At 36.2% G+C, this 144,179-nt stretch overlaps 6 protein-coding genes across 7 annotated transcripts; 2 read left to right on the plus strand and 4 right to left on the minus strand.

Moving 5' to 3' along the window:
• Window positions 1-2,782: 2,782 nt before the first annotated feature.
• On the minus strand, window positions 2,783-3,658 carry LOC120632110 (H/ACA ribonucleoprotein complex subunit 3). The gene is made up of 3 exons (XM_039901903.1): window positions 3,472-3,658; window positions 3,362-3,404; window positions 2,783-2,943 (listed from the first exon to the last, which is right to left on the minus strand). The coding sequence occupies exons 1-3, from the start codon at window positions 3,523-3,525 to the stop codon at window positions 2,846-2,848; spliced, it is 195 nt and encodes a 64-aa protein (XP_039757837.1). The 5' UTR covers window positions 3,526-3,658; the 3' UTR covers window positions 2,783-2,845.
• Window positions 3,659-3,921: 263 nt separating this feature from the next.
• LOC120632157 (protein UBASH3A homolog) lies at window positions 3,922-26,379 on the plus strand. Of its 2 annotated transcripts, XM_039901961.1 has the most exons (14): window positions 3,922-4,112; window positions 4,911-5,148; window positions 6,186-6,381; window positions 6,791-6,859; window positions 7,756-7,931; window positions 8,265-8,403; window positions 14,482-14,577; window positions 18,711-18,887; window positions 20,584-20,651; window positions 20,811-20,983; window positions 21,895-22,061; window positions 23,658-23,796; window positions 24,551-24,660; window positions 25,822-26,379. In XM_039901961.1, exons 1-14 carry the CDS (start codon window positions 3,949-3,951, stop codon window positions 26,067-26,069), a joined length of 2,160 nt encoding a protein of 719 aa, XP_039757895.1. In that variant the 5' UTR covers window positions 3,922-3,948; the 3' UTR covers window positions 26,070-26,379. The 2 variants fall into 2 exon arrangements, with proteins under 2 accessions (XP_039757895.1, XP_039757896.1); XM_039901962.1 differs by lacking the exon at window positions 6,791-6,859.
• A 2,621-nt stretch (window positions 26,380-29,000) lies between these two features.
• On the minus strand, window positions 29,001-39,248 carry LOC120632126 (dol-P-Man:Man(7)GlcNAc(2)-PP-Dol alpha-1,6-mannosyltransferase). Its single transcript, XM_039901929.1, has 8 exons — window positions 39,052-39,248; window positions 38,848-38,980; window positions 37,379-37,552; window positions 36,489-36,642; window positions 35,762-35,906; window positions 34,385-34,611; window positions 32,604-32,744; window positions 29,001-31,206 (listed from the first exon to the last, which is right to left on the minus strand). The coding sequence occupies exons 1-8, from the start codon at window positions 39,175-39,177 to the stop codon at window positions 30,000-30,002; spliced, it is 2,307 nt and encodes a 768-aa protein (XP_039757863.1). The 5' UTR covers window positions 39,178-39,248; the 3' UTR covers window positions 29,001-29,999.
• A 419-nt stretch (window positions 39,249-39,667) lies between these two features.
• Window positions 39,668-102,941, plus strand: LOC120632127 (ubiquitin carboxyl-terminal hydrolase puf). The gene is made up of 57 exons (XM_039901930.1): window positions 39,668-39,832; window positions 39,968-40,064; window positions 40,289-41,046; window positions 41,679-41,950; window positions 42,636-42,854; window positions 43,383-43,562; window positions 44,652-44,730; window positions 45,744-45,819; window positions 46,694-46,815; window positions 47,626-47,737; window positions 48,717-48,876; window positions 50,037-50,192; window positions 50,634-50,761; window positions 50,953-51,031; window positions 51,798-52,012; window positions 52,914-53,094; window positions 53,614-53,764; window positions 54,134-54,437; window positions 55,121-55,310; window positions 56,373-56,501; window positions 56,767-56,943; window positions 57,388-57,709; window positions 58,187-58,311; window positions 58,850-58,969; window positions 59,217-59,339; window positions 60,245-60,385; window positions 61,025-61,136; window positions 62,102-62,316; window positions 62,763-62,931; window positions 63,883-64,109; window positions 64,531-64,734; window positions 65,126-65,298; window positions 65,805-65,971; window positions 67,102-67,192; window positions 69,303-69,480; window positions 70,111-70,251; window positions 71,437-71,591; window positions 72,761-72,887; window positions 73,754-73,864; window positions 76,177-76,253; window positions 81,942-82,050; window positions 83,053-83,211; window positions 83,907-84,107; window positions 85,803-85,949; window positions 87,155-87,331; window positions 87,989-88,222; window positions 89,262-89,396; window positions 90,132-90,322; window positions 91,513-91,710; window positions 93,519-93,634; window positions 94,651-94,766; window positions 95,402-95,663; window positions 96,740-96,916; window positions 98,061-98,200; window positions 98,892-99,026; window positions 99,944-100,220; window positions 101,626-102,941. Exons 1-57 carry the CDS (start codon window positions 39,790-39,792, stop codon window positions 101,829-101,831), a joined length of 9,786 nt encoding a protein of 3,261 aa, XP_039757864.1. The 5' UTR covers window positions 39,668-39,789; the 3' UTR covers window positions 101,832-102,941.
• Window positions 102,942-113,345: 10,404 nt separating this feature from the next.
• On the minus strand, window positions 113,346-114,792 carry LOC120632342 (putative transferase CAF17 homolog, mitochondrial). Its single transcript, XM_039902195.1, has one exon. The coding sequence runs from the start codon at window positions 114,701-114,703 to the stop codon at window positions 113,696-113,698; it is 1,008 nt and encodes a 335-aa protein (XP_039758129.1). The 5' UTR covers window positions 114,704-114,792; the 3' UTR covers window positions 113,346-113,695.
• Window positions 114,793-117,900: 3,108 nt separating this feature from the next.
• LOC120632227 lies at window positions 117,901-141,270 on the minus strand. Its single transcript, XM_039902031.1, has 7 exons — window positions 141,108-141,270; window positions 126,660-126,756; window positions 124,723-125,091; window positions 123,698-123,860; window positions 122,265-122,408; window positions 120,376-120,577; window positions 117,901-118,419 (listed from the first exon to the last, which is right to left on the minus strand). Exons 2-7 carry the CDS (start codon window positions 126,727-126,729, stop codon window positions 118,174-118,176), a joined length of 1,194 nt encoding a protein of 397 aa, XP_039757965.1. The 5' UTR covers window positions 126,730-126,756; window positions 141,108-141,270; the 3' UTR covers window positions 117,901-118,173.
• Window positions 141,271-144,179: the final 2,909 nt, after the last annotated feature.

Below are 144,179 nucleotides of genomic sequence, written 5' to 3' on the forward strand. Positions count from 1 at the left end.
AATAAAACTACCTCTGAAATGCTCAACCGAACTCAATACAGATCCCTCAGGATCATTCTGGGGGCAATGAAGTCCTCCCCTACTAATGCTCTGCAGGTTGAATGTGTTGATCCTCCTTTGCATCTGCGTAGGCAATATCTCTGTGATCGTTATGTTAGCAAAATGTTACAACTGTCCTCCCACCCTTTGTGGTTTAGATTAACTCAATTGTCACAAGTTCTTAGACCACGCAATCCTTCTTCATATCTATTAGATAGCTATCAGAAATTTATCAATCTCCCTCATCCATTAGTGACTTCACAAATAAACCCTTTATACTCTACATCCTATAAAGCCCTAGTCTTTGATCCTGCCGTGGTCACAGATCTTGGGCTAGTTAAAGGAGCCCTTGATACTAATGTAAAGTTTAATAACATAGTTTGTCAAAATTGGCCAAACCACCTCCTTATTTACACTGATGCATCAAAGTTTTCCCCGGAAAGCTTTGTTGGTGCAGCCTGCTGGGTTCCAAGGTTTAGAATTGCTCTGCAATTTAAGTGTCCTCCAGAGTCTTCGGTATTTACAGGGGAGGCTGTTGCCTTGCTGGAGGCAATCTTATTTGTCCGATCCCATAACATAAAACAAACTGTTATTTTTACAGACTCTCTTAGCTGTTTATACTCCATTAAGGAAAACCCATTCCGGAGTAAGTCTAGATTCCCTATTGCTCTAAGGATCAGGGAGGCTCTGTACTCCTGCCATCAAAATGGATTAGCTCTATTATTGGTCTGGATACCAGGGCACTCTGGCATCACGGGTAATGAAACTGCTGACTTATGTGCTAAATCAGCTGTTCATTTGGGCTCCCTGGAGCATTTCAAAAACAGTTCTCAGGATCTCAGCGCACTGGCAAAAACATATCTAATCAGATCCTGGAAGTCACTTTGGAATGATTCCAAATCAGTTAAAGGTAAATATTACGCTTCTGTCCAAACTGATATCCCTAGACGTCCATGGTTCTTCTCTTGTAAATATGCTGATAGGTGGGTTACATCTACAATATGCCGTTTACGCCTTGGCCATGCCTGCACACCTGTTCACCTGAATAAGATTAGAATAAGGGATCACTCCATATGTGAATGTGGCTTGGAAGAAGGCACTGTCTCCCATATCCTCTTCTCTTGCCCTAAACTCCTTCATCCCCTCTATGATGTTCTCCCAGTCCAAGTTCCTCGTCCTCTAAATGTTGAGTGTCTGTTAATGTCTGTGTTTAGCCCATTCTGTAGATTCCTATGTAAATATGTTAAGTGTAATAATATTAAGTTGTAAATATATATGTAAGAACCTTCCTATCTCTAACAAACTAACATTCTGATTATCTGTTTTTCTGTTGGAAATTAACTCATAAAGGAGAAGCAAAAAATCTGCTACTTATTTAAATGCGTCAAGATTAATATTTGGTCTTCCTCATATTTCACCGATCATTCTCTAAAGCGTGTCTCCTCCATACCACGTGACATTGGCGAAGTAAATCGTACCCAATTGGTACAAACGCAAGCCATAAAAAAAAAAAAAAAAAAAAAAAAAAAAAAAAAAATTATACAGATAAGCACCCTTATCTGTATATTATAAGTATTTATGTAAATTATTCATAAAAATATTCATCAGTCTTCTTAGCACCAGCTATGCTTACTTTGGGGCTAGGTGGTGATATGTATATTGTCGTAGTATATTTATTTTATAAGGAATTTAGTAAACAATACCTTTACTTATTTAGTTACCTATTATTAAACACAAATTTGTTGAAATAGTCATTAAAATTTTAAACAATGTAAATTGGGCAGATGCAATTTTTTATTGAAACATTGGAATCCTAAACCCTCTTGGGCATAGTTTTATTATAGCAACAATTTAGCTTTTTCCTGATATCTTTGTCCGCGTTTACTAAGGTTTTTCACAAATCCTGTGGGTACGGTTTGTTTTACTTTCAACCAACTCTATGCAAAAAAAACAAGTCGATTGGTTACTTCATTGATTTAATAGGTATGTTATTATTATTTATAAGCTCACTGGGTTACATAAAGGACTTCACATGCGGCAGCTATAATATAAAAATGTATATTATAGCATGATACATCTCATCACATCTTTCCATAGAAATCGTCAGGAGACAACACACGACAACTGTAATGTATATTTTTACATCTTCGTATCTTAAGATACAGAGCGATACGAAAATAAACATTTATATTTCAATAGATCTCAATACATTTCCGTAATTACTAAACATCTCTCTTCGAAAAGGATGTTCCAAATGTTTATGTGATAGACAGAGACACAAATAGTAGGTACAATCCTTAGGTACAGCCAGTCAATCTGTTTCCACTGTTGTTGTGTTGATTAGACCATAAGGTTTGGAAAACATTGATCTTGACTCCCGTAAATAATCACAAAATGTTTCATCTAATAATTCATCATATGATTTAATCTTGTAATAAGTATCTTGACAGATCCATATTATTACAAAATTGGACAGCCGAATGGCGCAGTTAGCAGCGACCCTGCTCTTCTGTGTCCAAGGCCGTGGGTTCGATTCCCACATGAACGTTTTCAGTGTCTGGTTGTTCATCTGTAAATTATTTGTATTTATGTATATTATACATAAATATATTAACCTAGAGAAACTACATAGAGATAATCTAGTTTCTCTAGGTTAGGTTTTCTTAGGTATCTTAGGTTTTCAAACTGCCCCAAGCTGACAAACAAGAAATAATGCCAGTCAAAACAATAAAAATAAATGTCATACAAAGAAAATTAAATTTATTTATAGTTAACACTTATTAAAATAATCCAGCATGACAACAACTTAATGGATAGGTTCAGACTGCTGGGTAAGGAGAAGACCAAATCTTTTCTTGATTGTTATCCGTTGCCTAGAATATTTATCTTCAGGGGAGAAGCGTGCTGGAAGAGAAAGAATAACATTTAGTTAGGTGATGTTACAGTATAGCATAATGGCATGTAGCGTTGCACTGTTCAACTGCAATGCAATTCCATCTGATGCAGTCCAATCTTCATTAATTAGTAACATGACAAAAATCTAATTTCAATTATTACAAGTATGTAGTTCTAGTTTATAAGCGCTTTTTAAAGGTCAAGTTAGTCTGATTGTAGTGACTCCACCATTGGTTCGAAAGGCAGATCCTACCGAGAAGAGCCGGCAAGAATCTAAGCTTAATGATGTTTTTCATCATAATTTTACAGTCAAACAATCTTGTGTGTTTAGAACTATGCGTCTTGCTACAAAGCAGCCTTGTCGTTAAGAAATTCATCATGTAGTAACTAAGTTAATCAAAATATATATTTCATAAAAGTGACAAACCTGGATGAGCTGATAGAGTAGGTTTTCCATTCGGATCTATTGTCTGAAATTAAAAGTAAGCAGATTAAAACGTGAGTTATGCTAGGTTATATCGACGCAATTTTACGTACCGATAATGTGTATTGTCTGTCGCCGTTCTCATTCAAATAATACCTCAAATACATTTTTAGACTTTTTTAAAACCTTTGATAGTAAAAAAAAAATAATGAAATTGGGATTTATTTCACGTAAGGAAATTGAGGGAACAAATACAAACAGAAAGCACCTGTCGCAAAATCCCAATACTGTCAGTTGTCACAGACTAAAGAGACCACAGACCAGGAAAAATGTTCAAAATATAGAGAAATTAATTAATAACGATAGTAAGTAGTAACATATTAAATCAATGATGATTTCATAATTTTTCACGACCTTTCATCTTCATTATGTTATCTTCTTCTTTATACAAAACTATGGCCTCGCATCGGGTGATTATAAATTTGTGCTCTAATTTTTAAAAGTCTAGAATCATGAGCCTTAATGTCGTTGACTTAAAAAGTTACAAGGTAAAAAAACCGGCAACGGCATTCTGCAGTCGGCATCAACTTATGTTTTGTTTTTCGAAATTTTATTATAAATGTAAATTGTTAAAGCTAAAAAATATGGCTAATCTTCCACCAAGAAAAATATCAACATCTAGTAAGGTATCCAAGCAACAGGATGCGACACCTCTTGAGATATTATTACAAATGGGATTCCCTAAAAACCGGGCGTAAGTATCACTAGCTACATACTACCACACACATACTTTCAACAAGTTTTTCAACCTTTTAATATTTACTAAATTCATTATTCAATTTTATGCCTCTTAAGAAGTCTCAGAGTCACACAGCGAGCGATGGTATGGAGTCGTAAAGCAGAAGTACCAATGCGCGGGGCACAAAGTTCAGAGAACCGATCTAAGGTGTAGGAATGGCGACCCCGCACAGCTCAACATAGCGTTGGTCGGCGTCCAACTAGGTGCACAAATGGCATCAAACAAGTCGCGGGGAACCGCGTGGAGCCGCTGAAAACAAGCTACCTGATTTGGAGCTACCCAAAGGAGACCTGATGATGATTTCATTTTATTATTATACTATTAATTTAAGCAAATATAACTCATTCCTCAGCCTAATAATGGACCACTGCTGGACAAGGGCTCCTTTTTTATATGATAGAGTTTTAGAATTATAACCAACCAACCTGCTTCACCGCAGGTTAGGCTGTCTAATTGCTATTCTCTCGAATCTGCATAAAGGACTGACATGAGCGTAACCCGCTCTTTTTGGATGGGGATGATCTAGGCTGGTTTTCTAACTGTTGGCTTTTTATTAAACTTTACATAACAATTCATACTCAAATATGAGTAATTCAATTTTTTATAAAAGCTTTTTAAACAGATGTTAAGTTGCCTTGCTGAGCAAGTTCCTGAATCTTAGCAGCACTGCCACTAATTATAAAAGCAATCAAAACAAAAAATTGGTTGCATAATAGGACAAGTAAAAATAAATGACTGTTTTTTTCTTTTCAGCCTGAAAGCTTTAGCGGCAACTGGTAACCGTAGTGTCCAGTTAGCATCAGACTGGCTCCTCACACATGTAAATGATGCTTACATTGATGAAGAACAACCTAGAGAGTACATATTCTATGCTAACCCTACTGGCCAACTGTTGGCCCAGCTCCAAAGCTTCTGGGAGAAGTCCATAGCAACAGGGTGGAATGGTGCACATAATTTTCCACCTCATATTACTTTAGTACCATTTTTCAAGGTAAAAAACTTGACTTATAATAAAGCTAAGTTTTGCCTGTACGCTCTGGTTTTTAACGGTTATTTGAGATTATTTATAACATCCAAACATCTCAACCAACTTCTACCGTCATAATTAATGTTGCTGATGTGAATCAAGCCCTTTACAATTAATTGCACCTAATGAAATGAAATACACTTTATTATAGACAAAGAATTGCAATTAAAACAACAATAACACATATGACATGCAGCTAAGGAAAAGAGAATCACTTGAATTACAGGGTTAGGTTGTACACTTGTAAAAGTAATATGAAGTACATAAATAAAAACATAATTTTATTAGGTATATATTTATTAGGTAAGTATGTTTTTATATATAACCAATATATAAAAACATACCTAATAAATATGCATAAATAAATGTATATACATGTATATACATATATTTAAACCCACTGATTTCTTGTTTCCCTTAAAGTGTCTTATATGGAAATAAAGATCTCTAAATCTATACAGATATAGATACAAAAAAAATTATAAGATACCTACATAGAATTATATAATTATCATAAAATTTATGATCCACAATGCAAAGGAAAATGCCAATACCAAAGCCATCATACATATTATCCTTTATTTTACATTTGCACATTCTTTTCTCTTATGATGTGAAAAATACAAGTGGAAGAAAGTATGAAAGCAAAAGGGGAATTACATAAGGTTACAGTTAACTTGACATTTCTGATATGCTAACACTAATCCTTTTCACACATTTAATTTAATCACTGAATATTGTGATAACAATGATGAGGTATCTTTGCATCATCCACATCACACACAATAAAACATCCACAAAAACGTAAAACAACAAAAAACACTGTAAATAATAATTATTTCTTGAAAAATATAATTAAATAAAAATTATCAGCACATTTGTTAAAATTATAGTTAATTTAATAAAATATCTGGGACATATCAAGTTATAGTTATTAAAAGTTTAATATTTTACTCATTTTATATAATTACTGTTACATATTGTTGTCTTATTGTTTGCAGGCAAAAGATGATGTGTCGTTACAACTAGCAAAGTCGATAAAACAAACTATAGAGATGGTTGGGCAGCCTCCTGAAACACCATTGAAGTTAGAGTCTTATATATCACAGAACTTCATGGGCTTATTCATTTCTGAAGAGCATTCAGACTTTTTAAAGAATATCGCATTGCAGTATGCAAAACAAGTATCAACATTGTGTAAGACATATTTTTAGTTTATTAGTATAGATACGTTTCTGCTTGCAATCTCATTCAGCTAAAATATTTTCTCACTATAATCTCAGATCTGTTAATCCATGAAACATGATATATAATGAGAAAGGTTCAGGTCCACCACGCTGCCAAGTGCAAGTTTGGTGGACTTCACACATATTTGAAAACGTTATGTAGAGCTCTCAGACATGCAAGTATCGTCACAATGTTTCCCTTTGTTAAATCTAGTAATATTTCATTGCTTAAAATGCAAATAACTGTAAGTCAGATATGTGTGCCAGGATTCGAACTTGATTCCCCCGAAAGTAAAGCAGAATTTCTAACCAAAGCAAATAGACTACCACAGCTTACATAACTATATAATGTAACTATAATCTATTAATTGTTTGTACAGTGGGTGTACAGGTGGATACTAACCAAAGGTTGGAAGGTTTCATAGTATCAGAGGAAGTATCTAATACATGTAAGAAAACATTTTAGATTCACTAAGTAGAACCACTAGCATAAGTAGTATAGCATGAAATTTATAATAATTACTTTTCAATTAACTTAATAAAGGGTGGAGGTATTTATGTGTGTATATTTGGACTAAAATAATTCAAAATAGATCCTTTACAGTTCAGGATGTGAACAATTTCTGTGCATCCAAACCTAATTAGGTAACAAAGTAGGAGGAGAAAAAGAAGAAACACTTTACTGCACGTATAACATACAGGAAAAGAAACAGTAAGAAGTTTACAGTAAAACACAATGTAGACACGCAAAGGCGGCCTTATTGCTGCAAGCAATCTCTGACAGGCAACCCTTGTAAACAGGACATAAAGCAAGAGCGTTGTAATAAAAACATAAATACCAAAATATATGGATACAAATACACACATAATTTTAATAAATATACTTAATACATAATTATAAAGTATATATAATTACAAAGTAATTTATTTTTAATCACGCGGGAAACACCGGTTTCCCGGGATAAAATATTTGCTATGTTCTTCTCAGGGATCCTGATTCTCCTTCTCCAAATTTCGTGATCATTTATTATTTTATTTATTCATCCATTCTGTTTATGTATTTTTTAGTGTGTAAATCTATATAATTATATGTAATTCTATGTAATTATATGCCTTATTCTGTTGGTTAAGGTAGCCTGGAAGAGATCTCTTTTAGTAATGAGGCCGCCTTTTGCACAAAACTATATTTAACTGAGTGTTTTCTGTGTGCGTTTCCTATGTTATGCAATAAAGTTGTTTAAATAAATAAATAAAATAATTGGTTATGATTGCATTGAACAAATAAACTTTTAAGTGTTCCCCAAACAAAGACGGTTCTGAAACATACAACTGTTTTTTTCCTCAGCGTCAAACGCAGAAGCTCAAACGAAATCACTGCACCTCACGTTGGCGTATCACTTTGATGTCAGCGCATACCAAGCCCTCAAGGGTCTGGTAGATGAACTGGATCTGACGGAACCACTGCATCCAGACTGGGAACTGCGTTTGTACTCTCGGGACCCGCGCTTTTCTAATCATCAGGTAAGTTCATCAGTTTTGCAAATTGGAAACTACACACGATTTTCCTGAAAACGCACTGCAAAATTTTTCTCATATTTCTTTTTGTCAGTTTTTGATGAGCTTTATAAAAAAAACGTGTGTGTACTTATGTACATGCGAAAGAAGTTATACTTCTTTGGCGTAAAAGATAATATAAGATAATCTTTTCAAAAATTGTATCCTATTATATCCTGTTCAAATCGTGTAACCAAGTTGGCATTTAGTTACATCGTATAATTTCACTCCCGTGATTTTGTCCTAACGCCGCTGAAAAAGTATAACTTTGAAAAAAAATGATGACGACTCTATGGTCAGGTATACAGAGTGACACAGAGCTATACACCAGAAGCATGCGACGAGCTTGAACTGGTGGTGGGCGACTACATTTACGTTGAAGAGAAGCAGTTCGACACGTCGCCAGATGGGTGGGTGCACGGTACTTCATGGCTTACAGGTGAGGTCGTTTTCTATTTTCTCCGTAGTCTAAGAGACATGAAGCGGTGATAGCGCATTGGGTAGGAGCTCGACTTTACTTTCGGGGGCCGAGTTCGAATCCCAGCACGCACCTCTAACTTTTCTAAGTTATTTACGTTTTTTGTAATTTAAATACCACTAGCTTCAACGGTGAAAGAAAACATCGGGAGGAGACCTTGCCGTGACTGAGAGTTCAACATTATGTTCTCAAAGGTGTGTCGAGTCCAGCAACTGTGGCCAGCGTTGTGGACTGCGGCCTTAACACCTTTTATTCTCTGACGAGACCCGGGAATAACGGAATATAGCGGAGTAAGGGTAGCAGTGTCCTCTTTCATCTACTGCGACTACCAACCAGTTTGCCCAGCGTGGTGATTATGGGATTCCAAAGAGGCGTTCAGAATAGCTATGGACTGTTATATGCTATTGATTGATTGAATATGTAGGCTAACTTAATTACTGTCCATACTTTACGACGGTAATTTTGTTCAAAATTGCGGCTACACATCAAACCTGTTACTAATCAAGATTAAATGTTCTTAAGTTTACCAGTTATTATAGTTTGCGATATATTCGCTATCTATGTTTTATTGGTGCTCAATTGATTGAACTTCGATAGAAGAATACAGCTGGGCTGGGCTGGGGAGCGTTCGGCAAACTTCGTCGAGTCTTTTCGTCGCCCATACCGCAATGCCTGAAGACAAAAGTTATTGATCAGTGCGTATTACCAGACATGACTTACGGTCCCGAACGTGGACACTGACAGCGAGGTTGGTCCACGAACAACAAGTAGCTCAGCGTGCTATTTAAAGAGCTAGGCTTGGTACTCTTTGAGGAATAAGATCCGTAACGAAGTGATTCGCCAAAGAACTATAGTAACTGACATAGCCCTTCGGGCTAGCATACTGAAATGGCAGTGGGCTGGTCATGTTTGTTAGAGGACCGATGGACGTTGGAATCGAAAGGTTCTTGATAGGAGACCGCGTGTCGGTAAACGGAGCGTCGGGCGCGCCCAACTTGATGGAGCGACGACCTCCGAAAAGTGGCAGGCATCGATTGGATGAGGAAAGCTGGAAATAGGGAAAGTTGGCGCTGCTTTAGGCCTATGCCCAGCAGTGGACGCACATTTTCTGATGATGATAACGATGACGAATTGATTGAACTAAGTATATGGGGGATTCTTTTCTAGAAGGAAGGATATGGTTAGTTTTACCTATAGTTACACAAAATCAGCAACAAGCAATAAAAGAACTACTCACTGTTACTGGAACGTCCAGGTTACGCAGCACTCGACTTCCAGCTGATTGAGCACGGCAGAACACAAAACGAATGAAGATTGTCTTGAATTACGACTGGGGCAATTCTTTTATTATAGGTTTTTATTCTGGATGTCGTTGTCAGCTTTGTTTCGAACAATAATGGCGATAGTCTATGCGCTTCCTTCCGCTAGGAGCCATTCGGCCAATCAGCGATCTCCGGGACGGAACCATAGTAAGCAGGAGTTAATTCAATATTACTAGTTCCAAAAATTGCATAAATTTGGTTTGAATACTGAACAGTATGTTTTTCTTCAAGTTATGAATAATAATTAAATAAATAAATATACTACGACAGTACACACATCGCCATGTAGCCCCAAAATATGTGATATGGGTATTAAGATTACTGATGAATATTTTTATGAATAATATACATAAATACTTACTTGTATTGTACAGATAAACACCCAGACAGTGAAAAACATTCATGTTCATCACACAAACATCTTCCATTTGTGGGAATCGATGTGAAGTTATCATACAAGGTAAAGTGACAGGCAGAAGAAGGCCTGGCCTTAGAAGAATATCATGGCTCAAAAATCCACGACAATGGTTTTGAAAAGAGTACTAAAACATTATTTAGAGCAGCGGTGTCCAAATGAGAGATAGCCCTAACGACGGCCAACCTTCGTAAGGAGACGGCACCCTAATAAGAAGAAGATTCATAAACTACTAAAATTAAATGAACGAATTGACTGACATGTTGTATTTTGTTAATCAAATTCTGGTTTAACCAGAAATTGACCGTAGATGTCATTCTTTCAGGGTTTTATTATAAAAAAAATGGGCATACGCTTATTTTTTAAAAGTTACCTAGGGCCTTTGTCTTTTTAAGGTAAATCTAGTGCTGAATAAGCTGAAAATACTGTGCGAATTCTAAGCACGTTATTTATCAATAAATTTCAACCATTTTCCCTATTTAGGATAAATGGTACACCATTAACACTAGAGTCGGTCCATTTCCTTACTAAAATAAAATGGAAACCCAAGGGTTACCACTTCTTCTAGATATCGTAATAGTGTGTAGTCAACAAGTTGAAAATGGTACAAAATAGAGATACTGCTCTTAAAATTATGTGCGTTAGCTCGTTTGATCCGGATTGGCGCCCAAAAAAACGTGCCAAAAGCGTGTATAAGCACATAAAAAATTGCAAAAGTTATAAGCAATTAGAGATTTAAAAAAAAGGCATTTCGTTTCGGCTATTAATATTTAAGAAATTTCAAATAAAGATTCTGAAAGAGAAGGCATTTGCCGCCATTCCGGATTTTGTACCATTTTCAACTTGTCGACAAGACTATAAATGCCGCGTTTGATTTATCCACTTCAGGGTACTTCAAGGAAATAGATAAGATTCTGGCAGAAAAGTTATAATAAATGGTTAATGCAGGGGTTCCCAACCTTTTTAAACCAGAGGCGCAGTTATAAGTTCAGAAATTCACGGTGCACGGCCCGCGGCCTATCCTAGCTAGTTAAAATATATAGGTACTTGTTAGTTAGGCGGGCGCAAAAATTAAAACATCCTCATTATGAAACTAATAAAACCACAATAAATTTTAACAAAGAATTAAAAAAAAAAACGAAAGTACCCCGACAATGGGATGGCTAAGCTTAGCGATCTCAATTACACAATTACAATAAAAAATTTCAAAGTATCGGACAAGCCCGTGACCCTGCTGCACAAAAACTATCAAAAAAAAAAGTGTGTGTGTACTTATGTACACGCGATAGTAGTTATACTTCTTTGGCGTATGGAAAAAAAATTACTAAAATGCAGTAGTGATTAACGATAAATATTAAAATTAATCAAAAATATTTTATTTAAATAAAAAAGGTTTTATTAACGTAATAATATTTATTAAATCACACTGTTTGTACTGTTACGAAACACGTATTCTAAATATAAAAATACCAGAAAATACAAGTTAAACATAGTTATCGATTTTCATGACACCTACAACTAACTTTACGATGTAGAATTCAGGTGTCGGTGTGCGCGCGCAATTTTAAAAATTCACTCTCCTCATTTTTCTCCATCGCGCCAAAAGAAGTATAACTTCAAAAATATTTTTCTCCATTTATGGCGCAGAGGGAGCGCCTCGCTGTACTCAAAATTAAAAAAAAAAAATTCAATTATTTCTTTTGAAACTTCAAGTCAGTCTGTTTGTTGTTACCCTACCACCCGTTTCGGAAGGCATACAACCGAATTGAGAACCTCTTCCTTTTTTGTAAGTCGTTTAAAATATGGAAAAACGGCAAGTATTCAATCGACCCTTAAAAAATGATAGATTAATACGAGAATTAATGGCAACCCTAGCGAAACACTTGGCGATATCATAAACGCCGCGTTTGTTTTGCCCGCTTCATTATACAACACTCGACAATGAGAACGACAGTGAAATTATGTTTTCGACTGACAACACGTAATACTTACAGAGGTTAGTATTTTATATGTATCTATCTATCTACGAGATAATGTCGTATTTCGATGTTGTTTACAAAGTACCTACTGTATGACGTTTAGTAGTAACTTCTTACTTGTAGTCGATTTGTTTATTTCATAGCAGTAAAAGTAATACTTTCTAAGTTTTAGGGCTACATTTTTTTTGAAATTTTTCCCCAAAGTAAAATGTGTCTTAATTATCTGGATTTAAACACGTTTTTCGAATGACGACGTCATGAACACTGAGAGTTAGGCCGGGAGGTGTTCATTCAATTTGACTGTGTAATACGTAGTTATAAACAAATTTGATTCTGTTTGGACTTTGACTGAAACATTTTATATTAGTTTCAGTTCGTAATTACTTTGGCAGTTGTTCAGTTAATTTCAATACAATGTTGATGTGCTAGTTTACGATTTAATTCAAACTACATATTAAAATAATATCATTATTATGCGATAGTGATAAAGTCTACGATTGTCCGTTATTTCGCCTTGTATAATAAGTTGGAGAAAGTCGTAAATGCTAAATTTCATTAAGGTCAATGCTTCATCATCATCAACCCGGTAACGGCCCACCACAGAGCACGGGTCTCCTCCCACAAGAAGTTAAGGTCGTAGTCCACCACGCTGGCCCAGTGCGGATTGGACTCCCCACACCTTTGAGAACATTATGTAGAACTCTCAGGCATGCGGGTTTCCTCACGATGTTTTAATTACTTGAAACGAATATGACTTAAAAAAGTTAGAGGTGTTTGTTGGGATTCGGACTCAGCCACAGGACAGTAAAATCGAGCTCATACTCAGTTCGTTATCACTGCTTTGCGGTATCACCGCTTCGCCGTTTTTTTGCATAGAAACAGTTTGCGTCCCATACTTTTTTGCCCGGTGAAACGAAATTTTTGAAAAACTAACGCGGGCAACAGTCAGTAGGTAACTTATTTAAGATACTGGTAATATTAGTTGTAATTAGTAAACACGATAATTGTACAATAAACAGTGCGTGACGTCATTTTGTATTGTTTACCTCTTTACAAGTTGTTTGTGGTTGAAAATTAGTTATGTTTACAAGCCGAAAATATATTACCCAATTGCACAGAGCGTGAGATGGTTTAACTCCTATGCCAATGCCAGACATGATAAGTATTTCTGACAACGGATCACGGTCTGGCCTGGGTTCGATTTCCGGTTATTAATTGACTGTGAGATGGTGATAAAAAAACCAGCTAAGTCTATTGTGGGCTCTTCTTAGACCTGGGCACGTTTGGAACCCTGCTAGCTTTAGTTGAATATATAATATAGCGAATGTAGTTATCACCATCACAATAATGGTTACATAATATATATGTATGAACGCTTCACAGGTGGCTTCTATTGGTCTACATGAATTAAACATTTTTGAATTATTTCTTCTGGATAAAATTTTCCAATATTGAGTTTTCCTGTCAAGAGATCCCGCAGTACCAACCAGGATCGCTTTTCACCTGAAAGACTTCACGACGATTACATATATTAAAATTATTAAAATGTCATTAAAGCTCGCCAACACGCATTGTAACAGTATGGCGGGCTTAACTCTAAATTCCTCACCATTTTAAAAGTAATAATTGATGTATCAAGCAATGGCCCGCCTGATGGTGAGCGGGAAACCATCGGCTATAACGAGAGCACTAGGAATCTCGGTATACAAATTGATAGAAATGTATCGAATGTTATCTTTTGCAATCGGATTTAGACGTGTGTAATCAAAAAGATTAATTCTTATCAAAACTTTCACTTTAAAAACGAGCTGCGTGCTACGTATGCAAATAATGGCCAAGGTCGCCCGCGGAGTTGTTCAATCGGCTGCCGTTAAAACTATTTTGTCGTCTATAAATAAAATTATAATTTCTACGTATTACATAAACTGTATGTAATATATTCATTTCATCCGCGCCATTACACAAAGTCTTAAGGTAAAGTGAAGTAATTAAAAGTATGATCTGTTTGGTGCGGAGTATCAAGATCGAAGAAATTATAAATTACAACATACAGATTTTCCTGCTTTTCGTGGAGTATAAGCTAATTAAGCTTAAATTTCATATTTTTTTGTTAATGTTATTTTGACGTTAATAAAAAAAATGTTAATAATAATAAATTGAGTCCACCAATCCGCCCTGGGTCAGCGTGGTGTACCACGGCCTAAACCCTTCTCATTATGGGAGGAGACCCGTGCCATGTAGTGGGCCTGATGATGATAGTGATTACAAATAGATGCGTTGAAGGTTTGCCCAGCAGTGGGATTATAGTGTGGTGTGTTCGCAGGTGTGAGTGGATACCTGCCGGGTGTGTTTACCCGCCGTACGCCCGACTCCGATGCCTGGACCCTCCACCGTGCCATTTCTCTCAAAACTCCCAACAGTAAGTTATATTTATTACAATATTAAAGGTGCAATGAAATGAAATGAAAATACACTTTATTGTGCACCAAATAAAAAAAACAAGCATTAGGAAAAAAAAGGGTAAAAGGTATAATAGGCGGTCTTATCGCTTAAAAGCGATCTCTACCAGGCATCCTACGGAATCAAATTGAATATGACGGCGCCGGCAAGAAATCTGTAAACAACTCGTGCACCGCTCTCGCCACCTGGCGCATTGTTCATTATCCCCACTCACCTACTACTCAAGTCGTTATGATCCGTATATAAAGACCGAAACTACAGTGGCGAGGCAGTCTTGGCTCTGGCGTAGCACGGTGCACATGATGTACCCTTCTAGTAGCTTATCCTAGACCCTTTGGATAATTAATTTGTGGAAAACGAATTAATTATTATTCTCAACTATAAATTAGAATTAGTAGCCACAATTTATAGTTGATAACCATCTCGTATAATTACTATCTTGATTGAAATAGTGGTTAGATATTATTAACTAAGTGATTATAACTTCACTTCATTTCATAGAGTTACAAAGACTATATTCCTGACTCTTCCGCTTCTTTTATTTATCATGTCCGACCCCCCCTCTGCCGACAAATACATGAAGTTGTGATGAAGGGTTAGGGAGTACACAAAGTAACACTTGAATAATAAACAAAAAATACTAAAATATACATACTTCATAAAAATAAAAAATAAAAAAAATATATATATAATACACGGATATTGATAAACAAATCTCGATAACGGCCACTGTTAAATACCTAATAAAACCTAAGCCTTGTCCACCAATCCGCACTGGACCAGGACTGACAGGGTACGGGAAAGGGTTAATGTCCTTTCCCGTACCCTGTCAGTAATGGGTTGTTATGATTATGGTGATGACATGAATATTTATCTTACAGTGCATCAAGAACTTTTAGAGTTATGTGCTTTTTTAATGTAAGGAATTAAAATATCACTAACATTAACGTTGAAGAACAAAATAGAATAAATTTTTATTGCTTTAACTGTGTACATTTTTTTGGTGTTGTAAATGGGAAAAGTGCCAACAGTTTGCCATATTTCTGGCGTGCAATTCTCTTATATACTAAGTGTTTATTTTGCATTTTAATATGGGAAGGAATACATTGTGAGGAAACCTGCACGCCTGAGTGTTCTCCGAAATATCCACCAATCCGCACTTGACCAGCCTGGTTGCCTTCTCAATTTAAAAGGTGACCTGTGTGAGTTGGCTAGTAATAGGTTGATAATTGTGATGCAGTGGCTTGCATAGAGGGTATGCAGATGATATAAAATGGAGAAGATCTCCAGCGCGAGTTATAAAATACTTTAGGATAGGTATTGTAAGATTTGACCCTGCGACTCTCTGGCAATCGCGGCCTGAGCGCTTTCTCCTATTAAGCTACGGCTCTCCTACCGACGATGCCTAATTAATTCATAGGAGAAAGCGTGTTATAATTCATGATTACATAAATAACCAATTATTGGAATATCAATCAAATAATTAAATGAACATAAAACAGCATCTTGTAATAATCATGTGCCTACTACGTCACGTCCGTCGGGTGCCTATTGGGTACTTGTTAACAGTTCCGAAATTTTTTTTAAATTTATAAAATTGATAATTCCTCCAAGTGTAGGTATAAACGTAGGTAAAGTTATAAAAAGCTTTCATTTCAGTATTTATAGCTCGTACTGGAGATTTTCTTCATTTTATATCATCTGCATACCCTCTATGCACGCCACTAGTGATGCTACCGCATGCTGTTTTATTTCACTTGATATTGTTAAATACGTTTTATTTTAAACTTTAAACGTTTATAAACAATACTATCGTAGACTAAAGTATTTATTGCTCTTTAGTAAACGACTGTTAGTGATAGTGACACTATAATACGATAAACAATTTTAATTGTCATAAAATAATTAAGGTGCTTTCACATTAACACATGATAGTTGCACAGGTCGTTCATCACATTTCACATTTTTTTGCTGTTTCTTTGAGTATGTATTGTGGTATTTTAATGGGAATTTTTTTGCACATTATTAATAAAAAATTAACCGATTTTTGAATTTGACAGACATTCAATAAGACTATATTAGGTCGTGTGATGCTCGAATTTTCAGTTATATAACTACGATAGACACATTCAGAGACTTGACAGCCGGTTGGCGCAGTGGGCAGCGACCCTGTTTTCTGCATATAAGGCCGTGGGTTCGATTCGCATAACTGGAAAAATGAACATGAATGTTTTTCAGTGTCTGGGTGTTTATCTGTATATTATAAGTATTTATTTATATTAATTATACATTAAAAATATTCATCAGTCATCTTAGTACCCATAACACAAGCTACGCTTACTTTGGGACTAGATGGCGACGTGTGTATTGTCGTAGTATATTTATTTATTTATTTATTACAACAAAATCGGCTTATATAAGAGAATCTATATTGACCGTCTCACTTTATCATTCGTTTTTGTACATGGGTCGTAAATCTTGCTGTGAGGTAAGTTATAAAGGCTGTTCTTTGAGCTAAAGCCGTTTTTGATACAAAATACCTTCTAAATATTTTTTAATATTACCTCAATTATTTACGATTACACCCGTAGTAGTTCTATGGAAGTACTTATTAACTACTATGGGTTTAATCGTAAATAATTGAAGCCTTATTAAAAATGAATTAAGTTCTCTCTTTAAAAAGTGATTTACAGTCTATGGAAAGTAAAAAATTAAACTCTTTGATTGGATTTGATAGTTAACTTTTTTTTTTTACTGATTGTTTCTTCTTGGTTTTTTGGCCATAGACTTGAATGAATAATTGAATGATTAGCTACACTTTATTGTACACCACAGATTTATGTTTACGATAAGCTAAAAGGTAAAATTTGCTGGCTTATCTCTCTAGGCAATGTTCTGTCTCACCGATGTAAAAAATATCTCCTTTTGCACGGTTAATAAGGCACTACGTGTGAAACTGCCTTTATAAGGGCAATCAACTCTTAAAAGCGTTGCTCTTGTCTATACCTACATCCAAATCCCGTTTATGAACTACCTTAAAGTGTATTTAATTTTGCTGATAGTTAATACATGTTGACGTTGTTTTAGTTGATTTAAAATGAAACATAGATTTAAATGTGCTCTTGTATTGATTGTACTGTCTTATAAGAAACCGGTGTACAGTTGTGGTAAATAAATAGAAATATAGCTTTTATATTTATGTCTTGAGATTACTACCGTATACAGTGCCCGCGTTTTACGTCCGCGTTTATTACGGTTACTTGTTTCCGTGGGAACCGTTTGTTTTGATGGGATAACAAGTATCCTATGTTACTCTCTGTATTGGTATGGATTAAACAATTATAAACGCTCTATCCGTATATTCTTGAAGGTGGCAATAGAATATACGGAATATAATAAATCTACTAAACCTACAATCCCATTACACTTTATCCTAAATGCCCAAGAGCCACATTAGAATATTTTCCAACTTATTTGAGAGTTTGTGCTATGGTTTGGCTAAAAAAAAATATCTTTATAATAATTTATAAATTCATAATCTTATGTGTTATTCTGATGTGTAAGCTAAATTGATATATATACTCATACATACTGTGTAGTTTAAGCAAAATCTGTGTATTTTTATCAATTCAGTAGCAAAAGGGTAACAGACATCCAAATATCTATTTATTTTTCAAGTTACATCCATGAAACTTGATTTTAGGTTTTCAATTAAAATTGATGAAAATGTGTTTCACAAATTTTAAAAATTCCAACTCAAATAGGTCATGAAAATGTATGTGTTGGTCTCTGATTTTTTTAGTAATTTATGTTTATTTTTCTATTAGCAGCAAGACATTTTTTTAAACCATAAAATTTACCAAATCAAATTTGAACTTACGTGATCGAAGCCGCGGGCAAAAGCTAGTAAATTATAAAAAAAAAAGACTATCCTTCCTACTAACAGTATAACTTAGTAGTAGGACCCTTTTTTAATTTTTATTATGTAAATGATATAAATGATAGAAATTAAAAAATATCAAGAATAGTTTGTGATATTAATTTTGGAAGCTACCTATCACTTACGTGTTTTTTTTATGTAATTTTTTTAAGGTACAGATTCGAAATCTGAATCGGACTCTAACACTGAAGCAGAAATGGCATCTTACTCGCACGAGGACGCTGCGAAACTTGGCTACGAACAATCCGAAGAGACTTACAGGGTTTGGGACAAGTACTGGAAAGCGGTGACACTGAATAAAACTGAAAACATTTTGACCGTCACGCAAGGTAAAAAAAAATTCAATATTAGAAATAATCTTGGGCTAGCGCCTACCCAAACATTGATTGAAATAATATCTACTGCACTTTAACAAAGGAAACGAGACATTATATTATGTTTGGTGGGAGGCTTTGGCCGTGGCTAGTTACCACCCTACCGACAAAGACGTGCCGCTAAGCGATTTTAGTATTTAGTGTTCCGGTGCGATGTCGCGTAGAAACCGATTACGTGTATGACTACCATACTCTCTAACAGGTTAGCCCGCTACCATCTTAGACTGAATCATCACGTACCACCAGGTGAGATTGCAATCAAAAGCTATTTTGTAGTGAATCAAAAAAAAAAATCTCACCTTGAGTGCTGTTTCAGCTTAGGTTGCATATGTGAATCATTTACAATACTGAAGTAAATACCAATTCGGTCCGAAGATAGTTTTTATGGCTTCACTGCCTACCCAACATTAGCCCTAGAAATTTAAAATGCATATAAAAATTTTCGGGACCGACAGGATTTGAACCTGCATCTCTCTGTCAATCGCGGCTCTCCTACCGTCGATGCCGAAATTAGTATATGCCTTTCGAATCAGTCTTATAGCGACTGTAATTCCATTTACAACATTTGTAAGTTTAAATTGATAATTCCTCCAAGTGTAGGTAAAAACACTAATAAAAATTATAAAAAATTGGTCCTATACCTCGTTTATGAGTTATTCCTACCCTGGTGAAAAACAGGCTGGAGGTCGGTCGTACAAAAATATGCTAAATCGAATATGTGAAGATGCAGATGTGCGGACCCCAGAAAATATCGTGAGGAAACCTGCATGCCTGCGAGCTCTCCATAATGTTCTTAAAGGCGTATAAACTCCCACCAATCCCACTTTAACCAGCTTGATGAACTACTGCCTAAACTCTTCGTCTGTTTGACGGCCGGTTGGCGCAGTGGTCAGCGACCCTGCTCTCTGAGTCCAAGGCCGTGGGTTCGATTCCCACAGCTGGAAAATGTTTTTATGAAAATGAATGTTTTTCAGTGACTGGATTTTTATCTGTATTTTATTAGTATTTATGTATATTAATCTTAAAATTATTCATCAGTCATCTTAGTACCCATAATACAAGCTACGCTTTCTTTGGGGCTATATTACGATGTGTGTATTGTCGTAGTATATTTATTTATTTACTTACTACTAGCTGTTGCCCGTGACTTCGTCTGCGTTTGATTTTGTTTTTTGATGGATATTTAGTTGTTGATCTAAAGAAAATTAAAATATTCAGTATCGCTAATGAGGGGTTTGCTGCTGTCCGCTGAGGAGTTCAGTCCTCTATCTCCAATCACAGTTTGGGCAAAATTACACACATATTATAACCTCTATAGTACAAAAATAATAAGGTATTTAAATTGGTTCTAATTTGTCGGAGTTATGGTGTAAAATCGTCAAACACTCATTCTCTCTCCCAAAGGAACCGAGCTAAATGTCGGGATAAAAAGTATCCTATATTACTTCTAACACTTACCAAGAATATGTATACAAAGTTTCATGAGGATTTTGCGTGAAAGCGTAACAAACAAAATTTCATTGATATTTATAATATTAGTAGGGATATCAGGGATTCAATTATTGCTAAGAACAGACCTCTGCCCCGTAATTATGATAATTTTATTACAGGTTTTATTGAAAGTTGTTATTGATATAATAATATTCTACAGGGGGGAGTGCAGTTCGGACCAGCACAAATCCAGAAAGCGGTGACAACGAAGGCGGAGTATCTAGCAAAGTAATTATCACAATCAAGCACAAGTAATAAACACACTCCTGAAACGTTTATGATTAAATATACATAAAAACGTAAAAACCCCATAGTGCTCGAACTAGATTCGGCTGGCTAAACCCACCTGAAAGTATCGATTTTGAACTGTTTTAATGTTCGCTTTAGGTAGGTGAAACGTCTTTCATGAACGGAACAAACAAAGCTCGTCGGTGGATGTTCGCACTAAGGCACGGTGAACGCGTGGACCTAACTTACGGCTCGTGGGTTCCATTCTGCTTCGATGAAAACGGGACTTACGTGAGAAAGGACCTCAATATGCCGTTGAAGTTGGTGGATAGGTGAGTACTGCCCACCTAATGCCCCACTATACTATGAACGCCAAAAAAAGTTCACACGGGACTACGTTATGATTTGTTATTCATAGAAAATGACAAGTTCCGGCCCACTGGCGCAGTGGGCAGCGACCCTGCTCTTTGAGTCCAAAGCTATGTGTTCGATTCCCAAAACTGGGAAATGTTCGTGTGATGAACATGAATGTTTTTTAGTGTCTGCGTGTCCTATATCATTCGTATATAGTCAGTGGCGTGCACTTCATACATGCACAAAAGCACTGCATACCCAAATTATTTTAAATAACTCATATTGGAGGGGAAATATTACATTTTATGCCATCTACCTGCTTTATGCATACCCTGGTCGAAAACGCTGTGCACGCCACTGTATATAGTCATCTTAGAACCCATAACACAAGCTACGCTTACTTTGGGGCTGGATGGCGATGTGTGTATTGTCATAGTATATTTATTTATTTATTTAGTTAGCCCGCGAGTGCAATCTCACCCAGTGCATTCACAGCAGAAGAAAATTATAACCCCGGATTAAAAACATTCATGTTCATCACACAAACATTTGCCAGATGTGGGAATCGAACCCTCGGCCTTGGACTCCGAAAGCAGGGTCGCTGCCCACTGCGCCAATCGGCCGTCATTTTAATTGTATCTAATTGCTTGAGTAAATTTACCAGCTATTATTTATTTATTCACTTTATTGCACAACCAAATAAAAATAGGGTTTCGAAAAGGCGGACTTCAGACTGTAGATCTCAAAAATTTGTATTATTTTCGTTTCTCATTAGATGAAATAAACTATACTCCAAGGGCACTCCTGTAAAAAATATTATTAATTGTCAATAAATTCATCATGGAATGCATAGAATATGTAATAATTATATAATTATTCCTACTGTTAGAGCAGGCGGTGCGGAGTCGTACGCACGTGACACCCCGTTAACAAGAGTGGGCCAGCTGCAGGCATTCCTCGTGGGAGAAGGGCTTCGACTCGCGAACGCGTCCGTGACGCACGTGTACGCATCCGCTGCCTTGCGTTGCGTCGAAACCGCACACAACTTCTTACAAGGTTGGCTTAGCAATCGGACCTATATACCCTGACAACCTTACGTATCTCGCGACAGGCGTAAATCTTGCAATCACTGCTGTCAAACGTCACTTTTGTTTATTTATTGTATGGAAAAGTGACGTTTGATAGCAGTGATTGCAAGATTTACGCCTGTCGCAAGCCTGTCGCAAGATACGTAATCACCCTGCCGGTTATTTGGGGTTTCTACCCACTAACCTCGGTAGCCAGCCTCAGTACATATTGGCTTAGGGATCGCCTAGGAACGCACCGATGCCTTCCTTTTTTTTTTAATTAGGACTACCAACAAAATTACTTGTATTATAGTTATGAATAAAGCTAGCCTTACGTAATGACATATAATTTCACTTATAGGTAGTCACAGCATGCACCGGTTAGTGTGTACGATAACTCAATTTAATACAAGAATTAAAATTAAAGATTTAAACTACCTCAAATACAGCACAAGTGACAATGAAAGATATGTATATGTATAATGAGATTTAAACAGAAATTAAATAAATAAATAAAAATAAATAAATATACTACCACATAACATACATCGCCATCTAGCCCTAAAATAAGCATAGCTTGTGTTATGGGTACTAAGATGACTGATGAATAATTATATGTATAATATACATATATACTTATAATATATAGATAAACACCCATACACTGATAAACATTCATGTTCATCACACAAACATTGCCCAGTTGTGGGAATCGAACCCACGGCCTTGGCTCAGAAAGCAGGGTCGCTGTCCACTGCGACAATCGGCCGTCAATTCCTTGCACAACACTTGTAGCACGTCTCGGGAAGATTGATGATTCACGACTTCATGTAGGCCCTGATACCCTAGTACTTTTAGGCCAATTTGAATAATATAACGTTAATTAGACAAATTTGTATGGAGTTTTTAAATAGTCATGACTGGTAATCTGTCCCGTTGGTTAAGTGGTAAGCATGTTTAAAACCGTCTCCCATAAAAGAGGAGACTTTTAGTAGTGTAGGACTAGTAGCGCTTTTTGTGACAGCCCTCACGGGGAAGTACTACTACCTGGTTTATTACTGCCGCTAAGAAGCATCCTTGGTTGCGGCAGAAATTACAGGTACGTGAGACTCACCACCCACGTCTCAGGTTGACGGACACAGTGCGGCATCTTCCAGGACGTGTTCTTAGCGTGAAAGTTTTACTCACTCACACGCACGCGCGCGCGCTCACACACTCGCACACACACACACACATTTAACGAAAATTATGATTAGCATGTTGCATGTATCCCTTTTGATCATTGTTTTTTGTTATCTTATATTATATTATATTTTGTTTAATGTATTTAGATTTCTTGATAAGTATCCAGCGAAAAGTTGTAAATTTTAAGTTTAAGAGGTGGGTGTGATCACTGTTACGCAGTTTCATAATTTTACAGTGATAATCGTTTCATTCGTTAGCTTTTAAGTTATGTTACTGTTCACAAATAAATAAATAAATAAAAAAAATAATAATAATAGGCAATGGTTTTCAACAAAGTGGGCCATCTGCTTGGTTAGTAATTAGGCCTCTATAGATGATGATCATGATTCCTATTATTTAGGTCTCCAAGCTGATCCATCGGTGAAAATCAAAGTAGAGCCAGGGTTGTTCGAGTACAAGGGCTGGCACTTAGCGAAGGGGCTGGCTCCTTTCATGACCCCCGCGGAACTGCATGCGGCGGGCTACAACGTTGACCTTGAGTGAGTATTTGAAATGTATTATAAAATGCTATCGTCAGGAAAAAATGGGAATAGATAAAGGAAACCTTTTACCCGCAGGGTACCATACAAAGATATCAAATAAGTTAATTTATAATATATGTTTAATAGGCGGTGGCAGTGTGTGTAGGACTTAGATTTTAATTTCGGGAGGCCGAGTTCGAATCCCAGCACGCACCTCTAACTTTTCTAAGTTATGTCCGTTTTAAGCAATTAAAATATAATCGTCAACGGTGAAGGTATACATCGTGAGGAAACCTGCATGCCTGAGAGTTCTCCATAATCAACGGTGTGTGGAGTCCACCAATCCGCATTGGGCTAGCTTGGTGGACTACGGCCTTAACTCTTTCGCATTATGGGAGAAGACTCGTGCCCTGTAGTGGGCCAAGGCCATGGGTTGATATGATTATAATATATGTTTGCCCCAAAGTAAGCGTAGCTTGTGTTATGGGTACTAAGATAGCTGTTGAATATTTTTATGAGTATAATACACATACATACTTATAATACACAGATAAACACCCAGACACTGGAAAACAATCATGTTCATCACACAAACATTTTCCAGTTGTGGGAATCGAACCCACGGCCTAGGACTCAGAAAGCAGGGTCGCTGCCCACTGCGCCAGTCGGCCGTCGACTATATATAATAGTTAATTTTCCATGATAAAAAGCAGTCCAATACCCTATTTTCGCCTATCGTAAGCAAGTTATGTAGTAAAATGTTTTATTGCAGGTACAAACCATTCGTGGATTTAGATGTTACCAGCAATGAGACTATCGAGGAGTTCTACAAACGGAACGAACTAGTCATGCACTCAGCTGCTAAAACTACAGAAGTGGAAGGTTATTATTACATTGTGCAAACAAGCATATTACGATTATCGGTATTGGCAGGCGTTACTTTGCGAAATTCCATGATATATTATGAAAATTAAGCTTAATTTGCTATACTCCTCGAAAAGCAGGAGAATCTGTATGGGGTTATTTAAAATTTCTTCAATCCTTATACTCCACACCAAATAGATCTTCGGCAATGTACCCTCTACGCACGTTTCGCTCGGAAACCGGAGTATCCTCAGGAGTTGTTGAATTAACAATGAATAATTGTTAAGTCATTGCCTTTGTGTATCTTTCACTTAACAATTATTCATTGTAAAGTCCGAACCGATGGTAGAGTCGCTACAAACAGATCGACAGTTTTTTTTTGAAAGTGCTTATGAAATAAATGAATATTGGATCTGAATTTAAAATGCTCGGCACAGTTCTCCTTTCTCATAGGAGAGAGGTTATAAATACAAATTAAAAATTTATTTATTTCAAGGAGGCCTAATATAAGCACTTTTGATACGACTATGTCTGTTTGAAGTGACTCTACCACCGGTGTTTAGAAGGCAGATTCTACCGAGAAGAAGCCGGCAAGAAACTCAGAAGTTGCTCTTTTCCAACAGCATTTACAATTTAACAATCATTGTATAAGATGAAAGCGGAGCGGCTTGCTTCCAGCCAACAATCTCATTAAGAAATTCATCAATAGTATAGTAACCTCGATGTATTAAATGTGTTTTTCTACATTCTTTAAACTTATGTGATTGTAAATCTAATAATACCTTCGGTATTATGCTATAAAAGCATAGTATACTCAGTCCCACAAAGGTTTTCTGCACTTTCCTAAGACTATACACTGATATCACTAATTTATGACTGTTTCTAGTAAGACGATTGTTTCTATCCACATTTTTTTACAAAGATTAAATTGTTATAAATATATTGCGAAGCTACTGTTTTCACGGACAGATTAGCGTGATCTAAGTTTGTATATTGATCGGACAGCTCTTTTTTATAATATAAATATAGTATCTATAGACTTCGAGTATATACGCACCACTCAGCTCAAATGAGAGCTTAAAAGATTATTTACATGTAAGAGATATAAACTGGGACGGATGGCATGGTAAGCATTCTGAGGGATTGGAGTTTTTTTTATTAACCCAATTATATTTCCAGGTGGTAACGTTATCTTTGTTGGACACGCATCAACATTAGATACAATGGTTATAGCACTGAAACGTTTAGGGGATGAGAGAACAGAATATCCTCCGTATCAAGTCAGTCAACACTTGATGCGAGTACCATACTGCGCCTTAGGGGCCGTTCGGGAGAAGCCTTGGGAGGTGGTGTCACCCCCCTGCCCCCCCTCCATAAACTCAAGCTCTGGAAGGTTCGATTGGAAGATTTTGCTGGATCTGGACTGAATCTCCATGTTCCTAGTTGGAAAATGACTGTGATTGTGACTCGTGTGTGATCAATATTGTGATACAAGTGTTTTAATGAAAGACTGTCGTAAGTGAAATTATTATTATTGGATTTAAACAGTAGCGTTTATGCCACGTTTTTTCATCGCTTGGTCCATATATCCATTGGGTATATTTTCGTTCCCGTGATCCCTCAGAGAAATATAGTTCTGCACAATAAAAAATCTATCAAATCATAGTCAAAAGCAAAGTTGATTAGTTGCTTTCTTTTTATATTAGGAAAACAAACGTCTCCCACGGGATTTGTATATATACGCGGTGATATGGGAGCCTAATACGAATCCCAGCACGCACCTCTAACTTACTTACTCTACTTCTAAGCTACTTGCTTCAATAATCAACGGTGAAGGAGAACAACGTGAAGAAACCTGCACGCCTGAGAGTTCTCCATATTGTTCTCAAAGGGAGTTGTGGAGTCCACCAATCCGCACTGGGCCAGCGTGGTGGACTACGGCCTTAACCCCTCCTCATTGTGGGAGGAGCCCCTTGCCCTGTAGTGGGCCGGTAATTTTTATTTTATTTATTAGGTTTACTTACAAATTCTTACACTAATATAGTGTAATGTTTTCTAAAAAATAAAACAGCAGTAATGGGATGATATGATGATGTTATAAACGCGGGCAACAGATAGTAGAATAATATACGTATAACAGAACTTATGACCTGACTAGGTGAATAATTATAAGTATTACGACTTGATGCATTTTTAATTCATCAGCATTATATCTCTCTGAGGGACCACAGGTAAAAATTACCCAGTTAATATAAAATGTACCACGGTCCGCGGGGCATAAACGAACGTTTGAACTATGTTTGTAGCGCGCTGCGTCGTGCGCCTTTACGTTCTGGAACTGTTTACCGTTTTCACCTCAGGCATACTAACTTAGAGGGTCATACATTTATACAAAAATGTGATTTTCGCTGTAAGCTTATTTAATACTCATAAGTATATTATATTTTTTCTTTACTGTCTTACCTTTATATTCAAGTAAACATGCACTATTGTAAGCATAACATAATAAGATTTAAATTTGGTATTTTTTTCATAAGGTTAGATTCTCATAAAGCTACTATGATGAGGGAAGTGGAAACATTACTGCATTATATGGCTTGTCGATGTCGTTGGTGCAGTGGTAATAACTGCTGACTAAAAATTCGAAGGTCTCGAGTCCAATACCTGTCAGGGGCAATTTGGTATTGAATTTCTGAATTTAATCTGGACTGGTCTGGGAAGTTTCGGGATTTACCCCACATAGCGGTCCATATCTATCTGGTTTTAAGTCTGTGAACAAGGATTAGTCCTTTTTATAGTACAGCTATCAAAACAGATTGGTTCTCAGAAAGATGCATTCTTAAAAATGATACAGTTTCACGATTTAATACAGCAAGGATCTCTCGATAAATGTTTTGTGGTGGTGAGGCCAGTAAGGCCGTCTTAATGATATATTGTTATACACACTACTATACTAGAGCCAAACTGGTCTGGGAAGTTTCGGGATTTACCCCACATAGCGGTCCATATCTATCTGGTTTTAAGTCTGTGAACAAGGATTAGTCCTTTTTATAGTACAGCTATCACAACAGATTGGTTCTCAGAAAGATGCATTCTTAAAAATGATACAGTTTCACGATTTAATACAGCAAGGATCTCTCGATAAATGTTTTGTGGTGGTGAGGCCAGTAAGGCCGTCTTAATGATATATTGTTATACTATACTAGAGCCAAACCAGTGGAATTTACGTAAACAAACCAAAAATCACAATGTATAGGACTGTCACACTTTTAATAATCATAAAATGCAATTCTATGTCCAATTCCAAGTTAAACATAACAATTTTAGTTTATTACCGTTTTCTGAAAGAGAACTAAACTGATCATTGCGTAGTAATTAAAAAAAATAATCAACCGTCAAATTTACTACAGAAGTTATGAAATGATGATATGTTTTGGTCGATTAACGAACTGGGATACAATGAGTAACCCTGATTTACCCGGCTTGAGTAGGCTTAGACGCATTGTGAAATTTTTTTGGCAAAGGAAAAGAACGAGCCCAGAAATCTGTGATTAATTCGACTTAAAACTGTTTCAATTAACATAAATAATGATAGTTAAAATGTTATGTAAATATTTCTAATATGTAGTCTGATTAAAATATTCAAGTATTATTTTTAATAATGTCAAAAAATTTCAGTATATATATCATAACATCTGGTTGTTAAGCAACGCTTTGTTGGTAAACATTCCATATCGAATTTGGCTTACGTATGACGTTAGAGTATGACACTTTTAGTGAACGGTTATTCACGACATTTGAGTTTGTACTTTAATTTTAAACAGACTACATAGAAGAATTAAAAAAAAAAACAAAGCCTTAAGCGGACCCAATTTACGACTGTCGAAGGTTCATTGTACTTTTATGCTAAAGTGGACGTTTACTGAATCAAAATATAATTTATCGTAGATTTTATATATAGATTATCATAATGTGAGTTTGCAAATTACATATGCTAAGGTAAGGAAGCTTAGCGTTTCTAAGGTTCATAGTTGATGTCCGTTAAGAAGCTCCATCCTCTATTTCCAAAGATTCACCATGCCTTAGGGCTAAACTTATCAATAAAAAATATATACCATTTAAGAAGATCTATGTCGATAGTGATAAAGGGCTGGTTTAATGGTTTTTTTTTTTTATGTAACATGTAACATGTTTTTATGTAATAATTATGTAACAACACAAAATGCATTTATAATTATATTTTTTTTACGAGACCCCAAAAAAATGGTAATTTTGTTGATCATAGGCGATTTGTAACTTTTTGAAAACCATTTTGAGTTTGCGTTTTGTTTTTATTATAGTTTTTTTTTTGTGGATAATCTAAAATGTAGTACAATTTGAGACAATAGTCATTAATACTTTATATACTTACATCTTAGATTAAGCTTTACTTCTTTTCGCTATCCACTTGTTTTATGAAAGTATCTTATCTCACTGTTGAATATATAAGTTAAGTGACTGTTTTAATTTTATACTTTTGTTGTATGGACAAAATGCGAAAAACACGTCAATTGTAATTTTACTCGCCGTAAATTTTAAGATTATTCATGTAAGATGACGTAACACGAGGACTGTATTCTAATAGAAATAAATATGTGAATGATTTTAAGTTTTTGAAAATAAATATGTGAAAGATTTTATTTTTTAAATCTCTCATTACTATCCCATATCATCCGATTGTCATCCATTATTGGACGTTATGTAGGGATTTTAAAGCGCTGCCCACAAATAACCCTACTAACTAGATTAAAATCCAATTTTTAATAGAATATTTTATTTATTAACAAAATATGATAATGATAGTTTCTTTGGCACTTGTACTCACTGTACGAATTGCAATTTTATTGCAGTATCAATTTTAGTAAAGAGACAATTACGCATTTAGCATTTACTAATTACTTTCATTTAGATATTTAGTTAGTACTAAATATAAACAATCTAGATATGCTTTTAAAAACCTACAAAATGCGAATGAAATCAAGTGTTTTCTGAACTCTGAGTTGTATTTACATTCATATAAAAGTTTAAGGTTTTTAAAATGCATATTTCAATAGAAGGATTACCTGATAAAACATCAGATAATACACAATTTCGATTTTCCGTACAATTTAGCGGTCACACACTTCAGAAACTGATTAAATAACAATTCACGCACGAGTCTTCCTTGATACCATTAGTTAAACATATAGGTTTAGTTTCTGATCTATATTATCGCTAAGATATGAGTCACCAAGCTACTCACTTCATGTACATATGTCATTTTGTATATCAATAAATATAATTCATATAGTTATCGCCAGTTCCCAGGATAACTTTTATTATTTATTTTCCACCGTTTTATTATCTGTTTTTGTATAATTCGTCCTTTCTGATAGAATCTCCTCAACAATTTTTTGTATCATCAGTCTGTCTTCAATCATAATGTCTTCAGGTTTCGTTTTGTCGTCGTATATTTTTCGGTCTAACAAACGAACAATTACTTCTTCTACTATGGAATCAACATTAATATTTTGACTATTAACGGCATTATTTATCTCAATTATATTTTCTGCAGAATTGGTACTAATAGTTTCTTTTACTTCTTCAATGATGGGAGTTTCTACATTTTGTGTAGATTCAATATCCGGTATATCACCTCTACCATCCTTCTCTTGTACTACTTCAGTCTTAATATCCTCTGATATGATATCAGAAAGCTCTTCGGCGATATGCTTGTGACGTTTCATAATTTCTTTTAACTTTTCTTTCGCTGATGCGACAACTTCTCTACGTGTTTCCGATTTTATTTTAGCAATAGCCTTTTTCTTTCTCTCTTGTTTGCTAAATGTTTTTATGTCCTCTGCTACTTTATTTGATGTAAATGCTGTAACTAGAGTATCTTGAAGTTCTTCCAGATCTTCTAGGGATGTGCTATCGTTATCAATGTCGTTTACTACTGTTACGGTAATCACTTCAGGCGAGATTATATTAACAGATTCTTCAATAACTGTTGAAAATTCCTGCAATTCATCCATATCTTCTGTATCAACAGATAAAGTTTCAGATGCTTGGTCTATCAGTTCTTCGCCTGTGTTAATTTTATCTATTTCTGTTTCTTCTAAGCTTACTTGACTAGGTTCTGAATCTTCTGCATAATAATGCTCTGCTTTTTCTGCTGGTTTATCTATAGCATCATAATGATATGGCGCATCTCTGAAATTCTTTCGTTCCAGTATAAATATAGCTGGTTTAGTTTTAATTTTTACGGGCGGTATCAACTTATAGTTCATTGTAATTTGAGAAAATGATTCAATACTATCTAAAATTGTATGTGTTTGCGAAAATGCTTTAAGATTTGGCGAATATTTACTCTTTGCTTCAACAAGTAAATGCGTAAAATGTTGCAATTGATCTACTTGTAAGGATTCATTCTTGCTATAGGTCCAATGATCGTTTATTTGCGTGAACCTTGTCACGCCTGTCTGCGCCGCTAGATTGCTGATATGTACGTGAACGTACGGTTCGTTTTTTAACAGCTTGTGAAATCTGTAAATAAATAAAGTAAGTCAAAATTGTGAAGTAACTGATGCCATAAAGTGACTTACAATTCTTGTCCTATAGGCCTTATTGTATAATGTACTAGCGACCCGCCCCCGGCTTCGTACGGATGCAATGTTTATACTAATATCGGGCAGTTTGACCTATATGTTATGTTTATGAAAGAGTAAGGCTAAAGGATATCCGTACATACTATTTTTATTTTACTGGCTGGTGTGCAGCCGTTAGTTCACTTAATCAAAAATGAAAAAATTACATAAAGAAGTAGTAATATCTAGTTAGTGTGATACAAAACTAGTAACTAACAACAGCTTTTAGTATTAAAACAAAATAAAAAGTAACGCGTTTATAAGAAATTTAAACAATGGGTTTTTAGATTATTTTTAAATGATTTAAACGATTTTCGCAAAAAATCTGTTTAGGTAGACTATTGTATAGTTTTACTGCCATACTTAGTTCTAGTCTTGGGTAATCTTAATTTATGCCTATTTCGTATGTTTAGATGCGATTTAGTTTTAAAAGTAATTCGTGTATGTATTACTTCGGTAAGTCATTGACGAAATAATATGCATGTTTTATATTTATACAACTAGGTAAGGGAAAGTATGTTAGTTTTTTTTATAAAAATCTAACAAAGAGAACAAGGTTTTTCAAGAGTTCGTTTTGAGAATTTGAAATAATTTTTAGGGTTGCATCATGCGCTTCGCCATATTTCTACATAGTTTCGTAAATAACCGAGATAAAAATGTTTACATTATGGTTACAATGCTTGGTGTATTAATTTGATATATCTCGTAATCTTTAGCCCGCGTTCGCAATGTAAGCGCACTAAACTATAATTGTTAAGACATCAGATTTCCTCTCCTATAAACTGCATGTATAATGCGTATAAACCTTCCTCTTGAATCACTCAATTTATTGTTAAAAACTGCATTAAAATCCGTTGCGTAGTTTTAAAGACCTAAGCGTACAAACCGCGCGTGTTACTTTGTCATACACTATGTAAAGATGTGTTAAAAGTAACGATAGCTATCAGTAAGAAGACGAAAGGCAGCAGAAATTGTCATGTCCATCGTTAGTGTGCATGGGGAATCTTCTTTCTTAATGATTTTTAAGTAATCGCAAGACTTTTTCTATTTCTGTCACCTAAGGTGCTGGAATGGCGACCCCGCACCGGCCCCCAACGCGGTGGACAGATGACATCAGGCGAGTCGCTGGGAGCCGCTGGAGGCAAGCGGCCCAGGACCGTGGATTGTGGAACTCCTTACAAAAGACCTATGTCCAGCAGTGGACGTCGATTGGTTGAGATGATGATGATTACCTAATGTGTAGGAGGTACCCTAAAAACGTGAAACACAATAAATAAAATGAATGCCTAAACTAACCTTATCATAGCCACTCCACCGGGGTAGTTGGTCATAGCTACCAACGACAGTGCTACGCAGAACGCGATGTTACACACAATGACCATCACTATTCCCCAGAAGAATAATTCGTAAATTGGCGCTTTCGTCCGTCGAATATATCTGGAAATAAGCAAGACATTACTAATAAAGTTTATTTTATTTAAACTCTTTATTTGTACACCACTGTACAGTTAGGGAATTAAAGGATATTAAGGAGTAGAATACAAAAGGCGGCCTTATCGCTTAAAAGCGATCGCTGCCGGTCAACCTTAGGATTAGGACAACAAGAGCGAGAACAAATAGGTGGTGTAAAATTATTATAAACCTACATTCAAATAACTACATACGAATACATAAACAAAATATACACAAATAAAACATATAATATATATATACATATATATATATAGGTATGTATAAAATAAATATAAAAATAATAAAGTCAAAAACTTCTAGAGTCAAATAGATGGTATAGTCAAATATTTCTTGAGTCAAATAGGCACTCTTGATGCGTACACTATACATGTAAGTAGGTATATACTAATATTATAAAAACCGATGACGGCCGATTGTCGCAGTGGGCAGTGACCCTGCTTTCTGAGACCAAAGCTGTGTTTTCGATTTCCAAAACTGGAAAATGTTTTTGTGATGAACATGAATGTTTTTCAGTGTCTCGGTGTTTATCTTCGTCTTATAAGTAATTATGTATATTATTTATAAAAATATTCATCAGTTATCTTAGTACCCATAACACAAGCTACGCTTACTTTGGGGCTAGATGGCGATGTTTATTAACTTTTTCATATCCATCAGTTATCTTAGTACCCATATTAACACAAGCTACGCTTACTTTGGCGCTAGATGACGATGTTTATTAACTTTTTTATTAAAAAAAGTATGTTTGTTTGTTGGTTACCTATGTTCGGCTCAACCGCTGAACCGATCTTGATGAAATTTCGCACACATGTAGCATGCATCCTGGAGATGGATACATGATAATATTTATCCCGAAAAATTTGCTGGTATAAACTACCCGTAGATTTTAAGAAAAGAATTTTTACCTAAGCACTGACAGGATTTGCAGAAGCGGTGATAGCGTAATGGGATTTCGACTTCACTTGTGGGGGGCAGAGTTCGAATTCCAGTACGCGCCTCTAAGTTATGTGCGTTTTAAACAATTAAAATATCACTTGCTTCAACGGTGAAGGAAATTATCTCGAGGGAACCTGCATGCCCGAGAGTTCTCCATAATGTTCTCAAAGGTGTGTGGAGTCCACCAATCCGTACTAGGCCAGCGTTGCCTACGGCCTTAACCCGTTCTTATTGTGTGTACTTTGCTTTGCTCTACTATAATATGCATGCTTACTACATATAAACATTCCTCAAGAAAACACTATCTATTGCTCAGTGGCGTGCACTGCATACATGCATACAGGCATTGCATACCCTCAGAGGCTATCAGTTTTGGAAACAATAGAATAAAACAATACGATACCGATTCTTGACTAACCAGCAGCGTTGTGTGTGTATTTATTAATTATGTTTCATAAATGTAATAAAACATTTACCTAGAGATTTTGTAAAACCCGTTACAAAATCTCTAGGTACATTTTTAATGCATACCCTGGTCAAAAAACCTTTGCACGCCCCTACTTTTGCTGAAATCTGCATTAAAATCCGTTTCGAAGTTAAAAAGGTCGAAGGATACAGACAGCGGGAGCATTTGTTTCATACTATGCTACCAATTAATTCATACTTACACATAAGAACACGTGATTGCGGACGAAATATTGAGCAATGGGAACACATAGATTATAAACCTCAGTTCTTTGTGAGGCAGGAATGAGAAGAGCAATATGTAGACTAGTGCAGGCACCACGATGGGCACGATCCGTCTGTCTAAGTACATGCCTATGGGAAGTAATACTATGCTTGGACCCAGACCGCGAGGCAGTGCTGAATAGAAGTACCAGAGAAATGGTGATGTCTGTTATTGAATATGTAAGGATATACTGCTGTCTGGAAACACGCCACCCCGCTTTCATCTCAAATCATCTCAATGATACTTTGATTGGGTTGAGATGATAATAAAGATTACATTATTTTTGCATACAAAGTCGATATCGGTAAAAATTAAATTGCTTCACATCACTAGGCTTTTTGTCGAAGCGCGCCGCGCGTTGATAAGGAAACATTTTAAATTAGTAGGAGAATTAGAGAAAAAATATTATAAAAATTCATTTTTTATTTATATTTTATCGCGCGCACACAAAATGGGTAGCCGCTTGCTCCCAGACCCGATATAAATTATATCATTTTGCACTGCGACAACCCTAACGGACGTAAAAAATGACGTCCGATTCAGACTGTTTCAAGTTTGAAAGTTTTGCCGCGTTTTTTATTCGTTTCCGGCTGATGAGATTCCATTATTGAACTTCGACATTCATAAGTTTTTATAAGTCTTTAGTATTTTTTTTTAGCCTATAAATACATTGCTGAGTTTCTAGATGCATTTAAAAGATAGAAAAGTGATTATTAAACTGTTAAATGATGTTGGAAAGAGCAACGGCTGAGTTTCTTGTCGGCTTATTCTCTGTAGAATCTGTCTTACGAGCCGGTTATAGTCAATACAAACAGACATGACACCACTTATCAAAAATGAATGAATGAATTACTAAATATATTTAAATTTAACTAGCTGTTGCCCGCGTTCGCTGTCCGCTTTTATTACGGTTTTTTACAAATCCCGTGGAAACCTTAAGTTTTACTGAGATAAAAAGAAGTATATGTTATTTATTCTCCGCCCTTTTATCTAACTCTACGCCAAAAATGAATTTGATTGGTTGCTTTTTAGGGCGTAAAGAGAGGACAAACAAACACACTCGCATTTATAATATAGTGTAAGTAAGGATTCAAGTTTTTTTTTTATATTTTTATTATTTTCAATAAGCGCTGTTGGTTTTTTAACTATATCAAAGGAGATATATTAATAGATAAATTCATAAATAAAAAAACTATTATTATTAATATATTTTGAATCGTTCAAAATATATTTTTTTTTAACCTAAAGGTATTATAAAAATTATTATTATTTTTTATATTTGTATAATAATTTAGCACTTTATTATAAAGGATACACCCCAATTGGAGCTCTTGTTCAGAATGGTGTTGTACCAGAACACCTCGGCCTCCGGCCATAGCAGGCGCCTCCAGAACATTGAGTCAACTACCACTGTCAGTATCACCAGCGCAATACCAGCTGGTATTACAGTCTTCAACAAACTGGAACATTGACAAAATTATATTAATACTAGTTGTTCTTCAATTCCTGTGGGAACCGTTCGTATTCCTGGAGTAAAAAGTATCTTACTCTTCATATTTTTAACTAACTCTATGCCAAAAGTTTTATACCTTGGGTACATAAACAAAATATAATTAGTGATTTTTTACGAATGAAACAAGAAGTGATACATGCTATTTATTCTTCATTTAGTTATTAAGTGTGTCTCTGTGTCTATCTATCAGTTTGAAATAAACCAGAAGCGGTGGCATATACCAGAAACATTTTTTCAAACAAATTTTGGGTCTGTCATTCTTTCTTTCTTGAAAATTTTACAGGGCTCTTACAGACATTTGTGGGAAGACATCGAAAAGAGTAAATAGGAAGAAAACTTTATACTCCAATAAAGTAAAATTTCCTGATTTCACTTTTATACTGCTAAAACAGAGCAATCTGATACACACTACTAGTTCATCATTCTCGGTAATTAGACCATTGACCCACCATGGTGGTCCGTTATGAGTTGGTGGGTTTTGTATTATGAGAGTAACTTATGGAAATAAAAACTTCATAGTTTTACTTACGACCCAACATCAATTTTCTTGAAGAATAAATCTATAATCAGGTATAATCCACAAAGCATGGCTAGTTCAGATCGGAATATAATTATAGAGGCACCAGACATTACTATAAATTGTTTATGTCTACCCAATAACCATCCTTCCATTGCTAGAAGAACTGAAAATATGAACGGTTTATTAAAAAAATTCAAATGATTTCTCATTCATGTTCAAGGTTTCTATATTATCTATAAATCATCATCATCGTCAAACGGCCCACTACATGGCATGGGACTCCTCTGAAAATGAAAAAGGTTTAGGCTGTAGTCCGCCATTCTATACAAGTACTGATTGATAGACTTCACACACTCTTGAGAACACGGAGAACTCTCACGCATGCAGTTTTCCTCACAATGTTTCCTTCACCATTTAAGTAAGTTATATATTCATTGCTCAAGTTAAATTTACCTTCGCATAACTTCGAACAGTTAAAGGTATGATGGTCTTTACGAAGTTAAGCTGAAGCCTTACCCACTAGCCTATTTGGTCACTGCTATTCTATATGATGAGTTCACAGAGGAATTTGACTACAGTGAAAAAATATAACAGGGTTGCGTCAAATTTATTCAATATGCAAATAATGTGGGTATTTTGTATACTAACTCATAGAAATACAATATTATAAACAACATCATTTATAATGTTTAATAGCTAGCTTCCCTAATTATTTACGTTATTGTACTAAATTAGTTAACAACCATAAACAATTTGGTTTTGACTTTGAGCATAGCACACAATACTCAAACAATAAGGATCATAAGGCCTGAGGGGAGTTTCAAATGACAATGAATTACAATGAATATCAGATAAGAGTTTCAAGGCTAATCATAACCATTCCATAGTAAATTACTCACCAAGAGGTAAAGCTATAATATTAGGTAATGGACGGCTCATGTAGAACATGAAGTGGTACTGTGTTACAGTGATCACACTGAACCACCATGAAAATGTGCTGCCAAACTGCTTCTGTAGAGCATTCCGGAGTCTGTTCCATGATGCTATTACTGATAGGGCGAGTGTTAACCTCACTGCAAATTAAACAACTAACTGTAAATTTGTGTAGTCGTCAGTGACCCTGCTTTCTGAGTCCAAGGCTGTGGTTCAATATCCACAGCTGGAAAAATGTTTGTGATGAACATGAATATTTTTCAGTGTCCAGTTGTTGATGTATATTACTCATAAAAAATATTCACCGGTTATCCTAATACCCATAGCACAAGCTACGCTCACTTTGGGGGTAGATGGTGAAGTGTGCAATGTCGTAATTAAACAAAGTTTAAGTAAATATATATAATATTTCATTTAATTTTGTTTAAAGCTCATTTAGATACAGTTTCAATTGCTAAGCAGTTGTAGATGATTTTCCACAGACAACACAATCTTTAATGAACTAGAAATGAATAGTTTTGAATAGGTACTATTATTTTATAGATTAAGGGTTGTTTACTTATGTTTGTTGAAGAGTGGAACTCTCTCTTATGGGATAGAGCAATTTCAGATCCTGTGATTATATTGAAAAGAAAATAAGTCATGAAAATTGGTTCAACCTTATTCAATGCTTAAAACTGACAAAGTTTATTTTTATGGTAAAATTAATAACTTGTGTGTTTTTGTTTATTAACTGAGATGTCAAAAAGCTACACGCAGTTAAGGAAGCAGATTCTATTGTAAAGCTGCCAAGAAACTCAGCAGTGGGTCTTTTAAAAAATCTATTTACAATTTAACAATCATTTTTCTATGTATGAGATGAAAGTGGTGGCCGGCTGCCAAGCAACCTAGTTGTTTAGAAAATTTGATAATTGACAACACGTTTGATATGCCATATAAAACAGTTATTTTCTTAGTATTAGTCTTTTCTATTTCTTAGATTGCATTGTCAATTATCGTCTTGAGTTAGATTTACTGAGTGATGGATCACTCAGTAAATCTAACAACAAAAGATTCATAATCATCAATAGCGTATAACAGTTGCTGCTGGCCTTTGCCTCTCAAAATGGTTTGCCAATAATGTCTAGTAGTCCAGTCGATGGTAGTAGTAGCACAGAGACATTAAGTTTTTTAAATTTAGGGTATGTTTTCTGAAATATCTAATTAAAAAATAAAATAATATTATCTTTTTTTTTAAATATTTCTAAAAGACACTACAAACACTAAAAAGTGACCAAATTGTTATAAACCAACATTATTTGTTAAAATATACTATTCATGCGTTGAGTCTATCTTGTGTTGGTTATTTATGAAACAAAGAGTGACAGATTTATCATACTATCGTAAATTAGGTCGCACTTGTGTCTTGTAGAGATAGTAAATACTTAATACGCACCAACATATTGCATCCAAAATTTATTTATACCGCACAAATGCAACACACCGACAACAGGTGCCGACAGGATAGAAATCACAAGTGGTCCGACAAAAGTGCGGGGCACTACACCCGGAAACTCATTATGATCGTACTGGAAAAAAATAGAATATTAGCACCCAGAGTGCGGAACATTCAACTCCAAAATTAGAATATTTACTGTACCTCTGATAGGTTAAACCGATGGTACAAAATATCGTGGGAAGCCTGGATATTAAAACTTTCCTCGACTTTCGTGAATGGACACAGTAGCACATGCAAACTGGCGATAATATAGAGTAACTGAACCATTTCTTTTTGTTTAGAAAAACTATAAAATTATCAGCCTAACCCATCGCTCATATTAAATATTCTATTCCCGGATCCGTCAAAATCGTAAACGTCACATTATATCTCATTTGACACAATAACAAACCGTTGTCATCGTTGTCAATGTTATTCCTAAGGGCTTTTTAAAACCCGAAATTTCACTGGATTCTAGTTATTTTGTTAATAATTTCATTTCTGACCGAACTCTTGAGTTCATTACGTTTAATTTTTGTTCCTTGTTCCCACTATCTTTTCATATAACTTTTTTACATAAATTTAGATGGACTTAAAGATTTCGTTGTTTACTTGTTTATAAAATTAAAATTCCTACTTGGAAAACTAAATCAATCTAATTATAAATTTTTGATATGTATTCAATTTATACAAATCCTATATTTATATAATTAATAAAATCGTAGCAAAACGCTGCTTTGACAACATCGTCAACAATGGTGGAACGATTCTGTGACATTTGTGAAGCAGTGTTCGTTTTCTGATACGAAAATATTAATGATGATCAATATTTTAAACACAATAACAGTGGCGATAATATTTTAACAATATTTCGCTTTATATTGACACAAAACTTTGAGAATGTGTGATGTTTGTTCGGAGTTTTCACAGCTTTTAGTCAATTGTAAGTTACATTGTTTCGAAATTTTGTGGTCTATTTATTTTTAAGTAAAATTTAACGGTCTTACTTTGTTTATTTACTTGAAACTCTAATGCAAACTATAAGAAAATTGTTTTACAGTAATTTATTTTATTGTAGGTGAAACGAGATTAACTGATGATGTATCCCAGTACCCAACAATAAGTCAGTCTGAGCTTGAAACTGTGTTAAATTATATTCTTTCTTGGCCCCAAAGGTAATTATTTTATTTTAAACTCTTACTAAACAGACTACGAGTAAAAACATTTCAAGATTTGAACTTATTTGAGGCTCATGCAATCAGTCACAATTTGAAGTACTAGTTATCTAGTGAAATATTTAATAATTTAATTCTTCTATCTTAATATACTCTACACGTATCTTACCTAAATACAATTATTCGGTATTCCTTTGTTATTGCTAATAAACTAACCTTTTCAGGCAATGTATGTGCTGCTATAGAGATGTAAAAAACTTTGAGAGATTCTACCTAGTGGTTCAGAGTATACTTTGCTTATCTGTATGTCAGCTAAAACAACTAAAAGATGATATATTAGAATCCGCTAAAACACAAGCATTGCCTGAAAATCAAGATACACAAAAGGAGGATGTTGCAAACACTTCTAAAAATGAAGATGAGAAGAGTGAAAATAAGGAGGATAGGGAGGAAACAGAGAGTACAAAACCACCAGAAGAAGACAAGACGGTTGACGATGAAACAGTTAGCAATAAACCAGAGACTTCAAACTCGAGCCCCGAATCTTGGTCATTGCAACAAAAAGAAAAGCTAATGCATATAGTATCAAAAATATTCCTCCTAAATTTCCCTTTATATTTAGCTTGTAAACACACAGCCTTGAGCCGTTTGGACGATTTGTCAGCTCAGGAAATATCAAACTTGAGTTCATACTGTGATCTGCATGATACAGAAATACCTGCATATTTATTAAGGAATGTTAGTCTCTTTTGTAAGTTGGGTGGTGTGTGTGCCATGACATCTGTGTTTGAGTGTGCAATCTCAACAACTTTACCTTTGTCAATGGCGCATGCAATAGTAGCAGCTGTGGGCAATTTGAAGTTGTGGTTGAATTTTAGAGCAGTGGCTCAACTTTTTATGCCATTAAGAAGTAAAATATTAAAGTACATGTGCAGTTTGGAGGATAAAGATTTAAGGGTACCAGCTGTTAAATCGATGGCAGGTGAGCATTAATTATTTTATATTTTACGCCAATGCAATGGATTAAGCTTGAAGCTGCAAATTGTTTCTATGATCAAGCTTTCAAATTGACATTAGAGCTTCTGGTACTTATATACCGCTAAATTTAATAATGCTTAAAAATTCAAAATAATTATATTAGATTTCCCTGGTTTAATAAAAAAGTTGAAGCAGTCTATCATTTGATAAACTCATTTTGCGTCAGTTTTTTTTATTTCACTTCACTGTCTTATATTAATTTACTTAATTTACTTTAAGTATATCTCAAATACTAAAGTTTTCACTGGCACATACCTCTTATTATCGTTGTGCGAATGGAAATGGTGGAGTCTGAAGCAGCTACAATCAGTTAGTTCTTATTTATTATCAAGTGTTATTGATAATGACTGGAGCCAGTCTCTTAACATGCTCTCTGAAAAAAGAGGGAAAAAAATTTTCTATTTGTACTACTTATAACCACCAATTTAGTTACTGTCTTGGATCAATGTCTCATAAACAATAACTCTTCTTCAACACTACTTCACCTTCTAAAGTATGTTTATTTATCAACACAAGAGAGATAGTAATTTATAATTTACTAAAATATGTGTAAAGTTTTAAATAATAATTTGGCAGATTTTATGTGGGGTGCTGCAAAAGAACCACTGGATGCACCACTGGCCTTTGACGAAGATGGCCTTGCACTAGCATTCAAATACTTCAACAGTAGTACTCTAACTATGAGACTGGCTGGTGTGGCTCAAATCAATGCACATATAGCTGCCCACAATGAGCTGTGTGCCGGAGAAACAGCAGCTGATGTTGAGATAGCAGGACAGCAGTTGGCTGCTTGGTTGACATTTAATAATATCATAGAACACCTGTTTGGCCCTAATTTACATGTTGAGGTATGTTGGATTACCCACCAAAGTAATATTTGCCTGAAACTCCTTTCGTGAAAGGAGTTATAAGTAGAAATCATAAATAAATTCTCAATAGTCCATGTTAGAAAATAGTGTAAATGTTTTTGTTCTTTCTTAGTGTGTCCAATTAAACACTGCCATGCATATGCCAGCAAACAACTTAAATAATTTTGAATAATCAGTGTTTTTGGTCCAACAATTCATTTGGTGTTTTTGTGTCAAAGTTAATTGAAACAAAAGAATTAGCTATTTAAATCAGCAAGAGAATATGGAAAATGCTATTTGCTTCTATTATCATAGTGTTATATTATTAATGTACCTAGGTGCTTATAAATTAAAAATAATATTATAAAGGTTTTGAAGTAAAGCAGACTAGATCTTTAAATCCAGGGGGATTTTATAAAACCGTGGTAGAGTCAATACAAACAGACGGACTTGACGTTTCAGAAGTTTTCAAAAATCATATATTACATGAAATAAATGATTTTTGTGTCAAATGTGAACGTAATTGCAGGCAACAATACAAAGTATTATCATGATCATCATCAATTCAACTGATTGACATCCAATTCTGGACATAGGTCTTTTGTAGCAAATTCAGAAATCCACGGCCCTAGGCTGATTTTTTTTCTATGAACTACAGTTAAATGAACGAATGCAAATGTTGCAGGTAATAAAACAATCACACATGATACTAAAGTTCCTGGCTGTAGAAGGAAGGGTAACACCTGAACATGTAGAACTTGTGTGGGCAGCTGCGCAATTGAAGCACTGTGGACGTCAAGTGTATGACTTGTTACCAGGATTCATAAGAGCTCTAGCACCTAAACCATGTACTCACTTGTACAGTCTTCTGTGTTCGTTACCGCCTAAGGAGCACACTGAACAGGTAAGAAAGGAAATTTTTAATATGTCTAGCTCTACGATCTAACTGAAACAACATAAGCCCATGTGGCATAACATATTGAATGATTATGGTTAGGGCAGATTTGATTATGTTTGAAGAATGCAATGCTACACTATACATTGTTAAAGGTTGCAAAGGACATTTCATAAGGAGTCATCAAGTAAAAATATTAATTTAAAAGAGGGTATTTATTTTTCCATACAAACTAATTCAAAACATTTTAAGTGTTAACTTATGACAACCCTATCTTCAATAGGGTAAAAGACCGACACGCGCATAATACCGCGACGCGTAACTACTTAATAATTATACAGGAGTCTGATTTCTTTTAGTAAAAACCATGGCAGTGGTTTACTCAAAAACTATAAGGTTTTCGGTTTCACAGATAAGTTGCAGAGACAGTACATAATGTTCCTAAAGCCTGTGAAGTATTATTTCAATTTTCATTTACACGATGTATAAGAATAACCGTATTTTACTTAGGGAGTATATCTTAAATATTGTTACCAGAGTCTATACCTGGCGTCTGCTCTGATGCGTGCGATGTGGGCGCGAGGGGGGTGCGGCGCCGGAGCCACCTCCCCCGCCCCCGAGCCCCCCCGCCTGGCGCCGCCCGCCTGCAAGCCGCACCATCGCTCTTCCTCTGAAGCCAGTGTCAGCATGGACCAAACCAACTCTGATGATGATCCGGTAATATAATCATATTTAAAAATCCCATTGAGTGTCAAACTCAAATTTTTAAATCCTTTCTTCCTTGCTAATAAAAATTTAACGGAAATAAAAGATTAAATTTAATTAATTTTTATATTTTAACGGCATTCTGAAAGCATTAATAAAAAGATACGACTCTCCGATTTTCAAGCTTTATTTTAAACTCCACGTAGGGCTGCCTGGACGCAGAAGTTCTAATTTGTAACTTTTTGTATATAACATAACTTTTTATATATTGCATATTAATACATATTTCATGTAAGTTTTTTTGATTTAGTTTTGTTTTTGATTATTCTGTTATGTAATAGTGTAGATTGGTCATAATTACCAAATAAAAATAAATAAATAAAATAATATTTTAAAAGCGAAAGACATCCTAATCCTATATTTTTTTCCTGTTACGCCTTTGGTTGCCCGGACGAAATCGCTATGTAGCGATAAGGCCACCAAGTGGCGCTCTGCTCTTGCGCTGTAACTACTTTTTTTCTTTGGTGTACAATAAAAGTGTATTCATTCATTCATTCATTCATTCATCCTATTTAAGCCATAAATCAACTTACATTTGTGACATAGCGTTAGTTGTAAACATGGAGAGGCTACTCTTTATCCCAGAAAAACAAACGGGATTTCTGAGTAACCTTACGTTTTTCATCCGTGTTTTTGGCGTAACCAAACTATAACCGCGGACCACAGCCTGTAAACAATAATAAAGTGGCATCTTATGATGTGGCAGCTTATGTTGCGTTGATTACGTGTTTAAAAAAGCGGTTTCACATAAAAGAAGTTTTTAAACGTGAGTTGAATGTGACTGACTAGCCTAGTTTATGAAAATTCTTTTTGGAATAAAATTATTCGACAATCGTTGGTCAAAATACTGACGATTTAAAATCTACTGCGATAAGAACATTCTTTCGAAATAAGTTATTATTTAGTTCAAAAATTTACTTATCACTCTTGTTTTAGAGCTCAAATATTCTACTTTTGACGGTAATTTTCGATTAATAATTAAGATTCCTCGTCTTTGTTTAAATGCAGAATCCCCTCTTACTATAAAATATTTTGTTTTAGTGCGAGGAGTTAAGCACATCTGGCGAAGAGGCAGGTCCCACGCCGCGTAAACAAAGTAAACATCAAAGGGAGCTTACTGGTAATTTATAACACATTTACATACATTTATCTACCTATATAAGAATGTTAAATTGCTCATTGATCAACGTGGTAGATAGACGACATAAAACGAGTATCTGGGAGCCGCTGGAAACAAGCGTCGCACAGCCGTGGATTTTGGAACTCCCTACAAATTGGTTAGAAGCAGGCGTTACTTTGCAGATTTCCATGATGTATTATAAAAATTAAGCTTAACATGCTATACTCCGCGGAAAGCAGGAGAATCTGTATGGTGTGATTTATAGTTTCTTCAATCATTATACTCCACACCAAACAAATCTTCGGCAATGTGTGTTTGACGGCCGATTGGCGCTGTGGGCAGCGACACTGCTTTCTGAGCCAAGGCCGTGGGTTCGATTCCCACAACTGGACAATGCTTGTGTGATGAACATGAATGTTTTTCAGTGTCTGGGTGTTTATCTATATATTATAAATATATATGTATATTATTCATCGGTCATCTTAGTACCCATAACACAAGCTATGCTTACTTTGGGGCTAGATGGCGCTGTGTGTATTGTCGTAGTATATTTATTTATTTATTTTATATGTCAATTCTACGCATGTTTCGCTCCACCACCAGAGGATCCTCAGATGTTGACGTTACAATTAACCTTTTGATTATAAATTGTAACATCTCCCGAGGATGCTCCGGTGTCCGTACAAAGTCGGTTAAAGTGATGATTATTATGATAAGGGGTCTCAGGTCTCAGGTCTCAGAATGAGTTTACGCAGTCATCCGCTACGCTTGCCAAATTCAATTAATAACTTCACAGATCTCGAGAATTTTATGGAGAACTCTCAGGCATGCAGGTTTCCTCATAATGTTTTCCTGCACCGTTAAAACATGTGATATTTATTCGCTTAAAACGCAAATAACTCTGAAAAGTTAGAGTGTAATAGAACCCGATCGCCCCGAAAAGGAAAACTGACGTATTATCTACTAGCTGACTATTTAAACTAATCATCATTAACTAAATTGTTAACTTTCAGCCGAGCAACAGGAATGGATTCGAGAAGGGGAGGAGTTAACGAAAAAGGAATGTTCCACTCTCAAATCTTGTCAGAAGTGAGATGCATTTTATACAATTCTATAACACTATATATAGTATACACTAATATCATGTCTTTTATAATGTCATCTTTCATTCATTTGTGTTTAATTATTATTTATTTATTTATTTATTTTAAAACGAGAACAAAAAAAAAGAAAATACAAAAATAAAAACAGAAACTAAAACATAATTACAACAATTCAATCAACTTTACAATAGTTTTCCTTAATAGTAATTATACTATCTTGTGTTATTTTATCCATGAATTATGTAGATCAATTTAGTTAGTCTAAGTGGCCCTGCCGTACTAAAAGGATATAAAAATTAATAAATAACAATTGCGCTGTTTAAAAATGTCATAACTTAACTAATTGTTATGTCTAGAAGTAGTGGTCTCCACGGTGTTCCTTGTGAAAAAGGATAGCACTAGTGTCAGACTTGCACCGCTAGCATAGGCAGGGGATATAATCTATATATCTCGTTTATATCCCCAAAAGACACGGGGTAATAATACCGTGTCCACCTACCGAAGCATGGCAACAGGCAATCAAAAAAAAACAAAGCCTCCAGTATTTAAAAGTCCATATTATTTCCATCTGTGCGCGAATTCTCGGAGAGTTGATAAATCTATAGAAGTTAAAATTTTCAACTTTCCTTTGAGAGAACAAAAGCAGCGGAAAATGTCTGCTGTCCATGCTCGCCGTGCTGTCAGTTTAATTGAGTAGTTTATTTACAATAGAATTGACATTAGATAGACACAGGCGTTACTTTGCGGAATTCCATGATATGCAATGAAAATAAGCTTAATTTTCATTGGATACAATTGGCAACAATGTAGTGATAACTGTTCAACTTTCATGACGCGTACCGTATTTATTGTAACCGCAGACGCAGTAAGCGTGCAGGAAGCAGCGGAAGCGCCAGCAGCGGCGCTGAGGAAGTGCTGCGCCCGCGCAAGAAACTTTACAAGAAACGCACAACGCGCAAACCTCGGAAGACCAGGCATTTCCGTGAGTGGATGGTCCTTACGATCTTTAAAAATATAATCCGAAAATGGTTTGTTGGTTCTCTTCTTCTTATTTTCCTCATAAGTGGAAAAGTCGACGTCCTGATTATTCGGTAGAGCTTTATCTTTCACTTTATCTTCATATTCGAAACGCGTAAGAAAAGCATTTTCCAGATCTTACGATTATTGAAAAAAAAAAGTTTTTTTTTCCGGGTTTTTGACGTGACAATGTCTTATAATTCGATGGAGCCGGCTGCGGCGTTACCTCGCTCTGAGGCGTTCCATTCAAGCGAGAGCATGGAACGAGCGACAAAGAGGCACAGTCGGCCTCCGCGTTCGACATCTGTCTCTCTCCTACTTGAGTGAGCGATGCGTCCGCGTAGACAGCTTCTATACAATAATACATTTACATGTTTTCGGCAAGGATGAAGTGCAGTGAAAAGTGAATGTGGTGTCAATTGTTTATAGCAACGATGATATCTATCAAACAAATAAAATTAAAATTTTCTTTTGAAAAATGCAACCATTCCATCAGTATTTTCTTACGACGTTGTCACGTTCAACTATCGTCAGTAAGCCGACTTTACAGACAACCAATTTTTTTATTAATTTTTCAACTCAATGTCTCTTTGTATTGCAGCTAGGTGCAAAATAGTTTAACTTAGGTTATTGTAGTGGACAGGACAACGTGGTGATGGTGAAGATAAAGCTCTACCGAACATCTAGATCTATTGTATTACTTATATCACTCTTTCGAGACATTTCATTTGATGGTGATACTGAGGATGTGATGCACCAATGTTTTAACCAATAGCCGCGCAGCTAAAACCAGCGGAGCTCGCAGAATCCGTTTCGGAGGTAGAAGAGGAGTCGTCAGGCAGCGACACCGCACACTGTCAACTGCTCTGTGAAAATGTTGATGCTAGGTAATAAATATCTTTATCTGTGTAGTCTTATACAATATCCAACAAAATCGCACCCCCTGTTTGTATGCTTAGATCTTTTAAAAGACGGAACGAATTCCAGTGCAGTTTTCTGCAGTTGATAGATTGATTCATGAGGAAGGTTTTTACGTCGTAAACATTACCGGTGTTAGCTCAGTTGGTAGGACTTCGAATTCTCTTTCCGAGGGGTGAGTTCGAAGCACGCACCTCTGACTTTTCTAAGTTATTTGCTATTCTAGCAATTTATATATCACTTGCTTCAACGATGCAGGAAACCATCCTGAGTAAATCTGTATGCCTCCTAAGTTTGAAACGCTCTTCCGGCTTCGGTGTTACACTGATACACTAACTGATACATCTTTAATGCTTTCAAGGCTAGAGTGAATAGGCATTTTCTAGGCAAGCACGCCCCAACTTAGACCCCATCATTGCTTTACAACAGGCATGGTAGTTGTCACGCGCATCTAGCAAGTATGAAAAAAAAACCTGTATGCCTGAGAGTTCTTTATAATGTTCTCAAAGGTGTGTGGAGTCCACCAATCCGCACTGGGCAAGCTTGGTGGACTACGGCCTTAACCCCCTTCTCATTTCGGGAGGAGACCCGAGTCGTTGTAGTGGGCCGGTAACGGGTTCATAAGATAAATAACAACGTTTTTTTAGTTTAGTTTATTTATAAATTTATTACCAATTTATTGCGTATAAAAAAGAAGAGATACAGAATATGAAACTAATACGTGTAAAAGGTGAGATTATCACTAAGACTGACAGATGGACTGAGTGAAACCACAAAACATAATATCTATACTAATATTAAAAATGTTCGTTTGTTTGTTACCTTTGGGGGATTAACTACTGCACAAATATTGATTAAACTTAGCACATATATAGCTTGCATTTTAGATACATACTATATATATATAGATCTCTTTCTAAGTTCTACTAATCACTAATTTCATCATAGACGATTAATGGAGCTTCGCCTAATGGAGAGCTATAAGAGACGCGATGAAGAAGAAGGTAGCGCATCTTCTGCGTTGTCTGCTCACTCGCACAGACATTTACCCGACTTGGACGAAGATGATTCCGCATGTGAGGAAGAGCTGGCTCGATTAGCTGCGCAGGTTAGTGTGATTAGACCATGAGTCTAAAAACTTAAATAGCTCGCTAGTTGAAGAGTGCGAGAACAGTGCATGTTGCCAGTAATGACTTTAGCTAGAGAGTGCTATGCTCGGAGTAGGTATAGTGATCAAATTATTAATGATACTCCTACAGTTTATGCCTTATGTCTGTGCTTTTAGATAGTTCGTAAAAATATACCTTGTGCTACTGTCCCTAAAGATAATTTCTTTTCTATATTATTTCATTTCACAAAACTAAAAAATGAAATATAATTTTTCTAAAAATTATAAAATTAAATAATTTTTAAAGAGGCAAGTTTATGGAATTATAAACGTCAATGATTAGTTAACACTCCATTTACAGTCTTGTGACGTCATAAGACGCTACTCCTGTCACACTTACATATTGTTATTATCATGTTTCAATATATCGTTCGTAGGTTACCGCCACATTAACATGATTGATTCTCTATTTACAGTCTTGTGACGTCATAAGACGCTACCCCTGTTACACTTATATGTTATTATCATGTTTCAAAATATCGCTCATAGGCTACCGCCACATAAACATGTTGTTTCTTTGTCGCGAGCAATTAAATATCACTTGCTTCAACGGTGAAGAAAAACATCGTCAGGAAACCTGAATTGCTGAGAGTTCTCCATAATGTTCTCAAATGTGTGTCAAGCCTAATAATTTGCGCTTGGCCAGCGTTGTAGACAACGGCTCTGTAGAGTGCCGGTAATTTATGATGATGACGATGATATTCGTGACATTCGTTACGCTAAATCACATAATATTTTTAAGAGTCGTCTAAAGAATTATTATCTAACACTGTAAATATGATTATTATATTCCACATATACTTTATAAATAGTTGTAGTATTATATTTTTTACCATAGGGAAATATGTGGATATGGGATTCAAATGTGACTCAATTCCTCATAATGGTTGCCTGGAAGAAATCACTATAAGTGATAAGGCCGCCTTTGTTACACAATTTTAAATGACTTGTAACTTTTTTCTTTATTTCTTGTGTGCAATAAAGTATTTTTGATTGATTGATTGATTGATGATAATTGACTCACAAAAAAGTATCTACCTTTCCTGTCAACTTACAATGTCTCTTTGATCTCTTTGATACAATAATCTCATTGGCCTCAGGCGCAGTGTCTAACGGAATACGGCGCAGTGGGGGTGGGCGTGGGGCTTGAAGCCCGGCCGCCTTCGCCCGCCCCCGCGCCCCTCCCCTTCAACGTGGACGACGTGTGCCGGCCCGGGAACACTCTGCTCTGGGATCTGCTGCAGGACGGCGCCATTGTGAGTCGTATGACCTGTTTTATACGTATATTTTATGTCTATTCACTTGTTTTGTATCATTTGACGACATTTATTTAGTAAGGCAATCCAAAAAGCTTAGGCAGCAATGAGCCCAAAGGCCAAACTTAAGTCTCATCACGTATGCTCCCGGCTAAGTTTGTTGTAGGCTCTTCTTAGACCAGGGCGCGTTTGGAACCCTCGTAGCTTTAGGTTCAAGTTGGCTAACGATGTTATCACCATCCCCTTACAATTCTCCATAAGTGCCTGTGATAGGCCTTACATGAATAAAGAAATTTTGAATTTATGCAAGAAAATATTTATTTCCTAAAATAGCGACATGTCTAAAAGAATGTATATTTTTGATAATTATGTTGTAAAATATTTCTATAAAAAAAAAAGCCAAAAGGATTTTGAGGCAATTTTATTATGTTTATTTTGCAGGAGCAACTAGGCGAAGGCTTAGCTTTAGAAGCGGAAAAAGCACTGTGTGCTTTACTTTGTTTTAGTACGGACAAATTCATTAGGATTAAATTCATTGAAGGATGTCTGGATAATCTTGCTAATCACAGGTAAGTTAGCACCCATATTTTTGCATATTTCTTTATTCTACATGTTTTATATAGGATGCAATTGGTAGGTAGTATTTAATTTTTCATATGTTACAGATTATCATTATGGTTTCCTGCAAATATACAACGTAGGGTCAATTTTTTTTTTATAAATAAACCTTTGAAAAACGTGACTTTATTTTTACTAACAGATCGGTGGCTGTATCACTTCGATTACTGCCGAAGCTGTTTTCGTCATTTCAACAACTACGCGGCATGGATATGCATCAGGTATTTATTTTGGATACGATTCAAGTGATAATTTGGCTATGTTTTGGGTTCAAGGCCATCCCACACCGGAAAACCCAGTGCGAGTAGACCGGCTTTAGTTAAGAGGAAAGACATTAATGGAATCGCAGAAAGCCTATAGACGAAGACTATCCTTATTAATCTTATACATGCGAAAGTGTGTGTTTTATTTTTTGTCCGTTTTTCTCGTCTTGATTAAGCAAATGGCCTTGATTTTTAGCATATAGTTTGTCGTCAAAAGGACGCATAATAAGGACACATAAAAAAAGCTACGACAGGTTCATGGATAGACACACAACATTCTTTACCCAATGTTCCTTATATAGTGGACGTTTTTCAAACTATCTATCGAGAGAAGCCGCTGGTAAAAACTAGTGACTTTATAAGCAAAGCCTATTAACAATAATAACTTTATATCAGGTTTTGTTTTATCATATAATAGAATATTTATTATATAATAGACTAGGCAGCTTTCGCTGATGCGTCTATATCATTTCTTGCGCTCGTTGTCTTTTTAATGTTTATCCAGTCTATTCTTAAACTGATTCAGTGATTCTGCAGTCACTACATCTTCAGGCAATTCATTCTACATTTGTATAACTCTATTGCTGATAAAGTGCTTGGAAGGATTAGACGATTCCTGCTGATATCCAAGTTTGAGACCATAGCCCCTTAATCTGGGGTTACTCTTTTTTGAAAATATTTAACGTATTTGTTATAATTTGGTTTCAATTAAATTTTTCATCAGGTTGTAATGTGGGCAGAACGTGAGCGGGGCATGATGAGGTTATTTCTCGAAGACCTACGGTATTACGTACAAAATCGTGCTGCAAACGTTTCTAGTCAAAGTACACCGGTTGGAACAACGGACGCGCAGCACTACGCGCATATTACTGAGCTCACCGTGCGACTGCATTTCCTTACTGCCATATTCTCGCCTGTTGGATCTCCACATCATTTTAGGTAATTTATTACTTTTAATATAAAAAAAAGTGTGTGTACTTATGTACACTCGTTAGAAGTTATTCTTCTTTGGCGTAACAAATTAAAAATCTTTTCAAAACTTTTATCTTTCGCCTTACAACAATAGAATACATTTGTAGAAAAAACGACACTAACAATAGAAAAAATACTAACAGTATTTAATACATTGAAAGTTTTATTATAGCGCATTATCTAGTTAAATAAATTTTATTTAAATATCACAAATGAATACATATCGTGAATACAGTTGTCAGTTCTCATCTTTCATTTTCTCTCTCCTCACTTTTGTTTTGTTAACTATAGCTAACTTCAGGATGTCGGATTTTTGTAGCATCGTAAAAATTTACTCTCATCATTTTTTACTAACGTGCCAAAAGAAGTATAACTTCAAAATGGGGTCGCAAAGGGTGTATCGATGTCGCTCGCATTTTACATACTACATATCAATGATATGATACAAGTATCCCCGAATTTTTATATATTACTTTACTGGTACCAAAACCAATCTAGGCATGATGAGGATATTCCTTGAGGACCTCGTTTTATACACAACCATCAAACGATTCTGACTAAACAAGCCTGTTAAAAGCAACGGAAGCGGTTATTTACCTTACTACTTGTTGCGAGCTAATTTACACGGGTGGCGTAGGTTTTGGTGTATTCTGCGGGTTTCAATACTGATGGGGTAGTACAAGACTGCGCTAAATTTTTTTCACAATGCGTATCAATGCCACAGTAAGTATACATCGGTATTTGGAATGAGATCGAAAAATTGTACTTTAGATGGATATATCTGCCTTAGTTTTTTGTTAACAGGGATAATTGTGTGAATCCACCCCTTGGCTAAACCCTTAACTTGTACCATTGTTGTATGAACCAGGTTGACAGTGGAACAAGTAGAGGAACTATGGCAGTGTCTAGTAGCGCGTGGGTCGAACGAATGCGCGGACTGTCTCTACTCTTGGCTTTTGTCGCATACAAAATCACCCGATCAACACGCATTGGGACTCGATGCTTTACGATTTCTATACGTTGAGAAGATGCCCACACTTGATCCAGAGGTTAGTATTGGGCTTTCAATCAATGACACTTGTCAAATTGCCGGCTATTGAATATCAATCGATGCATGAATGTTATACACGATCCTTGATCATTTAGGACAGTGGCCTTATAATGTAGGTCAAAAATTATTGAAGAAGATGACAGCTGTATTATCCTTTAATGGGCGATTTTTATAGCATTCTCAGTTGTTATGATATTTGTGGACAAGGTTACATATTTCTCAATCAATTATTTTAGGTAATTTTTTTTCCTGCATAAAACAATTCGAGATAGCGACTGGGCAATGTTTTACTATTGTGAGGAATATGACAAAAACAATTTTATATAGGAAGCGCACTTTTGTGTAAGGTCGCCAATGTACTGCTTTTGTATTCAGTTACTTTTCGGCTAGGCATTTTTTTCTTAGAGATTATGGGTAGCTTACTACTGCAAAGCATTAGTCAGTGGTTTGACTGAGAATGTTTCCGTGGACTGTTTCCTGAATGCGTGACTTGCTGACTCCTTTAACTGTTTCACAGACGATAAGCATAATGGGGCTGAGTCTGTACCAGCAGCTGTGCAACTTAGCACGTATGGCGCTTGGAGCTGGCGACTCCCGAGATGCGGCGCACCCACACACGTTAGCCATGGACCACTTGTGGAAGATCGCTTTAAGAGCTAATAGCACAGGTATCTGATTACGTTTCGTTCAAAATTCTTCTGAGTTCTGGAACATCAGCAAATATTCATAGGTACTGCTAAGAGCGCCATATAATCGCGCATCAATTCTGTAGAGATGGTGAGCGGTGATAGGGCCTAAAATAAAACATTGATTCCATCCAATGAACAAACTATGACTCATAATGCAGTACGTATGGCTTGGATAAGGATTCGTTGTCATAAATCTATTTTTTTATTAAAGGATGACGTGTTTGTCTCAACTGCCGATAATCTAATTTAAGACCTAACAGCAGCCAACTCAGATTTTTTAAATAAATCACGCATTAATACTTCGATTGATAACTAGACTATAATTAAGGTTTTAACCTTTGTCCACAGACGTATCCATGGGCGCCATCCAGTATCTAAACAGCTATTATATGGGCCAGCAACTACAGCAAGAGGACGACTTCGTATCCAAATGCATGTTCCATCTCTCATCAGCAGCAGAAAGGCTCATATCAAAAGACGACGACGGCCAAGGAACTTCGTCATCACCTAATGTGCCAGTTGAGGAGAAGGAAACAGAGAAAACTGTAGATAAACTAAACATTTATGAGCATATGACAGAAGAAGCCGCGTTGCAATGTATTCAAAGGGCTTTGTTGTTGCTGAAAACACATTTGGACACGTTTAAAAGGAGGTAGGATATGTTTATAATTTTCTGTATTTGTATTAATTCATATCGGTGTTGAAAAATGACGATTAATTTAATATAATATGCATATTCTACTGCTGTGTTATTTTTGTGCTTTGAAGGTCGAACTAATAAAATCTGAGGCAAAGCCATAAAATTTTATAATTGGAGTTGTATTATCCTTAACAAAGATCTTGATCGAATATCCAATTCTAAGCTAGCAATGTTATGGTCTAGTTAACAAATGCGCGGCATAACACCAAGTAATACTCGAGTCTGACACAAAAGCCGTGAATGGTTTCTTTAGTGAACTCGTGTACAGTTTTTAGCTCTGCTTTTTACTAATTTTGTTCAGTTGTTTCAGCAAAATATTGCATCCTATAAATACATAGGAGAGTTTTTTTATGAAAATTAAGCTTAATTTGGTATACTCTGCCAACAATTGTGAATAATTGTAATGTACAATTATTCACATGCTCCGCTTTTGGAGCGAAACGAGAGTAGAGGGTACATTGCCCTTAGATCTGTTTGGATAAAGATGGAAGAAATTATAAATTACACTGTACAGAATTTTCGCGGAGTATAGCAAATTAGCTTAATTTTCATAACATATCATGGAATTCCGTAAAGTAACGCCTGCTTCTATCCAACATAGGACAGTTCTCAAGTTAAACGTTATATTGTCACAGATACGCGTACCACTTACGTCGATGGGCGTTGGCAGAGTCAGGTGCTTGGGAAGGCAGTGCTAGCGGGGCGGGCAGCGTGCGGGTGACCTTGCAACCGGCCGGGGCGGGACCTCGAGCTTCCCTCGCATTGCATCAATCTGACTTGGTGGCTCACTTACGAGCGCACGTTCACGTTTGGTGGGAAAGACAGGTTAGTTTCTGAACTTGAGGTCATGCCAGATCTGTTTCACTACGCATGAAACAATAAGTACAGTGGCAAAGCCTGACATCTTCATCGGTCTCTTGAAATTTCGTGTTCGTTATCAATCCTTTCGCATTGTTATTTACGGTTGGTAACCTATTGATTGTGTTATGGTAGTTTTGTTACGTACAACGTAGAAACTGATTAAGATTAGGTATAAAACCGAGAACTTTCTACATCGTCGATGACCTTCAGAATTTGAATAGGTGTTCGAGATAATTGCTGCTACAAATTAAGATAAAACAGTTTTTTTACGAAACTATCGTACTTAACCCTTGTTAGGACCATTTATGTGTAAGCGTATCCTGGAGAGTACGACGTCGTCGCCAGTGGAACAAGAGTTGGATAGCTGTGGTGTTCAGGGGTAAAGATCATCATGAATGATGTTTCCAGCACCGTAAAGCGATTTTAGTATGATGCTGTGTAAAAACTAATCAAGAGAGGTTTTTCAAGGCGGCAGCCGGTGATATGCTCTTGACCGCCTCAGAGGATGTCCAATCTTTGCACCAGTCTGACTTGGTGGCGCACTTGCAAGCGCACGGGCAGGATTGGTGGGAGAGGCAGGTTAGTCTATGAAGTGTGACGTCATGTTCACACAGCGTGCTCAATTTAAGTTCAAGGTATCACGAAAATATTTATAATTTACAGTTTTGGCAATAGGCAGTTGCATGTGCTGTCAATAAGTTTAACTCTGGTACGTACATAGATAGATGTTTGCATGCTGTTTGCAAAGCCGAGAGACGAGGATATACGCTTGGCTTGACATCATCAATGGACGGTCTTCCGTTCCGAGCATATGTTATAACCCGGAGGTCTAGCTTCAAATCAACGTTCAATTGTTATTGGGTAAAAACTAGCATAATCGAACTTCTTTCAGCGTCATTGAGTTTCGTGAGACAATTGGTGTTAGGGCTTTTCAGAATATTGAAATAATGTATTTTTTACCTATCGTTTGGTAAAAATATAGCGATAGGCTAAAAAGAGATTATGCAGAATTATATTTGTTTACAGATCCAAGGGGAAGAAGGCGTCACCGCTCTGTCTACAGATGGACCTTTAAGGATGATCACTCAGGGTCAAGAGCTAACCATTGACTACGATGAAAGAACTTTATATGACATGGGGTTTAAAGATAATCAGGTATTAATTACAAATTATTACTTTTTGTAATGGCTACTTCAGTTTCACGCCTTAAACTTGGTATTTGGTTACCATATAAAGCAGGGAAAACAAATTGGAAGTTATATTAAATTGTAGGGTAGGTCTTTCAGATTAAACGCCTACAACAGCTGCTCAGTTCAGGTTATTGATTTCGTATGAGTAAGTAAGTGACTTACTCATACGAAACAAACCACCTTCTGAAGTACCAGTCTAAATGTTCTTACTGAAACTTGATATTTTGCAGTTGGTATTCGTATCCGTGGGCGTAGGCAGCAGAGGCGCATGGGCAGAGTGGCCGTCAGCCCAGCCCGCACCGGCGCGGGCTCGTTTGCCCACGCACTTGCTACTCGACCCGACCTACTTCCACCATCTGTTCACGCTCATGCAAGCCCTGGGACAGATGAAAGAACCTGGTACTGGGGTATGTACGCATGAATTTAAATTGAATTTTACTTTTAGCGTATAGATAAGTGTTGTAGTTTTTTTTGTAACTGGTATATTTATAAGTGAAGGTTCTAGTTATGATCTATGCAGGGGCCATTAGGGAATTTAAATTTCGTCCGATGGAAGACTTTGGCCGTAGCCAGTTACCAACCTACTGACAAAGCGGTGTCTTCAAATGATCTAACGTTCCGGTATGATGGTGTGTACGATTAGTGGTATAGGCTTTAATACTACTGCCATACTTCTACCTCTATAGGTTAGCCCGCTAACATATTAGACCTGCATAATTACTTACAATAAGGAGATTGAAGTCAAGTATTTATTTTATTCCACTCCAACAATTAAGCCCAACTTGATTTGTTGTATAAGCTAAAATTATAATTTAAATCATAGATCTAATAGAGTTTTATCGGTTTTCCAGGAACCAGTTGCACATACAAAAGCGCAGTTATTATCACGACGTGTTTGGGACATACTTCAAGCGGTACCACTGAATCCAACTCTGTTGGAAGCGTTTCAGAACCCCTCAGAAAACAAACTACCAGAGCTACTTGACCCAACTAGCCCACAGAAACTCATGTATTCTTTACATATAATTGATAAACTTAGTTCCAACAATGGCCCCAATGCAAAGGAAAGCGGCACGTTGGAGAAACCTGAAGAGAAGGTTGCTGACGAAAATTGGAACGAATTGCTAATTAAGAAAGGCGGACTACGGTTGCTTTATGATATCATGATGTCAGGTTAGTTAAAATGTATACAACGTGTAAATGAAAACCGAAATAATTACGTACTGTCTCTGAAATTTATCTGTGAAACCGAAAAACCTAATAGTTTTTGAGTAAACTACTGCCATAGGCTTTTCCATCCTCCAACATTATTTCGTAATTCGGTTACACGTTGTATATTGAGGGTATATTGAGCCCCCCCCCCCCATCTTGCCCCTTCTCCCCTTCTCTTCCCCCCTCTTCCATTCTCAGTCCCCCCCTTCCACTCTTCCCCTTCTACTTTCAATGTAACTCTGCTAAAATATTCCCTGACTGTATTCGAGACTGTATTTTACTTTGTAGACTCTCATTTGGACTCGGGTGTTGAGAAATAGTTTTGGTTCCCTGTTTTTCGTTTTTTTTTAAGTCGTAAAGATAATGCTTGCCTGTTTCCCGTTAAACAGTTTATTACATAAAAAAATTATTTGCAATTAATTAATTACGTTTTCACAGGTATATTACAGCGAAGCGACGACAGCGAATGGCGGCAGGATTGTCTAGCTCTGTTACTACAACTGCTGTGTCGGATCGGCACATTACCTTCTGGTGAATCTGGACAGACGCCCAAATTACACCCTGTACGTTTCTTTATCTTCTATTTAAACATTTCATTGCCCACTGAAAATAGGGAAGACATGGCAAAAGTAGTTTTTTTCTTTTTAAAGAGCATAGAAGAAATAACCGTTAGCATGTCTTTTCGTAAAAAAAATATTCATTAAAATTTCATAACTGATTTTCATCAGTTTTAAATTAGGAGTGAACAAATGTAATTTTTTTTAATTATTTTTATAAACCTATTCCGGTAATGGGTTTATAAAAGAAAACGGGTCTTCTCTTAGACCATAGTCCACCACGCTGGCTAAGTGTGAATTGATAGACTTAGCACGCCCTTGAGAAAAATGGCGTGTGAAGTCCATCGGAATAATTTTACTAATATTATTTACATAGTCTTTTACATAATGTCTTTTAAATTGTATACGTTCTTCTGTTATTCTTTTCTTCTGTTATTTATTTTTTGTTTTGTGCAATAAAAGTATATTCATTCATTCATTCATTATGTTAACATAACATGTGACACCAAATAATTATTTATAGTGGCTTTTTCACATGTTCAAGGCGCTACTTTCGCTGATGAACGTGGAAGAATCGACGGAAAGGCTAATATCGATATTGTGTGAAGCAGCCACTATGAAAGAGCCCACTACTTATAAGACTGGTTTTTGGGGAAGAGCGCAGGTCAGTTCCTAAGAAATTCATTTTATTTGTATCGAATCTACGTTTAATGCTTAAATAACTTAATTTAATAGATTTGAAGATCGGTATTCCTCTTTATATATGCCTAATTATTAATATACACGTTGTATTAGTGTACAACGGAATTGTATTTTAAATCACTCCAAACTATGCCTACATTACTATCTACATTGCACACGTGCGAAGCCGGGGTGGGTGCTAGATATTAAAAAAAAAATTGTGAATACAGGTGGTTCAACACGCAATGCGTCTGTGCGTTGTTTGGGCGCGCGGGGGCGGAGACGCGGTGTCACTCGCGTGGTCGCTGCGTCGCGCCGCACCACGCCTTCTACTTGACGATGCGGACCCTGCGGTAAATATGAAATAACTAACCCTAGAAATTTTGTTTACGTAAGGAATCCTAATGGATAAATATCCAAATGTTTTTTTTTCTTTTCGTTGGTTATTTTGTTACTTCATATAAGTTTAAGTTAACTTTAGCTTAGTATTTTATTAGATTAAATATTAAAATGTGGTCAGTAGATGGCTACGCAACCGAAATCGGAGCTGTATGCTTCCATTGGTACATGCAGCACAATTCTGAGCTGGCACCTTTTTTCTAGGTTGGGTCACAGATAATATGTGGTGTTATTAATATTGTAATGTGTGGCGCAATGTAAAAAAAAATTTTTTTTTGTTTTTTCTTTATTTCTGCTGCACCGTCCGTCCATGTTTGTTTCAAACGTAATATTAAGCTATGAAGAAACAAGTGAACTTGGTTGACTCGTTTATCCTCTGTAATGAGCAATCTCGAATGATCATGAGGTGACATTTGGTCTTCCATCTATTCCATCACTGTAGATTTTATTATTCAGAGTATAATCTTTTGTAATATAATAAACCTCGTTTACTTAACGAGTATTTTTTTACACGCTTTATATTAGCTTAAGCTGTATGTTTGTAACCAACTCCTATAGACTTGATTTTGACCCATTTCAACAAACGATCTGATTACGTTCAAACTTTGTAGAGATAAGATTATTCCATTTGCAAAAATGAGATTTCTGTTAATTTATATAATTTTAATCTAGAGTCGGAAAAGGAATGATATGAATTTTAATATCCAACCATATCTCAGATTTCTCTAATATTAATAAATTTGGTGAATGGGTAACCGATTTATGATTTATGCTCTAAGGTAATAGTTTTAACGTGTGTAAAAGTAAAAGCGTATTTTTTAGTTTGCTAGAACTATAATTTTTTTTTATTCCCGCACAGGTCCGACGCGAAGCCGGAAGCGCGCTATACCGGTTGTGTGCGGGCGGTGAGCCCGGAGTACTGGCGCCATTGCTACAGTTACTGCTGCAACATTTACCCCGAGCGGCAGACATGCGGCCGCATCCTCAACATCATCATGAGGTAACTTTATACATATTGGCATAGGTTAAAGGTTTCACATAGGACAAATAAGACTTTCACTTTGACACTTTCCTTCGACTTTTCGTCTGCTAGCTAATTAAAATTATTGTACGATTCAAAAAAAACTGTATACTGTATTTAATTCTGGAATTTTCACGAAAAGCAACCGAGTTTTGGTTATTAGTTTTTTAATTGCTTTAAAGCTGTGCTAGAACAGATTCAAGGTCACAATTTCTAGATGAACGAAAATCATCTATTTAATAATGATGAGTCTCGCAACGGAGTCTCCCATCTCATATATCGGAATGTAACTTTTCATCTACGAGACCACGAGATTCTATCCTAGTTGTAGAGACTCCCGGGACGCATCTCTAGCTTTTCGGAGTTGTGTGTTTTAAGCAATTAAATAATAATGAAGAAAATGTGCATGCCTGAGAGTTCACCATTAAATTCTCAAATGCCTATGAAATGTACCAATCCGCTCTTGGCCATCGTGGTGGAGTACGGCCGAAACCGTTGCCAATTCTGGGAAGAGACCCGTGACCTGTAGTGAGCCGATAATGAGTTGATAATAATGACGATGATGACGATATTTATTTGAGAGGAATAAACAACTTGAAACAAAATATCGCTTTACAGGTAGTACACCATCACGCCGAAGAAGGAAAAGAACCATACGGCCCTGCGTGCAGAGATTACTTCTGGCTGGTGTGCAGGTTAATAGACGGACTACCGGAGGATTTTTTTAAAGGTAACATTTAAACCACACCTTTAATATTAAACAATTAATAGGGAACTTAAAAACAGCCGTGCGAGTCAGACTCGCGCATTATATATAAAACGTTAAAAAAAACACGTTTGTTGTAAGGGTGGGCCCTGAAATATTAATTTAAAAATTATTTTTAAAGCGAATACTACAGTTCAACATTCTGTGTCTTCCTGTTCACTTATCAACCATCAATCAATTTCGGGCAAAAACGAGCAAAAAAAATCACGTTTGGTGTATGGGACCCCCTTAAATATTTGTTTTATTTTAATTTAACTATTTTTCATTTTGTGATCATATTATATAATATTTTGTGAATATTTGAAGCATCTATCGGTTGCTGTTGTCAATTTCGAGTAAAAACGTTTAAAATATCACTTTTGTTGTATGGAACAAAATAAATATTTCCCATAGGGTAGAGGAAATATTTATTTTGTTCTGTTTTTTATTATTTGTTGTCCTAGCGAAACAGTAATACATCATCTGTGAAAATTTCAACTGTCTAACTATCACGGTTCATGAGATTCTGCCTGGTGACAGACAGACAGATAAACAGAGGGATAGACGGACGGACGGACGGATAGCAGAGTCTTAGTAATAGGTTCCCATTTTACCATTCGGGTACGGAACTCAATAAATAGGATGTATGTACGAAAATCAAGGATTATTCAAAATTCATTTATTTCAAGTAGGCCTAGTTTATAAGCACTTTTGAAACATCAAGTCTGTCTGTTTGTAGTGACTCTACCACCGGCATACAATGAATAATCCTTGCTATAATAGCATTGATAAGTATCAAGTCATATCAATGCTATTTCTAGCAAATACTCAATTTCTTGCACTACTTCTGATTTTTTTCTGCAAATGATTTCTCAATTTTTTCCATTTCAAGCTAGCATTTTATTACATCAGTCGCTTACTTATGACATTTGTTGACCTTCTTGTTACAGAAGGTGCAGTATCCGAAGACATTGGCGCACCAGACCTGAACGAATTATGCGAACAGATACGGTGTTCGTTGGAAAAGCGAGAAATCATAGAGAAGCGGTCCGAACCTTGCACTCCCGACGACGGGCTGTATGGCCAGCTGAGTTTACTGACGCATTTGTTAAAACATCCATTGAGGTTTAAGAATTCTGAACAGGGTACTAGGACCTTAGAAATGGTGAGTAATTTTATTATGTTATGACGATTGCACGCAACTCTTAACTATCAATGGTTATGTGCGATTTTAGCAATAGCATCGATAGGAAACTTGCATTTCGGAAAGTTCTCAAGTTTTAAGAACGAATCCGCACTTGACCTTGTAGCGTGGCCTAATCCAGTCTGAGAGGTGACACGTATAAGTGGGCCAGTATTGGGATGATGATGATTTATCCTAATTCATCGATCGAACCAATCGCCTCTGTGATCAGTATTTCAATAATAATCCTCATTTCAAACAATCTTTAAGACGTCTATTTATAATTCCATCATAATGTCTTAAACATTACATCCCTCCGAGCTATATGCCCCTCCCATTACCACTTCAGTTTCGCGATTCATTGAGCTATGTCTATAGATATGGTCTTACTGCGAATCTCTTAATTTCTGATATATTTGATTGTACAGGTTTTCGAGTTTCTTTTCGACGTGCCAAATCCGTCGCAACGTAACCTTCCCAAATGCAAATCTCAGAAGTCACGCGCTGCTGCATACGATTTGCTAGTGGAACTTGTGCGGGGTGCGCCGGACAACTATATGGTGCTGCATCATAAACTGATGGATCACCATAAACCTGGTGAGTTTAGAGAATATTCTAGAAATCTGGAGCTTTATTCAATACAAGCGGTTCCTCGCGACTTCCTCCGCGAATGAGTCAACCTTAATAGACACATACTGTCGTGTAATTTTTTTATAACTTCTTGAAGGGTACTTTTAAAACTTTAATCGTTTACGCAGCGCACCCAGCGGAAGCTCTCATTCATTCTTCATTGGAGCTATGCTCCTATTAGTCTTAGCGTGATGATATATAGCCTAAAGCCTACCTCGATTTCAGTGTTGGATAGCCCATTTGGCTATCCAACACTGAAATATTTTTTCAAATCGTACCATAGTTCCTTAGATCATCGCATTCAAGTAAACAAACAAACAAACTTTTCAGGTTTATATATTTATATATTGTATTGTAGTGTATAAGATTTTTTTGTTTTCGGATATTGTGGATAAAGTTCGCGTTTTTACTGCATCGCACATCTTTTTGGCAATATGACTTTTGTCAATTACCCTAACCACCACATTCGGAACTCTATCTTATTATTTTGTGAGGAACTATATAAATCCCATCTATTTTAAATTTTAGAAAGGTTTGTAACATTGTGATAAAAAAATAGAGTCTACTCTGACCTACCTTATTTCGGCATGTAATCTATAAAAAAATTGGGTCGCGTCTTTTTAGAAAACATGAGCGCTGGACAATGAACATTTAAGCGGAACTTCCGCGACGGAAACCCTACTTTTGTCAAATACTAAGTTTAACTACCACTATCCGCGTTTTTTTCCACAAATCCTGCAGAAACTGTTGTTTCGTATATAGGTCAGTAGGTAGGTAAAATATATCGTATATAGGTCAGTTCAAGATAGGTTTAAGCCGTGCATAGGTAACATACGATACGTTTTTAAATTCTTTGGGTTGGTTTGTAGCAGACAAACACTTTTGCATTCGTGATATGCAGCATAGATTTGCTTGTAGGACCGCAATCATCCTACCCATGGGACTACTGGCCGGCCGAGGAATCAAGATCCGAATGCGGTTACGTAGGACTAACAAATCTGGGAGCTACGTGTTACATGGCCTCTTGTATGCAGCATTTGTATATGATGCCGGCGGCGAGAGCGGCAGTTCTAAGTGCCGATTCCGCTGCTAGCAGACATGGCACTACTTTACATGAGATGCAGAGGATGTTTGCTTACCTTATGGTAAGTCAGAATTAGCTCAAAATGGTTTTCTTTAAAGTTTTATTTTGTGAAATACTTCTTAATTTCTTAAACGCATCAGCTGTGATAAATTAAAACTAAGGATACAAGTAAATGTTTTGTAATATCCCAAGTTGATCAAATTGAAAATTTGTGTAAAATTCACTTATGTCTGGCGTTCTAAATTTATAATATTACAATGTACAATGCAAACTATAATAAAAATAAACCCAGAGAAACTATTACAACAATATAATTGGAAACTGTAGAAATGGCATACTAAAAGACCTTTTTCGTAACATGTTCTCTTTTTGGAGCTTTGTGGTTGAAATTCTTGGCGTAACTGTTTGCAATTAATATCCAATGTTCTTATGTTAGCATTTAACAGGTGAACGCTATTTGAAATGGGTGTATTTTTCTTTAGGAAAGTGAAAGAAAAGCCTATAATCCCAGGAGTTTCTGCAAAGTGTACCAAATGGACCATCAGCCACTTAACACTGGCGAACAAAAGGACATGGCGGAGTTTTTTATCGACCTCGTGTCGAAGCTCGAGGAAATGACGCCTGAACTCAAGAAACTAGTCAAAACGCTCTTCTGCGGCGTGCTTAGTAATAATGTCGTGTCTTTGGTAAGTTTCATACTTTCGATATCTCTATTTAGATGGTGGATATTGTTATTTTTTATTGGCTTTTGCGATTTTGTAATGTAAACTTTCTACCACTGATAGTATACTTTACAAAAGTTTCTTGTAACTTTAGTAACAGCATTAATGTAGGTTGTTGTTACAATAATATTTTTGATAATTATACGCTAAAAGGTAATCTGGAACAGTCCCAGCTACACATTGTTGTATACCAGAAATTAAATTCTTCGTCATTAAGATTGACGTGTGTGCGGGGAGACGTAGAGATGCATTGCATAAAATACTGTTGCATTTTTGCACATGTTTGAATTATGTATGAATTGGAAAAACATTCTTGTTCATTGATATGGTTTTAAATAAGTTTTTATTGTTTCAGGATTGTCCGCATGTTTCAAGGACGCTAGAGGAATTCTACACAGTCCGATGTCAAGTAGCAGATATGCGAAACTTGCACCAGAGCTTAGACGAAGTGACAGTAAAAGATACCCTAGAAGGTGACAACTGTTACACGTGCTCGCAGTGTGCTAACAAAGTGCGGGCGGAGAAACGGTAAGATGTTATTTTTAGTTGCGATAAAAAATGATCGTTCTTATTTATTGTTTTGTTATTACAGTTCACGCCATTGATTTAGTTCTAATATCAAAAATTTTAGTCCTAATGTAATTCGGGAGTAAATATGTGTCTTCATAAATTAGATAGATCGACCACAGCTATCTATAATATTTGATCTGTTTAAAAAACGTTGAGTACACAGAGACACAAATTCTATAGATCTACCAAAAATCAAAGACACTATTTTGTTCCCTTTTAAGAATTTGTTTTAAACTAAACTGCGTATACAATGTATACTAAGTTTTTAGGGTTATGAACTTCATAATAGAAAATAGAATCGTTTTTTATTTGCGTAGCGTACGAGGTCGGGTATATAATAGGAATCCTTTTATACGATAAGAAATATTTCGACTCTATTTGCGCGTGTTTTTTTCTTTTGCCCGTTGCACGAATTGTTTCCCCCTCATCAGTGCTTGCCAACAACCATGATCTGTTACTTACAGGGCCTGCTTTAAAAAACTACCGCGCATTCTGTGCTTTAACACAATGCGTTACACTTTCAACATGCTGACGATGTTAAAAGAGAAGGTCAACACGCACTTCTCTTTCCCCATGCGTCTCGACATGTCCGGCTATGTTGAGAAGCATCTAATGCCGGCGCAGTATCAAGGTATGGTCTACTTACGTATTTGACGTTTAGTTCCTGTTAAAGGCTCACATTTATAATGCTACGGGTCAGTGCAGTATTTGCGATCTCACCCAACAAGTCCTCAAGAAATCCTTGATTTATTTGACGGCCGATTGGCGCAGTTTGCAGCGACCCTGCTTTCTGAGTCCAAGGCCGTGGGTTCGATTCCCACTGCTGGAAAATGTTTGTGTGATGAGCTTGAATGTTTTACAGTGTCTGGGTATTTATATTTATATTCTAAGTATTTATGTATATTATTCATAATAATATTCATCAGTCATCTTAGTACCCATAACACAAGCTACGCTTACTTTGGGGCTAGATGGCGATGTGTGTATTGTAGTATATTTATTTATTTATTTATTCAGCCTCATATTCGGCCCCTTACGCCCAAACAACTCAGTCTAGCTTGCGCTTGAGAAATTTCCGAGCGCTTCTGTGAAGATACGCATTTTAAAATTTCTTCTAAACAAGATATATAATTTCATAGCTATATAATGAACAGTTATAATAATAGAATGAGTTGATATATACTAAAACTGTACAGTTATAAATGAAGAAATATACTACGACAATACACACGTCGCCATCTAGCCCCAAAGTAATCGTAGCTTGTTTTATGGGTAATAAGATAGCTGATAAATATTTTTTTATGATAATAATACGCATAAATGCTTATAATATACCGATAAACACCAAGACACTGAAAAACATTCATGTTCATCACACAAACATTTTCCAGTTGAGGCAATCGAACCCACGACCTTGGACTCAAAAAGTAGGGTCGCTGCCCAATGCGCCACTCGGCCGTCATAAAATAGAAATTGTAATTGTATAAGGAAATAATAATAATAAAGAAATTTGCAATGATTTCTTGTCAATTATAGGTTATCTCCGTTTTTGTAAGAAAATGTAGTTTGTCTCAGTCCAGCTTGGGCTAATGAATATCTCGAGTGCTTCAGTGAAGATACGCATTTTAAAATGACTTTATAAACAAGATATATAGCTATATAACAAATAGATTTGCAATAATTCGTTGTCAATCATAGTTTATCTCAGTTTATTTTAAGAAAATTTATTTGTTTTTTATTATTTGATTCTCACCTTTTTAGAGGAGAAAATAAAATCGGCAGAGTTGAAAAAAGATGGCGAAGGGAGTTCGTTCACAGAAACAGAAGAGTTGGATACTGAAGAACATTACGAGTAAGAGTTCCCTTTGATTTTTAAATAAATTAAGGAAAATATATTTAAGTGTGCCCGCAGCTGCGGCCGGCTGTACTATTTGCGTGTGCTGTACCCATATTTCTTACTACTAATTAAAATGCGAAAGTAAGTACATGAAAGAAATACCAGATCATTATTACCGCGCACTTGCAAATTATAGAACAATCTCCCATCTGATGCGTTTTCTAAAAAATACAATCTAGGGTTATTCAAGGGGCGGATAAATAAATTCCTTAAAAGCCGGCAACGCATCGGTGGCTCCTCTGATGCTGCAGATGTTTATGGGCGGCGGTGATCATTTAACATCAGGTGACCAACTTGCTCGTTTGCCCGATATTAATATTTAAAAAAAAGATGGAAAAATAAACAGCCTCTTTTGAATTTATAATATTTATTGGGATTTCGGGATAAAAAGTTGTGTTGTGTTTTTGTGACTGAAAAAGATCAAAAAGCGTTCAGTATTGCGTATAGGTATACGTACATACTTAGAAGCAAATCCAATGAAAGCCGATTTAAGTAATACTTTCCCAGCGGGATGACAGAAGAGCGTTCGAATGGATTGGCTTTAATGCATAGCGATCAAATGGTTGCAGCAAACATTAACGCTATTGAATTTCTGAGCATCTTAACCTCTGAATCCATTTTCAAAATCTAAATGTCAGTTTCCAACAGTTCAAATTTGGAACGCGTTCTTTTTTTAAAAAAATTACATTTACGACACTTTTTGGGGAAATGCGTATAAAAAAGATCCATCCCACCTTTCATGATTCTGTAAACGGCATTGGCTTCCTAAATAATTTATCTTTATCAAAGTGCTATTTATAGAAGTATACCTAATAATAATCTACCATGAAATATATAAAAATCGTAAAGAATGCGTCAACTTGCACCGAAATCGCATGAAAATGGCTAAAACGTGGTGCCGGTATTTGACCTTTATAGCGATAAAAATACAACGAAATTCACAAATCCAATTGATAAAATAGCTTTCTTGTTTCTTTATGAACATAAATTAAAGCACGAAACATATTAGAGAACTGTCTTTACAACATTTAATTTTTTCATCTGGGGCTAATTGGTGATGCAGTCGATGGTAGCAGGCAGTGCCGTTCCTAGGGTTTTGAATTTGAGCAAGCCCATTTACCTAAAGGACAAATTTAACTCGTCATGATCTCTAAGTCACCATTCTTGTTGTGCTATAAATGACAAACAATATCAACAAATCTTTGAAAAGCGATTAATGTCGACGATTAATGTCAGCACGCGAATTAAGATTTTAAATTTCGATTGATAAATGATTGGATAAAGTAGTTTCTATGCGCTGTTAGCCAAAATTATAAAAGTAATCATAGAACTTCAAGTGTTTCTATGAGTTCTGCTGTCTTTAATTTTTATTAAAGTAGCGATAGTGATAGTTCGGCGCGGCGCCGCGCCTTTCGGCTGGTTGCTACCACAGAGTATACCTGCCAGAGTAACGTAGTGCTTGCAGTAAAGTGTACAAAGAGTATATACATTATTAAGCAAAAGTTAAAGCATTGTATTTATATCCTCATTGCTATCAAGTTTAAATTATTTTGTTAATTTCATTTCGGAATAGTTGAGAAAAATTTAAAAGAGATATTTATTGTAACGCAAGCCCGGCTTTTCGGATTGTATGGTAGTACCGCCACTGGTAGCAGGGTAACCTGTTAGGGAGTATCAGCAGTGGCGTGCATAGAGGGTATGCACAGGGTATGCAGATGATATAAAATGAAGGAAATCTTCAATACGACTTATAAAAAACTCAAGAATAGGCGTTGCAAAAGTTATAAAAAGCTTAAAGCTTAACTTAAGTATCATCTGCATAGCCTGTGCATACCCTCTATGAATGCCACTGGGAGTATGAATATATTTACCTCACACCCCTAATCGGTTTCTACGCAACATTGTACCGTAACGCTAAATTGCTTAGCGTCTTACATATACATACATACTTGAACTTGTAGAGTTTATTTCTAACAGTTGATTTTCTTGCTCGTCCGTCCATTGATCTCCTCCCAGAAAAACATCCTGGATCCGCCCTTGTATTTATATTTCGATTGTATTCCAGGTACGAATTAATAGGCGTGACGGTGCACACGGGCACCGCCGACGGCGGGCATTATTACTCGTTCATCCGGGATCGCGAGCATGATCACCACGATCGCTGGTTGCTGTTCAATGATGCGGAAGTGAAGCCGTTCGATCCCGCGCACATAGCCGCTGAGTGCTTCGGGGGCGAGATGACTGTGAGTTTTACTTCGAACTTTTGTTAAATTATGATTGACTAGCTATTGCCCGCTTTCTTCGTCCGCTTCTATTATGGTTTTTTCAACCAATCCCGTCGGAACCGTTTTTTTTCCTAAGGTAAAAATTTACAGCCTTTTCAACTGACTATGCCAAGAATCAAGTTGATTGGTTTTTTTTTTGAACTTGAAGAAAGGATATGCATTTATAATATTATTACTAAGAATAAATTTAGTAAGTTAGTTACTAAGCAGATCCTTTAAAATCCAAGGTATCGTTTTAACAATCATAGTTTATAATAGGACTAGCAGTTGTCCGCGACTTCGTTCTCGTTAGATTCGAAACCAGCGAAAACCGTTTGTTACTCTAGCTAAACTTAAAAATCCATGTCGGTCATCTCTATGCAAAATGTCATCAATATAGGTTCAGCTTTTATGCCTAAATAAGTTTAGTTATTCGAATGCGTGAAAGTTAACTATGATTTATATGGTATCGAAGGTCAACTAGTTATATAATACTGAGAAGCCTAACTGTTAACAGATGGCGCTCTTCTAATACCATACAAATCGGTAGGTTTTCACATGGCATGGATGGAAACTTTGACTAAAAACCGGAAAATTCTTTTTTTTTAGAGTAAAACATACGATTCAGTGACGGACAAGTTCATGGACTTTTCTTTCGAGAAAACGAACAGCGCTTACATGTTGTTCTACGAACTGAGTCCTCCGCGGACTCAGCGGGGCTCTGACTGCGGCCAACAAGAGGAGGCACAGGTAAAAATATAAATAAGAAATTTTTCTTTTCAATTTTTATGAAAAAAGATTTAATTATTTATTTATCTACGTACGACTAGCATAACAGGGTTTTCTTTAATTCAATAGAGTGAATTTTTTAGGATACAATATTATAAAAGTTATGTTTATATAAACAATAAATAAATAAATATACTACGACAATACACACATCGCCATCTAGCCCCAAAGTAAGCGTAGCTTGTGTTACGGGTAATAAGTTGACTGATGAATATTTTTATGAATAATATACATAAATACTCATAATATACAAATAAACACCCAGACACTGAAAAACATTCGTGCTCATCACACAAACATGTTCCACTTGTGGGAATCAAACCCACGGCCATGGCTCAGAAAGAGGTCGCTGCCCATTGCGCTCGTCGGCTGTGAAATAAAATTATAATAGAATGTATAAAATGATAAACACAACAGTGTCAGTCTAAATGATTCTTTGAGTTTTGTTATCAATTCGGTGTAACTTGAAATATATATAAATTTTGTAACCCTCAACATGTATAATACTTTTTATATATATTTGCTGTCAAGTGACATATAATATTGTCGGGAAAAAATATAAAAATCATATTATTTAATATCATTTTTACTTCAAAACTGCCAGTAAAATAAATTTTTAGCCTCGAGCAAACTTTGTTTGCTGTGTAAGCCAAAATAGGGATGTTACTAAACCGGAATGTATTACTATATGCTATTATGAAAATTAAGCTTAATTTGCTATACTCAGCGAAAAGCAGGAGAATCTGTATTATGTAATTTATAATTTCTTCAATCCTTATATTCCACACCAAACAGATCTTCGGCAATGTACCCTCTACGCACGTTTCGCTCCGAAACCGGAGCATCCTCAGGAGATGTTGATTTTACAATGAAGAATTGTTAAGAAACAACATTGTAAAGTCAACATCTCTATATACACCATACAGACTCTACTGCTTTTCGTGGATCGTAGCAAATTAAGTTTAATTTTCATAATATATCATGGATTTCCGCAAAGTAACGCCTGCTTCTATCCAATACTATATTCTATGTCTAAGTAGCAACGTTATAAGAGGTTAATATTTCTGAAATCTTACCCCTATACAGTTTCTTAAGCGTGCTACCGATATAGAAAAAGTGATTCATAATCGTATAAAATGGTTGCAGTCATCGCGAGCTGAAGAAAGCCCTAGTTCAACAGTAGAAAGACGCGGGGAGGCAATTCCTGTAGTGAACCTACCGCCTGACCTCTTGCGTTGGATCTGGGATGACAACATGCAGTTTCTACATGACAAGAACATATTTCAGCACTCTTATTTTACGTATGTATGAATTCCTACTGTTTTTAGATTGTTTTATTTACTTGCTTGATTGGGTCTAATAACAAAATATAGATAATATAGTCGGAGGGGCAATTTCTTTTAGTCCACTATTTTATTCTGCTAAAAATTAGCCCTTGACTACAATCTGACCTGGTGGTAAGTGATGATGCAGTGTAAACGGTTTCTACGCGACAACGCACCGGAACACGGCAGTGGCACGTCTTTGTCGGTAGGATGGTAACTAGCCACGGCCAACGTCTCCCACCAGAAATTGGTTATAATTTCAAATAACGTATATTTCAGTATTCTAATTAAAGTAACTTAAAAATAAAGAGACAAACAACCCTTACAAATTGTAATGACTTCGAAACGCATTTACATGTCAAGCAATAAATATGTTGTCAATTTTATAAATTTAAAATGCATATAAAAAATTTTCGGAACCGATAGGATTTAAATTTATAAAATTGATAATTCCTCCAAGTGTAGGTAAAAACACTAATAAAAATTATAAATATGTTAAGTTGTAAAATGTTAACATATTTGATTTTATAGTATTCATCGCGTATTTTTATGACGATTTTGTATAGTTATATCTCTAAAAGTACTGTTTTTAGCTAAAAGTTGTAGAACAAAAGTTTTTCATTACTATGAGTACTGTAATACCCCATCGGCTTAATAGGGCCCCTACATATGTTATTATACATAGTGTTATACGATTCGAATTTCGTTTTGCTGGATTAAACGACCGCAATTTATTTTATTTTCTTAATATTTTTTTTCGTTCATTATTTACCTACGTCGGACTCTCCTTCGAGGGACCGAGTTCCAATCTTGGTACTTACCTCTAACTTCAATTCACCTGGATTCACGTGCGTTTTAAGTTATTAAAAATCACTTGCCTCAACGGATAAGAAAAACATCGTGAGGAAACATGCAGGCCTGAGAGTTCTCTATAATGTTCGCACTTGGCCAGCATGGTAGACTGCGGCCTTTACCTGTCTTATTATGAGGGGAGAACCGTGCTCTGGCTACCTGGGCCGGTTATTGGTTGATGATGATGATGATGAGTGGAATCTAGACAGATTAACTGGGTCACTGTTGTTCTAATAAAGGAAAGGCACCGTATATATTAGTTATAAATGTTCCATGCACCTTTTGTCGTGCAGATTCATGGGTCAGATGTGCAGTTCGGTACCGCAGTCATTGCTTACGCTACGGCCGGAAGTAACAGAAGTGGCTGCCAGACTGTCCACTTCGTTCTTCATCGAAACCTTTATACATGCTAAAGAAAAGGTATTTACATCATGAATATTTGGTAATATTTAATAATAGTATTTTATTATAAATTTTAATATTTTGGTTCTTCTTCTTCTTTAAACTTAAGAGCTGAGCTCGTGTCGGTGTAGCTTTTTCCAACCTTTTCTATACATGGCTCTCTCTTTTACCTCTTAGTCCCCACACTAACCTTTCGTTTAATTTGTCCCACAATAGCCAGTCTCGGACGTCCTCGTCCCCTGGTCTTACCATCTACTTCTAGCTATATTGATTTTGGTTCTTATCAAGAAACAATACAATCAAACGACGTGTAACTTATCGGCCCACCCAACACGCAGCTTAGGTTTTCCGATCAGGCAGAGGTCTGGAGATGATTACTGGAGACGGTTTTCTCGAAAGAGACCGGTTAACCGGTTCGATACATTGGGAGAATTGTGAATTATTATGTATTAATAGTGCAGTTAAATACTTTTTACCGTTAGGGCCAGTGTACATTGAGGACGACAGAGAAGAGGATTTTTATCTCGACCCAACGTAAACTCATTCGTCGATGCCTATATCAATCAGTCCACTGCTGGACTACAAGCTTTTAAAGGCTTTTCCCAAGACCTAAAATCAACACGCTGGGTAGATAGATGGGTCGGAGATCGCAATATGTGGTAGCAGTAGCACAGAGGACGCTGCTGCCCGTACTTTGTTATATTCCCTAATTAGTTGTGCATACATTTACATTGGTTAAAGATAATATGTTTTACCCTGTCCATTATAGTAACTGGGACGAAACACGTGGAAGTTAACTTATGTATTTCCTTTTCTTTATGTGTTTTCTGCATAATAAAGTGTGTGATGTAGAATTAAAGTGAATTAAATCATAAATGTTTTAGCCTACAATGGTGTCGTGGGTTGAATTAGTTACGAAACAATTTAACGCATCCGCGGCTGCCTCGGAGTGGTTCCTTAGCCATATGGCAGATGACACTTGGTGGCCGATGCAGGTACGTATCCTTGTATTACTTTGTAAACGCTAGACAGTGAACAGTTAACTGGTATTGTGTAAATGGGCCTTTATGCTAGCAAAATTAGAAAAGGAATTGTGGAACGAATATAAATGTTAATTGGTTGTTAATATACATAATTACAATCAATAATTATTAATAAAGGGGGCAGTAGAATATAAATTCAAATCAAACAATGAAGTATTTTGGTATTTTGTTATAGGATAATAGTGCAAATCCTGTGGTACAGAAAAATAGAAAAATATCATAATAAATAATATTGAGAGATAATGTTAAAGATTGAGAGATAATGTTAAAGAGTGCAATGTTTTATTTAATTTTAAACATATATCTGCAATAGATATTGTAAAGAATTTCAGGTTATTAAAGTTGAAAAAAACCGGTGATCTGTGGGGTATGTCGGTGATGGTCATTTCTAACATTATTGACGTTATTGCCCCTTATCTAGCTGTAATTTTTAATGAATGTGTTGATATGGGTATTTTTCCGAACCTAATGAAATGTAGTAAATTAATACCCCTTTTTAAATCCGGTCATAAAAATGACCTTAACAATTACAGGCCTATTTCAATCTTGCCAACTCTTAGTAAGGTCTTTGAAAAAATTATACTTTATCAACTTTTAAATCATTTTAATGTAAATAACTTACTTCATCCGGAGCAGTACGGCTTCACTAAAGGTCGTAGTACAACGGATGCAGGCGCAAGACTCATAAAGCATATTTACGATGCCTGGGAACGTTCGCAGAATGCCATTGGTGTTTTCTGTGATCTGTCCAAAGCATTCGATTGCGTTGAACACAAAACGTTGTTATTAAAACTAAGCCACTATGGCATCAAAAACGTTGCACTCAATTTAATTGCCTCTTATCTAAGTGATAGAGTTCAAAGGGTACGCGTAAAAGACATAAAGTCTAAGGGATCATCTGCCTTAATGGGTGTCCCACAAGGCTCAATTTTGGGTCCCTTATTGTTTCTGGTGTATATAAATGATCTGCCACACCATGTCAGGGGCACTTGTGAGATTGTACTGTTCGCAGATGATACATCTCTCATTTTTAAGACTGATAGAAACAAAGATAATTTTGACGACGTAAACCGTGCTTTGTCACATGTGTCAGACTGGTTTACTGTTAATAACTTACTTTTAAATGCAAAAAAAACTAAGTGTTTGGAATTTGTTTTGCCTAACGTAAAAAAAATTTATAAAAACATCATAATAAATGGAGAAACACTTGAAATAGAAAACTCCACTGTTTTTCTAGGAGTGACCCTAGATTGTAAGCTACAGTGGGGTACCCATATAGAAAGCCTAGCGAGTAAACTCAGCTCAGCTGCATATGCAATCAGGAAAATTAGACAGCTTACCGATGTTGAAACAGCTAGGCTTGTTTATTTCGCATACTTTCACAGTATTATGTCCTATGGGATCTTGCTGTGGGGAAAAGCTGCAGATATTGAAAGTATATTTATACTACAGAAAAGAGCCGTACGATCAATATATAAACTTGGATCACGCGAATCGCTTCGTGAAAAATTTAAACAAATAGGTATTCTTACAGTAGCTTCGCAATACATTTATAGTAATATAGTCTTTGTGAGGCAAAATATTAATCTTTATAAATCAAAAGCTGAAATTAACAATCGACTTACCAGAAACGGTCATAAATTGGTGATATCTGCATATCGTCTGCGAAAGGTGCAGAACTCCTTTGTGGGGTTGAGTATACGCTTTTACAACATGATTCCTAAGGAAATTCTTGACCTACCAATGCATACATTTAAAAAATGTGTAAAAACGCATCTAGTACAGCGAGGTTACTATACATTTGATGAATTCCTCAATGACAAGGTAGAATGGAAGCAGCCAGCCTCGCTCTCATCTCCCGCAAGATAGCAAAATGATTGTAAATGTTGATGTTGGAAAAGAGCAACTACTGAGTTTCTTGCCGGCTCTTCTCGGTAGAATCTGCTTTCCGAACCGGTGGTAGAGTCACACAAACATGCATACTTGACGTTTCAAAAGTGCTTATAAAGTAGGCCTACTTGAAATAAATGAATTTGAATTTGAATTTGAATTTATCAAAATTCATTTATTTCAAGTATAACATTATCAGATTTTGATTTATTTTCTTTTGTTATGCACATCATCTACTTTATTTTAATATTAGTATTTTGAGTTTTATATTATATAGTAAAGAAATCTCTTAACCAAATTAAAGGAACTCCCTTTAAACCTTAATTTAGTTTTGAACTTGCAAATGTAATACTAAATTGTATTTTTTTTTCCAGGTGTTAATAAAGTGTCCAAATCAAATGGTCCGGCAAATGTTCCAGAGGCTATGCATGCACGTTATACAAAGGCTAAGGTAATTTTCATACATCCTATAGATTTAGAGAATATGCAAATTTTACCTACCAATAAAATTTTTATTATGTTTCCATAGACGTCCGAAGTCCATTATGAGAGAGTACATCGTCTTCGTTCCGTGTTCACCGCTAGATGGCGTTGTACCTACCCGTAACCTGCGCCTGCGCCTCAAACGCCCTCCGTACGAAGCTGAGTGAACTAAGTTACTTACGACAAGCCGCCATGTTCTCTGATCATTGTTCGGCTCATAATACTAAAGGGCTGAGGATAAACACCAGGAAGACCTTAGTCTGGACTTCGGACGTCTATGGAAACATAATAAAAATTTTATTGGTAGGTAAAATTTGCATATTATGTGTTCCGATTGACGTCCGAAGTCCATTATGAGAGAAATGTTTGTTATCTCCTGGTGGCTTGTAATAAAACGCAACAATGTGATAATCATTAAATTATGCAATATTCAACGAAAATACTACAATACATTTGGAGAGTACTTTCAACATTCATCAAAGCTTCACTGCAATATACAATAAGGATTAGAATGACTGTTAAGCAATCGAATAATATTAAATAATCAAAGTAAACCACTACAGGGCACTTGAGATAATTTAACAAGGAATATGGTCTACAGTTTAATAAGCAGAAAAATATTCCGCAAGAGATTTGTCAGAAGCATTTTGGCTGGGTTGATCTATCTGTTTTTGATAAAATTTTCGAAATGTTGATTCATGTTGCCAATTTGCTTTAGACAAAATATCATTAATGGGGTAGTTTTCTATCCAGTTTAAGGAAGAGACCGCCGATCTAAAGCTACCAGGCGAGGCCTTTATACCGGCATCTATGAGGATCCGCTTTACCCAACCTCCGATGATTGTTGGACTAGCTGCTCTAACTGACCCTCTCGTTGTAATAAAGAGATTAGAAATTGTGTTTCGGTATTCTTTTGTCACGCTAGACAAAGTCCTAAGCCAGAAAACTGGGTCAACGTTCCTGTCAGGTGCTTTACGTAATAACCAACTGGACTGCTGATGATGGATACTATCAGTCTTAGATCCAAATTCCGGGTGCAAGATAATACTATCCTCATTATCTATGAAGTGCTTTGAATCGCAGTGTAATAGTGAGAGGTCGTGTACTCTACGACTAGAACAAAGAAGTAGTATAGTGGCGGTACGTCTAGAAACATCGTATAAATTACTGATGTCGGGATTAGTTTCTTTGAGGTATCTAATAAGGATTCTTGCATCCCATATGGGAGCCTTAGGCGGTATCGGTTTCGCTAGAGAAATCGCTTTTAAAACATGTTTTACGATGTGACTACTCGATATCTTCACATTGCAAGAAGTTTCACAAATAGATGCTATGGTTGATTTATGAACAAGAATGGTACGATAAGCCAATTTTTCAGTTAAATAAAGAAAAGCTAAGTAACGTGCTACATCTGCTGGGTTAGGAGAATGACAATTTAAATTATGTTTCTGACACCACAACAACCACTTCTGCCAAATGGGCTTATAGGTTCGAAGAGTAGATGTTCTCCAACACGATGATAGTAACTCTTTCTCCTGGACAGACCAGTTGTCGGTCAGTGCGTCCCACCCGAAATGAGCCAGGCTTCCAGATGAAGGCTGGACACCCGAGTCGGCGGTCGTCCCGTGAAGGTGTCTACCAAGTTGCGCTCTAGGTTCCGGATCTTCGTTGGGCGTTTTAGAGCTCGGCGCTTCAGGTCTGGGCGCCAAAAGGGTTTCGTCCACCTGGGTGCAATTATTATGTACCGGCCTTCCGCTTTGTTTAGGTGGCGCAGTACACGCGGGATGAGACCCGGTGGTGGAAAAATCCAAGCTAGATGGTATGTCCAAGATTTGCTGAACGCGTCGTGATAGCAAGCGTTCGAGTCTGAAAAGTCTCTGGTAACATAATTCGGAACGACGTAAGCGTGTTTTGATGCAAAGAGATCTATTTCGGGGGTTCCCCATAGGCTGAAGATTCTTTGATATTCTACTTGTTTCAGATGCCATTCGGAGGCTGTTCGATTTCGGGAGAGGCCGTCGGCCTCCACGTTGTATATTCCGGGAAGGTAATGAGGAACTAATACAACATCGAGATCGTCCACTAGGGCTAAGAGCTGTTTGGTCAGTTCTAACAGCGGAAGTGACTTCGTCCCTCCCTCGTTTTTCACGTATGACACAACGGTTTTGTTGTCGCTCTGCACGATTACTGAAGATTTTCTGAGGACTGACCCCTGCGCTGTTATTGCAGCTATTACAGCGTACATCTCTTTGAGGTTGCAATGCCATCTTCTCTGATGTGGACTCCAAACTCCGTGAATATTTTTGTTGTTTACTACAGCACCCCATTGAATATCCGAGGCATCTGTTATCAAGTAGTTTACCGGTTTGTCTACGGGATGTATCGGTCTCTGTTGATTGATGTTCTCTAACCACCATTCCAGTTCGATAGATACCTCTTCGCTGAAACGAGTAGTTTCTAAAGGTTCTTTGCGAAGGAGATTGCAGTGACGCTGCAACGTCCGGCAATGCAACCTTCCCCGATGGGTGATGAAGGTTGCAAAATTGAGGCACCCTAAGAGGCGTTGCGCCTGCTTGAGGGTCCATGAGCCTGCAGCTAGGAGAGACAGCAGATGATGGCGTATTCTGCTTACTTTTTCTGGGGGTAGGGACGCTGTATTGGTGTCGGTGTCCCAGTGGATTCCCAGAAACTCTACTGTCCTTCTCGGAGTGGTGACAGATTTTTCTGTGTTTAGACACCAACCTAGGCTGGTTAAGAAATTGATGGCCATCATTACCTGAGTTCGGAGAGTCGTTTTGCACTGATGAACAATCAGGTAATCGTCTAAATAGACTACTAAACGAAGACCTTTCATACGGAGCATTTCTGCTGTCCAGTTTGTGACTGTGGCAAACATTCTCGGCGCTGATGCCAGGCCAAATGGTAAGCACGTCATTTGCAGCAGGAAACCGTTGTAACTGATACGGAGGAAAAATCTGTGTTCTTGTTTGATCGGTATGTGGTAATAAGCCTGACTGAGATCCAGTTTGACCATCCAATCGGCAGGCTGTAGAAATTCGGGCATCTGCTGGTAACGGAATAGATGAAAATGTCTTGGCATCATATAACGATTCAAAGCCTTTAAATTGAAAATCACTCGACTCTTTTTGCTGTTCTTTTTTATTAGAAATAAAGGTGAGAGAAACGAGGGCGTTGTTGGTGCTGGTTCTACAATGTGTTTTTGAATCATTTCCTTTATTTCGTAAGTCATGGCTGGTGATACAGGGGTTCGAAATTTTTCTAGAATTTCTGAAGTTGGCATAACCAATGGTGGACTCTGATTCAATGGAATACGAGCCCCTGAAATTATTTTGAGCACAGGATTTGGAGGTTTGTAATACTGCCAGGTGCTTCGGTAATGCTGTAAGCAACCTCCTGAGAAAGTCGGTGAGTCATTTATTTCGATTTCCTGTTTTTCTTCCACTTTTGTCCTTTTGTCCCCCTCTCTTTTTTTCTGTAGCAGTGAAATGTCTTTTGGTTCGAAACTCTTTGTCTTGGTTATGTTTCTTTGTTTTATTTTGCGGATGAAAGGTTTTATTCTGATGAAATGATGAGGTAGACGGCTCTGGAGATTTCGGGCGGGTAGTTCGCGGCGGATTTTGTTTCTCTAATTTATCTAGCCCCCCATCTTACTCAAATAGGCCGATAGACCGTCTGGATTAAATATGTATTCAGACGATGGTGGAATCTTGTCAATATCCTCACGAGCGTACTTCGACTTCAGCTGCTTCAAAAGTGAGCGACGCCTTAGTTCCATGACCTCAGCACGCTTGCCGCAAACTATTTGCAAGATATCCTGGGTGACGTTGGTATATTTAGATTCTCTACCAAAGGACTCACTGATTTTAACACATAGAGAACTAGGTGTAAGTTGTGTATCTGACTTACCTGCCCTGTTAATTATTTCCTGTAAGGATTGATTAACACATTCATTTTGCGCCAGAAGCGCGTTAGAAAGGGCCGCAAAACTTCTTTCCATTTGAAACCATCTCAATGGTGACAAGGGGTCTTCAAAACGCCTGAGTTCTTCATTTACTCTAAGGTCTGTGAAGGCAGGGTAGGCCACATATTTTTTCTGAATATCGGTATAGCGGACAGAGTTCCACTCGGGCGAATTAAATCGTTGCAAAGATACAATTTTAGCCACACGATCCGGATTAGCGTTTGGCACGGTAGGTTCTTTGATAAAAACACCGAGTTCCGATATATTATCAAAAGTCTGTGTCTGGAGGTTGCAAATAAAAATCATGACTGAGGGTACTCGATACATTTGGTAAATTGGCCTCGAAACGTTGGCCTTGATTAGCATTAGAAAGCGTTTGAGATGCAGCAGTATTTAACGGGAAATTCGAAGTTAAGATATTGTTAACATGACTCACCAACTGTTGAGATAATACCTCAAATCTTCTATCAAGGTCAGACTCCTTCGAAATCGCACTTTCGCAGCGGCGTCGGCAACGTTTGTTCAGCGGCTCGCTGCCGTTCGAGGAATCGTCTGAACTGTTTGACGAGGAAGTCGAGGGGCCCGGAGTTGATCTTTTCCTTGAAGGCTCGTTCGGCGCACTTATTAAATCGTTTTCCATATTTAAAACGATTGGTTACGAATAGATACACTAACACTTTTATTCACTTTTATTTTTAAAGAGAAAAAATAATTTAATTTAAAAATAATTTAATTACGATATTAACTTTTTACTTTAAACTCAAAAGTTAAATCTTAAGCCAATGCTAGCAGTCGACCGCACGGTTCGACGAACGACGCAACAATGATCAGAGAACATGGCGGCTTGTCGTAAGTAACTTAGTTCACTCAGCTTCGTACGGAGGGCGTTTGAGGCGCAGGCGCAGGTTACGGGTAGGTACAACGCCATCTAGCGGTGAACACGGAACGAAGACGATGTACTCTCTCATAATGGACTTCGGACGTCAATCGGAACACATAATAAAGAACCGGCCTAATTTTTAGTTTGTGTTTTAAATAAATAATAGTGCTTGCATAACCATAAAAAATATTAAAAATTTTGCAGCGTTTAATGTACCCAAAAACAGCCTTTAAAAATTTTTTTTTTGAAAATGCCGTGTAATTGGTCTTATTACACAATAAATGACGTCATCTGTGCGTAAATAATGATGATCGAAAGTGTTCGAGTGATCGAGTGAACGGATGCTTTTTAAAAATCTCAAAATAATCGAAATAGATCATAAATCACATCCCCCCATTGAATGCGTATGGCATTGGGGCTTGTAGTGGAGGAGTTTAGAAAAAAACTATCATTACGTGCGTTGGAAGCGTATTTTGTAAGAATTGGATTTTTGTTTTAAATATTAAAACCAAAAACCAGATCTTTTATGACAAATTAAGATTATTCTTCACTAACTGTTTTCGGGTGTTTTCATCAGCTTTTTTGCGCGTTTTCACAAAAACTTATAATATAAAAAGTAACCTATATACTCTCCATTCTTTCAAGTGACTCTGTGCCAAAAATCAAGTTGCGTGAAGGAAGGGGAAACAAACGCGCGCTTTCCCATTTATAATATTAGTTAAAATTACTCCTTAAGAGTTCATTATATCTTAATTTAGTATGTATGAAGTTCAAATATTTATTTTCCTTTTTAGGTCTAGTCATTGTGCCCTATACCTACAGGGCGTGGAAGAAGGCGAGGATAACAGTAAATTGGGTGAAGCGAGCTGTGTTACTAGGTTTATAAGGATGTTGTTATCGTTGGTGAGTTGAAATAGTTAAACTTTATTATTTATTAATATTTAGGTCGTCTGCACCCAATGTGGTGGAAAATCTCTACCAAACTAAAAAGACCTATGTCCAGCAGTTGAGGATTTTCTAGTTTTTGGGACGATTAGGTGTTGTATGGAATTCGGTTTTAAATGTCAAATTAACAGTGAAACCGATGCTAATGAAAGAGTTGGCTTCATAAGGACACATTTATATCTACATCTTTGAATTAACTAAGCATTCTCTTAGATTCATAGTTTGAGATATCGGTTTCTCTTAAAATTATAACCTCTTATATCGGTTTTAAATGTCAAATTAACAGTGAAACTGATGCTAATAAAAGAGTTGGCTCCGTAAGGACACATTTACACATCTTTGAATTAACTTAGCATTCTCTTAAAATTATAACCTCTTATATCGGTTTTAAATGTCAAATTAACAGAGACACTGATGCTAATGAAAGTGTTGGCTCCGTAAGGACACATTTATACATCTTTGAATTAACTTAGCATTCTCTTAGATTCATAATTTAACAGTAACACCGATGCTAATGAAAGAGTTGGCTCCATAAGGACACATTTATACATCTTTGAATTAACTTAGTATTCGCTTAGATTCGTAACTTCTCAATATCGGTTTTAAATGTCAAATTAACAGTAACACCGATGCTAATGAAAGAGTTGGCTCCATAAGGACACTTTTATACATCTTTGAATTAACTTAGTATTGTCTTAGATTCATAACTTCTCCATATCGGTTTTAAATGTCAAATTAACAGTGACACCGATGCTAATGAAAGAGTTGGCTCCATAAGGACACTTTTATACATCTTTGAATTAACTTAGTATTGTCTTAGATTCATAACTTCTCCATATCGGTTTTAAATGTCAAATTAACAGTGACACCGATGCTAATGAAAGAGTTGGCTCCATAAGGACACATTTATATATCTTTGAATTAACTTAGCATTATCTTAAGATTATAACTGTTCCATAGATGGAGAACGGGGCTCGATCTCATTTACGACACTTGACGGAGTACTTCAGCCTGTTATACGAATTTAGCAAGATGGGTGAGGAGGAGGGGAAATTTATGCTGCGAGTTAACGCTATCTCCTCCATGGTCAACTTCTATTTGGGGCAGAACTCTAACACGGTATGCATATATTACGTTAATTTCTACTTTCTCTTATGCTTGTTTTCACTACGCGAACAATACATTCCCTTAGTAAGTAACAATCTTCTTAGATTAGGCTAACGAGATTTCTAGGCTTGGTAACTAATATAACCGAACTTGTCTATGATTCTTGGCACAAGTTGTCATATTTTGTGTTTTACGATATTTAAAAAAATTCTTATGGATGTATTAAATTTATTAAAAAAATACTAATTTTTTTTTTCATCTGTTAAATGTTATATTACGATTTCCTTTTGCATTACGCACCCTCGACGTGACGTAACTTTAGATGGCACCTAACGTCGTTAAACTTTATCTAAGAGTTGGTAAAGCGTATTTTTATCTTCAAGTATCATCGAAATCATTAAAGTGATCCCTTAGTTTTAACCACTATGCTTTCACCACTAATTTATATTATTATTCACTAGCTGTTTCCCGCGGTGTCGTGTTTTTTTGGTATGTTATAATTCTCGCGGGAACTTATTTTTTGTGGGACAAAAGTAACCTATTATTTAATTCAGAGTATTATCTATTTCTATTCCATATTTCAGTCAAATTAGTTCAGAAGTTATTGCGTGAAAGAGTAACAAACATTTTTAATACAAATAGGATGTACCCTATAGTGGGCTGAACCATTTCTAGTTCATATTACAACTTCAACCTCACTGTTATAGGTGGAGTCCCCTACCGAGGAAGCGAGCGGCAGCGGTAGCGGTAGCGGCAGTGGGGCGGCGGAAAGTTGCGGGGACAAACTAAGGCCTGGCGCCTTAGACAAGATGGTGGCATTGGTTAGCGGACTGGTGGAGAGGTCGCGGGACGCCGCCGGACATCTCGCTTTAGCCGACCCCGACGCTCGGGCCTTATTACATGCGAAGGTATACTATATATTATAGTTATTATTTATTTATTTATTATGTACAGAACGAAAGAACGAGAACAGAATCGTAAACAATGACTGTTGTATTTTTTTTTATTATACTAATGGTGAATCGTTGATAGCGCATCGGGTAGGAGTTCTTGGAGACATAACTTTCTGAGGGCAGAGTTCGAAGTCCCAACACGCATGTCTAACTTTTCTAAGTTATGTGCGTTTAAAGTAATTGAAGTATCACTTGTTTCAACGGTGAAGGGAAACATCGTGAGGAAAAACCTCCATGCCTGAGAGTTCTACATTATGTACTCAAAGGTGTGTGGAGTCCACCACTCCACGCTGGGCCAGCGTGGTGAACTGCGGTCTTGACCGCTTATTATTTTGGGAGGAGACCCGTGCTCTGTAGTGGTCCGGTAATGTGATGATGATGATAAATGGTGATGGAGCGAAACTCGCGTTGATAATACACTGCCAAAGAGATTCCAAATTACCTCCGTCGGGTATCGAATGCGAAACCTTCCTTTGCGCCAGAGGTACCCCTCTGTCATAATTATTTTTATCTTTATTCTCAAGTTACGACAAGCATTACAGCGGTTTCACACATACACTTATATTATGGTGGTGCATCAATACCAACATTTACATTCATTATAAAAAGCCCGAGGCTGTGTGGTTCGATTCCAACAACTAGAAAATTAGAAAATGTATGATGAACATGAATGTTTGTTCTTTGTCTGGGTATTTGTCTGTATAAGATTCAACAGTTATCTTAGCACCCATAACGCAAGCTACGCTTACTTTGGTCTAGGTCTATTTATTTGACATTCAAACTTAGAATTGTGATTAAATAACTAATACAATGATTTAATATGACACTATAAATCTCAGAACATTATTTTATATAATTGAAAACAAATAAGATTATTATTAATATGACTTAATGTCTAAATTTTGCATGTTAATGTATTAACAGAATATGTTGGAACTTTATATCCTAAACACCAATAATTAACCCATATTTAGCTAAATAAATATTTCATTTCATTTCATTAACCCTAAGGTGGAGCGCGCTTGCCTAGAACATACCTATTCACTCTTGTTTTGAAGGTGAATGAATGAATACACTTTTATTGTACACCAAAGAAACAAAAAGTAGTTACAAAGATATAAATACAATCAAGAGAGTACAATTTGGTGGCCTTATCGCTACATAGCGATTTCTTCCAGGCAACCAATGGCGTAAAAGGAAAAAACGTAGAAAAGAGGTAGGTGGTGCAATAAATAAGAAGGTACTCATATTGTAGGTAAAACCGGGGAAAGTAGAAGCGAAACGAACAGAAACGAAGATGCGGAGCGCTTCGTACGCGTCCGCGGTATATCGACCACGTAGGGATGCGAATCCTTACGGTGCCTCGCGGTTCGATGGTGAAAAGGCGAGGGGGGAACTAGATCAAATAGTTCTTGAGCACACTCTCTGAAATACATCCTATAGAACACCGAAAGGCAGGCAACCTTGCGACGATGTTCCAAACTCTGAAGTTTTTTATTGGCTAGGTCACCGATGAGCCTTCTAGCACGACGATCCATCGACTCCAGGGCGTCACGCTGATACTTGGCAGAGCTATCCCATAAATGGGAACAGTACTCCATTTATTCATAAGTAAACTCTAAAAGTTTTAACGTGGTTATCTTTTTTCAGGGGTTTCCTTTCATCTACCAGCAGACCCGGGACTGTTTAAACCTGCAACAGACCAGGTCGCTGATTTTTGCGCTATGCCGGTGGAACGAGGCGCTCGCGCAGAAGGTCGTCAACATGATATTCCAGGCGATCGCTAAACATTCCGAGGTAATCATCAGCTTATAAATGTCCCACTGCTGGCATCCACTCTCGAAGGAGGGATATAGAGCTGAGACCCACCAAGCTGCTCCAGTTGACTCACTTACATGATTTTTGGATTTTTTATTGCCTCTGCTCACGGTTGCAGGAATTCGTTTCCTGCAACCGTGAGCAGAAGTACACATGCAAAGATCGTTTCATTTTTTAATAACGCGACAGATATTAGTTTACTTTGTAATTTTTAATAACGCGACAGATATGTGTTTACTTTGTTATTTTTAATAACGTGACAGATATTAGTTTACTTTGTAATTTTTAATAACGCGACAGATATGTGTTTACTTTGTTATTTTTAATAACGCGACAGATATGAGTTTAATGAATTTATTTGGCCGCTCAACATCTACAGATATGCATTTTCAAACAACTTTTGCCGGCCGCTGCTCACATGTATCTTGCCAGCACGGCTAGCATGGGCAAGAGACAATTATCTATCTCCCCGGGGAAAGGATAGACATTTATCTTCACTCACAGATTTATCCACTCTCAGAACATTTGGAAATAATTTCCAAATGATGTATGTGTAATAAGAACTGAAGTAAACTTCTCCCATTCCATGTTCCTATGCTTTAGCAGGTGGACGCGTTGATTATATTCCCCGTCAGGGGATATAATCGAGGGATATCATTTTTGTCTGCTGTCTGTGCTAGCCCTGCCGTACGGCATTTTCGATTTATCACAAAGAAGGTCGTTTCGTTTGGTGCCTTATTCAAATTGGTATCAAAAATTAAGTTTAAAATCCCAATTCTTAACTTAGACGGTTAAAAATCTTTTAATGAGATCAATTAGTGGTTCTATTATTTCCGTCAACTTTTTTAAATCTACTTCAAAAAAAAATCAAAAGAGGTACGTCACTTGTGTACGCAAAAACAAAACAAAACAAAACGAAAAATACTCATTGTGAACAGTACCATCAATCAAGGTACAATAATCGTATGTGTCAAAAATAACCTTAATTCACGAAATTACATTTGCTTTTAACTCTGAAATCTGGCGAACTAGATTTTTAATGTTTTTGGTAATGTATTGTAATTATTATACCCTTCTAAATGAGATAAATTCCATGAAGGCACCTTATAAGTACTATTCTCCTTTCCAAGGACGTTTGAGCAAATATCGTTGATAGCTTGGTAAAATGCTTGCCTTTGTTTCAGAGCTGCGGTCCATTTTTTAAATTGCTGACGTTGCTCGTGGAGGGCAGCGGGGGTGGGACGGGCGGGGGGATGGGCGCGGCCACCGGCCTGCCTTGCTTCACCCAGCTAGTGCTCGGCCGGCTGTGGGACGCGGGGGACGTGTGCCCGCACGCAGCTTTGGAATGGCTCGCTATGCAGGTCCGTTGTAACCTTATGAAAATTGTTATGAACATATTTTTTTACAATAAATGTAATTTTTTTTTTAATAACACAGTAACGTGCTTTGTTGTAACATTCTATCGTGTTAATGCTCAATTTATTAAATTAAAAATATACAGAATCCTCATTTAGACATTATTGTGTCCAAAAAAATTTTTTTTTTACAATAAATGTAATTTTTTTTACTAACACCGCAGTAACGTGCGTTGTTGTATTTTGTAGAATCCTCATTCAGACATTATTGCATGCAGTGCATTGTGCACAAAAACATTTTTAAACGTAATTTTTTTTTACTAACACCACAGTAACGTGCGTTGTTGTATTTTGCAGAATCCTCATTCAGACATTATTGTAAGCAGTGCATTGTGCCCAAAAACATTTTTTTTTACAATAAATGTAATTTTTTTTACTAACACCACAGTAACGTGCGTTGTTGTAGCACTCCGGATGATGAGAGAGTGATGAACATGATTGTTTTTCAGTGTCTGGGTGTTTATCAGTATATTATTATATCCATAAAAATATTCAACTGCTATCTTAGTACCCATAACACAAGCTACGCTTACTTTGGGGCTAGATGGCGATGTGTGTATTGTCATAGTATATTAGTATATTGATTAAGATTATTTTTATTAGGTGCCTCGGAACAAAGCAGCCCACGCGTGGGCTCTGCGCACTGCGGACCGCTGGCTAGAAGTGCAGTTACTGGCCGCGGGGCCCGCACGAGTTCGTGCGGCTGCGGCTCTCTTGCTGGTCGCACTGGTACCATCGCAGCACTTCCGTGCGGGCTACGCGCGGGCCAGACCGCTGCCAGCGCCCGCGTTGCACCTAGCCAAACTACCCGACACTGCCCATCATACATTGCATCAGGTATTTATTTTGGAATTTTTCTTAAATCGGATGCCTAATAATTTGGGCACGACTTTTGACGACGTTGACATTTTGGTTACGACACCGATTCGGCGTTGCGTAATGTTAAGGAAACTAGTAAACTGACATTTGACAGATGAAAAAAATACTAGTTAGGTTATAAAAGGTGCCCAGTAAAAATCGATTGGTGAAAGGTAAATGTATGCCTAGGTATCTTCTTTGAATAGGCGTAACTTACTTATGCATTGCATTGTGCGTCATTAATGAAAACGGGCATACGACTGATACGGCGCGAAGATACCTTCTGGTGTCATAGTGGTTCTCCAATATCATCATCAGCATATCAACCGATAGACGTCTACTGCTGGACATAGATCCTTGGTAGGATGTTCCAAATTACACGGTTTTGGTCCAGCGGCTAACTGCGATCGCAGGTCTGTCCACCTCGTTGGGGGTCGACCAACGCTGTGCTTATCAGTGCGGGGTTTCCATTCCGGCACCTTGGGACCTTTGGAACGTCCATCGTCGAACGTCCGTAAACTGCCACTTCAGCTGCGCGACTAGTTAAGCTATGTCGGTATCTCCTCATTTCTGATTTGATCACGTAGAGATACTCCGAGCATAGCTCTCTCCGTCTCCAGTTGAGTGACTCTGAGCCTTCTTATGAGGCCCATAGTTAGCGACCGTGTTCCTTTATTTCGTTTATCATATCACTTCAAAGGGAGGATGATATTAAGAAGATCGCAGGAACAAACTGGTTACAAACAGCCAGAAATAGACCAAAATGGAAATCCTTGGAGGAGGCCTTCACCTGAGAGGGGTCCTTGCAAATTAAATATTAAAACCAATAATTAATTAATTCTTAAATAAAATAAAAGAAAAAAAAATGTTAAAACGAATTTGTACTGTAAACTTTATAGACACTATTTTTTAATTCATTCTTTTTTTACTATGTTTGTAATATTATTTTGCATGGAATAAAAGGCTTTTTTATTTTTTATTTATTTATTTATCACTTCAAACAAAATCTTTGTTGCAGGTTTACACAATGCTATTGGGCAAATTAAAAGCCGCTCGAAAGTACACAGACATCGCGGTTCACGGTACCATGAAATTGACGGCTTACTTTGGCGTTATGTCGTATTGCGTCGTTAGCAGAGTGGAAAAGTTAATGGTATGTACTATTAATAATAAAGTTTCTTAAAACATTTCATTTTATTTCAATACATCTTCTAATAACGATTTTTTAATGTCTCTAATTTCTACTATTCACTACTAAAAAGCCCTCATTATTTTTAGTCTTTTCGTGAATCGTTTTCCCTTGGCACGAACCTCTTACCAAAAATTAAAAAGTCAAGGTCAAATTGCTGTTCTGGGTATTGTGGTAAGTGACGACGCAGGCTAAGATGAAAGCGGGCTAATCTGTAAGGGGTATTGCAGTATTAAACAGTTCCAGAAAGCTAAATTAATTGGCGGCCTGTTTTTCGGCGGTAGGGTGGTAACTAGCCACAGCCTTATCACCAGACCAGACCAGAGGAAATTCGGAATTTTTATATTATAAGCATTTATGTATATTACTCATAAAAATATTCATCTGTCATCTTAGTACCCAAATCACAAGCTACGCTTACCTTGGGGCTATATAGCGATGTGTGTATTGTCGTAGTATACATATATATATATATATATACATATATATATATATATACATATACATTTTTTTTCTAGCGTCGTATATATATAATAGTAGACCAGAGGTACTATATATATAATCATCAGTGCATTCCCTCGTTCTTCTAGGACACCCGCGGCAAGGAAAGTGGTGGTGACTACTGTATTTTGATCTGCCGTCACCACACTGCACACGTCGTATAACCACGCGGTAATTACGGTCTCTTTTTTGCCGCAGTTCGGTCAATATTTCAACGATTTATGGGAGCTATATCACCCAGCGATATCGGAGCCATCCGTAGCGGTCCACCCCAACAAACAAGCGCTGCTGACATTCTGGCACGCGGTCTCTGTGGACTGTCCTGAGAACGTACAACTGATGCTGGCCAACCAGAGGCTAACTAAGCACATCGCATTCAATTACATACTGTAAGTCATTCAAGTTGCATTGCTCTTTTAACCATCGGTAATTGAATGAATGAATGAATGTATGAATGAAAACACTTTTATTGTACACCAAATAAACATTGATAAACGACTTAGACACCGGGAGGTATCTTTGCATCGTTCGAGTCCATGTAGGACTGAGGTGCATAGATAATGCAGTCTTATTTATATCAAAATACCCACCAACTCAATGTCATGAACATAAATATCTGGCAAATATGAATTTGTAGTTATCAAAAGTTTGATTATTTACCCACTTATTTACTGTAGCAACATACAGAATAATTTAAAATAAAAGTTTAACACAAAGTATACAATTTTTCGCTACGTAGCGATCTCTTCCAGGCTAACAATGGCGTAAAACCCAGCTCAAGAAGAGAGGTAGATGGTGCATATAAATATACATATATATTTTCGTATATACCTTATAAGTGAAATTAAGTGAAATTTAATTAGTTAATCGTTAAAGTGTTAAATGGAAAAGAGCAACTGCCGATTTTATTTCCTGATGCTTCCCAGTAGAAATTACCTTCCGAACCGGTGGTTAACACTTACAGACACAAACGGAGAGAGTTGGCGTTTCAAGTGCTCATATTAGATCAACTCGAAATATATATATTAACCTATTGCAACAGGTCTTAAACCAATTATTCTTTTATATTCCATGCTTTATTTCATTATTCTTTATTTAGAATTGGACAATCTTTATTGAATGTCAATAAAGATTGTCCAATTCCACGAGGCCTCGGTCATAAGCTTAAGCGAGTTTAAATATAGCTGCCGCTTTTAAATTTAGTATATATTCGATAGAAGCAGGCGTTACTTTGCGGAAATCCATGATATGAAAATTCAGGTTAATTTTCTGTACTCCAGTTATAGCAAGTTAAGCTTTATTTTCATAATTTTAGTTTACTTTTTAGCGGTACCCTAGTGGTTAATTCTTCGGCCCCCTTGGGGTGGGGTGACCAAATTTGAGTCCCGGCACGTACCTTTTTGCGGGGTTACTTGCTTTTTCATGTGAGCAATTTCATATCACTTGCTTTAACGGTTAGGGAAACATCTCGAGGTACCTGCATGCCTGAGAGTTTTCCATCTAAACACTTCTCATTGTGTTGTACTCGTGCCCCGTAATGACCGGTAACGGGTGATAATAATGAACTTTTTAATGGTAGTGCGGACCACGAAGACGGTGAAGTGGTAGCGTACAATCGCGCAATGCTACCACCGTACTACGCCTTGCTTCGGCTGTGCTGTCGGAGATCGGCCGCGTTTGCACGTTCGCTCGCACAGCACCAGAACATCCACTGGGCATTCCGCAACATTGCGCCGCACGCGCATCTCTACCCGGGCGCGGCGGACGAATTGTTGAGGTATAGTATGATAAACGTGCATTTTTTATGTTCTCTTTCATTGCACAGCCATACAAAAGCAGACTACCTTCGGAAAATTATTAATTAATTATTGTGGGCGTGGCCAAATCTCGGTATATAGATGGAGTGTAACAAGAATAAATAAATACATTAAACAGTGGTATGAGGGAATCATCCGAAATTTCACTGACAGTGCTGTTAGCAGTAATAGCGGTAGTATATTCGCAGCAACATTAACTTCTAAGAATGACTTTAAAGTTGTTACCATAGTTCATTTTATGGTGTTTTTACTTGAAAAGATAGATAACCATTATCCAAAACGATAGTCTGTGGAATATCATGCACAAAATATTATAAATAAACTGACAACCATTGTAAATAATGATAGTGTGTGGAATACCATGTATCAAAAATATATATATTATAATATTGTCATTTAGTTATTCCGTGGCTCGTAGTAACAGATAATTAAGAAAGTATTCGGTACGGATTTTTCTATTTTTAGCAATATGTTCTACTCTTCGTATTATTGTCTTATCTGTTCTTACATTAGCTACGCAATAAATTTAAATTTATATAATCCTTATAAAACAACATTAGTCATTATAAAACAAAAGTCGATAAAAGCAATCGACGTGCTAGTCCTAGAAACGGACATATCAATAATATAGTAATATTATTTAGACATATAATTAATATAGTGAATAAATTAGTGATATCCGCATATCATTTGAGAAATGTACAAAAATCTGGTTTTTATTTTATAACGTGATACCGAAGGTCATATTAAATCTACCGTTACCTTACTTAAAACAATGTATTAAAACACATTTAATAAATCGTAGCTACACGATTGATGAATTTCTTAGCGACAAGGCTGCTTGGAACAAGGCCGCTCTGCTTTTAGAGAAGTTAGGATAATTCTAAAGATGGGTAATCTGATAATGATGTTTAAAAAGAGCAATATGAATTTTTTGCCGGTTCTTTTCTGTAGAATCTTCCTTCCGAATCGGTGATACAGACTACAGTCACTACAAACAGACTTACTTGATGTTTCAAAAGTGCTTAAGAAGTAAGTGGCCCAAAAAACGTGTGTGTACTTATGTACACGCGTTAAAAGTTATACTTCTTTGGCGTTACAAGATAAAAATCTTCTCAAAATTTTTATCTATCGCCTTATTCTAGGTTTGTAGAAAAAACGACACTAACAATAAAAAAAAGGTTTTTGATACATTGAAAGTTTTATTATAACGCATTATGTAGAAATAATAATAAATGTGAAAAAAAAATTTAAGATTAAAATTATTCAATGGCTTATGCTTCATCAGTTTTATTCAGTAGGCGAATATCTAAAACTAAAGGTTTAAATTATTGTGTTTCATGGTTTATATTTTGGTTTACTTTATATTATTTAATTTTAAGTGGACATTATTTAATTTCACAGTTTTGATACCTTAATTTTCTGACATTTTGTATAAAATGGAAAAATTATTTTATAATTAAGGTGTTATTATAATTTGCATGCCATCGAATGGCAGATTGTAGCTCGAAACATGTTATGTTTTATTATAAGATCAATTTTTTAAACCTGCAATCACGCAAATAAAGATTTGTATTTGAATTTGAAAATAAGAAATAATAATAATTCTCACGCAGATGTCCTTTGTTGGTAACTTTTTGAAAAACTAAAATGTTGAGTATAGCCAACTTCAGGGTGTCGGTTTCATGTGACGGTGTGCGCGCGCATTGTAATAAATTCCTCTCATCACGCGCCATAAGAAGTTTAACTTCAAATAATTGTTACATAGGCTAGCGCGGATACTAGCGGCGCGAGGCGGGTCTGGCGCTGCCAGCACTCCTGAAGGCACGGACGCACGAGAGGCCGCAGCTTTTCGACGGAGCACGCTATCAGCATATTTGCAGGGTACGTTCATTACGCTACGCTTACGTACGCTTTGTCATTGTGGGTAAAAATATAGTTATTTAATTTATTTTGTTGAAGCCCATAAAAAAATCGAATAGATTGGTGACACGCTTACAAATTGGGATGCACACTACCCCTTTATCTCGACAGGTGACGCTGCCATAGACTTTTTTTTTTTTTTTGTAGGTTACCTTTTATGTCAGCCCCCATCGTTACACACCATAGACTTAAGAATATAAACTCCGCGGGCCGCCATACGCCTTATTTTTCATACACCTTCATTTGTATAATCCACGAAATACTTGTTTTGTGTATCGACGACATGGCTGGAGCACTTGCGGGTCCCTCTGATATCAGCTTGGCCCGATCTGCATTGCTATAAAATCTAAGGCACGCGCGATATACCGTGTCTTTCTATGAACATTCAATAATTGAACTATCTTACTTATTTCTATGTTTTCTGTTCATAGTAATTTTCTAGTCTCAATTATTATTATTATATACACTATTACAATAATAATAAAGCCCTTTCTTACTGAAAAAACCTAATTGTTTAAAACATAAATACTGAAACTATTATTATATTTAAAACAAAATGTTCCTTATAACTATTTTTCTTGACCTACTATTTATTTTTTCCTTTGGGCGAAGGCCTCCTCCATTCCTTTACATGCATCTCTATCACGCGCCAGTCTTTGCTATGTTGCTCCCATTATTATTAAAATACACGTGTATAATTTCAAAAGCTTTCCTATTTTAAAAATTATGTTGAAATCAAAACCGTTTTCACTCGTTTTATTCTAATTACATAAAGATCGGTGCAGTATCTGAGCCGAACCTATTTAAAAACAAACAACCAAAGATACACATTTTTGCATTTATAATATTAGTATCGATTGTTACGTGCAATTTGATATAACTGTTAGTTCCATCTTATAACATCTTATTCCATCTTATAAAAAGGTAGTTCCATGTTATAAAAAGTGATTTAAGAGATTAAGATATAGTGTTTGCAGGTTTGAACGGACGCACGTGTTGGACGACGTTGATCTCTGCGTTCTGCACGCTCGTTGAGAACGAGGACGACAAACTATACGTAGTCTACAATGGAGGGCTGCAGATGACTTTTGAAGTACGTTTAAAAATCGCTTTTAAATTACCTACATTTAAAAACTCGTTTGCATCATTTCCAGCCTTTATACTGACGAGTCTAAAGTCCTTTTTTAATATCAATCAGGCAGTGTTATAGGTTTGTTTGGTAAGATGTCTTTTTACTATAATAAGCATTTTTTTTTTTATATCATTACACTTTAGCCCTTGACTGAAATCTCAACTGGTGGTAAATGATGATGCAGTCTAAGATGGTAGCTCGCTATGATGGCAGGCTAACTTGTTAGGCAATGTGGTAGTCCTACCCCTGATCGGTTTCTACGCGATATAGCACTGGTATACTAAATCGCTTAGCGGCACGTCTTTGTCGGTAGGGTGGTAACTAGCCACGGCCAAAACCTCCCATCAGAACAGACCAGAGAAAATTCAGAAATTATAAATTCCCAAATTGCCCCTGCTGGGTATCGAACCCGGGACCTCCTACTTAAATTCACGGCACTCACCGTTGCGCAGGAGAGATCTTCAATATAATATTTCGTGTTTATTTGTAGTCGACAGCAATATTTCTGTCGCCAAGGAATTATTAATAAAATATTTTTAAACCGTTTTTTCTCAAAAATTGGTGCTTTGGTTTGATCAATACAATGATGAATACAGGCCCTGCACAGTCTCCACGCGGTGTACGTAGAGGGCGGCGCGAGCGCTGGCGTAAGCCTTAGCAGTGGATCAATTCGCTCAGAGCTAGTAGCGGCATTAAGATGGGCGCGTGCGTTATGCCGGACCTTAAGACTCCGGAGGGACGCGAAGGAAGCCCGGGCGTTGTTGCTGGCGTGCAAAGACTGGCCCGAGTGTGCCAGGCGGTTGCTGACGCTGCTCAATATGCATCAAAGGACGCCGAGGTTACCTCACGCTGCGCTAGGTACGTTATCAATAATATGCATGCAGGTGTTCGCACGCACGCACGCATGCATGTTTATAGTGTACGTCGAGGCTAAGTATGTCGGCATAATTGGCGAAACAAGTAAGAGACGCGAAATAAGCACTGGCCCGATTGCTGAGTCTGCTCAATTTGCATCAGATGTCGCCGAGGCTGCCTCACGCTGCTCTTGACAAGTAACCGATATACAACTTGGCGTCATGGCTATATTTAGATGGCTGTCCCAACGGGTAGGTGTACGCACGCACGTACGTATTGTACGTTGCGGCCGAAGACATAGTTATTTGCAAAATTTGCAAAACTAGTAATTGGCTTTGCAATTGGTGCGAGCGCTTTGCCATGTCTTAAGACTCGGGTGAAACGCGAAGGCGCAAAAGAAAGTGCGCTGACGAAGTTGAACGAGTTGTATTGCAAGTATATTACTGTAGCGGCCAGCTAAATAGGCTTCGACGGAAAAACCTGTGTACATTCGCAAATCAATCAGTGCCTCATTGTGGCCAAGGCTTTAGCCAGTACAGCAATTTCGATTTATCTCGACGAAGGTTTTCAAAATAAAGCTTCAATTTCCAAGCCCAATGTTTGTGAAAATATATTTTACTTTGGTATATTTTTCGGATATTTAATTCAAAGAATAGAATAGAATAGAATAAAAAAACTTTATTGCAACACAAAACAATAGGAAAAATACAAAGAAAACGGTAATAGTACTTAGTGGTAGGGTGCAAAGGCGGCCTTATCACTGAAAGTGATCTTTTATAGGCAACCTGAGCGTACGAAGCCGATAAAAAAGTGGAAAGTGCATGGTGCATAAAGTATGTTACAAAAAAAAATAAACTTACATAAAAATACATACTACATTCACATATTAAATACACAAATACCGATATAAATTTATATATACTATAATAGATATATAGGATATATGTTTATGCTATTGTAAACGTACATAATACTCAATTACATAGATAAGTAGTAATTTTTTAAGCGATGTTTAAACAGGTGGGAGCGAGTTCCACAGTGTTCCAGAATGTGTATCATAGTACATGCACAATGTACAGGTGTGGTGCGCGAGTTGGTACTAATTGGCGGTTGTGCGGCGCTGGGCGCGCTTGTGCCGCTGGCGGCGGGCGCGCACGCAGCCGCACGCGCCGCGTCCCGTCCGCGCGCCCGCACTTCGCACGCGCACGCGCAGTCGCTGCGACCCGCACTCTACAGACCCTATCACAAGTTTATTGGTAAGAAACATTGAACATTTATCATCTCATTCTCTCTTTTTTTCTCTCTCTCTCTCTCTCTCTCTAATCTCGATGCACATATGGGAAGACACTGACCCCCAAGACGCGGGATATCCTAGTTTGGGGGTCCAGGGTAATTTCAGAAGGAAGGAAGGAAAGAATCTAGGGTTATTCAAGGGGCGGATAAACAAATTCCTTAAAAGCCGGCAACGCATCGGTGGCTCCTCTGGTGCTGCAGATGTTTATGGGCGGCGGTGATCACTTACCATCAGGTGACCCACTTGCTCGTTTGCCCGCTATTAATATATTAAAAAAAAGAAAAAATATTGTACTTTTAAGCAAATAAAAACTGTTATTATTATTACTATTATTATCATCACCACCATCATTGGCCCACGGCAAAGCATGGCTCTGCTCTCAGGATAAAGAAGGTTTATTAATTTAGGAAAACCAACAGGGATTAAATTTTTTCATATCTAAGTTTTTACGTTCTTAGTGAATGTTCAGCTTTTCACTGGTTTTACAACATTTTCAAATAATATCGAAATTAATTTTATTTTAATTACATTTGTTTTGAGTCAATTTACCTACATACAGGACGACCGGTGTGGAGTATCAGAATCATCCCCATATATGTTCCGCATTTTTTTGTAGTTTTGGAATTATGATTTATTTTCGATTTTTTGAGGAATTCGACATGACCATCTTAAAAAATTTAACGTAGTCCACAATGCTGGCCAAGCATTGGTACTTAAATGGTAAGTTCAAGGATTTGTATTTCACGCACTTCGAGTACATCTCTTGCTTTAGCGGTAAAGGAAAACATCGTGAGGAAACCTGCATTCCTCACGATGTTTTAATGTTCTCAAAGGTGAACTATGGCGTATTCTTTTCTCATTGTGTGAGTAGACCCACTCCCCGTAGTGGTCTGATAATGAAAAATTTAGTACGTATATGTATAGGCAACAGAGATTTTTTTAATAAATTGTCTATAATATAATAATACTACCGTGCTTTCTTCGGAGGTAAAACTCCATTGTTCAACTCCAGGGTGCAAGTAATTTTGCCAAACATCAAGAACAACATCATAGGTAACAATAGTAAAAGGTGGGTAGTGCAAAGATAAATTGCATTGAATTTACAGACACATGTTGTCGAGTGGCGCGAAATCAACGCTGTATGTCCGAACAACTGGTGCTACTGTCTGCGCTGTGCGCGTTAGAGGCAGTGCCGCTGAGGTTTAACTACTTCGCGGCCTTCTGGAGGGACGTGGCTGCCTCACCGGTCAGTACAAAAAAATATAATATTAATTTTATTATTGGATAGAAGTAGGCGTTTCTAGATTCTTAGCAATTGTTCATTGTAAAGTCAACATCTCCTGAGGATGCTCCAGTGTCGGAGGGAAACGTGCTTAGAGTACTTTGCGGCAGGTCTTTCTTGTGTGGCATATAAAGTTTGAAAAAAATATAACATCAATATTTACAATCCTTTTTCTATCTTGCGATTCATTGTTCATTGTTATTTATTAGATTAATCGGACATCGTAGTTGAAGTATATTCTTTATTTCAAGTACACTGACCTCGAAAAGAGTGCCAATGACGATTTGCTTTAACGCTGTTGATTTCTTGAATATACATCAATTCTTGAAATAAATCTGTTTGTTGAGAGATTCAATCAAGGTCAAAATACATTATGCCCAAAATCCTCTTTATGCCTTTGAAGGACAGGTCCCCTAAGTATCAATATCGAGCATTTGGAACATTGAAACTTAACGTATAAAAGCACGGTCCCGCTCGCACAAGCCCGATTTTGGTTTGTAACTGAATTCACTTTAGTGTACAACTTATTACCGAACTGATTAAGAAGAAGTAGCTACTAGTGCAATTGGAAAAGTGTCAATAGAAAACATTTTTTTCCATTTCTCTTTTATTTATTTCTGTTTTTACTTAAAGTATTTTTGATTGATTTTTTTAGGCTGACGCGAAATTAGAAGAGATGCTGCTGGAGTGTAGCGTCGTGTCAGAATACGTGGATGCAATATTACTGGACGAGCGGGAGTCGCTGTCTGACCCCGCCATCTACGAGTTCATGCAGCATTACTACCCTAAGGTAATTTCAAAGAATATTTATGCCTTATTTCACTTACGACGGCAAAGGCAATGCTTATGTAACGCCTTATCAAAAATTCCTAGGCAGACGTTTCACCAGTCTATTTTCTCTACGCAACTCATAACTTGTGTATGGTTCTTGCCACAAGATGTGCTACAATACCATGTATGTATGTATCATATTTTTTGTTTTTCGTATGGATTAAAGATTATAAAAAATAAACTGGAGGGTTATAAACGCGCCCTGGTCTAAGAAGAGCTTACAAAAAACTTAGCCGGGTTTTTTTTAACATCATCTCACACTCAATACATAATTAGCTATGAAGTTAGATCTATTCTTCTTTGTAATCGTTTGTGTAAATCCTTAATATAATAGGATTTTTATATCAACTTTGAACTTATTGAGAGACATCCTCAGGATTTCATCCGGTCATTTGGTTTAAAAATAATATACAATTTCCCGAAACGGTGGTAGCCTAAGTGCCAGAAGCTTCGGTTTTACTATTGGGCCCAGTTCGAATCTCAGCCCGCACCTCTGGCATTTTTAAGTTATGTGCATCTAAGCAATTAGAATATCGTTTGCTTCAACGGGGAGAGAAAACATCCTGCATGCCTGAGAGTTCTCCATAATGGTGTGTTCACTAATCCGCACGGAGCCATCGTAATGGACTACGTCCTAAACCCATTGTAGGAGGAGACCCGTGCTTTGTTGTGGGACGGTAATGGGTTGATATGATGATTACAAGATGATGATAGACTTCGTTTCTCGCCGGCTTCTTCTCGTTAGAATCTGCCTTCCGAACCGGTGGAAGAGTCGCTTCAAACAGATAGACTTTACGTTTCAAAAGTGTTACATTAGGTCTACTTGAAATAAATTAATTTTGAATTTTGAATTTGGAATAATTATTTTGTATACAGTTGGGTTCAACGTCGAGTCCGAACGCGTCAAGCGTTGCGGGAGTGGCGGGCGGTTCCGGGACTACCGGCGCCGTGTTGGGAGGCTGCCGAGCCGCCGAGGCTCTAGCTGACGAGATAGCCGGAAGCGCCTCACTGGCTTCGCTGTCAACTCTGCTCGGGAACACGCATGCGCTGTTATTGCTTGCGGAGAGGGCGCGGCCGGTGCAGGGCTCACCACTAGCGCGTGCGTTACAACGTGCCGCCACCGCGTTGCATCAGAGATTGCTCCGACCCACCGGTGAGTACGCTGTTGGGTTAAAGGGTAGTAGTTTTTTGTTTTATAGTAATAACAGACCGCTCATTGGTCAGCCAAGTAGCTGTCAGCATGCCCAACTACGGATCACAAGGTTGTGTAAAGAACTGTTTGGGCTAAGAACTGTATAAGGTATTGTATATCTTATATTCAAATAATTTTCAGTATTTTCCCCGAGTTAGGAAATAGCGGTGTATATATATCCCCTTGTCTCGGACAGCAACGGCAAGCCGCCGGTTATTATCACTTCCTTGTGATAATAATCTTTAAAGCACACAAACCCGCATTGGAGCAGTGTGTTAGGTCTATGTTCTTAAACCGTCTCTCGTATTAGAGAGACGTATCGTAAGAGATCTGTGATCAGAAGTGGGATAGGCTCCGGATGAATAATAGTCGGACTGGATGCATATGAGCGCTGTGGGATAAGGGGAAGGTTCCAGATGTGATAGTCGGCAGGGAAATTTATGCAAGTGATGTTTGACATAAAATATTGCGAGATTTACGCCTGCTGCAAGCCAGTGGGGAGATACGTTATCAGCCTGCTGATGTAGTAGGAGGTTAGTTAACACCGAGTATACAGAGACTTACTGCCAAACGATTTAATGCCTTAGTATATTATATATATACTAAGGCTATTATATATATATATGTCTGCTCTTTGACATCGCTGTGATCGAGTAATGCGTTTTTCTGTGTCTCGCTGTCTCTATCAAACGACAAACTTACATTAAGTTTGTCGTTTGATAGAGACAGCGAGACCCGCTTTTTCCTGCTCGATTTTGCTTACATGATATCAATCATGTTTGTGGCAAATCGAGTTCTATTTTGATTTTAATCTCGAAAATATATTGGTTCATGTGGAGTGGACCATATGTGGTGAAGTCTGCTTCGGCGTTCGAGACGACGGGGCGAGGCTCGTGTACATAATTCATTACCATATAAAAACAAGAAACACTCCTACTGCACAAAAAAACTTTCGTAGGCAGATATCAGGGGACTCTGGATAGTTATATTATAAAAATTAAGCTTAATTTGCTATACTCCGCGAAGCAGGAGAATCTGGATGGTGTAATTTATAATTTCTTCGACCCTTATACTACACACAAAACAGATCTAGTTAGTTGGTCTAGTTAGTCGGGTAACATTTGATTCATTGATGGCATTGACTGATCAGCAGTTTGGATATCGCTATCGTTCATCGGTTCCTCTATGGACCCCGGGAAAGTTGTCCGGCTAGTTTTGACCTATGTTAATAAAAGTGGTTGTATATAGCTGCCATACCAATAAAAGGTTAGCTAGTACCATTTAAGATTCCACCATCACTAGGTTAGATTGCAACAATCAAAGGCTAACTTGTTATGGAAAAAATAAAAAAATGATTTCTCCGCAGAAGAGGAAACCGGAGAAACGGAAACGGGAGGTTCGCCGAGCGAGACCCGATGTCCCTCCGCCGAGGGCAGCGAAGCAGACGAACCTATCGAGGAATCCGACGAGTCCAGTTCCGAATCTCCGGCGCCTTCGCCCCCGGCAGACTTGCTGCCACTTCTATCACATGCGTTGCGACGCCTTCACCAATTGCAACCCCCTGATGACTGAGTAAGATACCCTTAGAATAATAGTACTGACTTAGTACCGAAGACATACTCCCCAAGAACACTTACGAAGGAGACGTTTCAAAAGTACTTGGCACATACAAATAAAGTTGTACCGTTTCAGGTCTTCTGGACACCAATTCAGTGACATCATAAGGATTTACCATTTGTTTTGTATATTTAATAATGTTCCTGGATATTAACGGAGTCGTCTCGTCAAACGTGGAAAAAAAATTGTATAACCGAGTGTCAAGTGTAAGATTTTCTACCTACGTTTAATTACTCGGTAGCGTGAAGCAACGATTTTTATGGAGTCAAAGGAGCGCCATCTACTTAGAATATTTGGCAACTGCATTGACAATAGATGGCGCTGTATCAGTACCATACAAATCGTAGTTAACTTTGACGCGATCGAATAAGTAAAACGAAAATCTCACACTAGGCACCCTGACGTCTTAAATAATAACAGCGTATATATTATGTTTATTTTTTAACTTTGAAAAGACATTACACAGTCCAGCCGGTTAAATAATGCGTTCCTATCAGTTCAGTTGATCGTGTAAAACATTGGTAAACAGTCTACACAACCTTGTATAAATTTCAAATAAAAAAAATACTATATTAAAGATTAAATTTTGCCATTTATTGTGTTTTGTTGTTTTTTTATTTGCATTTATTTGACATGATATAATTTTAAATGGTTAATTCAAATTAATCTTCGAATCCTTAAAACTTGCCACTAAATGACCGATGTCGTTTTCATGCCCACTGTACATTGTATTTGCATTTAGATGCTATATTTAAAACTTGATACTAAATTAACTGGACTGGGAAAATTTCCAATATGAGTGGCAATGATTTTAGTCCCGTCAGTTTAGGTTCGGTATGTCAGTGTAGACATATGCAAGCATTCCACGCTCCTGTCATCACAATATAACTAAATTTTAACTTCCAAGTGATCGGAAATATAATTTTATTATTAACCCTCTTTAGAAAACTTGAGAACCACAGACTACCATAAATGAAAATTTTGTCACCGTTAATTTTAAGCAAATGGCCTCTGCAACTATTTATTCTGTTGCATTAAAGAAAATGTCAAACAATGTACATTTTTTTTATTCAATCTTTAAAAAGAAATATATGTAACAATTAGAACACGATTTAACTGAAAATGTGTATGTTAAATTAAGTTGCCATTTATCAAAAATAATATCGTCATTGGGGGAAAAGTCTTTTGTATTAGTATAAAGGTTATTTTTGAAGTGTCTACATCCGTAATCGATTTTTTATTTATATTAGCATGTAGTATGTCGATGTATGCGTTACAATCTTTATATCATATTAAGAGCGTTCGAAAGGCAAATTAGACGGCATTTACCTCAGACAGCAAATAATACCTCGAAAACAAATTATGATTGCATTAAAAACGGAGTTTTATTCCATTGAAATAAGATTTATTGTTAAAAGAGAAGATAATTAAGGAAAAGACGAAAAAGTTAAATACAAAGTTAAAAGTTAAATTTATTCGCTATTTTAATGTAGTAGCTAGATTAAACTTGGACTTATGACCTAACCGTAACCGTATTTAAAAAAAACAGTTCAATTTAGACCACGTGACAACTCTTAGCTCTATTGATATGAATATAGTGAATGCCTATATCATATTAAATGAGTTAGGGAGGTCTTCCAAAGTAACTCTAGCGGAGCTTCGCGTTTATGGTAGCAGAGAAAAACTAAGGAAATTTTCTAGAGGCAAGGAACACCGTGTTTTTGACGAATCGATGTTTGTAAATTTATACAAAGTTCTTTTGAAAAAGTGTTTTTTGAGGAGTGATAATATACATTTATAGAGAACAGTAATTATTTCAGTGATTAGCACACAAAAATTTTTATTCGTCTAGTATTAAATACTAGACGAATACAATAATTTTGTGTTAGAAGTGACTATGCTATTATTTTATTAATTGCATAAAGAAGATAACGCACATATATGAGTTCTGAACCAGACCTTCCTGCTCTTTATATATAATTGAGGTGGGTTTTGGGACTAAATATTGACTCATAGCTAAACAATAGCCAAATTTTAGACTCATATGTTGGTTGTTACACTAGTCGATACTCATTTCAACTAGAGTCTAATGGTTAAAAACAGGCTTTAATAATAACATACTTCATGGACTTCTATTATTGGCCTTCAGTAAACTCCACGGACTTGTACCGCTTGGATCGGTAACATCCTGCGAATGTTTGAATTTCATCCGTCCAAGTCGGTGTAGAAACGCTGTGTTTTCCGGTACAGGGTGACTATTTTACACTCTCTTGAACATAAAGAAATCTCACTACAATGTTTTAAAACTTTTTCCTTGATTAATCATAATTTTGTCTGTTTAAAAAATAGTTATCTTTAATTTGTTTTTCGAACCCTTTTATATATTAAACTTCTTCATTTTATCTGTCTTGTTATGTAAACAAACTTTTAATTACCTTTTAGTGTAAATTATTGTTTTTTTAATATACGAAAACCAGCGTTTTAAAATATTCATTATTTTTTAAACATAATTTGCTCTCAAAAGTAACAAAATGATAGTTTACACGATAAGACAAGTAAGAAAAAATGGAGTATATATGGCTCAAGTAGTAGTTTTTATAAAGAAAAATTATTGGCGTCTCTTCGTTCACTTTATGTAATATAGTAATTTTTTTTACCTGTTTGTAATTATTTTGTTTAAAAAGGCTACGTCCACACCTACTAACTTAGCTCCTAAAGCATTGTTACACCAGACGTATGCTTTAGTTGCTAAGTTATCTATTAGTTTGGACGCTGTTTAAAAGCGAATTTACAGCCGGTTTGCATTGCGTTCGTTACATACGCTGAACTGGCTCCGTGCACCAGTGTAAAAGTGCGTTTTGACTAAGCAGAGCGGAGCAGAGACGTCAAAGAATAAACCAATCGGATATTTCAAGATGGCGTGTTAAAATTACCTCGTCATCATTATCCACCCTTTACTAAACAAGGGCTCTCAAAATGAGAAGTCCACTACGGTAGCTTAGTGCGTATCGATAGACTACACACGACTTTAAAAACATGATGAAGAATTCTGAGGCATGCAGGATTCCACACGATGTTTTCCTTCAGCCTTAAAGCCGGAGATATTTAACCGCTTCATAAGTCAAGTTGACCTGTCATGTCATTTCTCCATCATATTTATGGACGCTATTTGTTGGCGAACTCTATGTCAAGCCGCATTTTCGCCCAGTTTACATTAAAACATTCGACGTGATCATCAGATAATTATAAATCAAAAAAAGTATGTATACTGATTGATTTATATGAAAACGTCTTCGCTCCGCTCGCCGCAGCTGCAATGGCAACGCACTCTAAATCTGCCATAAATGGGTCAGGAGCAAATTTTTAAAATTGCACAACGAAAGTAGCCACACGTATTAAACTTAAACTAGCAAAGTAGAATTCTCAAAGCAAGCCGATATAGTTATTTGATCTATTTTTCTAGGAAAAACAACAGCTGATACATTTTTTCTTGTCCAAGTAAGCTAAGTGAATATTGTGCTGGTTACACGTTTCACAACGTTAACATATAATTTCTTATAAAATATATGTCTAAAAATATTTAACACACCAATTAATTAGGTTACAATGTTAAAAAATAAAAAAGAATAAAAATAAAATTAAAAATAAAATTTTAAACATCAAAGTCCAAGTTTGGTTAAGCTTATTAATTTAGTTATCTAATTGTCACTTGTTATGTTGTTTAATATTTTATTTTTATTAGTTCAAATATCCAAGTTATAATAGCATTCAAAATTTTCGATTAAAAATTTGGTCCAGACGCCATTATTATTGTTTAAAAAAGTTTTCTTGTTATGTCGAATGCGTTTACGTGTATTGTAACATGTAGTTTTAGAAAATGTTATATAATGTCCTAAATATAGTGTTTTGTATTTAATATTGTTAGACAAAACTTAACTTAATTAAATCTTTTACCTGTGCTACTAGGAAATCGTAAAGAGTACAAACACAGGTTATTGATTTACTACCAAGTTATATTTTTAATGCTACTCAGTTGCTGTAATTATAAAATTAAAATAAATATTATATAGAAGTAATCTTAAACAAAATTAGAAAGTATTTAATATATCGTATATCGTATTAAATAATATATTAATTATTTCGTTTAAAAATATATATTTATTATGGGTTCTAATTTTTTGTGTGCGAAAGCTCAAGCGTACACAATTTATGTTAAGACTTCACGGTATTTATTACTGAGTTTTGAATTTGTTTCCTTTTATTTAGATTATTTGTTTGACTGCTGTTTGTTAGCTTGTTTGAATGCTTGATTTAGGCTAGTGTTTCCCAAATAGTCGACTCACTTGCGGGAATATCGTCATTGACGGTACCATGGCGTGTAATTAAACTACATTGACACGTTTAAACTTTGTGTTATCCTTTTCAGTATGATTCCCATGATGAATAAGCTATTTTAAGTCCTGACATTATCTAAAGAGATTTATTGGCAACTATCCATTTATATAATATAATAATTAATTGGGCGTATCCCACAAACAGCTCGATCGTTTTTTGTTATGTTTACGTCAATATCATCAATAGTTTTCCGATCGCACGCCATATAATGAATTTGATAGGTAAATTGTAACCAGTTATGGTTTAGTTAAGTTACATCATTGCAGTTTCCTTAAGGGACTCTAATTTTTACGTAAGTTACGTCCTGAGGATCTGGAGGTTTCAGAGCGGTACAAATAAATAATAAAAGGAAAAATCTTTCCTCTATAATATTAGATAGATCGGCTCAACCGTTGAACCAATCTTCATGAAATTTGGGTCTATGTAATACATAAATGCGTTTTCAAATCCATATTTCCTGAGTGCAGCGCGTTCAAAAATATAGACGATTTCTTCTTACCCGTCTTGTTATGTAAGCAATCTTTTTATTACTTATAAGTCGAAAATATGCCTTAAAAAAGATGAATACATATCTCTAATTATTTAGGACAGGTACGAAAAAATTAACTGTACATACAACTCTTGAGATGTGTAATAATAAAGTTATTATTGAATGAAAAACCTTGGCGATTTATTTTTTCACGAAAGCAGATTTTTTTTAACTCCGAACATCGACAGCACTTTAATCTATCCAAACGAGGTGGATACGAAACTAGTCGCTGGGAGCCGCTGGAAACAAGCGGTACAGAACCGTTGATTTTGGAACCCTGCAAAAATCTATGTCCAGCAGTGGACGTAAAGAGGTTCTATAGTACCTATTGGAATAATTTTTCTGCTGCATGAAAATACCTCTATTGAATGAATTGATACAGCCTCCGTAACGCGCCCCTTCACTCTATATAGAATGCTTCTTATAACACTAAACTATTACTTGGATTTTTTAAGTTTCATTATTTTTACCAAAGCATTGGACAGCTTAACTGGGATCAGTGTTGTAAGGCGAAAAAAAGGATCACCGTGTATGATATTTTTTACCTAATGTTCATTAACAAACTAATTGGGATCCACTGATTTTAAGCATTGCGTGTACCGTAATATAATATTTTGTAACTACTAAACTTAGTTCTAGAGCATAATACAGATAGGTTCTTTTGGAGTATATTAAATCCATTTCTGGGTGCGATTACAATATGAAATAAAATGTGTTATGTTATATAGGCTGTAATTATAAGATGTTTATTTATAAGTTGATGGTTTCACAATGTATGGTCATTAAGGCTGAGCGCATATTTATTTACATATCGCACGCGTCGTGCAATGTTAGTCATCGACTTAAAGTGCTGAGTGGATTGACAGACCACTTCCGAAGAAGAACGGACGGAACGGTTTTTAACACGGACAAAAAGATTACATACTTCTTGACATTACTTCTGACTAAAAAGAGTGGTAATTTAAAATGTGCCGGTAAAAAAAAAAAACAAAAATACCTCTAACGAAATTTAAATGGAACGTTTTTTTTTAGTTACATATTTTTAAAATTTTTGGAACAAATTCAATAAAATACTATACAACGTGTAACAGAGTTACGAAACAATATTGAAGGATGCACGAGTATATTTCATGAGGAATCACCCTGTAAAAATATTAAACCAAACGAAGCGAATATTTATTTTTCCATACAAAAGCATTTAAAACATTCTAAGTGTTTGCTTATAACAACCCGACACGCGCATAGTACCGACGCTACGCGACGCGTACCTAATAAAGTAAAAGGCTCACATGATTTTTATTTTGCACGTGTTGATAGGGCTGTATCTGATTTCTTTCAACTACGCCATTGGTTTACTGAAAAACTATAAGGTTTTCGGTTTCACAGATAAGTCTTAGAGAAAGTAAATAATGTAACTCTAAAGCCTATGAAGTACTTTCATTTACACGTTGTATATTTAGACGTAATTGAGCAGTTTGGTTGTTTTAAATTTAATTTATGTTAAGAATCAAAAATTGCAAAATTAATCACGTTTAAAATTCATATATTATTTAATAACTGATGAGCGCGGCACGCATGTGGCAAATAAATGTGCAATGAGCTTTAATTGATTCAAAACATTTTGGGTATTTGCGCTAAAGAACCTGCATATGAAGCATTTTTGATAAAATAGAATATTGTAGTAGAAAATTATCGATGAATATTTTATACGTGCGATATCTTCTAGCGTGTACATCATTCAAATTATTTTATTACTTTTCGGCTGTGAAAAAATTATTAGTTTAAGATTTGATAACTGGATCTGCGTAGATTTGACCTCCATTGTCGGGGCCCTACACACATTCAAATCTACATTTCTTTCCAGCCTTGAATATCACGTCACGTCGGTAACATATCGATTTGAGTGTGTAGAGCCCCTGAGAATATCCCAGTAAAATGAAACATGAATCACAATTTTATACCTATTGTAAGTGAACACCCGTCCAAAGTCCACCTTTTTTTTCGTTTTTCATTTTCATTTTTTAACGCGGAATCTATTGGCCAGTAAGAAATTTATAGTCGGGTAATTTTATAACGTACTTACAAATAGGAATATTTCTATGACATTGACAATCTTGTTTTTACTGCTCCCTTTTCTGCGGAGGTACCGTACTGCCACTTCTATAAACTACACTCAAGTTGGTTGGTTGGCGCAAAATATTTTAGCCAATCATAACGCATCATATCTATGCGCGAAACATTTTCATTCGCTTTTATCTGTTGAGTTCGCTTCATACAGCTGAAGTCAGCTGGTATAAGGGAAATAGCACGAGTATCTGGATTTAAAGCAAAAACGCCTGTATTGAATTGCCGTTAATAACTTAAAGTCTGATTATTCTTTTGCGCAGACGAATAATTTCTGTGTGAATTAAAAGTGGTAGCACTGTAGTGAGATGTTATTACCTCTATAGATTACCCAGTCGCACAAGTGTTTTCCTTACTGTGATTTGCAGACTCGCAAATGTAGAGGTGCTGTCGTGTATTAAAACGCTAAGCTGTCAAAGTAAAAAGGACCTTATCACACTAGCCTCAGAGAAGCAAATTTGTTATTACGGATATTTATTTTACGAACCTATGTCCAAAAGCCGTTATTGTAAATTTGAGCATATCCGAGCGTTAAAGCAAAGAAAATAAGATTTTTACTCTGCCGTTCCAGTGTTTTAATCTTGTACTAAGGATGCTGTTGTTACTTGACATCAGTTAAGTTGAATCGATTAGTTGAGGCCTTTGTTGACATCGTAGTTGGCATTTCTCTTACGGTTATATCACATGAGTGGAATAAATGTTTACTTATGTAACAACTATTCGTCGTTTTTTAAAGCCACAGGCTTTTTTTATTTAAGGGCTATCTCCCCAAAGGTAATAACAACTCTCTGATTTAAATGGTATTTCATTGCTGGAAGTTATTTCTGACGTATGCAAATGTCCTCATAGATATACAGGGCATTGTTTTATACCGCAAAAAGTGTACAACATTAAGGACTTGTTAAAAAAAATCGGCATAGGTACTATTTTTAAGATTTATCTAATTATATCTACGTATTAACAAAGATTCAGAGAATGTCGTAGATATAATGTAATAATTTTTATTTTCATGTAATCGCTAGCATATTAAATTATATTTAATTATAGAAAAATAATAGCACACTGCCCAGTAATTTACACAAATAATTTTAAGGTGTCTTTAGTCTTACTAACGCATCGCTATAATAAGCATAGATACAATTTTAGATTCTCGGATAACCATTTTATATATTAAATTACATGTAGAACTCATCACAAAAGAAAACATTCTTTCATAGCATGTAATGAAGAATGAAGACTCTCTAAAATCTTAAGCCGGATTCACTAATTATACAGTATTTTCTTAACTCTTATTATACAAACTATATTTTCATTACTTTACTTTTACTTTATGTTTATAAATAAAAAAAAAAAGGACACTTAAATAAATAAAAGGAGCTTTTTCTTAGGAATGTATGTTTTTTTTTTATTTATAAAATACTTTAGTATCAAAGACTTTAGTCTGTTTACATAATTAACCAAGTAAGAAAACCAATCGTATTGCATCGATTGAAGTGGTTGACAAAATTACATGTATTTAACGCCACATTGCTAGACTTGAAAAATACGATTGGTATTTTCCTGCTATCAAGTGTATTTATAAAATAGTTTCACAAAAAAATGTATTTTCTTCAATTTACTTAAAATAAGACAACGTATTTGTATATTCATGGAGAGTAACAGCGCGCAAGCAAAACCAAACAATCTATTCAATTAGAAATTAAAAGTTTATTACGTTTAATTGTTTTTGTAAAAAAAATCCCTAAATAACGAAGCTGCGACTTCCGATAATAAGGCCGAATGGATATATATATTAATACATATATTTATATAAATATATCCATAAGACTAGTCCTCCATCATTAATGTGAATCCGGTTTTACATAACTTGTGTCTCGACCATTCAATAAAAAACAAGTAAGTAAATTAAGAATCACAAAGCAATAATTTTTCTTCGAAATTTGTATGTGACTTATTGTACTACAATTATTGCTGTTAACAATTTATAAACATTTCAATACATATTGTATTGTTTTAAATGATAATTAAATAATTGTTTGAGGATGCAGTCACTTTTTAAAAGGGATATTAAGATGTATTGTGGTGCTAGCAATCTGAACCGGGTGACTGGCGATCGAGACAAAATATGTATATTAATTTTGTCATTTTAGAGCTTATTAATATATATACCTTAAATATTAACTATATAATGCTGTAATTATAATTTTAAGATTGTATTTTTCGTTTCCGATGAAGTGTGGTGTCGCTGGCAGCTTTTTATGTGTTGTGAGTTGCGAACGCGAAGTTGCATTGCAATAATTGGCAACAGTTGTTTGTAATCATGTATTATACTTACATTAAAGTGATCGAAACGAGAGTTTCGCTCGGATTAAACTGTGTTATTGAATTATTTGTGAAAATTGGTAATAAAAAATACTGTAAATCGGACTGAAAAGCCAAAGTAAACAGTATTTTATAAAATAGTGTTTTTCATTTCATTTGAATCAATTCTAAATATTAACCTTTCAAAATAATACGGACTGCGGAGGCCTTGGCCTAGACAAAAACGAGGTTTTAAATAGACTATTTGAGACTAGAATAAGAAGAAAAAGAATCATCCACAGTTATCATCAATCATTATTAATAACCTATAACATTCCTCTACTGGACTATATAAGGCCTCTCCCTACGGAAGGGTTTGCCCATAATCACATAAACACAGTGCATGGTAGTAGTAGTAGTACAGATGATGCTGTTGACCTCTATCCGTTATATCTCTTAGCTGCCTCGCACGCCAACCGTGTACAGAGTGAGAGAAGATGTCGTGACAACTGTATTCTCATCTGCCAACACTAAGGCTGTGCCAACATAGGGCTAAATAATTAAACTTACCAAGGTTCGTACCAAACATTTTTGAACCAATAAACCAAATAACGTTATGGAATAGCAGTCTTCTGATACAGGATGAAAGAAGGTTCAAAAACTTACAATCTTTTTAAAACTGAAAGTTTGATAAGTAACTATTTCTTATTCTTTTTTTTTTAGATTATTTTTGAAAGAAAAAGTGTACCTAGCCTTTTGGCTTGTTTCCGTGAAATCACTAAGGAGTTGCGAAACTGAAATGACACCTGGCGGGGGACATAAGCTCGGAAAACCGATAAGGTGCCGGAGGGCTACCTCGCACTGGTGAACGCATCGTTTGTAGACCCCCGACGAGGTGGATAGACGACATCAAACGAAACCCAGGTAGCCACTGGACCATCCAGCAATGGACGTTCATTGGTTGGCATCATGTGGACTATAAATATGCACTGCATAGCGAAACTAGTTTCAATTCACTTAAGGCAGTTGTCCATCATGTTGGCGAAGTTCGGAGCAGACTTCACGCCTTTTAGAACATATTATGGATAGCCCTCATCTTATCGTCTTTTAGGTAGCTTAAAACGAACATAACTTAGAAAAGTTCGAAATTAAAGTCCTAACCACTCTAGTGATCATCATCAACCTTTAACCGATTGACGGCGACTACCGGGCATAGGTCTTTTGTATTTGACTCCATGGCCCGGTGACTTCTCTGAGCCCAATTATGAGGCTAATATAGTACGTTCCAGATCCGAAGTCAACATTGGCAACACGCACTGAGCAAAGACTTCAATAAAACGATTGCAAAATATAATTCTCAATTTAATTTTAATTTCCCAGTAAGTTCAGTTGGAAACTTGTCAATCGAATTTCTTACACATTCTAAACAATATGTTTTCAGGTAAAAAATGCTGCATTGCTTGCTTATACAAACTGCTTTCTGGCACATTACACAGTCTCCCCCTAAAACTAAGATTTCCCCTTTACCTGGGGGGCTAAATGGGTCTTTCATTACATAGCTGGGGTATTTGAGTTCGATTTTGCGTGAAAATGGTGGGTTTGTTCCTTTGTACTGAGCTCCTTCAGCCATACCACAAGAGGAGCATTTGAAATGAATGGTCTCTGGAACATTTTCATCTTTTACAACTTTTGTTGGCTGGGATTTATCCATTTAACTGAAATTATGACAAGAATATTAATTTTTACCTTTCTCATTGCCGGAGGAGACGCGTCCCCTGTAGTGGCCGGTAATGGGTTGACATTATGCTTAATCTTTAATAAAATCTGTTCCTATCTTATTAAAGATTAACCATCAATCTTTTTACTTTTTAAACAGGATTTTTACAGTAGTAATTGATGGACCACCTGATCGTAAGTAGAAAACTATCGCCTAGAAACAGGGCTGTTTAAGCAGCAACTGCAAGGAACTTGTCCTACAACTTGCAATACTATGCCCATCAAACTGAGGTATAGTGGTAAGTGTCTTATTGCGTCTGTAATTACATCTGCAACCACACCCTTGAGACAATACAGCTTTTTAAACATGTATTAATATTTTTGCTATAAATTAAAACAACAGATCATAGTAAATAATATAGAGATTTATTCATACAGGTACCCAAAAAGTTACATCATATTTTAATCATAAATGAATGAGGGAAAAGCAAGGTTTGCTCATATCGTTATTCATTCATTCAATTTGTTGTTTCATGCTTTAATGTTAAAAACAACACTAGGATTAGAAATGCTGATCTAATTTTTGATCTATTATTCAAAACAATTTTAACAGAAAATCATATAAACTAGTATTAAACCAGGTTGTAATTTTGAATAATGTTTTCAAGGTTTTCATATATAAGTACGTACATAATATGTACTTCTAGACTAGAAATTACAATATTCAATTATGAAAGTTATTTATTTTTAAATTTCATTCACTTTTAAGAAGCTCCTTTGGAGCCTCAATAGGCCACCATGCAGGTTTTTGTGCTTCTGCTGAATAATTGGCAACACTTAAAATCTTTGCATCAAGAGCCTCTTTGATTCTTAGCAATCCTAATCCATAATTATTTACAACACCTTTTAATTTCCCTAAATTACTCTTGGGATTGCTGCTAGCTGATATTACAGAATCCCTTTCTATGTTGTTTGATATTGTTTCATTAAATTTGAGAGGCATTATACGTTTTCGAACAACTCCAGTATGATGGACCCTCGCAGTGAGCTCCTGACCAATATAACAGCCCTTATGGAAGCTCACACCATGGAGATAATCACAGTTAGCCTCGAGAGGGAAACTTGTTCCAGGGGGCAAATCGTCAGCCCCTTCACTGACTCCTAGCTTATACCTTAAATACTTATAACCATCTTCATTACTCTCAGTCACTACATCATTTCCCACAGTTTGGGCAACATCTGAATCTTTAACATCAACAGAAGATATAACTCTATATCCTAGTTCAGTGAGGCGTGGATCTTTGTAAACATTTATTTTCTCATTAGATACATCTTTTACGTTCGTAGATTTCAGAGCATATAGTAAATATTCATCATTAACATCTTCAATATTCACTTTCCGCTTTAACTTATAAAGTTTAAGATGTTTTTGTAATACATTAACAAGTTTTCTATCGCATTCGATTAAAAATGACTCTTCCTTGTTCCATTTATGAATGAGTGTGTCGTAAAGGACTCTGCCTTTGTTGTTGAGAAACATAGCGTACATTGACTTGGTTCCTTCCTCAAAATGGTTCATATCATTCGTGATGAGCCCTTGTAAGAAAACTGAGGCATCGTCTCCCGTAACTTTAAGCAACCCGCGACTTTTCAGGGGATACAAAATATTCGAAGATGATGTTGTTTCGGTGTGCACATTGCGTAAGAATTTATTGATAATATGAGGCTTGTATAAGATTCTATTTACCTGGTAAAATATCATTTTATTTTTGTTAAATTTATTTGATTATTCACGTATTATTTTATCCATTCGAGAAATTTATTAAAACAATGCGAATTGTGATTTGTGATATTTTGTAAATAGACGAATGTCAATGTCAACTGCCAACTTTGTTTGACATTTTAATATCGATGCATTCAAGAAAAAAGACGATTATTTTAGAGTACCTAGGCATCTTCTCTAAAATAATCGTACGCAGTAATTATGTGATACCTTCCGATAATTCATACACGGGTTTCTATCGGTACAAGTCTAAGTACAAGCATAGGGTCGCTACGTCAGTGCATAGAATACGTGGAGGAGTACATTTAGTTAGTAGTATACCTAATGTACGAATAGTACATCAGATACAGAACCTAAGTAGTACCTTTTTGGTTTACTTATATTATACTACCTAGTGTCCAGCTTATGAACTGAATCGTCGCGCTGGGCAATCATTGCACTGTCTATCTCACTCGCACCCATTGTTCTTAGGGAACGTCATCATAGCGTCGCGTCGTCCGTAACAGCATGTTATCGATATTATTTATCAGCTTAAACACAGACTATTAACAAAGTTTACGTCAAAGATTCTTGTTGAATCAAATTTGAATAAACGTCCCGCGCTGTGCTCCGAGACACTATCACCGGTCAGATCTAGGCAGTTTCTCTCCAACTAAATAGTAACAACCGTCTTACCAACTCTGAGATTTATATCTTTCACAATACCCTATAACTTTTTAAAAAGAAAATTGTATCAGACTTTTTTAATAATGCTTATCGTTATTATCTCGTGTCCATTCTGTCCACCTCCGTGACGAAAAAAACACTGAACCCGTGCGCCACGTCTGCTCCGAAAATCTCAGCTCGCAGGCGCACTACATAATTTTTTTAACTAGTCAGTAGGAGTTAGGCACATTTAAATTAAGTATTACGGGAGACAGTCATTTCCGTTTAAGAAACAATATTTTTTTGCAACATATTACTAAATATTACATACACACCAATATAATTTGTGAGGTACACATTTGTTTGTATAAATATTATAATAATTACGGTACATTATAAAAACTGTATGTATTCTTGTAAATAAACTATTTTTTTTTTATTATTATTAAAAACAGTAACGCGTTTATTTGTCATTAAAGACATTTTGATCTAGCATTTTCGATAGGTAATTAAAAGGCATTTAAGTTATAGAATAGTGCACCATAATTTTGGAGAAAAACTAAATTTAAACATAAACATAGTTACGTTTGACACATTCAAATTAAGTAAAATTCACAAACGAGATTATAGTTACGGAAAAACCTTGTAGCAATGAAAATTAACGCGGCTTTGAGGCATTTTAGACTGGCAATGCTAGTTATATACGTTTTAGTATTGTTATTTAATAAATAAGTAATTATGTAAAGACGTTCTTAATAATTCTATATCGAAAACTACAGCACATAGGAAAATACCAGTTAGATTGAACCATAGAGAAAAAAAAATCTAAGTAAGATAGCGTTAAAAAATCAGATTTGGCTGAATATTAGTTTACCATGTTATAGATTGTAGGCAGTATAGTAGGTTGTACCTAACGTTAGAATACTTGCCTACATTAACCCAAGTTACACTGGCAAAAGATAACGATATGACACCATTTTCAAATGTCAAAATTGTATGTAATTACTCCAAATATTGCTATGAACACTGGTTTATTTGTCTACACGATCTTGTTATATCCGCGACGTTTGTTATTAAATTTAAATGAAATACCGCTTTTATTCTTAATCGTTTATTTCATAAACCCAATACATTAATCGAAATAGCAATACAAAAAATCAACACTTCATAAAGTATTCTTACATTATAACTATAATTTAAATGCGTCATTTGATTCTTCTTTTTCTTGTAATTCCTACTGTTACCTATTCCCTAATTCACTGACGTAGAGCCATGGGCACTGAATTTTTCGCAACAGGCCAACAAACTCCAAATACACTGAGTGCGATCACTGGGCAGGCTGTCGTCACTATGTTACTCTCCAATTGATTGATGCGATAAAGGCGATGTATGTATGACTCTAATGAACAATAATACGAGTGTCTGAGGAACTAACATTTGAGTTCATATTAACATTATTAATATTAGTTCCAGAGACACTCGTATGTCACATGTGGCGCTTCAAATGTGGATAAAAATTAAGCTGTCATTTATCTATGGATAGCCAGTCCAGTTTTAACGAAGTATAATAGAGCCATAGAGATCCCACTATATTTCCCGAGGATAGTGGTAGTAGTATTATTGTCCCCGTTGATTGATTCCCCGCTAAAGGAGACAGCGGGATTCGAATACAATTATTAAAAAAAATATCCCGGTGGTTCGTTATCTGTCCACAGGATCCAATAGGAGCAGTGGGATTTTATTAAAACTATTGAAAAGTCATCCTGTTAACGGAGCGGGAATAACGGGAACAACGGCATACGTCGGCGAGTGATCGCGACTCAAAACATATATTATATAGAATATAGAATATGGGCAGACCGCTTCTATCAAATCGCAAAAATGGCCCCCAACAGAAGTCGATGGAGACAGTTTACCAACGCGAAGTTGAGATCCAGGACCACGATCTTCAGTGATGAAGGAACGACCATAGAGAGAGAGAGAGTATAGAATAGACGGTATAGACGGTAATCATTCACATTTTGTATTATTTGATTATTATAGAAAATACCAAAAAGCTCTCGGCCTAAAGCTACATTATATGTTTATATTATAAATTTAACATTAACGACTTTTGTTCTACGACTTTTTTTTAGCTCGATAGTTTGTGAAATAATAATTCTTTACTTGGTAACTATTATAACAGAATAATTAAAAACAGTTATAATCAGAAACTAAATTAAAAAGCTCACATGAGATATTAATATCAAATGTACAAAATAGAATTTCTGCCTCCAGGCAGCCCTACATGGAGTTTAATATAAAGCTTGTAAATTGGAGATTCGTATCTGTTTGTTAACGCTTTCAGAATGTTCTTAAATATTCAATATTTTACTACACTGTACTATAACATCGGCAAAAACGCGCGAACCACGACTATATCGTGCGGTCACTGACCTCACTACGCGACGTTGTCCAATCACATGGATTTGTTTTCACAGTGTAATGGCACTATACAGAGATTATTATTTTTTTTTTTTTGGTTTGAATAAATTTATCCTGCTTTCATATCCTGAAGTCGTTGAACAAAAGTTGTTAGTTTTAATGAAAGGAACTACAAGGCCGAGAGCTTTCTGGTTTTTTTATTTAACCCTGTTTAGTATAGACTTTAATATTTGCTGGCGACTCTAATATAGCAATGACCAATTACACTTTAAATACCCGCAAAAGTACCAACACTTACGACTATAAAATTCTGCATACATCTGAAGTTAACGGAGAATAATCTGGCAAATTAATTCGACGACTTTGCTTCTTGACGACGTCTACACTGGATTGTCTTTGTTGGACGCCATTGTCATCTCAATGTAGTCTTTGTCGAATCTTTTTATTGGCGAGAGTTCCGGCGTCGTGGGCGCTGTATCCTGCCCTTGTTCCACTGACGCGGTGACTAGTTCCGTGGTCGCTGTCGGTTCAGATCTGATGGAAGCAGTCTCTCGTTTGGTCGGCGAATTGTTGTTGGACTTGTTGTTTGGTTGCCGGCGCGACTTTTTTAGGTATGGCGTGAGCCGCTGCAAAAAATAAACGCGCTTGTTCATCGTTCAGTCTGATAGGATCGATTTTTAAGTGGTGCATAAACATTGAATGAATGAATTAATACACTTTTATTATACACCACATAAAAATACAGGAAGAATTTTACTTCGCGGAATTTCATGAAAAGTACAGTGTATTAGTTTTCGCGGAGTATAGCAAGTTAAGCTGAACTTTCATTGTGGTGCATAAACTGTTTCAAAAGTTTCGTTTTGAGCCTATTTATGTTCAACCGCTGGATACAACCCTCTTTCTCATATGAAAGAGGTATCAAGGACGGGTTGGTAGGCTACAATTATGGCCACAATTATTCTCGTCAGAACCGGAACATTATCGGCATGCTATTTGAATGCCCTACAAATGTTAATGTGTTTATAGGCCGCTAGGTTTTCCATTTAATGGATCTCATCCTCATTGTCCGTCAATTATTCATCATATCAACTCACTACCGGCCCACCACAGGGCCCGGGCCTCCTCCCACAGTCAGAAGGGCTTAGGCGGTAGTCTATGTGTGGCTTGGTAGAGATCACATCGTTCGGGAGGTATACAACGGTTACCCGGGCGTCCAACAACGCCAACAAGAGGGACATGCCTTGGTGGTTTTTAGCTTGGGTATACCCCCTTTAGAGGGGGGAGTCCCGCTTAACCTCCATCCTGCCCAAGGGTCGGAGGTAGCAATAAAGCTTTTCCATCACGCCAAAAAAAATGGTAGACATCACACGCCTTTTCAGGACATTATGTAGATTTCTCACGCATGCAGGTTTCTTCACGATCATAGCTTAAAAACTCAAATAACTTAAAAAAGTTAGAGGTGCGTGCCGGGATTCGAAATCTTCCCCGAAAGTGGAGCCGAAGTTCTAACCGCTAGGCTATCAATGTGTTTCCGTCAATTATTACCTATGTATACCTTGCCATGCGATGATAGCAAATCAATAGTAGTACAAACACAGTAGCGTCCTCTAGCTACTATTAACATCTCTTGCGATCACCAATCACCAATCCGTCTTCCCGGCGTGGTGATTATAGGTAATAATAATAATAAATAAATATACTACGACAATACACACATCGCCATCTAGCCCCAAAGTAAGCGTAGCCTGTGTTATGGGTACTAAGATGACTGATGAATAATTATATGAATAATATACGTAAATACTTATAATATGAAGACAAACACCCGTTGGGATAGGACAGGTGCAGCAGTGGACTGTTATAGGCAGTGGCGTGCACAGGGTTTTTAACCAGGGTATGCATAAAGAAGGAAAATGGCATAAAATTGAAAAATCCTTCCCCTTTATGAGTAATACAAAATTTTTAGGGTATGCAGTGCTTTTGTGCATGTACGAAATGCACGCCACTGGTTATAGGCTGTTGATGATGATAACCTGTTAAAAAAATTGGTTGCCTGTAAAGTCGGTATACGGGCGAAAGTTTTACGTGACAACGACTTTGAGTGGTAAAATAATTTTAATGTGAATATTCATTCGTATAGTAGGATGAAGGATGAAATAATAGTAACAATTTAAAACATTTATTTATACAAAGAATTATATTTAAAACATTAATTTATACAAAGAATCTCGAACTGAATTTCATATTAACAAAATTTTATTTTTACCTTTACACATACATACGTATTTATATACAAATATACATACAATAACTTGCAATACATTTGCGTACAATGAAACAGCGTTTACTACAAAGGGACGCGTGCCTTTCACTTTTTATGTCTGTCTCTCTCGCTCTTAGGCGGGCTAACCATGCCCGAGTGGAAGGGACGCGTGCCTCTCACTCGCTCTCATTGTGAGCGCATAACGTGAGCGGAGCGTAACGCAGTTTCTTGAAGTGTCACCCGGCAAACCAATTTATAAGACGTTGTCACGTCAAAAGCAAGAACTACGCAAATGTAATTGTCTTGTGTTGCCACCAACCTGTTGTGGATCTTTAAGGTACGCCCCGGTGCGTTTGACTTCGAAGTCTGGGGCGGTGAGGCAACGCGCGAGAAACAGCGTGGCTGCACACGCCCAGCTCGCCCACACGCCAGCACTAGCCGCCCGAGCGGCGGCCGCGCGGCCCCCGAAGCTCCACGACGCGTTCCACGAACGCTCCAGATACGGACCCACGGAGGAGCATCTGAAAACGTTCATTAATTTCATCATCAAAATTCAAAATTCATTTATTCCAAGTAGGCTTTTATAAGCACTTTTGAAACGTCAAGTCTATCTGTTTGTAGTGACTCGGTGGTAGGGTCACTACCCTAGCACTAATGGGCTAGATTTAAAATCAAAGAAGATTCCCAGGCAGTGGCTTGCATAGAGGGTATATGCATAAGGTATGCAGATAGCATAAAATTATGAAAGTATGAGTTATAAATACTTTCGGAGTAACTTAAAAAATTTTGTACTTAATTATTAATAGCTTAACTATGATGTGTCGTGCCAATAAAAAGGTTCTGACTCAGCTTAATGTTCCGGATACTAATGTACCCACAACGCTGGTATTCTGTCAGTACCTATTTAGTTGAAGGAAGTCCAGTTATGAAATCATATATAAAAACAAAAAAATATAATAAACTTTATAAAAGAAAGTAAACTTCATAATGGAAAGGAGATGAAAATTCATTTTTATTTAAGTAGTAATGGAAAAGTATGTTAGTCAGATAATAATTTTTAATTTTTAGTAGTTATTATTGCAAGATAGTGCCACATTAGATTTTTGAATGTTCAGTAGATAATAGCGATATATTTTTTTTATAGTAGATATACCTAGCAAATAATGTCTTAGTACCTACAATTCGTTTAATAATTCATTGTGTGTAAGCTCCATAACCCTTCCACCTTTATAACTTTGTACCCCTAGGCTCAGTGGTAACTTATTTTTACGTACTTCGTTATGTTATGCTTTTTATTTAAAAAAAAGCCATATTGACCTAGTTTTGGGGGCTGCCTTTACAAATAAACATAACGTCGCAATAGTTAGTTATTTTGTCTTACAGCATCTTCAAAATGACGGAGCGTAAAAAAGTATACTATTCCGATGTTACGCTACGTTTATTTGTAAAACACTACGTGACTTAGAACTACCTCGATGCGGGTTCGATGCTTTTCGTGTATCTTCGTGAAAACTGATAAGGTCCCATTTAGCGTAGATTTAAATCGGTATAAATCGCAACATTACTTTTTACTATTTACCCCATTACCCCAAAATTTTATTAACTAAGTTAACCAACAAAGGTATAATTAACTTTTTATCGTATTAACAAAGGTAACTTTGATACTTTTTTCCATCGAGTAAACTTTACCTAATTTTGTACAGCGCATAACTATTTAGGCAGACATATATTTATTTCGCTGTGAAGAACTTCTTAGATAGATTAAGTTGTTTGAAACCGATTTTAAAATAGTTACTCATTATCTTCAACTACGTAACCATCATCTCACAATAAGGAAATCCACGTTAAATTAACTCAGAAAGTAGTTTCACTTTTACTTTTTATACTTTGTAATATATTAATGAATTATGTGATGTAATATAAGTAAGGAGAATGTACTTTTCAGTTGAGTAGGACGTCTCGATCGCAATACTAAAATTAATTGAGGAAATAAATGATTAGGTACGCAAGATGGAATAAGCTATTTGTATTTCCTGTGAGGTGATAAATAAAATTACGCATGCGCTCGTTTTGCACATACTTGATAAGAATTACAGCAAAATGGGTTTTGTAACACTTTGTGCTTAAGGTTGCCCTGGCCTGTCGCATATCCGGGTGGGGGGGGGGCGGGGTTTGTTCTGCTTACTACTCACGGGATAAAATACTCACGTGGTAGCATTCGTGACGTTGAAGAAAGCTGAGCAGAAGGTGTAAAGGCCGCTATTGGTGCGCGTGAAGCTGTGGCCGGTCAGACCGACCATTACCAGCGCGAATATTAGCGCCGGTGTCAGAATACGCCAGGGTTGCTGAAGTCTGAAACACGCGAAAGAAAATTAATCCCTGTTATTAAAAAATGGAGTTGGGACACTTAAGGGAGCGATGACAAGACGCAATAAGCGACAGTCACGCCGTTTTCCGTGACGGCATGGTTTGCATGAGTAATTTATAGGGAAGTGGTGTTCTGAGTCTGTACTCTGCATGACTTTCCCATGTAGATGTCTTTACTTAGGCTCAGTTGTGGATATTTTGCAAATGCTTATCATTTGTTGTAATAAAAATTTAGAATTTATCAATGCAGGCAAATTGGGTACATGAACAGTAAAATATTGCATTATTTTTCTGTTTTTTTTCGTAAATCTACATGTATATCATATATCTACTCACAGATATCCTACTCATTTACGCTCAAAGAGAATTCAATCGAAAACCTTCAAGATCCAGAATGTATTTAGTTGATTATCTAGAATCAATAAGAAAGATTTAAGAAAAGGATAGTAGGTTCTTCTACATTGAATATTAGATCTGAAGATTACAGATTTAGGCATTAATACTTATTAGTTAAAACGTGAGATATTAAGGGATTCAGGTTTCTTACATTTTTTTTTCGTTGGAATAGACAAAGGAATTTTATCGGAAAGCATTGCAACGTTAGTTATCAAGAGTAAATAGAGGGGGGTAGACGTAGGGAATTCCATAAATAACGACAGTGTATAGTCAGTACATATTTATAAATTTAATGTATGTTCATAAAAACATTTCTTAATTTAAGAAAAAAATGTGACTGCAATAATTTAAACATTAGAAGTAAGAATAAACTTACAGTGTAATATATTACGTAAAATTCATAATTCGTTAAACGAACAATTCTACAATAAACTACCCATTGGCATCTCGGAGATGTCTCTTAAAAAGTTCCAAGTTTTAACGTAAGCTTATAGAAATGTCCCATTATAGTATAAAGGACTACGTAATCGATAAAAAAGCTTAGATGTGAATGATTGCTCTAACCACCTGGTTAGAGCAATCATTCAAACCAGAAAAGAGCAACCTTGCTCTTCTAATTTTAAATGACAATTTGAAAAGGTAATAAAAAAACACCCTGCTAAGTTTGTTGTGGGCTTTTTCTTAGACCAGGACGCGTTTGGAACACTCGCAGCTGTAGTTTTAAGTTTACGAATATGGTTATCGCCATCACCTCACTACCGTGTAATTCTCATATGGGCCTACTTGAATAAAGATATTTTGACTTTGACTTTGACATATACGTTAAGTAAGTTAGTTTAGTAGTAGGAATAGATACGATAAGAGCTAAGAATACCAACCCAGATCTTGAGTATCCACCTCCTGGGCACATGGTGAAAAAGGTCGCCCACGCCGCAGCGAATATCATGGACATTATGGGCATGTACTCCGCATATTGACAGTCTGAGTCCCATCCGAACAGAGTCCTCGACGTGTCCAGCACTATGCGGTGGGTTTCATTTGCTGGGTATAGAAACATGCGTTAAACATTAAAGCCCTTTAAATTAACATGGAATATAGACTGAAAGTTATTCAGTTTTTTATCACGCTCTGACTTTTGAAAGGTGCTGTCAGTTGAAGTATGAGAAAACACCGGCCAACTATTTCGACGTCATACCAAATCCCTATAAATATCTAATCATATTAATGAACCCTTTACCAGTCCACCAGTGCCATGCACGGGTCTCTCCTTAGAATGAGAAGGCCCGGTCGTAGTCCGCGCTGGCTAAATGCGGATTGGAAGACTTCACACGCCTTTGGGAAATTTACGGAGAACTCTCAGGTATGCAGGTTTTCTCACGATGTTTAAGCGTTTAAGCACGCGATATTTAATTGCTTCAATTAATACCTCCGAAAAGTCAGGGATGCCTTGTATCAGACTCAGTCTCCACGAAAGGAAACCAAAGCCTTACCCATTAGGTTATCACCCCTTCTTTTTGACATTATAAGTTTATTATAACCTTTCCGTTTGTCGCGGACAATATTCATTAATTAAACCTTTCTCATTCTGAGAGGAGAACCGTGCCCTGTAGTGGGCCAGTAATGGCTTGATGATGGTGATGATTATGAAGTCATAATTGCTGTTAGATGGTTTATTCATGTAACATCACTCATCAGTAGGTGCCATAACGAAGGAGTCTAACACATCGACAGAATTGATATTCTTATCCTCTAAATATAAATGCTCTTTTGGCATCCGATTTCCCACAAGCTATAAATAGTTCCTACTGGAACATATAACTCGTTTCTAGCAAAGATATCTAAATAAACATACATCTAAATATCAACAGAAAACTTAAGTAGACTAAGTTAAGTTATAACTTACCAGAAATAAAATTGACGTCATTTTCATTAGCTTCAGAATCGGTGTCATTTTGTCTCGTATTGTTTGAATTGGTCAAGTCTCTTTTTCTTATTGGTTCATTTTTGTCATCATTTGTGGGCACACTACCTCCTGGGACGGAAACGATTTGAGCATTTTCTTTTGCAGCATTTTCAGTCGTATCACTATTGACCAAAACTGTATCATTTATTGAGCTTGTATTGGTTAGCACTGTCAGTTCTATAGAGCGGAAAGCCAGTTCTCTTGGAAATAGTACGCAATTCTTATCTACCAATTGCATGGTGTTTTGCAGGAACACATAGTTGAGAATCCCGAAGATCCCCGCGAGAGCATAGAGTATCAAATGCCATGCTGGGAAAGAATTTTTTTTTTAGTAACACGTTTTAATTATTAGAATTTGCAATAATAATAAAATCTATACTACTAAATAACCTTATTTATTTTTTTTACTTGCCTCGAAGCACGTGTTAAATTATTGCCTTGCCTCGAAGCATTTAAGAATTTAAGGGTTGATTTAGCCCTGCTATACCCAGCGACTTTGCGGTTCCGTGTTGGATTATCATAGGAGAAGTACTGGACAAGTTTTCAGTGAGTCTCAGATACCTTTTCAAAAATTTCGACCAGCTATACCTACAGCTTATAAACCACGAGTGGCTGCACAGCTTTAATTTTAGGAATTTTATGGTGACCTGGTACTTAGTGGAAATGTATAAGAAAATGGACACTGATGGTTGGTCCCTTTCACAAATCCAAAGTCGTTGATCACGCTATGGAACGGGAACTGTCAGTTGTTTGATAGTTTTTCGCACTGTCAGTTCGATGGAACGACAAGCCAGTTCTCTTTAAAATAGTACGCATTTGTTTTCGACCAATTACATGGTGTTTCGAAGGAGCACATAGTTGAGAATCCCAAAGATAAAGAATGTTTTTTTTTTTTGCAAGAGCATAAAGTATCAAGTGCTATGATAGGAAATAATTTTTTTCTCAGTCAAAACTCAGCGGGTATTGTTGGTTGCACATGTAACATGCTCGTACCAGCTAGCCAGTAACAGCCTTCTTCAGGTCGGCGGAAAAAGACCGTACAATCAGTGTTTACGTGCAAACATTCACTCATAATCCGGCCTCATTCCACGAATAGGTAGGCATATCCCGCCCTACATTCTGTGGGATGTATTTTTATCTTTTATTATCATCTATAGGTAAGCCAACATTCATTTCTACAAGGTCAAATCTACATTACCTACTATTATGCGAGATTTTTAGGTTTATACGAGCAGGTCACGCCTACGAAATACTTTTTTAAAATCTATAGCAACGAGTTCAATCAAAGAAAAATTACCTAGTTACTGATACAATATCATAGATGGGAGGTTCGGCTTTACAACTGTATAGGTGTGCGCCTGGGTGCTCCCGGCTTTTAAAATATATCTTCATGTGATTTTTCTTTCACTCCAGACCTAACAATTGTAACATTCGTAGATATTGTTGCAATTGTAAGGTTCCAGACCTTACAGACAAGTACAATGAGACACGTTTGAAACAAGAGATGACACATTGCTTTTTTACTTGTAGGAGAGCCGTAGCTTAATTGGAAAAGCGCTCAGGCCGCGATTGCCAGAGAGTCGCAGGTTCAAATCGTGTCGGTTCCGAAAATTTTTATACGCATTTTAAATTTATAAAATTGATAATTCCTCCAAGTGTAGGTAAAAACACTAATAAAAATTATAAAAAGTAGTAAAATATGTAAGATTTTTCATAAATAACATGCTTGAACTCGCTATATCTCAAATCTTTACAACTACCTACATTGTCAAAGATCGTATCTACTTAATTATATTGTGGGATATATTATATCAGTGGGTAGGAACTTAAGTACTTAATGGAGATACTTTATTTTCCTTAATCCCAAGTTCTCATACCTTTCCAAACGTTAAGATGCCTTGACGCTCGCTCTTCTAGGTCACAGTAGTCATAAAGCAGTAGAGTCATTGTGATTGATGCTTATCTCATTTCCATCTGAAACAAAATTACGATAAAAGGACCTTTAGGTAAAAAAACAAAAACAGAAAAAAAATCTTTGCAATACACACAACAGAAGTGAAGCTTCTTAAAGTACGTAAGTAAGATTGTTATGGATATAATATGTAAGGATAATTTGTGTAAGGTTATTTTTCATTTAGCTTAAAAAGTATTACATTTTTTAATGTGAAATACCGGGTTAAAATACTGTAGTTCATAAATTACGTATTATTCAGTTTCCATGGTAACTAAAACAAAATGTTTACCTAATGTTTACTATCTCATTTGGCGTCTTTGAGTAATCAGGTAACATACATTAAAAAAAAGATTCCGACGAATTGAGAACCTCCTCCTTTTTGAAGTCGGTTAAAAACACAAACAACTGCAGTAAAGTGCCGTTGCGTTGCGTTACGTAACCAAGAACAACAAAATACCCGTTAGTAGGTAAATAAATATACCCATGTATTAATTTTGATATTTTTAGACTTGCGTTATCATTCGAATATAATGAAACAAATGAAAAGAGTCTATAGCTATAAAACAAAAAAGCGTTTCCGATCCCATGGTGAAATGTTTTATTTGAAACAGACATGCGATTGGCGACTAATTAGCAAAAAACTTTTGTTCGGCCGCTATTCCCCATAGTTTTGGTTGTCTGTTATATTTTGTACTGGGCACCTAGGGTTGCCAGATGTCTAAAGAATTCGGGACCGTCCTAGGAATCGGCGTAGATTCCTGTAAATATTTAATATGCAACTTTGAAACCGATTACGGCCGATAGAAACCTTTGACGGCCGATTGGCGCAGTGGGCAGCGACCCTGCTTTCTGAATCCAAGGCCGTGGGTTCGATAACCGCAACTGAAAAATGTTTGTGTGAAGAACATGATTTTTTTTCAGTGTTTATATGTATGTATAAGTAGTTATGTATATTATGTATATTATGCATATTATGTATATTATACGCTTACTTTGGGGACTAGATGGCGATCTATGTATTGTCTTAGTATATATAAAAAAAACCGTATAAATTAAATCCTTATGTCAAAGTTTAACTAAAATATATAACTTAATATACTATGACGATACACACATCGCCATCTAGCACCAAAGTGAGCGTAGCTTGTGTTATGGGTACAAACATGACTGATGAATATTTTTATGAATTATATACACAACGTGTAAATTATTTACTGTCTCTGATATTTGTCTGTGAAACCGACTTGTCTGGGATCAGGAAGTCTTGAGAAAGACTCAAAAGTCAGGGCAAAAAAAAGAATTTTATGTAAGTATTATGAAAATTAAGCTTAATTTGCTATTATCCGCTAACAGCAGCAGAATCTGTATGGTGTTATTTATAATTACTTCAATCTGTATACTCCACACCAAACAGATCCTCGGAGTCTCTCGTACACGCACCCTGCACGTTTCGCTCCGAAACCGGAGCATCCTCAGGAGAATCAATGAATATTTGTTAATTTTAACAAAAGGGTATCTTGCCGAGGATCTGTTTGGTATGGAGTATATTGATTCTGCTGCTGTTCGCGGAGTATAGCAAATTAAGCTTAATTTTCATAATATATTATGGATTTCCGCAAAGAAACGCCTACTTCTATCCAATAGTTAGGTAAGTAGGTATCAGTTTTCGGTTACATGTAAAAAAAACTTAGTACCAGACCAGAGTGAGGAAATTCGCTTTGTCTACTCATGTTTACATGCGTGAAAGCATCTTAAGCCGTCGGTCATGGTCACTGACCTGACAAAATATTAGTTAAAGCCCACCAACCCGCAATAGAGCAACGTAGTGGCTCTTACTCTTTTCTTGATAGATGAGGGACTGTTGGGTCGGGATAATATGAAGAAACTATTATTTAGTTAGAAATATTCGATACATTATCCAATGATGCTTTGTATAACGATGTTCAACGTCACAGTTCGGCAGTCCCATCAAGGTTAACAAGTTTTGAATAATTTGATACTCCAAATAAAATTTTACTACTGCATTGTATAAATGCATTTAAAGGTACATCGTTTACCACCATAGCTTAAAACAGTAAGTTCTATTTTAGAATGATACCTAGTATAATAGGACACTAGTGTACCCAGCCCGCTTCGCCGGGCTAGATTTTGCTTTATTCTATTTAAACAATAAACTTACATCATTAAATTTTTAATTTAAGGCTCATAATATATTAAATCATTTATTTCTCTGCATATACATTCACTTCTCGAGCGAGTGAAGATCATTATCTACACCCATGTACACCCAACATCATCATAGTAAATAAAAGCTGTATTTGACAGTTTGACAGTTCAAAAATAGGAGTGCTCCGATCGTCACCAAACTTTACAGGATTACAGGTCAATCCGGAGATTCCGGTTTCATTGAAATCGGTCCAGCCGTTTCGGAGCCTATACGGAACGATTATAGTTCAGAAAAAAGAGCATCAACTATATTTAAATAAGATGGAGACATAACTCCCAAATGTACCTGTAGCTTGCCGGGAACCGAACTCGTTGCCCTTATTAGAGAAGCCGAAGCGCTAACAACCAGGCAATCCCCGCTAGGAAAACTAATCTTTCAAAGGCGGTCTTATCGCTTGAAGCGATAAGACTGCGCATTTTTTACTTCTTGTATTTATGTTTTCAATTTATATTATCTTTATCCCTTAATTGTGTGCAGTAAGAATTTATCTATCTATCTATCTTTTTTCCTCTACAAGTTAGCCCTTGTCTGAAATCAATATTAACTCGCTTAGCGGCACGTCTTTGTTTTTAGACTGGTAACTAGCCACGGCCAAAGCCTCCCACCAGACCGGACTGGAGAAAATTTAGAAAGTATAAATTTCCAAACTGCCTCTGCTAGTAATCAAAGTCAAAGTCAAAAATATCTTTACTCAAGTAGGCCCGGCCCATAGGTGGCACATTTGATGCGTACATAAGAACTACATGGTAGTGAGATGATGGCGGTAACCACATTCGTAAACTTAAAACTAAAGCGACCAGGGTTCCAAATGCGTCCGGGGTCTAAGAAGAAGCCCACAACAGACTTAACCGGGTGTTTTTTTTGTTATCACCATCTCAATTCATTTAAATTATTAGATGAGCAACCCGGTTAGAGCAATAATTCACACCCAAAACACATAAACCAATGAAGTCCAGTCCAATCGAACCAGAGAACTCCTTCTTAAATTAACAGCGCTCACCGTTGCGCCAGGGAGTTCGTCTAAACTCTTAATAAACTCAAATTTCCCTTAATCGAGAAGGTTATTAGTCACAGTTTCTTTGGGTGGTGTCCAGTACCCCACTTTCAAAAGAGCCCGATGGCTAAAGCTACGTACTTGGTCACCTGAATCGACTTTACGTGGTTGATAAGATGGATAGATCGATTAATAAATAAACTACGACAATACACACATCGCCATTCAGCCCCAAAGTAAGCGTAGCTTGTGTTATGGGTGCCAAGATGACTGAAAAGTATTTTTTTTTATGAATAATATAAATAAATACTTTTAAAATACACATGAACACCCAGACACTGTAAAACAATCCTGTTCATCACACAAACATTTCCCAGTTGTGGGAATCGAACCCTCGGCCTTGGACTCAGAAAGTAGGGTCGCTGCCCACTGCGCCAATCAGCCGTCGGAAACAAGATGGACGGATGAAAATTTTATTGCACACAAATTCATAGGAAAAAACACAAATGATACAATAATAAATTTATAAAAACATTGGTTAACACTTAGTTGTGGAAACTGCATTGGTTTATGTGATTACTGTTATGTGTAATACTACTGTTTGTTTCCTTACAAAGTCGGCCTTATTGCCAAATCAATCCCTACTAGACAACTCTTGAGGAAAGTAATCTATGATTACAAAGGATAACGGCGCTAGATATACTGAATATACTGAATTTATTAAGCTGGCTGATTGCCAAAAATTTAACTCAAGACCTCATTTCAAAGTATATGCAACACTGATTGATGATTCATTAGCTAACACAGTACAATATTAGAACACCGTCTCGTCCGTTGAGATCATCCTATTGATAACGGGAGTGAAAACCTGCATACAAATTTGTTATATATACTGTGGCACATTTTCATGGAATAGTTGAGAAATGAGAAACAAAACAGAATACATTACATGTAACTTTAATTTTGCAATATTTGTGGATATACAATATTTTATTTGTTTTTCCACTGTCTGCGTGGATATAAAGACTCGCGGATATGTGACTGATGCAAAAAATAGATAAAAACAATCCTTGATGCGGATTATATATCATGCTAAAATTTCAGCTCGATCGGTGCATAGCCTTTTGAGTTGTTGAAGCGCACACAAACATACATTTTTATATGTACTATATAGATATTATATTTTACTAGCGGACCCTCGCGACTTCGTCCGCGTATGAGTCAATCGAGAAGCTAGAATAAATCTGATACTAACATCGTAATCATCGTGGCTAACTATGTACCTACTATATTTTAGTTGATATACACATACTTACATCCATCCATTCATCCATCCTCACAATCTTTTGCATTTATAATATTAGCATTTAGCACAGTATACATGCATTCGATCGTTGTTTTCCCATATGCCTTGCGACTTGATGTTATTTGTTATGTCCTTTATCTCCGACAATATTTATCAGATCTTCAAGAAAATAAGACAGTACATGCTTGATAGTATACACTTTCAAATAAGAAAAGAATTATTAAAATCAGTTTAAATTTAACGGAGCTGTGAAGCCAAATTTAATCACGTTTTCCGGAGGAAACTTATTGTTTATCGGTATAAAAAGTATGTATACCAAATGTTATTTAAATCCGTTCAGTAGTTTTCACGTGATGCCCGGACCGACAGACAGAGGAAAATTAAATAAAAATCTGTTTTGGAATCATTATCGATTATAAAGCATCCCCCGATAAACATTTTTAAAATATATTAAATGTACAGAAATCTTCCAGCTACAGTTTTATTATAAATATAGATATTATATACATTTGATATTCTTTAAGTGTTCCTAAAGGAGTAGGTAATAATGAAAAAAAAAAGATAAAGATACAAAATATTCAAAGAGAAGGGAGTTGATTACATGCTTCAAATTTTCTTGAAGATTAGAGGTTTATGTGCGAACTGCGAATTGAACTTTGAAAGGTCATAGCCCTCGGTTCAGAAGAAAACACTTTTATTTGCCTGGTTATTTCTGTCTTTCACCCGAGTTCAATAACTCAACAGCTAATGATAATGAAGTTTATATAAATTACAGAGTAACGTCATCTTATTGCTTTTATACGCCTTAGCTCTTAGACATAAATTTTCTAGATTTTAAAATATTCTGGCAAATTTTTCGCATCGGTGTTGTTTTTATAAAAGTTGCTTCAACCAATGGAAACTTGGAAGCGATAGATATCGGGGACGGAATCCAGTAGCCGACTAATGAACAGCTTTCTTGTGTGAGCGTTGATTGGGTTGATTGACCATTTGTTTTCGGTCTCACATTTAGCTTGGCAGTGCAACGGGAAACGCGCTGGCTTACGTAGGTACATACTGAATTTCAATTGCACTTGAAATAAGGAGCGGTTTGTAATATCGTTCCCAAATTTCAAACAAAACCAACGAGCTTTACCTTTATAAGATTGATCACCAGTATTTGCGTGCTTTTATAACTATTACTACTACGTAGTTAACCGTTCGGTTTTGGTGTTTAGTTCCTACCCATTTGGTAGACGCGTGCCTCATAACATACACAACAATTACAATTCCCCGCATCTCGTAATCTCGTCAACTGCATGACGTAATGCCACTTTATATTCGTTGGTAGCCTCACGTTTGGCAATAGGTTGCGGGGCAAATCGATTTCCAACATCACCGCTTTCCACTTCAAGTTTACGCTCATGTACAGTTTCTGTTGATTTCCAACGTCAGCTTTCCATTCGTACTGCTTGAAGACTAGTACGCTCAATGTTAATCGGGCAAACATTTTCATCTATTAAGCGATAAGAGGTATTATACCTACTTTTTCTTTCTTTCTTGCTTTGTCTTTGGTGATTTCTTTACAATGAAATGTATTTTATTATTTTTATTAAAAAAAAATTAATTTTTTTTTTAAATATTATTATTATTATTATATACTTTATTCTTTTTTCTTTTATAAACCAACGAAAAATATATTTTTTTAGCGAAATAATTATTACAAACTAAAATTAATATTTACAATAAATATAAGCCGTCTAACTTTTCACTTATGGGCATGGTACCCAAAATGCTGGCACTATTGCCCCACAACTCTTTATTTGTATACTACATCATTAAAAAATTATACAAATATATAATAAAAACATACATAAAGAAAGAAGTAGAATACAAGAGTCGGCCTTATCGCTTAATAGTGATCTCTGAGAAAAAGAGGAGAATAGACTGCTAGACATACATGCGAATAACTACATACTAATACATAAACTAGTGTACACAAATATATCAAGAGTACATAATATAATTAATAAATATTAAAATAAACTAAAATATATAATAACAACACATACATATTTAAATACTTTAACATACAATAAATATGTTAGTATATATATGCTATTAATAGTTGCCGACAATATAATGGGCCTTAACTGCTTTTTTAAAATATGTATTTGATTTGATTTGATCCATCCATCTCCATATTTTAAGTGCAAAAGTATATCTGTTCGTTTGTTTGTTTGTTATCAGCCCTGCTGCACCGATTTTAATGAAATTGTCATTTTTTACATCTTGCATTCAGGAGATGGACATAGGCTTGTTTATCACGGAATGAAACGAGTGTTACCAATTCGGGTGATTAAAACAAAATTGCCTTTGTTGTGTTCAAGACTATATTGCTTAACCAATCTTGGCGATATTCACTGGGTGACTTGAGTATGTGATATTTTGCATCTAGATAGCTCTATCCTGAAGACGGACATACATTACTTTTAATCCCGAACTTATTTAGCACCCAACGTGGTGAAATTTGACACCTTTATAGCTTACATTCCTGGAGATGGATACTTTTTATCCCGGGAAAGAACCTAGGTATCGTTCCAGCACGGCTAGCATGGGCAGGAGACAATTATATCCCCGGGGAAAGTATAAAAATTCTCCCACACCTTTATCCATTCTAAAGCACTGGCGCACAAGTGTAAATAATATCCAAATAATATATGTGTATAAACGGAGGTAAACTCCTATTCCCTGTGCCCGTGCTTTTGCAAGGGGACACGTTAATTATATCCTCTGAAAGGGGATATAATGGGGGGATGTAATTTATGTCTCCTGTCTGTGCAAGTCCTGCTGGAGAAAAACATACATTACTTACTTTTTATTCCGAACTTATTTAGGACCGAACGTGATGAAATTTACCACCTTTAAAGCTGACATTCCTGGATATGGATACTTTTTATCAGGGGGAAAGCACCAAGGTAATGTTCCAGCGTTCGGTCGGTGTATGTGTGATGTCATGCGTGCGCAAAAAAACTGTTTGTTGTGAACGATCGACTTCACACCTTGTCACATCTTGTCGTCCGACTGACCGAGCCAAAGTTGGTATGCAAATAGACTGCACAGCAGAAATGCGGGTTTTTAAAACACTAGGTACTGAAAACACGGGCTCCAGCTTGTTTATTATAAACCACTACAAGGGGTTACAACGGGTTACCCGGACGTATAAAGCCAACACGATTATATCCCCCTAAAACGGTTTTTAGTTAGTTAGCTTTTAAAAGTACAGCATGTCATAAAGCTTTTCCAGCTCGACAAAAAAAAAAGTTTACCATAAACCTGACCGAGTATTTGTTTAAAATATTAAGAACCAAAATCTCATTCATCTTTCGTTAGTATGATTAAAAGTACGTACCTATAAGTAAGAGAAAAATAAAAAGAATAATGACTATGCTGCATTTACACATATATACTTAATTGCAAAATGCCATTAATCGATCAATTATAGCCATGGGAACTTTTAATAGGTTGATAGTAAGTACTTACCATTGTGTGTTAAAGGTTGTGTTTACAATTAAGTAAGTAATAACTTCAGTAAGTACATTGTTAACAATGCCTTTTATTAAGTAATTAGTTTGTCACATTAATCATTGAGTATCAGTTACTAGATGGGAGAATGATATTAGAAAGATGGCTGGTGCCAGTGGCGTGCATAGAGGGTATGCACGGGGTATGTAATGCAGATGATATAAAATGAAGAAAATCCCCAGTACGAGTAATAAATACACAAGGATGGGATTTTTATAACTCTTACAATGCTTATCCTTAAGTTTTTTATAACTCGTACTGGAGATTTACTTCATTTTATATTATTTGCATACCCTGTGCATACCCTCTATGTACGCCACTGGCTGGTTTTACCTGTAAGAGGATGACCCAAGATAGGAAAGTGTGGCACGCTCTAAGGGTAGGCCTGGATAGATAGATAGAGGCGTAGATATCCTAAGAAGTTAGAACGTATAAGATTTACACCCTCGTAACGTTTTATGAATAAAACAGTGCATGCACTCTGCAGGTTTTTTTATAGTAATACTTGAAGCAGTGATAGCCTAGTGGGTAAGGCACCGGATTTCCTTTCGTGGAGACTTATTACACTTACTTAGGAGGATTATTACACTAACTTAGGCACAGAACTACAGTATCCGTGTACACGAGTAATATTGCAGGATCAAAAACCACTCCACTTTACTAGTGTTCCTCAAAAGGCGTTTTTTTTTAATCAGATGATTCGCTGGACGAATATGCCTCTCTGTAGTCTTACATTACGTATAACTACATACAGTACTAGAACTACATACAGAAGTAGCCAGGACTGTAATCGCGAGAGGAATTGTTTTTGTCTCTTCTCGATACCAATCCCAACAGTTTTCTTGCTATCATTGAATGTGGGTAGGCACACTGTTAAAATATCCAAGCTCAAACTAAAAAGGCGGTTAGTCACCTCAATAATTTAGCAGTTGACAGTATTTTATCTCTAACTAGCTGTTGCCCGCGACTTCGTCTGCGTTTGATTTTGTTTTTTGATGTGGCATTCAATTTAGTTGTAGTTCTATACCGCTAAGCCCTAAATAAGGGGTTTGCTGCTGTCCGCTGAAGTTCTGTCCTATATCTCCAACCACATTCATCAGATCTACACAGTTTGGGCAAAATTAAACAGATATTAAAACCTATATAGTACAAAAATAATAAAATATTTAAATCGGTTATAATTTTTGCGATTTTGCGTGAAAGCTTAACAAACAAACTTACGTTGACATTTATCATATTAGTAGGGATGTTCTAAACGTTAACCATAAAATGGGGAAAAATTAGTGAGCTAGCAACATTGCGCGGGTGTGGAGTGTGACGTGCTAGGGACGTCTTCTCTGTTTTTGCATACAATGCACTGCATGCAATAATGGCTAAACTTTACTTTAGACGGCCGATTGGCGCAGTAGGCAAGACCTCCGAGACCGTGGGTTCGATTCCCACGACTGGATAATGTTTGTTATGAACATGAATGTTTTTCAGTGTCTGGGTGTTTATCTGTATATTATAAGTATTTATGGGCACTATATTCATAAAAATATTCATCAGCTATCTTACCCATAACACCCATAGTACCCATAACACAAGCTAAGCTTACTTTGGGGCAAGATGGCGGCGACGTGACGTGTGTTTTGTCGTAGTAAATTAATATTTATTTAATTTCTGCCTTGAAATAGTTATTGGTGCAATTTTGTATACATTAAACATGAAAACATTTTCGGGATTAAAAATAGTGCCATTCTTGACATGGTCCTATTAACCTGATGTATCTGGGTGTTTATATATATTTTATAAGTATTTATGTATATATAAAAATATTCATCAGTCATCTCAGTTCCCATTACAAGCTACGCTTACTTTGGGGCTAGATGGCGATGTGTGTATTGTCGTAGTATATTTATTTTATTTATTTTAAAAACTTATTTTTGTTTACCTACATAGGTACATTATTTTTATTTGAGTTGATAAAGCTGTGGGAGTAGAGAAAATATCCTTTCCCCGCGGAGAAAACGTCACCTGCCCATGTTAGCCGTTGTGAGCTTTAGTGGAATAAAAAAAACATAGCCAAATATGCTAACTACTTATGAGGCTTACATACGACTTATGAGGCTGTTCAAATAGTAGCTAACATTGCAAAGGATCCCAGCATTAGTGTGACGTAAGCTTCGGTATCGCGCGGCGTCGCGATGACTACAAGGTCGAGACTCGAGGTTAAACTTACGAAGGATACGTTTTTAAACAAACATCGCAGACTGCCGAAAGCAACGCAACGAATCGAATTTTTCAGCTCTTAAATCCCGGTTTATTTCCATTTTTCGGAAGGACGGTATCTGATAACCATCACAAGGGTTGGAACAGCGTCAACGGGGAGTTAGGGCGCGCGAAAGCTCGCCATGTGAGGAGCCCCAGCCCCGAAAACATCGGGGAAAAATTAATAGTCCAAAAAACTAAAAAACAATACAAGCAAGCTTAGTTTAGTTTATTTATAAAAGCGTCATTTTTAGTTTTTCTTAGAGTACTATTTTTATTATAGCTAAATTAATCGGTTCACTATTCACCATCCAATTTGTTAATATTAGAGAAAATCGGCTACAGATAATGGTTGGAAATTAAAATAAACATCATTGCCGTCTCATAGGCTATAGATGAAAATTATATTAATTAACAAAAATTATATATTGCTAATTGAAAAATGGAATAAACTTATCAAATTAGTGTATTGTCATCGGTCTCAATATATCTACAAAGTTTGAACGAAATCACTGTTTGAAGAGTCAATTGCAAAGGAGTCGGTTACAAACATACATACAGTTGAATCTAATTTAAAGTGTAAAATCTCGGTTGATGTCAGTACGCTTAGTGTAAGATTCAGGCTCACAAACATCGAGTCGTTACCGAAATTCAATCGTTTCCGAAAAGTTAATGCAAAATTAATCTTATATTACTCGATTTAGAGTTGCCAATAATTCTGTAATCCGGTTTTTATTTCGCCAAGAGGACTTGCTGTAGTCGTGTAGACGAATTAGAAGTTTGAAAGCAAAGAGCATATGTTCTCCTTTTTCTTCTTGCCGCTATCTAACGTTAAGTGGGGTCGGCACAATGTCTTTTTCTATATGTCCTTTAACACTTATCCGCTTTTACACCATTCATTCTTTTTCCTTCGAAATAAATATTTTACATTCTTCTGGGAATATGATTTTCTTTACTCCGCATTTGCTAAAAATTAGCAAACTTATGTAAATGAATAGTAAGAACACAAGTTAGCAACTTGTGTTCTTACTATTCATTTACAATAAGTTAAGTCTCCCAATAAGTAAAGAACATGTAGATTCACGGGGGCAGAATTTTAGGAAACAGAAGTTGCTTCTGCAATTTGAATCAGGTACCTATCTCGCAGTGGCGTGCAAAGAGGGTATGCACAGGGTATGCAGATGATATAAAATGAAGAATATCTACGGTAGGCTTTTTATAACTTTTACAATGCCTTTCCTTAAGTTTTTTATAACTCGTACTAAAGATTTTCTTCATTTATATCATCTGCATATCTTGTGCATACCCTCTATGCACGCCAAAACAAGTATTTATTACTCGTACTAAAGATTTTCTTCATTTATATCATCTGCATATCTTGTGCATACCCTCTATGCACGCCAAAACAAGTATTTATTACTCGTACTAAAGATTTTCTTCATTTATATCATCTGCATATCTTGTGTATACCCTCTATGCACGCCAAAACAAGTATTTATTACTCGTACTAAAGATTTTCTTCATTTATATCATCTGCATATCTTGTGCATACCCTCTATGCACGCCAAAACAAGTATTTATTACTCGTACTAAAGATTTTCCTCATTTTATATCATCTGCATACCCTGTGCATACCCTCTATGCACGCCACTGCTATCTCGGTTAAACTTCGCGGTATACCTGGTGGCGAAAACGGTGCGGTAATCTGCGATCAACTAAACCATCCTGAACTTTTCTAAAGCTAGTTTATTTTTCTGAGGCACAATATGAAAAGATGTCTTGAACAATCTCATAAGTGGGTTTAAATTAAAAAAGATTTAAAAATCAACTTCCACAATATGTTCGGCTGTTCGGATAACTGACGTTAGCTATTACTTTTCTTTATAAGATTTTACTGCTGGCTTCGGCTTCCCTTTCGGGGGGGTAGGGAGTTCGATCCCTGGCTCGCACCTGTAACTTTTCGGAGTTATGTGCGTTTTTAATTTAAGCAATTAAAATATCACTGGCTTTAACGGTTACCTTCGTCTAGCCAGAGTTTTCATAACGCTCTCAAGGGCGTGTGAAATCTACCAATCCGCATTCCACACTACCGTGGGCTACGGCCTAACCCCTTCTTATTCTGAGAGGAAACCCGTGGCTTGTAGTGACCCAGCATCAGGTTGATAATGTTTCTGATAATGAAATTTTACCTACCCGTAATTTTTAAGCTTTCTAAGCTCAAAACATAATTAATAGATATACAGTCAAAACCGTTTATGACGACATCGTTTAGAACAACATACCGGTTAAATTGACCAATATCAAAGGCAGGACCTTTGATTTTGGTCAATTTAATGCTATATGACCGCCTTATCGGAAAACATTGGTTTTTACGACATTGTTTATACTAGGTACGACATACCGCATTAAGCGACCACATTTGAATGAATGAATGAATGAATACACTTTTTTCAATTGTACACCAAAGAAACAAAAAGTAGTTACAAAGATATAAATAAATATCAAGAGAGTACAATTTGGTGGCCTTATCGCTACATAGTGATTTCTTCCAGGCAACCAATGGCGTAAAAGGAAAAAACATAGAAAAGAGGTAGGTGGTGCAATAAATAAGATTTAAAAATTATACAAATATATAAATATAAATAAAAAATATATATATATAAATATATGACATATAAATACAAATAAAATATATAACATAAATATCTATATAAACATATAACATCCCCAATTAGTATGAAATACATAAATAATTCAAATTACACACTTAAAATGATTCGCTTCAGCGATGTTCGGCTGAAAGAGACAAATAATGATCCTTCACTAGTTTCTTGAAGGTCCCAATCGATTGTGCCTCACGGATATCTAACGGCAAGGCGTTCCATAATTTAATAGCCTGAACCGTAAATGATCCGTTGAAGAAGGAGGATTTGTGACCAGGCACCTTCAAGATTAACTTCCTCGTAGAACGAAGTTCGTCTGGTTTTTGTATTATTTGGTTAATGTTTTCGGAAAATTATATATGTAAAACGACCGGTTCAGCTGTATTGTAAACAATTTGAATAGGTAACAGTATCCACATCTGGCACAGTATAATGGTCAATGGCTATTATCGTAAAAGTAAACAAAGTTTAGGGTCTTTTATAATTCTTAGAAACAAAACACATGCATGGCGTAGCCTTAAGGCCCGCTTCGTCATATCTCTTAAGTCAGTTTGTTACTTATTTTAACACAAGACGCACCGAAACATATTGTTGAGTTAACTGTCGTTGTCGATTGTCGATGTCGTTATAATAGATTTTGACTGTATATAGATACTAGCTGTAATGTCCGAAGTCTAAATGAAGTAACTTATGGTAAAAGACGTTAATTTTCTCAACAAAAATTACAATTTCGCCGAGAATCTAATAAGACTTATTTTTATGTCAGGCCATTTCAAACCTACATAAAACGACGACATAGAACATGCATATACATATATATATATATATATATATATATATATATATATATATATATATATATATATATAAATATATATATAATAACTGTATTTACCTACTTCAAGAATAATGATAATTAATATTTCAATTAAGGAAGAATCGAAGTTAGTAATATACGGATAAACCTCCTTAACACCTACCAAAGAAAAGCGTATTACACGTCATTTATTTTTATTATTATACTTTTAAGTAGGAATATAGGTATTAAAAAAATCGAGTAAACAATAATAACATTTTAGAAATTACCTACCTTTAAAGTCGAGTAGCGTTAGCAAAAAGAAATTTGAATTCAAATATTTTAAGTGGAACGTAGGTACAGTTATCTAATTAAAAAACATTGTATATAAAACACGCATTCTCATTTAATATTAAAATAGTGGAAAAGGTATTAAATGCTCCAAAACATTATAGTTCTTACTTATCAGTAAAATGTACCTATTGCTTATCGCAATTTATTATCAAAAAAACAATCGTACCTGAGTAGCTATACAAAATATAATAACGAACGAAAGAAAGTCCATACGAACCTTTTAATTTCCATCCGATACAAAATTCAGAGTGTCCACAACAAATATAAAAAGAAACTATTCACATTTTTAGTAACAAAAATATTGTGTCGCTTTATTTTCGTTTTCGAGTTTACCACAACGCGTTTTAACCGCAGAACATGCCGATTCGACTGGCTCAAATAGATTCAAGCTCTATGGACCGTACATCGTTCCGTCCTTATCTTGCTTACAGTAAACGTGTTTGAAAGAAAGAGAGCTTAAAAGCGAGATTTGCGCATCTTGCGTTATCCTGTTTTAAAATGTAATGTAAGTTAGATAGAGAAGGCTGTAGTTTCATATAGCGTGTAAAAGGGACGGTCGGCTTCAGTATGCTCAATGTTTACGTGACGTCATTTTATGATGTCATGGCAACGCAGCGCGGTATACTAAAAGCTAGCAATACTATGGGTCATAGAAGAACCCTGAAATTAGAGAATTAGAAGCTACTTAGGTATGCGAAGTCCTTAGTAAAAATAATTTAGTGAGCAAAATCTTACCAATAAATCTATCGCAATTCTTTTGGGTATTGCGAAAGGTACATGTATGCGATGTATGCTAAAACTTCAAATCAATAAATTAGATAATTCATAAGGCTGTAGTATAGCCATGGTCAAATTTTCAGAGGGACTACATTCGTTTGCAGCCGTATGTATCAATATTGTGGCTTTTTTTTCAGAATTAAAATCCTTATAAGTATTTTAGGACGTCAAGGCATCTCCAAAAACAGCATTTTAAAATATAAAACAGTTATCGCGATGTAGTATGTTATTCTTGACAGCTGTTCTAAGGTAAGCAACGAAGAAGACCTGTATAAAGATTAGACATTGAGAAACATTGATTTCGCCTGTGTTTGATTTTGTTTTTTGATGCAGCATTCAATTTAGTTCTAGTTCTAAAAAAAATTAAAGTATAGTAAGTATAGCTAAGCCTTAAATGAGGGGTTTGCTGCTGCCCATTGAGGAGTTCTGTCCTCTATCCCCGACCACAGGGCAAAATTAAACACATATTATATTAACGTCTAAAATACAAAAATAATTATTTAAATCGGTTATAATTTGTCGGAGTTATTGTGTACGTTACATTTTCACTTCTACCCCCTTTCATCCCCTCTCCCAAAGGAACCGAGCTTAATGTCGGTATAAAAAGTATCCTATATATATATATCCTAAATAAATAAGTTCATTTTAAAAAGTTTCATGAAGATCGGTTCAGTAGTTTTCGCGTGAAAGCGTAACAAACAAACTCACATTGACATTTATAATATTAGTAGGGACTACTGTTGAGAAAGATAATTCATCCGTCGACGTCAAGTGGGTCGCAGGGAGCCGCTAGACTCAAGCGACACAAGACCGTGGTATTTGGAACACCCTTTTTATAAAACAAATGTCCAGCATTGGACGTCAATTGGCTTATACGGTGATGATGATGAGTTTCATCATCATTTAAGTTTTAAACCATGGCACCATTATGACACCATGGTAAAGATACCATGGTGTCATAATGATGCCATGGTTTTCGCTAATGCTATGTACTTTGCTAGCCTGCATTGTGCGAAAAAAAATGCAAAGATAAGAAAGGGTAGGGTTTTGAAATAAAATTGAACAGTAATTTTAAAAATAGTTTTTATTATTTATAAAAAAAATATTTCTGAATAATAATCCGTTCCTGAAACATAGTAGGTATTTAGATACTTATCTAACCATATAAATAAATATTTTTTAATATGACACTAATTTAGGAAATAACATAGTGAATAAAACCGGCCATGTGCGAGTCGGACTCACGAAGGGTTCCGTACCATTATCAACAAAAACTGCAAAAAAAAATTCTATGTTATACGTGAGCCACTTTACAATTTTATTCGGTTTTTGAGTATCCATTGTTATTACAGCAACAGAAATACATCATCTGTGCAAATATCAACTGTCTTACTATCACAGTTCATGACATACAGCCAGGTGACTGATGAAATACAGACTGACGGTCAACGGAGGCTTAATAGGGTCCAGTTTTATCCCTCGGGTATGGAACCCTAAAAATTTAAAAGTAGATTATAATCATTAGGCTTTAAACTTGCTATATAATTGCGTACATTTGACACCGGGCGGCCAAAAAACGACACCGAGTCTTCCCGGTCAAAAATATGCATTGCAATGCGACGAAGACTCGTCTTGTGTACAAGACCTTTATTTCAGGAATTGCCACACAAATCTTTCGTTGCCTTAAACATGATACATAATATGTAAACACCAAACATCTGAAAATACTAAATATTTTTTTAACGATAATCGACAACAAATATAATACAATTCACAGATAGCCTCAAGTAAATACTATCAATACAATAGTAAAAAGAAAATCAATACAAACATCCTCAAATTTCCAATAATATATTTGGAGTAGGTAGTATTCAAATCGCATTTAACTGTAGCATATTCGATAAGAATAAATCAACTCAACTTGCTTTGTTTCATGTCCCTAAAATAAAAAAAACAGGTAATTTTACCTACAGTAATAGTTTTACAGTAACTTATCTCAGAGGCCCAGTTTTGAACCGGCTTTTCCTGTGAGTCACCTTATCGCCTCAATCTTTCTACAAACATAGTTCTATTCTAAGAGGGCGTGAACTGTTTTAAGGCGGTTTTTAATGAAACCTGAAACTTACTTATATTAAGACTGTGCAAGTTTTTCTGCCTTACCCAAATATGGCAAATTAGACACGATGGAGGTATTTGGACTTTGAGTACGTTTCGGAATTTAAAGTGGATCTAACAAATATTATAGAAAGTTGTGAAGATGTGAATTTTCGACGTGATTATTTGATTTTGATCGCACATATCATCCTATTCACTACAACTTTTCTATAGTTCCTTTTCTAGTACATTTCCCAAAAATTCTTTACAAACGTTCAGTAAAATGCTAATGATATATAATATATATAGGGCTTTTCATAAGCTAACTCAGGTTTTCGAATTTAAATATTTTTCATATAAAAATTATTTAAAAAAAAAAATTATATACTTCGTTAATACTATACTGGCTGGTATATAA

Source organism: Pararge aegeria, chromosome 19, assembly GCF_905163445.1.
Source record: "Pararge aegeria chromosome 19, ilParAegt1.1, whole genome shotgun sequence".
Taxonomy (NCBI): Eukaryota; Metazoa; Arthropoda; class Insecta; order Lepidoptera; family Nymphalidae; genus Pararge; species Pararge aegeria.

Excerpts from the sequence above, each read along its gene's own strand:
- LOC120632342 (XM_039902195.1), bottom strand. The coding sequence starts at position 114,703 with ATGATATTTTACCAGGTAAATAGAATCTTATACAAGCCTCATATTATC.
- LOC120632126 (XM_039901929.1), bottom strand. The coding sequence starts at position 39,177 with ATGGTTCAGTTACTCTATATTATCGCCAGTTTGCATGTGCTACTGTGT. Across the intron at positions 36,643-37,378 it reads TATTATAGCTTTACCTCTTG|TTCTTCTAGCAATGGAAGGA; the intron begins GTGAGTAATTTA and ends TCATATTTTCAG. Across the intron at positions 32,745-34,384 it reads GCAATCACGTGTTCTTATGT|ATATATTCGACGGACGAAAG; the intron begins GTAAGTATGAAT and ends GCTTATTTCCAG.
- LOC120632227 (XM_039902031.1), bottom strand. The coding sequence starts at position 126,729 with ATGACTCTACTGCTTTATGACTACTGTGACCTAGAAGAGCGAGCGTCA. Across the intron at positions 122,409-123,697 it reads GGTGGATACTCAAGATCTGG|ACTTCAGCAACCCTGGCGTA; the intron begins GTTGGTATTCTT and ends CGCGTGTTTCAG. Across the intron at positions 118,420-120,375 it reads ACCTTAAAGATCCACAACAG|CGGCTCACGCCATACCTAAA; the intron begins GTTGGTGGCAAC and ends TATTTTTTGCAG.
- LOC120632110 (XM_039901903.1), bottom strand. The coding sequence starts at position 3,525 with ATGTATTTGAGGTATTATTTGAATGAGAACGGCGACAGACAATACACA. Across the intron at positions 3,405-3,471 it reads ACAGACAATACACATTATCG|ACAATAGATCCGAATGGAAA; the intron begins GTACGTAAAATT and ends TTTTAATTTCAG. Across the intron at positions 2,944-3,361 it reads TACTCTATCAGCTCATCCAG|CACGCTTCTCCCCTGAAGAT; the intron begins GTTTGTCACTTT and ends TTTCTCTTCCAG.
- LOC120632157 (XM_039901961.1), top strand. The coding sequence starts at position 3,949 with ATGTTTTGTTTTTCGAAATTTTATTATAAATGTAAATTGTTAAAGCTA. Across the intron at positions 4,113-4,910 it reads GGATTCCCTAAAAACCGGGC|CCTGAAAGCTTTAGCGGCAA; the intron begins GTAAGTATCACT and ends TTTTCTTTTCAG. Across the intron at positions 14,578-18,710 it reads TTCTCTCAAAACTCCCAACA|GTACAGATTCGAAATCTGAA; the intron begins GTAAGTTATATT and ends AATTTTTTTAAG.
- LOC120632127 (XM_039901930.1), top strand. The coding sequence starts at position 39,790 with ATGTGTGATGTTTGTTCGGAGTTTTCACAGCTTTTAGTCAATT. Across the intron at positions 60,386-61,024 it reads ATCCTCAACATCATCATGAG|GTAGTACACCATCACGCCGA; the intron begins GTAACTTTATAC and ends ATCGCTTTACAG. Across the intron at positions 89,397-90,131 it reads GCAGAGTGGAAAAGTTAATG|TTCGGTCAATATTTCAACGA; the intron begins GTATGTACTATT and ends TTTTTGCCGCAG.